At 40.9% G+C, this 144,179-nt stretch overlaps 1 protein-coding gene and 1 long non-coding RNA gene across 3 annotated transcripts; both read right to left on the reverse strand.

Annotated features, from left to right (window-relative positions):
- Positions 1-11,980: 11,980 nt before the first annotated feature.
- LOC140732931 (uncharacterized) lies at positions 11,981-21,077 on the reverse strand. 2 transcript variants are annotated; one of them, XR_012100194.1, is made up of 3 exons: positions 20,999-21,077; positions 15,756-15,805; positions 11,981-12,455 (listed from the first exon to the last, which is right to left on the reverse strand). It is a non-coding gene; the product is annotated as an uncharacterized lncRNA (long non-coding RNA). The 2 variants fall into 2 exon arrangements; XR_012100199.1 differs by lacking the exon at positions 20,999-21,077 and adding an exon at positions 18,928-19,202.
- Positions 21,078-21,691: 614 nt separating this feature from the next.
- Positions 21,692-82,307, reverse strand: riok1 (RIO kinase 1 (yeast)). The gene is made up of 17 exons (XM_073051109.1): positions 82,183-82,307; positions 74,361-74,553; positions 73,666-73,753; positions 70,891-70,960; positions 69,958-70,000; positions 69,125-69,217; positions 60,656-60,768; positions 59,752-59,832; positions 53,329-53,415; positions 49,670-49,807; positions 41,443-41,546; positions 37,885-37,991; positions 32,831-32,896; positions 29,439-29,555; positions 27,651-27,704; positions 26,947-27,096; positions 21,692-26,179 (listed from the first exon to the last, which is right to left on the reverse strand). Exons 1-17 carry the CDS (start codon positions 82,251-82,253, stop codon positions 26,066-26,068), a joined length of 1,689 nt encoding a protein of 562 aa, XP_072907210.1. The 5' UTR covers positions 82,254-82,307; the 3' UTR covers positions 21,692-26,065.
- Positions 82,308-144,179: the final 61,872 nt, after the last annotated feature.

Consider the following 144,179-nt stretch of genomic DNA (forward strand, 5'->3'; position numbering starts at 1 on the left):
GGTTCTAATCTATAAGCACCAAACCCTGTGCCTCTGTACCTCACTCTGCAAATGGATACTTGACTTCCTCATCGGGAGACCACAATCAGTGCAGATCAGGAATATCAACTCCTCCTCACTGATGATCAACACTGGCGCACCTCAAGGATACGTGCTTAGCCCACTGGCCTATTCACTCTACACCCACGACTGTGTGGCTAGGCACAGTGTGGCCTCCGTCGGTCGTGGTCAAACATGGGTACTGCACCTCTGGTAGTCACCGGGAGTGGCTTCTCCAGGGCGCAAGCCAGGGCAGAGTTGATATGGAGATCCGTCTGTTGCCCATGCAGTGGGACCCCCTCTCCATGCTGATGACAGGTCCAAAGGAACGATGAAAGTCGATACAATTTGGTGCCAGCAGCATCGCAGGAGTTGCCGTGCCGGGGCTGGGTACAGCAGTCAGCCACCTTTGGGACTCCGACTCCGGATTTTTCCTCGGGGTTTACTCCCAAAGCCTTTCCTGTGAGCAGGAATAGCCGCAAAGCAGCGGAGGTTTGAAATCAGAGTTTTCCCTCTCCTAGATGAGCTACCATCCGTGGTTAACGAGACCCATCTGTCCGGAAGAACTGGTTTTAAGGTGCCAGTGGCCCATCTTTGCCCCTTCTCCTGAGAACAGCTCCACCGGGCATAAGGACGTGAAGGCCAGGAGTTGGACTTGGTTGTCAGAGGCTGTTTGAGACGCTCGCCTTGAAGAGCATTTGTTTAGCAGTGGGAGCTCGTACAGGAGGAAGATAGAATCCGCTGGTTGAGTCGTATCATAACAACAACCTCGATCTTATAAACATTGACACATAATGTCAGTACGGCCAAGGAACTGACTGTGGACTTCAGGAAGGGGAAGTCAAGGAAACTAGTTCTTATCAAGGGATCAGAAATGGAAAGGGTGAGCAATTTAAAGTTCCTGGGTGTCAACATCTCTGAGGATCTATCCTGGGCCCAAGATATTTATGCAACTACAAAGAAGGCATGACAGCGGTTATATTTCATTACAATTTTGAGGAGACTTGGTATCTCATCAAAGACTTTTATAAATTTCTTTAGAGGTACTATGGAGAATATTCTAACTGGTTGCATCACTGTCTGGTGATAGATAGATAGATAGATAGATAGATACTTTATTCATCCCCATGGGGAAATTCAACTTTTTTTTCCAATGTCCCATACACTTGTTGTAGCAAAACTAATTACATACAATACTTAACTCAGTAAAAAATATGATATGCATCTAAATCACTATCTCAAAAAGCATTAATAATAGCTTTTAAAAAGTTCTTAAGTCCTGGCGGTAGAATTGTAAAGCCTAACGGCATTGGGGAGTATTGACCTCTTCATCCTGTCTGAGGAGCATTGCATCGATAGTAACCTGTCGCTGAAACTGCTTCTCTGTCTCTGGATGGTGCTATGTAGAGGATGTTCAGAGTTATCCATAATTGACCGTAGCCTACTCAGCGCCCTTCGCTCAGCTACCGATGTTAAACTCTCCAGTACTTTGCCCACGACAGAGCCCGCCTTCCTTACCAGCTTATTAAGACGTGAGGCGTCCCTCTTCTTAATGCTTCCTCCCCAACACGCCACCACAAAGAAGAGGGCGCTCTCCACAACTGACCTATAGAACATCTTCAGCATCTCACTACATACATTGAATGACGCCAACCTTCTTAGTGATGAGGGCCACTGCACAGGATTGGAAAAAGGACTCAGCAAACTCCATTTTGGATACTAGCCTCCACAGCATCAGGGCACCTTCGGAAGGTGGTGTCTCAAAAAGGCACCATTAAGAACCCCCATCATCCAGGACTTCACCTCTTCTCATTGCCACCATCAAGGAGGAGGTACACACACACTCAGCATATCAGGAAAAGCTTCTTTCCCTCTGCCATCAGATTTCTGAATGGAAAATGAACCCATAAACACTATCTTATTATTTTCCCTCTCTTTCTGCACTACTTATTTAATTTAATTTTTAAAATATATATACTTATTGTAATCTATAGATTTTATTACTATGTATTGCAATGTACCTCTGCTGCAAAACAACAAATTTTACAACATATGCCAATGATATTAAACCTAATTCTGATTCTGACTTTGCCCTTGGGTGTCCTAACATTTGAGCAACATGTTGCATGGGATGTACTGTTGTTCACAACTGGATAAACACCAGAACTTAGGTACTCATATACTTACAGGATTTATATTGCTGACTTTGTTTCCTCTTGCACTATTTACAAAAGTAATCACTGAGAGAGGATAAGTTGTCTAAACAGGCAAGGAATGTGAGATAAACCAGGGTCTCTTCTCTACATTTTCCTTATGACATAGAAAGCCATTTAGCCTATGCAGCCAATGCTGGCTATCCAGTAATCACATCAAACCCTTTGTTATACTTAGTTTCCTGTAACCTATTCATTATCATCATGTTGAAATAGATCATTAAAATCAAAATTTGTCATGCCAAATTATGAACACCATATCCCTATTTGGTATGGTGATGGTGGGCTATAGGGAAATGGTAGACATAGATGCAATTACATTGATGAAAAGACATTTGGGAGTTAGATGGATAAGAAAGGCCTAGAGAGGTATGGGTCAATGCAGGCAAATGGGACTAACTGAGAAAGATATCATTGTTAGTATCAAGAGTTGTCCCAAAGGGCCCCTTTCCATGATGTATAACTGCTACCATGATGCACAATTTTCATTAATGACATGGCTTTAAAATATCTCATTGTGTTTCAGTTGGGTGCTCTCAAAGAAAAATATCTCAGGGTAGAAACCTACCATAAATAGTCAATAATAGAGCATGGTTTAATGGAGCATCTTAAAGGAGGGAAGTGGGGTGCTAAGTCAGAGACCTTTATGGAAGGAACACTACATTTTAGGATCTTCAGATCTGAGAACTTACTGGATAATGATGGAATGTGTAATCTTGAGAATGAATGACAGGCACGTTGGACGACCAAACACAAACAAGAGAAAACCTTCAGATGTTGGAAGTCCAAGCAACAGACACAAAGTGCTGGAGGAACTCAGCAGGCCAGGCAGCATCAATGGAAAAGAGTACAGTTGACGTTTCAGGCCGAAACCCTTCAGAAGGACTACTCTATCTAGAGTGGACAGTCAGCGCCTCTTCCCCAGGGCACCACTGCACAATACAAGAGGACATGGCTTTAAGGTAAGGGGAGGAAAGTTCAAGGGGGATATTAGAGGAAGGTTTTTTGCTCAGAGAGTGGTTGGTGCGTGGAATGCACTGCCAGAGTCAGTGGTGGAGGCAGATACACTAGTGAAGTTTAGGAGACTACTAGACAGGTATATGGAGGATTTTAAGGTGGGGGGTAATATGGGAGGCAGGGTTTAAGAGTCGGCACAACACTGTGGGCCGAAGGGCCTGTAATGTGCTGTATTGTTCTATGTTCTAAGGCAGAGGTGTTGAACTCAATTGCACATGGGGCCAAAACTCAAAGCACACTTTAGGTCGCGGACCGAACAGGATAAACATTTATTGAACACACTAAAACTAAACATTTTTTGAACATAAATATGAATAAAAACAGACAGGAATATTATTCCAGAAAAAATAAACTAAAACTTTAAATAACTTAAATGTTTTGCTCTCCATAAAAATATCTCCTGTCAGTATTATATAAGTTAGAAATATGAGCATGCTGCAAAAAAACCCTGAAAATATAAATAAAATTTGTGCTTTTCAGCAAAAGTTAAAACAACAACAAATCAAAACACTCAGTTTTCTTTGCTCTTATGCTGTTTTGTCAGAGCTGGATGCTTGGCATCTTTTCTTGGCAATAAGTTCATTTAGGTTTGGTGTAAGGTTCTGTGTTGTGGAGATTCTCAGGATGGACTGCAGGTGTTCATCAGTGAGATGACTCCTGTGTGATGTTTTGTTAATCTTCATCACTGAGAAAAGCTTCTCACACAGATATGTGCTACCAAACATGCACAAGGTTCGAGCCGCATGTAGACGGAGCTGAGGCATTGCTTCAGGAATGGAGCGAATAAACTGTACGGGCCCTGTAGTGTCGTACTTTGCCTTTAGTGTCCCATTACACTGCAGCTCTATCAGCTCCATCTGAATCTGTACAGGTGCAGTTTCCACGTCGAAGGCAAATGGGTTGCGAAGCAGCTCAAAATTAATCTTTTGTGCTTCAAAGTCACCAAAGCGCCGTGCGAACTCAGTGCGAAGTGCGTTCAGTTAATCAGCAAAGTGCGCATTTGGGAACATCATTGCGCCGACCTGGTTCAACATTACTTGGCAACAGGGAGAATGAGGCAAGTTGCACTGGTGCATTTGTGTCTCCCATAAGAGCAGCTTCACTTGAAATGCCTTCACTGCATCATACATGTCAGTGATCATTCGGTCACGTCCCTGGAGCTGAAGGTTTAAGACGCTGAGATGTGTTGTTATGTCAGCCACATTAGCTCCACAAATAAGACACAGGGGTTTACCGGCAATGTCAGTAAACATATACTCATCGGTTTTGAAAGACTCTTTGTTTCAGAATCAACTTTTCTCTTCGCCATTGTTCGGGGTTAGCTTTGACTTCAGAATAGCGTTGTATACAGCAACAGACGCTTGACGCGGGAATGTTCCCGGGTAGCCTATCGGCAGTTGTTGCGCTGCATTATGGGACCTGTAGTTTGTGTGTTATCAGTGCTTCATATCGCCAGGCCATTAATAATTAAAATAATAGATCTATCTAAAATGATCTCGCAGGCCGGATATAATTGTACGCCGGCCGGATATGGCCCACGGGCCTTGTGTTTGACACCTATGTTCTAAGGACTAGAGAAAAAAATCTGAGTAGATTTAAAAAGTGGGGGGAGGAGGGCAGAGAGAAACAAAAAGTGATAGGCAAAACTTGAAGGGATGAAGTAAAGAGCTGGGAAGTTGACTGGTGAATAGAGACAGAAGGCCATGGAATAAAGAAAAGTGGGGGGGGGGGCGGGGAGCACCAGAGGGAGACAACGGGCAGGCAAGGAGATAAAGTGAGAGAGGGAAAAGAAGATGGGGAATGGAAATGGTGAAGTGGGAGGGGGGGGGGGGGGGGTGAAGGCATTACCAGAAATTCAAGAAATCGATGTTCATGCCATCAGGTTGGAGGCTATCCAAACAGAATATAAGGTGTTATTCCTCCAACCTAAGTGGAGGAGGCCATGAACAGACATATCAGAATAGGAATGGGAAGTGGAATTAAAAGTGGTCAACCTCCTCACAGACAGCAGCGGGAATTGAACACCGATCACTGGTGCTGTAATGGCATTATGCTACTGTGCTGCCATATGGTACAAAATGGCCTCATGAAAAATAAAACCTATAGAAATAAACCTTTGGGAAGTAAACCATGCAAGGAGATGCTTGAGAATTTTTCCAATTCTCTGCCATAACATATTTTGTTATGGCAAGAAACAAGATCCTTTAATGTTATCATGAACCCATCTGTATGGTAGGTCAAATATGATGACAGAATATAGTATTAATGATAAGACTCTTGGCAGTGTGGAGGATCAGAGGGATCTTGGGGTCCGAGTCCATAGGATGCTCAAAGCAGCTGCGCAGATTGACTCTGTGGTTAAGGTGGTTTACAGTTCATTGGCCTTCATCAATGATGAGAATGAGTTTAGGAGCCAAGAGGTAATGTTGCAGCTATACAGGACACTGGTCAGACTCCACTTGGAGTACTGTGCTCAGTTCTGGTCGCTTCACTACAGGAAGGATGTGGAAACCATAGAAAGGATGCAGAGGAGACTTACAAGGATGTTGCTTGGATTGGGGAGCATGCCATATGAGAATAGGTTGAGTGAATTTGGCCTTTTTTCCTTGGAGCAACGGAGGATGAGAGGTGACCTGATAGAGGTGTTTAAGATGATGAGAGGCATTGATCGTGTGGATAGTCAGAGGCTTTTTCCCCAGGGCTAAAATGACTAGCACGAGAGGATACAGGTTTAAGGTGCTTGGAAGTAGGTACAGAGGAGATGTCAGGGGTAGGTTTTTTTTTTAAAACGCAGAATGGTGAGAAACTCTTCTCTCTTCTCCCTCCTGCCATCTGGGAAAAGGCTCCAAAGCATTTGGACTCTCAGGACCAGACTATGTAACAGTTTCTTCCCCCAAGCTATCAGACTTCTCAATACCCAAAGCCTGGACTGACACCAACTTACTGCTCTCTACTGTGCCTATTGTCTTGTTTATTATTTATTGTAATGCCTGCACTGTTTTGTGCACTTTCTGCAATCCTGGGTAGGTCTGTAGTCTAGTGTAGTCTTTTTCTGTGTTGTTTTTACATAGTTCAGTGTAGTTTTTGTACTATTTCATGTAGCACCATGGTCCTGAAAAACACTGTCTTGTTTTTACTGTGTACTGTACCTCCAGTTATAGTAGAAATGACAATAAAAACTGACTTGACTTGACTTGCATGCGTGGAATGGGCTGTCGGCGACAGTGGTGGAGGCAGATATGATAGAGTCTTTTAAGAGACTCCTGGACAGGTACATGGAGCTCAGAAAAATAGAGGGCCATGAGTAACGCTATGTAATTTCTAAGGTAAGGACATGTTCAATACAGCTTTGTGGGCCAAAAGGCTTGTATTGTGCTGTAGGCTTTCTATGTTTCTATTATTAAGAGAGACATTAATATTGCAAACTGTGAAGTAAAGGATGTGATCAAGTCCCTTGTGACTAAGCATCCATTATAAAACTCTAGGGAAAACAGTCAGCAGAATTTGCCAACACCCTAACCCTAATTAAAATAATAACCAGACAGTGTATAAAACCACCAATCTCCCTTCTTCATTTATTGCTTTTGGTTTCACATAGATTGAAATGAGTAAAAATAAATAAAATTCACATCATGTTCGTTTGGACGGGGAAATATCTGTCCCATCACCCTCTTCCCTCTCAGCAACACACAAACACAGAAAGAAAACGTACTGGAGTTGATCAGAAAATACCACTCAGCTGGCATTAACATCAATTGAGGTATCATTAAAAGTGATGTTTGTTTTTATTCTATTCACTTCCAAAGACAGTACTTATTGTTCCCTCAGGCTGATTGTGGCTACATCATATAGTGTAACTTTCTTACAGTGATTCACTTGTTTTCCATTTCATACAGGTGTTTTATCCTTCTTCAGGTGGATAACTTGCACTCTGACTACTGCCGCCCAACCCCACATATGCTGTCTTGGTTACACACATATCAACTTAATTGCCCAGACAATAATTGTTTGATCAAAACTAAATCAAATTTGTAAGGCAACACGAGTGAACCTGCAGATGCTGGAAATAAATAAAAAACACAAAATGCTGGCAGAACTCAGCAGGCCAGACAGCATCTATGGGAGGAAGTAGTGACGACGTTTCAGGCCGAAACCCTTCATCAGGAGTGAAGTAACATGGGATGGTCGGGGGGGGGGGGGGGGGGGGGGATAAGAAGTCGGGGGAGGGATAAAGTAGAGAGCTGGGAAGTGATAGGCAGGAGGGAAATGGGCTAGGGGGAAGGTGGAGAATTATGGGAAATAAAAGAGAAAGAAAGGTAGGGCTGGGGGGAGAGATTATAGTGAGGGGGGAAAAAGAGAGAGAAAGAGAACCAGACTAAAATAATAGATAGGGATGGGGGGCTGGGGTATCAACGGAGGTAAGTGAGTTGGATGTTCATGCCGGCAGGAAGGAGGCTACCTAGGCGGGAGATAAGGTATTGCTCCATCGACCTGCGTGTGGCCTCATCTTGATGGTAGAGGAGGCCATGGACAGATATGTCGGAGTGGGAGTGGTCTGTGGAATTGAAGTGTGTGGCCACAGGGAGATCCCGCCATTGCTGGAGGACCGAGCGCCGGTGTTCGGCGAAACGGTCTCCCAGTCTGCGGCGGGTCTCCCCAATGTATAAATGGCCACATCAGGAGCACCGGATACAGTATATCACCCCAGTTGACTCGCAGGTGAAGTGGTGCCTCACCTGAAAGGACTGTCTGGGGCCTGGGATGGTGGTGAGGGAAGAAGTGTGGGGGCAGGTGTAGCACTTCTTCCGTTTGCAGGGATGACTGTCCGGAGGGAGGTCCGTGGGGAGCAATGGGGGGATGAATGGACAAGGGAGCGATCCCTGCGGAAAGCCGAGAGTGGGGGGGGAGGGGAAAATGTGGTTGGTGGTGGGATCATGTAGGAGGTGGCGGAAGTTATGGAGGATTATGTGTTGTATCTGTAGGCTGGTAGGGTGATAGGTGAGGACCAGGGGGACTCTATCCCTGGTGGGCTGGCGGGGGGGGGGGGGGGTGTGGTGGTGGATGGGGTGAGGGCAGAGGTGCGTGAAATACGGGAGACGCGATGGAGGACAGAGTTGATAGTGGACGAAGGGAAGCCCCTTTCTTTAAAAAAGGAAGACATCTCCTTTGTCCTATAATGAAAGGCCTCATCCTGAGAGCAGATGTGGCGGAGGCGGAGGAATTGAGAGAAAGGGATAGCATTTTTGCAGGAGACAGGATGGGAGGAGGAATAGTCTAGGTAGCTGTGGGAGTTAGTAGGTTTGTAGTAGACATCGGTGGATAGGCTGTCTCCAGAGATAGAAACAGAAAGATCTAGAAAGGGGAGGGAGGAGTCAGAAATAGACTAGGTGAATTTGAGGGCAGGGTGAATGTTTGTAAATTCACCTAACGATAAATTACAGCAAATTATCTTCTCGTTGTTGCTTGATATATCATTTAGTTAAACAATCCTATCAGTAAAACAGACAGGACTGATCCCAGCCTTTCCACATCTGGGTCACTGTAACTTCTGGATTTTCTCTGTAACTTTATAGGTCCAGTCAGACAATAACAACACTACTCAACTTTGCAGCTGATCCTAATCTGTTCTCACAAAACGTCCAGTTTGTTTAGGACTTGCCTGAAGATCAACAGGGGTGGAAAACTTGTCCAATAATTTCCCTTGCCTTCTTCAACTTGCCTAGTTCAACTATGCTGTGACCAAATGTAGTGACTAATGAACAGCTAATTCATTATAAATATAGATTCATAGAATCATACAGTACAAAATGGACCCTTATTGCCCATGTTGTCCATGGCAACCATGATGCCTATCGGCATTTATCTGTATTAGGCTCTTATTCCTCTCTACCTTTCTGTCTAAGTAGGTATCTTTTAAACATAAACACAAGACATTCTGCAGATGCTGGAAATCCAAGCAACACACACAAAATGCTGGAGGAACTCAGCAGGCCAGGCAGCATCTATGGAAAAGAGTAAACAGTCAACATTTTGGGCTGAGACCCTTCATCAGGACTGCAGTGCCGATGAAGAGACTCGGCCTGAAATGTCAGCTGTTTACTCTTTTTCATCTTGTATACATAATTGTATTTGCCTTTACCACCTTTTCCGACAGGTTATTCTAAATAACCACCACTTCTGGGTAAATTTCTCCCCCCTCTCCTTAAACCTGTGCCCTCTCATTCTCGACTCCCTTACCCAGGGTAAGTAAAAGTTCTATCCATCTTATCAGTACCCCTATAAAATCATTCCTCAGCTTTCTATATTACAGAAAAATAACCTGAGCCAATCCAATCTCTCCTTATAACTACAACAATCCATTCCAGTCAACATCCTGGTGAATATTTTCTATGCAACACACACAAAATGCTAGAGGAACTCAGCAGGTCAGGCAGCATCTATGGAAAAGAATAAACTGTTGGTGTTTTGGGCCAAGACCATTCATCAGGACTGAGAAGGAAGGGAGATCCCAGAATAAAGAGAATCTGATAGGAGAGGAGTGGACCATAGCAGAAGGGGAAGGAGGAAGGGATCCAGAGGAAAGTAATAGGCAGATGAGAAGAAGTAAAAGGTCAGAGTAGTGAACAGAGGAAAGGGTGGGTGGGATATGTTTTACTTGAAGAAGAAATTGATATTCATGCCATCAGGTTGGAGGGTACCCAGACATAAGGTGTTGCTCCTCCATTCTGAGGGTGGCCTTATCTTGTCACAAGAGGAGGCAATGGATCAACACGCCAGAACAGGAATGGGAATCAGAATTAAAATGATCGGCCACCGAGAAGTCCCGTTTGCGGCGGATGGTGCGGAGGTGCTCGATGAAGCAGTCCCCCAATTTACAACGGCTCTCATCAGTGTAGAGCAGGCCACATTGGGAGCACTGGACACAATAGATGACCCCAGCAGATTCACAGGTGAAGTGTTGCCTCACCTGGAAGGACTGTTCGAGGCTCTGAATGGAGGTGAGGGAGGAAGTGGGGGAGGAGGTGAATGAGCAGGTGTAGGACTTAGGCCACTGCCTGGAGGGAGATTAGTGAGGAGGGACAAGGGAATCCCAGAGGGATTTTCTATATTCTCTGTACTGCTACCATATCCTGCCTGTAGTTTGCTGACCAGGACTGTTCCATGTGTAGCATAACCAGTTGTAAGATAACATCCCAACTTGATGACTATGAAGTCAAGCAAACCAAATGCCACTGTTGTAATGATGCATCGGTTACCAACCTAATATACCCCTATTCGTATCATCAACCTAGTGGCTACTCTCAGGTCACCACTGCAAACTGTACAAAAATCTCCAGAGATGTTTGGGATTGAACCTGAAATCACTGAATGACAGGAGTAAAACATAGCAAAACGTTTCTAGCAAAATGCAGCTGATAAACTATTTCACTGTGAACATAATTTCATACCATACCTAGGGCATGCCATACCCAGATAGTGGCACAGCAGGTAGTACTGCTGCCTGACAGCTCCAGTGAACAGGGCTCATTCCCACCCTTGGGTGCCGCCTGTGCATGTGTGGAATTTCCCTGGGTGCTGTATTTGTGTTGCCATGTCCCCAAAGCATGCTGGTTGGCCACTGTGAGTTATCCCTGTTCAAGGTGGGTGGTAGGAGAAACAGGGGAGAGTTAATGGGCAAACAGGAGGAAATCTGCAGATGCTGGAAATTCAAACAACAACACACACAAAATGCTGGTGGAACACAGCAGGCCAGGCAGCATTTATAGGGAGAAGCGATGTCGACATTTCGGGCCGAGACCCTGGGTGTTGTTGAGAGTTAATGGGAATTGGTTACAAGGGAATGTAGGAATATGGACGCAGGAAACTCCAGATGCTGCAATCAGGAACAACAAGCAATGTCGGAGTAGGGTTGATGTGATTGCTCCAAGATTTGCGTATGTTTGATGGCTGAATAGCCTATGCACACAGGAAATATGAGAAATAAACTTCATGAGCATTTTAGTTAAATGTTAGACACGTTGGTACAGGACCACATATCCTGCTCCAGATTCAGTCACTGGGGGAAGAACTGGAGATACAACCAAACTTTTGGCCAACATCGTTGACAAGTGCTTCCCCAGTGATGGAGCAGTCCCCAGTGGAACAGGATAGTCTGAGCTGCACGTGTTGGTGACCAGGAGCCTGCATTTGCTTCTTCCCAATTGAATTAAAGGATACACGCCCTGCTGCAGGGTCTCAATCACCTCTTCTGTCTCCACAAGTGCTGCCTGACCAATTGAGTTGTTCCAGCGTCCTTTTGCTGAGGAGGCATGCTCGTCAGAGAAATGATAACAAGATAAGATTGACCCTGCTTCCCTGACCTTGGAGCACAGAAATCAGGATTATCTATGTTTACAATTGTATGAACCCTGTGTGACCATTCAAATAACGACCAGAGATGCTGGAAATACTCAGCAGCCTGTTTCAGGTCAGTCACCTTCGCAAGAACTGGAAGAAGTTAGAAGTTGAATGTTTTTAAAGCAAGTAGAAAATGTAAGTCCAGGGGAAGTGCAGAGAATAAAAGAAGATGGTGTGTTTCATTGGGGTGCAGGGTTGGGAGGTGTGATGAAGTCCCATGCTTGTGGTGCAAGGTAAAAAGAAGGGGCAATAAACATAGAACAGTAAAAACTAAAATGGTAAGTTGTTTATTATTGTCACAGGAAAAACCCTTGTTTGGCACGTCACAAGTCCAGATAATTTCATCGCATCAGTACCGCAAGCTAGTACAAGAGAAAAGCAACAGCAGAGTGCAAAATATCATGCTACAGGTACAGAGAGAATACAGTGCAGGCAGGTGATACGGTGAACAGCCATTACAAAGTAGATTGTCAAGTGTACAAGAGGTTCTTCCGATAGTCTTGCAACACCTGTCCTTGAGCCTGGTGGTACATATGTACATGCTTTTGTATATCCTGCCTGACAAGAGAGGAGAGAAGAGAAAACGTCTGGGGTGGATGGCGTCTTTGATTAGGTTGGTTACTTTACCAAGGCTGCAAGAAGTGTAGACAAAGTCTACATGAAGAGGTGGCTGGTCGTTGCAATGTGCTGAACTGTGTTAACAACTCTCTGCAGGTTTTGAGGTCTTGGGGAGAGTGGTTGCCGTACCAAGCCTTAATGAGTCCGGATATGATACTCTCTGCGGTGCATCTATAAAAAACAGGTGATGGTCAACAGGGACATGTTCACCTCTTGTGGAAGTAAAGGTGTAGGACAGGCTTTTCGTCCCACCATGTCTGATCTGATTACGATGCCAATCGAACCAATCCCATTTGCACATGTATTTTCAGTATCTCTCCTCCTCTGCCTTGTGTCTGTCTAAATGGCACTTAAGCAGAGCTGAGAATAGATGTAACCAGCAGCTGTGGAGTTAGTATAAAGATCTGCTCCCTGGGAAAAATGGAAAAGATGATCTTCATCTGAAATTGTCAGCTTTATTACCAGCTTTGGAAACTCATAAAGGATAAGGTGTTGTGTTACTTGAGATTTGTTTTGAGCCTAAAATGGTGTACCAAATGGAATCTGTGCATTATGAAAATGGATTGAAGAAGTCTTCAGCACTCTGAATCCATCTTCACAAAGGAGGCTTTTTAACCCCTCAGGATTACTGTACTGAATGTTTGGAATTATGTGGAAGGTGAATCTTTGAGTCCATGCTAAGCTGAGATAGGCAGATATTTGGTTTATAGAACAAATGGGACTAGTTCTTGGTTAGAATGGACATTGGGCCAAAGGGCCTCTTCCATGTGTATAACTATGAATCTATGTATCAATGGCAATGGAGAACAGATAGAAAATTAAAGCTGAGGCCATGATCATATCAGTTGTGATCTTATTAAGTGGTGAGGCAGGCTTGAAGGTACAGGAATCTCTCCTCTCTCCCATATCCTGTGTTCTTATAAATGGTTCTTTTGTCATACTGGGGCCATGATATGGTTAGCACTGCTGCCCCCGCACTGGTGATCTGAGTTTGATCATAACCTTGGTGATGTTGTCTTTGTAGAGTTTACATGTTTTTCCCATGACTGTATAGATTCATAATTACACCCTAGTGATACGCTGGTAGGTTAATTGGCCACAAATGTGTGTTACTGGAAAGTCGTGCAGCTCTGAATAACACACACCTTTGCAGCAGATTGCCCATTCATTGGGCTCTTGCCATGTCTGGCTACTTAATAATTTTGGTTTTAATTAGGCTGTTCATCAACACCTCTGGTGCTCCTCCCCCTTCCCTTTCTTCCATGGTCTTCTCTTATCATATTCTCCCTCCTCTGGCCCTTAATCTCTTTCACCAATCATCTTCCCAGCTCTTTATTTCACCCCTCCCCCTCTCCCGGCTTCACCTATCACCTACCACCTTGTACTTTGTCCTCCCCTCCCCCACCTTCTTACTCTTACTTCAACTTCTTTTTCCAGTCCTGATGAAGAGTCACGGCCCGAAACGTTGATTGTTTATTCCTTTCCATAGATGCTGCCTGACCTGCTGAGTTTCTCCGGCATTTTGTGTGTGTAGTGCCGGTTTAAGATGAGCAGTAGGATGGATTTTTTTTGGGGGGGGGTGAAATTATCCACACAAAGAGTGGATGAGTGTAGCTCCAACCACAACAGGAAGAAGGTCACTCTGCGTAAGGCAAAGCAGCCTATTGATAGGCACCCTATCCATAACCATTCACTCACACCACCACCAATGCACAGTAGCAGCAGATTGTACCAACTACAGGATGCAGTACAGCAATTTTTCTTTGCATTATTTGGTAATTTATAGTAATTTTAGTGCCTTTGGACTGTCCTAAGACCGTAATAATAACTGTAATTCTAATTATGAAGACAACAATACTCTTTAGAACGAACTTTCCAAGCCCACAACCTCAACATACTTAAAGAACAAAAGCAACTAAAGAATGGGAACACCTCCACCTAGAAGTTGCCATCCAAGACATACACCATCCTAACTTGGAAATGTATCGCTATTCCTTCTCCATCACTGGGTCAAAATCCTGGAACTCCGTCTCTAATGGCATGTGGGTATGCTCACACCTCGAAGACTGCAACAACTGAAGAAGGTGCCACAGCCACGGATTCATCAGTGCAGCAGATTCGGCAATTGCACTCGTGAATATGCACATGTCAGCTAATTATTATTTCATTGTGATACCATTTAACTCCATTCATTCCGTTATAGTGCTTGTCGAGACTCGGACACAGCAACACTTCACTGCCTGATTGCATTCCACCTTGCCTGAGAAATTGGACAGTCGAGTCACCTGACTCTGGAGACTAGCGGTATTCGTTTTATTATTAGTTGGTCTTTTCAGCCGTAATGTTGGCTTCGTCTTCCATTTGAGGGTTTTAGTTAAGTTAGTTTAGTTAGTTAAGGAGATGGTGGTGGACTTTAGGAGATCTAGGCCTCATATGGAGCCAGTGATCATTAATGGAGAATGTGTGGAGCAGGTTAAGACCTACAAGTATCTGGGAGTACAGTTAGACGAGAAGCTAGACTGGACTGCCAACACAGATGCCTTGTGCAGGAAGGCACAGAGTCGACTGTACTTCCTTAGAAGGTTGGCATCATTCAATGTTTGTAGTGAGATGCTGAAGATGTTCTATAGGTCAGTTGTGGAGAGCGCCCTCTTCTTTGTGGTGGTGTGTTGAAAAAGGCAGCATTAAGAAGAGGGACGCCTCACGTCTTAATAAGCTGGTAAGGAAGGCGGGTTCTGTCGTGGGCAAAGTACTGGAGAGTATAACATCGGTAGCAGAGCGAAGGGCGCTGAGTAGGCTACGGTCTATTATGGAAAACCCTGAACATCCTCTACATAGCACCATCCAGAGACAGAGAAGCAGTTTCAGCGACAGGTTACTATCGATGCAATGCTCCTCAGACAGGATGAAGAGATCAATACTCCCCAATGCCATTCGGCTTTACAATTCAACCGCCAGGAGTAAGATATGTTAAAGTGCCGGGGTTAGGACTCAATGTATTTAAGTAAACTACTTAAGAACTTTTTAAAAGCTATTATTAATGCTTTTTGAGAGGGTGATTTTAGATGCATATCATATTTTTACTGAGTTAAGTATTGTATGTAATTAGTTTTGCTACAATAAGTGTATGGGACATTGGAAAAAATGTTGAATTGTATCTATCTATCTGTTTGGCCTAGTGTTTATTGCTTTCTTTTCCCTTTAACACTATTCGCATTAAAGTCTGTGAACCAGCAACCAGCTTCAGTGTCTCTCACTCCGCACTTGGGCCTTGTTCGCACCTGCTGACAGAAGGCAGCTCACCACCATTTTCTCAAGGGTGGTTGGGAATGGGCAATTAAATGCCGGCTCAGCCTGTGAAGCCCATCTCCCAGAATGCCCTCTCACATTACATTCAGTATGTAACACAATGAGAAGCTTGACAGCAACCCATGAGGTCAAAATATACATGAATACATCACAGTAACTTACCCCTTAATGTCAGGAAGTGGCTAAAGAATCAGTAGGGAAATTTGATGGACCTGTGAGAAAAAAAGATATTATTAAATGACAGAGGAATAAGAGGAAAGGAAATTTCATATTCCAAATTTCTTTTGGAGGTCATTCAGCCCATTGAGTCTATGCCAGCTCACAAGCAGTTCTCTCACTAATTTTCCCTGCATTCTCTTTATATTCCCATCAATCCCCCATCACTTGATCTCCGGGGCAACCTGCAGCAGCCGATTCACATGCCACCCCCATCTGCCTTTGGGATGTGGGAAGAAACCAGGGAAAGCTCATGGGGTCACAGGGAGAATATGCAGAATGCACAAAGTCCACACAGACTCGTGGAGGTGGATTGAACCGGTTCACTTGTGCGACAAAGCAGCCGGTCCACATGCTGTGCCACAGTACCAACTGAACTGGAGGGATGTCTCTGCAAGGAGCTGGTGTGCACCTGACAGGCTGAATGGCCTCCAGTTATGGTGTAGTGATGCAAATGAGTGATAGTGTTTGAGGCAGGGCACCATTGTCCCCTGCAGGCCTTCCCTCCATGACTATTAAATATTTTGTTTATCCATCCAATCACTCTCCCATTTACCTTGTCCATGATCACCTTCAGCAGTATCACAGATCTTCCTGAAAGATTTCCTCTCCTTGTTCCTACCTCCTCACCCCTCTTTCACTGCTTCTGTACTTGCTTTAAACCATATTTTTCCATCGCTGTTGAAGTGTCTTCAACCCGAAACAATGCTGCCTCTTGTCATTTCCTGTCTTTATTGTCCATTTCAAACTTCTGGACTCTTATTTTCAATGTCATCATTTAAACACGACACAGCCAATGCTTCTTCAGTACACCAATCAATATGCAAAATTTCTCTGTAAACTAAAAGTACTTACTGTTTTAAATATTCCTGTGTCCATTAATTTATAGACATTTCAAGATTGCCTGTGCAGTGAAAGAGGGTTGGGGATGTCGGATGAAGGAGAGGATATCAAAGTTGGAGAACTGTGATACAGTGGAAAGTGATGAGGGGCAAGGCAAGAATGAAAATCTGGCTAAAAAGACCAAAGAGCTGATTATTGACTTCAGGAGGAGGAAACCAGAGGTCCATGAGCCAGTCTTCACTGGGGAATCAGAGATGGAGAGGGCAGCAACTTTAAATTCCCCAGTGTTATCTCTTCAGAGGATCTGTCCTGGGTCCGGCAAGTAAATGCCACTACAAAGAAAGCTTCCTTAGAAGTTTGTGAAGATTCGGCATGTCATCTAAAACATTGACAAACTGTGTGGTGGAAAGTATATTGACTGATTGCTTCACAGCCCGGTATAGAAACACCAAAGCCCTTGATTGGAAAAGCTAATAAAAAGTAGTGGATACAGCCTATCACAGATAAAGCCCTCTCTTCCATTGAGCATATCCTATCTATATGGACTGCTGTTACAGGAAAACAGCATCCGTCATCAAGCACACCAGCCACTGAGGCTATGCTTTCTTCGCGCCGATGCCATCAGGAAGTAAGTACAGGAGCCTCAGGACCCACAACACCATGTTCAGGACCAGTTATTACCCCTGCACCAATATAACTTCATTCAGCTTCACTTGCCCCATCACTGAATTGGTCCCACAACCTATGGACTCTCCTTAAATGACTCTTCATCTGATGTTCTTGATATTTATTGCTTATTTACTAATTATTATTATTATTTCTTTTTTCCTCTCTTTATTTTTGTATTTGCATAGTTTGCTTGTTGGTTATTGTCTGTCCTGTTGGGTGTGGTCTTTTATTGATTCCATTGCATTTCTTGTATTTACTGTGATTGTCTGCAGGAAAATGAATCTCAGGGTTGTATACACTTCGATAATAAATTTACTTTGAAAGCGCTGCATTTCAGTAAAGACTTGAAGGGCTTAGAGAAGAGGTTTACTGGGGTGTTACCAGGGATATATGTATGATCACGCAACACTTGGGATGAATTATCTATCAACAGACAATTGTTGCTTCTTCTGTAAAGGTCATGGGAGCTGAAGTCACACATTAAATGGGAACTGGACAGATACTTGATGGTGGAACCTTATATGACCTCAATTTGAATTTTAGACCATACTTCTTCCTTTTATTTCAGGAGACCAGTTATACTCAGCAATGTCTGTTCAGTGTTAGTCAAAATATGGCACAGGCTAGACATTTCTCCATTAGGAATTAGTTAATCCCACTACCTCACTTTATCTCTGGAATTCTTACAGAGCATTTAAAGATTCCTTTTAACTTGAAAAAGACAATTCCTACCAGCAAATTAGAATTAAAATTTCTAATCAGAGGAAGCTGTTAATTCAACTCAAATGTTGCTTTCTATTTAAAACAGTTTAGTTTTTACCATGTGGTACTTTATTCACTTGTGTTAAACATATACTATTGGGAGCATCTTAATAAATATTGGATATTTTCAATGCTTGCTTCTGAAAATTGATTCCTTGGTTTTAACACTTATCTCATGCGATTCTTATCTCGTGTTTTACAGCTGAGTGCTCTGCAGTGTCTGGGAGAGCTGACACATTCCAAGTATGTCCGTTACCACAGCAACGAGACTAGATAAAGGTTTAAGAGTAGGTCACAACTCTGAACGGGTTTATTGATTACCCAAGCCTTGCTTTCTTAAAAAACCAGCTGGTTTAGTTGTTAAAATGTCTGCTATGCTGCCATACACAGGCCCACTGATGATACTATGCTTTCTGAATGAATCACCAGGTGGTGGTGAGTCAGCATGCAGGTGTTAGCTAGTACACCTGGTTGTCTGGTGCCACAATGACAGCCTCTTGATCACTTTCAATAAAGCTAAAGAACTGCTTGTTGACTTCAAGAAGGGGAAGGATGGTGAAAATATACCAGTCTACATTGATGGAGAGGGTCAGCAGTTTTAAATTCCTGGGTAGACTCGTTCTGGGCCCAGCACAAAGATCTCTACAAGTATCTCCACTTTCTTAAAAGGCTGAAGTAGCTTGCCATGCCACCAAACACTCTGAAAAGTCTTCTACAGATGCACTGTTCAATGTGTCTTGACTGGTACAGCAATCCAATTTGCAGGAAGAACAAGCTAAAGAGCATGGTGGTCTCAGCCCAATACGTCAATGACAGATCTCTCTTCACCATCAGAAGTACTTACAGGAGATCATCCATCACCAACGATCCCCAGCATCCAGGCCATGCCATCTTCCCACAGTTACCATCAGACAATAGGTACAGAAACTTGGAAGTCCCACATCAAAACAGCTAATTCCTCAACCACTTGGTTCTTGAACCATCTGATACAACCCCAATCACAAACACGAGACATTCTGTAGATGCGGGAAATCCAAAGCAACACACAAAATGCTGGAGGAACTTGGCAGGTCGGGCAGCACCAATGGAGATGAATAAACAGTCAGCATTTCAGGCCAAGATCCTTCTTCAGGACTGGAAAGGAAGGGGGAAGACACCAGAATAAAAAGGTAAGGCGAGGCGAGGGGAGGGGAAGGAGGACAGCTAGAAGCTAAAAGCTAAAGCCAGGTGGGTAGGAAGGATAAAAGGCTGGAGAGGAAGGAATCTGATAAGAGAGGAGTGTGGACCATTGGAGAAAGTGAAGGAGGAGGGATACAAAGGGAGGTGATAGGCAGGTGAGAAGAGGTAAGAGGCCAGTGTGGGGAAAAGAAGAGGGAAGGGTGAGCGAGTTTTTTTCTACCAGAAGGGAAATCGATATAAGCTTTTCCTCCTTCAACCTGAGGGTGGCTTCATCGTGGCACCAGAGGAAGCCATGGACTGACATGATGGAACAGAAATGGGAATCAGAATTAAGATGTTTGGCCACCGGGAAGTTCCACTTTGGCAGATGGCACAGTGGTGCTCTACGAAGAAGTTTTCCAATTTATGGCGGGTCTCACTAATGTTGAGGAGGCCACATTGGGAGCAATGGACACAATAGATTTGCAGGTGAAGAGTTGCCTCACTTTGAAGGACTGTTTGGGGCCCCGAATTGAGGTAAGCAATCCTAATCACTACAGTTTAGCAATACTATCACTACTTCAATCACTTTACATTAGAATGGACTTGGTTTCTTTTGCTCCAATTGTGTTTTCTTGTAAAAATTGCGCATGATATTGTTCTTATGAATGCTGCTCATAAAACACACACCTCTGATGCTGCTACAAGTAAGTTCTTCATTACATCTGTGCATACATGTACTCGTGCATATGACACAAACTTGACTTTAATGTGGGCCTGTATATTAGCATAATCAGATACATTGGGGGAATTTAAGTGAGATGTTAGAGTTCTTACAGTATATCCAATTTCAATGAATAATCTACAAAAGTGTGAACCCCAGAGAAAATCTTAAATCTAGTTTACTGGGAAGTACCCAGTGACATTCAACTAACTCAGCACAAGACGTATTAAAACTAGGGCTTGGCTGGTCTGTATCACACAGATAATGCAGCACCTTATCTAATAGGAATGCTAAAGCCTGGTCTGTTTAAACATAATCTCACTGAGATTGCTGCAACTTTTTTTCTCTCAACCTCTGAATGTATCGCAATTGCCATAGCAGTGTGTGAACATGACTACACAAGCGTCCAAACTTGCAGCATGCAGATCTTATTACAATTCTTGGCTGAGTTCCTGGTCCAAACCACACCTGCACAGGGAGGGGCTGAGAAAAGATCTGATATCTCCTGGAACAAGGACAGGAAAATTAAAGGGTGTGCTATTTCCAGGCCGTTTCGCAGTTAAAACACTGGGCAAATTTGCAGCTTGTCCTCTCAGCGCAGTTGTTAAAATTTGACAAATGTAAATCAACAGCATTATGTTAGAGACACACCTTGGGGAATCTAGCTTTGCTCAAAGTATTAATTGCAAGGGTGTGCCCTCACAGTTTAAACAGGATAATAAAGGTACGAGATTTTCAGTGTCACTAGAGCATGGGGTACCTAGCATTTTCTTAATTTCAGATTCCAGGTCCCTCCTTGAAAGTGGTGTCACCAGAATCACACTGGAGTCCCAGGTACCTGCACTGTTCCATGATCCAGTAAGGAATTAAACCTAGTTTCCATAACATATTAACTTCTTATTTCCCTTCAGGTCCAACATATTTTACCATTTTATTCCTGTTGCAGCTGGACAACTGACAAACAGAGAATCACCTTCCATTTCCCGCTTTCCCAATGCGTACATAATAGAGCCATCAATTTACCAGTACTTACAAACTACCGGAGGAACTCATCATGTCAGGCTGCATCTCTAGAGAGAAATAGACAATCAGAATTTCAGGTTGAGCCCCTTTATCTGCACTGAAAGAGGACAGGGGTGGAGCCAGATTTTGCAGGTGACAAGCAGTTGGGGGGGAAGTGGAAATGAAGTCAGCAGCTGGAAGTTGATAGATGGAAGCTGAGAGGAGGGGAAGGTGGAACAGAATAAAAGGACTGAGTTGTTGGGGGGATGGTTAGGGGAGGGAGTGGGTGGGTGATGGGCAGTGGAGAGGATGCGGGAAGGGAAAGAGATGGGGTGAAGGGGGTTAGTTGGATCAGAAGGAGAAGAGGAGGTAGGAAGGAGAGCGGTCACTAGAAGTTGCAGAATTTGATATTCATTCTTGATCTTACAAGTGATTGTCTAAGCCCTGCCCCAATTAAAGGACTTCCTTGGTTTTGTTGGAATTATTGCCTCTGCGTTAGAAAACTGTTGGTTCTGCGCCACTTTGAGGGCCTCAGCACACAGTCAAGACAGTGGATTAGATTGAATGTTAAGGACACTTTCTTTGAATGAGGTGTTAAAATGTGGTCCAATTTACCCTCAAAAGAGGGCATAAAAACTTGGTGCAATTATTAGAACAAAGAGATGGAGCCTCCCTGGATCCTTAACCAACATTTGGCCTACAACCAATATCTTTTGAAGAACTGTTTTTTGATCAGTTATCTCATTTATTTGTAAGAACTCATTGTGTGTAGATTGGCTGCTCAAGTTCCCTACATGGGCAATACACATTGCAAGACATGAGTTATCTAAAAAGCATTTGGAAAACACGCTGAAGGCATTAATGACATCAGTTCAACATTGTTTTATGTTAATATACAAAATATTCAAAGAACATTTATTACCAACGAATGTTTAAATTATAAAACCTTGATATCTATTTGCTTAACAGACAGTTGCAAAGCAAGAAACCCAAAAGAATCATGTGAACAAAAGAAGCCAGCAATAACAACAGCATTCCAAACCAAATTGAGTCCTTAGATCCAAATCCCCGGAGCAGCTCCGGGTAGGTCCAAAGCCCCAGTATTCAGTTCAGCATATTATTGGGGAAAGTTGCTGCAAAGTTCGCATACACAAAGCACAGCAGCCGGGGGCAGTCTCACAGCCGTAGTGTTGCAGAGAGAGGAGCCCACAGACTATCTGGGCTGGCATTTAAATATATGAGAGCTTATCCAAAGAATTTAAATAACAGAATACTTTGATTTTGGGGAAAGAGCAAACTTATTTGAACCAAATTGGAAAAAGTGATAGCTAAGTATAACGATACCATGCTGCATTTTCATTGAGCAAATTAGGGGAACTTAACGTCTGAATGTGAAATTAAACATAAGAGAGGGAGGATCTTCAAGTTACTGAAGAGAATGAAATGGGTTAATCCATCAAAAACAAACAGGGGTCCTTTTCTAAAAATTGTAAAGTGTAAAAGTTGTATCAAACCCATATAGAATTTTGGTTCAATCATTCTTGGAGTAAAGGCCTATTTACATCGCACCTTTAATAGACTTTGAATAACTCAAAGCTTTTATGGACAATGGAGTACTTTGGAAGTATAGTTGATACTGTAATCCACAAAATAATGTACAATTGAGAAATAGAAAGAATTAACATAGACCAGTACAGCAAAGCATAGGGTCTGGTCCTTCAGCTCACGTTTGTGCTGACCAGGATGCCAATTTAAACCACACATTTGCCTGCCCATGGTACTCCCTATCAATATTCAAAAATTATTTTGTATTCTGCATTTTGTACTCCTGTGAGGGTAAATGTGACATTTTAAAACCTCACCCCGATGCCCCAAAGACAGTACTTTTGGCATTCAGTCGATATGCTGCTTTCATTGTCAAAGCAACACTCAATCCAGGCAAGTGGAGAGTATTTCATTTAAGTCCTGACTTGTGTCCTGCAGATGGTGAAAAACTTTCGGGCTGTCATGAGACTGCTGCAGTATTTATGTAGCCATATCAATTGATCACCAGTGAACCCCTCAGGTCATTGATGGTGAAGTACTGGGCAATGGTAATGAAGTGCCAAAGGTAGGTTGAAGTTAAATATGTTCTTCTGCATTCAGTGTGGTAGTGGGGCCTTGTCCTGAAATGAAAGGTTGCAGTTTGATATATTTCAGCCTTATAGACTGGAGTCTTCCAGATCGTATGCGTGGAATAGTAATATAGAGCTTTTGGAGAATGTGCAAAGAAGATTCACTATTACATTGCTAAAATTGAAAAGTTATATAGTACTAATGAAATGATTTTGGCTCTTTTCCCTCAAAAAGTCTGAGGGGTGACCAGAAAGGATTTGATAGGGCAGACATAGAGAATGTTTCTATGTACACTATAAGAGACCAGAGGAGGACTTAAAACAAGATAGCTAGTAGTAAGTCTAACAGGTACCTTGGGTCATTTTGCAAAAGGAACTCATATAATTCTGTTTCTCTATTGTAATTGCTATGCGTGATGGATCAGCCTTACTTATAATGGCTTTAAACATCTTCAAGGTTTGAACAACTATTTTTGAGATACGGTATGCAGATCAAATATATTCTGAAAAACGAATGCCTGGAACTAACTTTATGGTAATATTGTTCTACACGGTTGCCATAGCAACCACCATTACAAAAGCAACCAATAGCAGTTGCCTTCACAAAGAGTTAGAAAACACAAAGAGTGAGTCATTAAACTAATTTAACAAGTTTAAAAGATTATCAGTAAAAACCAGTAAAAAAGTTTATACTATCTGAAGGCTAGATTACATCATTGTCCCTCATTCTTTTTTATTTAGTACTTCAGCCAGAAATTTAAAGGATGAGTAAGAGTTGAAAATAATCTCATATTTAAACAACAGAATGATTATAGTTACTTTACACAAGTATGGCTTACTGTTGAAATAAAGCTTGAATGCATTTTCAGTGACAAATAACTTCTCTATATACTGCATATAAAATGCAAGAGAACCTATTCAACCTGTAGAATCAGGTTTATTATTACTGACATACGAGGGGTGATTGATAGGTTTGTGGCCTAAGGTAGGACATAGTCAACATAGTCCCCTCCTACATTTACACACTTAGTCCAGCAGTCGTGGAGCATACGGATCCCTTCTTTGTATAAGTCGGCATCTTGGACTTCCAGAAAGTGGTTCACAGCAGGGGTGATTGATAAGTTCGTGGCCTAGGGTAGACGCAGAAAGTTATACAGCTCTCATTACATGCACATGCAGTTCAACTCTGAGTGATTATGCAGAAAGTTTGAAGTTAATAACTTTTGTGGTATTTCTGTTTCAGATAAATGAAAATTGTAAGTAAGCACCATCTGAGAAAATGGACATCAGCCTTTGTGCAGTCATCCGCTACCTCGATCTCAAGGGCTTATCACCTAAGGAGGTCCACGAGGACATGGTGGCAACATGAGGGGAGGGTGAAAAATAAATGTGCTAGGTTTTCTAAAATTGACTCCTTTTACCTTAGGCCATGAACTCATCAATCACCCCTCGTATGTTGTGAAATTTGACTTCTAGCAGCAGTACAGTGAAAGATACAAACTACTCCAAGTTATAGAGAGAAATGTAGTGCAAATGAGGAATAACAAGATCGTGTTTATGGACTAATGAAATCTGATGGCTGACGAGCTGTTCCTAAAATGTTGAGTGTCTCTTTGGACTCCTCATCTCCTCCCCAATGGGAATATTGAGAAGAGGGTATGCCTCAGATTGTAACTGTCCTTAATGATGGATGCCATGTTCTTGAGCACCAACTTTTGAAGATGTCCTTGATGGTGGGGAGGCTTGTGCCTGTGATGGAGCGAGCAGACTCTACAGCCCTCTGCAGCCTCTTTAGATCCTGTGCATCATCAGTTAGAATGCCTTCCATTGTAGAAATTTGTAGGAGTCCAAATAAAGGCTGGAGTCCCTTCTTTGTGATTGCATCACTGTGTTTGGCCCAAGGTGGCTCTTCCATGATGTTGAAACCAAGGAATCTTAAGCTGCTCATCCTTTCCACTGCTAATCCTTTAATTAGGTCAGGTGTACATTCTCCTGGCTTATCCTCCCTGAAGTCTATCATCATTTTAGAATTCAAGTAAGAATCACTTGCATGCCTTTATGGAGCAGAGTTGATGGGCTGAATGGCCTAATTCTGCTCCCATGTCTTATGGTCTATACAAGATTCTTCAGAAACGTTGAAGATCTATACATAATTGAACACACACTCTGCAGTATGTTCCCTACTCTCACTAAGGTAGGTGATGCCAGTGGTTAGGAAAGACTTACTTTGGTAACATCATATTAGAATTAGATTATTCTAAAGCAAATGTAATATCGGCTAATAACTCTTAACTACTTTGTTGCAATATCATAACGTAAGACAATTACAATTCTGATCTAAGCTGTCTGAAACATGGTGTTCAATTTGTGCTGTGGTTTAGAAAGTTCTGTCAATTTGAATCTACCAAATCCTGATGAACTGATTAGACTAATAGCTGTAATGCTTCTACAATAATGCACCTAATGTTTCCTAAATTCAGTTTTGTTTTTCTTTAAGTTATTCTATATTTGAATATGTTTCTAAAACACTGAAGTCACAGATTTCTTACTAATTTCTTACCGGTGGCTTCAGTAACGTTTCCAAAATTTGAATTCCTTTAATCTACATGACAGGATGTGGTACATATTCACTAAAGTCTTGAATAATATTTAATAAATCTTTCATTCATGTTAAGATTATTTATTATTTTACACTGGGAAAATAATTTATGCAGCAGCGTTCATAATTAGTAAAGATAACTTTCGGATAACAACAGAACACCCATCTTTACTTATTTACACGAGGACTGAAGTGATAGAAAGAGACTAGGACTTGAAAGAAGAAACAGAAGTGATCTGAGAAATAATAGGCACTGGAACATGGAAGTTTCAGACCTCATTGGACAGATGAACCAAGTTAGAAAATGGAACTCTTCATTTTGTAAACTTGTGACCACCGCCAATCAACATATGCCAGTTGATGTAAAACAAAGTCATTCAAACTTTTAAGCTCTCCCTTTCTTCATTTTAGCAACCTTTTCTTTTCTTTTTTTGACATGTTTAGGCACTTTGTTTTTCCGTTTTTCTCGCTGGGCTTCTTTAACTAATCTTTTCCTATCCTGTGGAAAAAAGAAACAGCATTGTTCAGAAACATGAAATGCATCAATGACTCTATATTAACTTCTCATTATCCTACAGTTTGTTAATTTTGCATCAACTCACATTTGTATTAACTCACTGGTGCAATTAATGTAACTTACAACTACACCAATGGAAGCAATAAATGCATGAATTTAAGTTCACTGCTAAATGATATAATGCTCATCACTGCTCCAAGTACATTTTTCTTTTAATCAGGTTAAATTTTTGAGCGGCATTGTTTAGTGGTGATCGATTATTCCGAAATCAAGAAGATTGGTCTCTGGTTACAGCTAAAGGGAAGTAATCAGATCCATCAGTCGGTATGATGCAACCTCATTTCAGCCAGCTGTCCCTAGTAACTGACCCATCACCACCCCCTCCCAATCTAGTATAATACCACCAGTTTTGGACGAAAGCAGTATTTTGGCAGAATCCACTTTACATTTCTATCAAAAGTTACTATATATCTCCTTGTATATAACTGTATTATATACCTCCTTCAGTACCTAGTCTCTCTCCATTCATCCTAGCACTAAGACCCTGTTTCTATATGTGCTTGAAGTCCACCTGTGCTTGTGTAGTATTAACAATAAATAACCGTTCAAGGTTTCCAATTACTACATTGCACCATTCTGTACGGGTACCATGACCATATCATAATACAGGCTGTCAGGAAAACCAAAAATCTAAGTTCCCACTCAGGTTGCTAAGAAGTAAGGGAATATTGTTGGCTACATAAGCTCACCTTTTTGTTAGTTTCATCTTCCTCGATATGCTTTTTTGAAGGAGTCTTTTCTTCTTCTTCTTCTTCAGGATTGAGCTCTGATTTAGAGTCATCATCATCAGAATTAGATTGTTCATCACTTTCTTCTGAACTCTCGAGAAGAGCAGGTACCTGAAACAACAAATTAAAATGAAATCCAAGCTTTGGATTAAGACAATCTACCATCCAAAGTTAACGCAATAACTTAAAAAGTGTAAATCACTAATCACCAACAAATTCAATAGAATGTGTTGAAGTACTACTCAAATACCGAAACAAAATGGGAAACATGACATCTTAAGTCCATCACTCCTTGTTTGCTCTCAATTCACCCATTCAGTACATTTCTTAGATATCATATCTCTGGCTGAATCCTGTTACCAATGTAGTCTTCCAAGAAAGTAGACAAAACCCCTCCTCAAGGCATTCGTTTCATCTCCCTTTTTCCTCAAACTGCATTTTTTTTTAAAAAGAAACATACTATTAAAACCCTACAGCAAAATGAAGTTTGCCCACATCAATTCTGACAATCTTATTTAAATCTTGAAAATGTACTTGGTAAGAACACACAAAATGGCCACTTTTCTCAAACTTCCTTTGCAATTCAGACAAGATTCTGGGTACCCCAGAGACCAGGAATTAAAGAATCCTTACATCCAAACTCATTTGTCAAAAACAAATCTTACCTGTTGTACACCTGTCAAGTCCTTCTTCATTCCTGTTACTGTCTGGTACAGAATCTAAGCAAAATCATAAATCATAGTGTCCTAAAGTAAATTGTTTTAAAACAAATGTAAAACACATGCTGTTTGAAGGCATATTTACAAAAACTGGAATTAATCACACTGAACATACTTCTACCTGTGGTATTTTCTAAAAATATTAAGAATCTCAATAGATCCACTTAACATCTGAAAGAGATTAATTGATTTTATAATATGCACAATTGGTTCTTTTTTTCTTCAGTAGTCCCCCGGGTCAAGGATAATCTGTTTCCAGCTCATTTTTGTCAGCTCTAAGGTGCTGTTCATCTGTCATCTGGTTGAGATATGTGGGGTGTGCAAGTAGTTGGGTTGTGTACTCTTTTAACTCATTGCAAGTAACCTCTCAATCTGACATGAGAGGCCCCATCAGGCCTGAGATCGCACCTCCCCCTCCCCCCACGGGAGTCCGCATTGGACCGGAAGTTGGAAAGCCACGTCTCGGCAGTTGAAGGCTCCACGGAAGGACTGAGTTTGAGCTGCCATGTCCGGGTGGGCCATCTGTTAACTTTTTGTGCGAGGGAGGATTAGGGCGGTGGGGGGGGGGAGGCACGAATCTCAGAGTTGTATTCTGCGTAATACTCTAATAATAAAATGAACCTTTGAACCTGAGCTGCCATGGTGGAAACAACAGCTTCTCAGGGTCTTCCCAACTGCTGCTTCCCCGCTTTGAGTAGTAAGGGCAAGGAATTAGTATTGGTCTGGAGGGTGTACATTTTTATCCCCCCACATAGATGTTAAGAAATTAATTTCTTTGTGCTCATGTCAAACTCTTTCTGTGACAGTGCTTGTATTGAGAGTCTGGTGTAGTAGATGTAGCTTGCTCACCACAGCTGGTAAAGCATGATCAGAGTGTCGATGATGGGGATAACAGCCTGGGAGAAGGAAATGACATTACTCTTGCCCATTTTAACATGGATTTGTTGGCTATCGTGGATCACAATGGTGAAGTCTCCAGTGCTACGAGGTGTCTACTACAGGCTATCCATGTCTCTGAAATAAACAGAGGACAACATCAGTGCTGCTTAGTAGGCAATGAGCCAAGCACTTATATATATATATTCAGCTCACAAAGTATGGAAAATATCCACGCTGAAAGATTTTGTCATGGATTTTGATTTTTGAGGAGCTGTGATTTGTGGCAGGAGCAGGTGATCTAGGTTGTCCGCATGTTTAATATATATATACACACACACACACACATATATATATATACATACATACACACATATATACACATATACATACACACACACATATATATATACATATATACACACACACACACACACACACTGTTGGTTCAGTGAAATCTGCAAAAATCTTCAATGTAAAACAGCCAGGGGTTCCTCACAGAAACTTGGGCACTTCTGCCTTTACCTGCAGAGATGCAGATACTAGACTGTTGGATATATGCAGTAATAGTTGTGAATTTGGATTGCTGTCATTCTTTCATCAAAATTCAGACCAGTGTATTGACATTCACAGTTAAGCAGTTTCAGCGCTTTAGCTGAACTATAAACTTTAACTTAAGAAATAGCTACTTTGGAGGAGAAATTATATATAAAAAAAAAATTGGGTGGATTTCCACAAATACCCAAGGATGAAACCTAATGCCTTTCTGTGGATTCATTATTTTAATAAGCAGTAAATATCTTCATATAAAACATACTTCCTTTTTTTCTAAAGCTTATCACAAGCACAACCACTTACATTGTCATGCTGTTTATGTAAGATATTCTCCTCCTTGGACTTGGTCATAATGTCAACATCTCGTTCATAATGTTTCACTTCATTCAGCGTCCTGGGAATGTAGGCCTTTTTAAACACCTACACAGAAAGCAATATATATAAAACCAACTTAATCATGTGTTTAAAGGTATAGAACCAACTAGGGTAAAGGATGATTAAATTAATAATCTGTTTCTTGCCTTCAAAGTTAATACAGGTCAACCTTCTATAATCCGGCACCTCTGGGACCTGAGCAGTGCCGGATTAGTGAAAATGTCGAATTACAGAGGGATCACAGTAAGCAATAGCTACCCGTCTCATCGTACCTTTAAAATATCATGTAAATCAGTACAAGTTAGATAATAATGAAACAGAAATATTAAATAAGTAGCAAGTGAAATTTTAATAAAGTAATATACTGTACAGGGACAGATAAAATAAAGGGTACAGGTAAATGTACAGGAATTGACTTATACAGAACAGTTGAGCACTTCTGCTTCTAAAGTGAGACGTCTAATATACCTTCAAGCAAAGTTACATGTCTGCAAGTGTGGGGTTGTCAGGATCATCAACATCTTCAACTTGAAAAATGAGTGAAGCATCAGGAACTGGTGCTGAAACTGGTCAACAGTTTCTTCAAAAACTGTTGATGATGGTGGAAGCACATCTGGGTGTACAGCAGAAGTCAGAGAAAGGAGGTCTTCTATATGCCACATTTCATACAACTGCCAGACGGTCAGGGATTCGGCACTGGGCTCTTCCCTCTTCACTCGCAATTACTGAGGGAATCCTCGTTAGTTTCTTTTCCTCCGCTTAGTAATATGCTTAAATTCAGCAGGTGGCCACGTCTGATCTGAGGTCGTCGGTAGAAGAGAACGGAGCGCCGGCTGGGCGACGCCAGAGGGCAGTGCGAGACTGCTGGCAGGCGGACGAGAAGGCAGACCGACTCAATGCATGCCAGCTCCCCCACTGCTGGCGGGTGAGACGGGCAGGTGCCGGGCAGCCACGCCTCACCCAAATGATATTAATAAATGCAGGAAAACAAGCAGGAATCGCCTGTCTGTGCTTACAAGAGCACGCCAACACGTGAACAACAGATCTAGCACAACCAAAACAATGTGCAGCAGATTGGTATGGTGGCCCGGGGAATTTGAAATTACAGTTGCACGGAAAATTTGAAATCAGTGCTGGGTTATCGAAGGAACGGATTACAGGTAGTTGGATTAGTGAAGGTCAACCTGTACTTCTATCTTTCCCAATCTACTATATTTTTTTAATTGCTAGGAAGAACATTTAATGGACAATATAAATGAAAATACAAAATAGCAATATTTCTATATTGCATATTTTTATCACTTTGTATACAATATAAAATATGCAATAATTGTTTCTCACTGTTTAACTTTAAACAATACATGCACAGTAACAGCACGGATGCAAAACTGCACCCTCATTTCCGAGTCAGAAGTTTGCAGGATCAATACCCAGTCAAGAACTTGAAGAACCATTGAACCACAGGAATGCTGTGAAATGAAATTTAAGTGAGATGTTGTATCGATGCACCCGTTAATTCAAATGTTCCCTCACCCAATGAGGAATGGCAAGGAGTTACCCATGCATTTTGTTTAACATTCTTCCCAAGTAACCTCATCAGAAGCAACTAGAAGTTTGATGGGGTCTCAGCCTGAAACATCAAGCGTTCATTCTCCTCCATAGAGGCTGAGTTCCTACACCACTGTGTTGTTCAAGATTTTCAGCACCTGCAGAATCTCTAGTGTTTAGAAATTTGATGAGATTTTTGTATGAACTTCATGTGCAAGCTGGTCCAGAAACAAGTTCAGGGTATGTTCTAGCAAAGGTTACAAAATCAATGAAGAACAAATTATACAAAAAATTCAAACAATGAAAATATGCTCTTTAAAATGACATGCTAGCAATACCTATAAGCAAGGCAAGGATGATAAATGGATGGAACCTGGCACACCAAATTATACATGTAGCAGAACTTTGGCTGCGATGAAATCCGTGAAGAATGATGAAAAGAGAATGAGTTGTGGCAGGAGAGCACTGCAGTGCTGGAAACTAGAGGCAGTAAATGCTTGCCTCTGGATTGGAAAAGATCTACATGATTTTACACTGGTGGATACTCAGGGTATCTACATCAGACAGCATTTGGCGATAGTAACTCAACTAGTGAATAGTCTGATTTAGCCGATGTGTAACCTGGGAGTAGGATTATGTTAACAGCACTATTGCAGTGTCTGACAAGGCCAGAAGACAAAGACTTTGGTCTTCCTAAAGATCATCTGGTGAAAACTGTGGAAAATCCTCATGCTGGACCAGCAATGTGATGGGGAGGTCACCAGGAAGTAGAAATGGGTAACTTTACAGTACATATGAAAGCTGATCCTATGACTACAGTATTGTCTCCATGGAACAGCATGTAGGAGGGATTGACCATGCAGTTGAATGTCATTATTTCAACAGAAACTCCTCAATTTAACGTTGGGCCTACTGGACCAGAATGCAGCTGCTCTACAGCTCAGTAAATTGAACTGGCCCCTCAGAATGGTGACATGAATTTGTGTAAACTACGAATGCCTTCCTTTTGATTGGTACTGGAGAAGGAGTGGCCTATTGCTGTATGGCTCGCTGTGCCAGGCTGGCAATCCTCTCTCCCTCGTGTGGTGTCTCTCTCTTTCGATAAATATTGGTGATATCATAGGATGATATCATGGTTCTGTGTTTATGGATTGGACTACATCATTTATGGACTGTGGACCTTTTCCAGACTCAAGTTTTTTTTTGATTTGTGGTTTTTTAATCGCCTGTTCCTTGACCATTTTGCTGTATGAGGAAAAGGAGTTTGGAGGTTGATGTTCTGTTAGCTTTTTTTGTTCAGGAAGGAGTTTTTTTGGGGGGGGGGGTGATGTTCCTGTTCCCTTTTATGCGGGTGGGAGTGGGGCTTATGGGGGTTGATGATTGGGATGCTGCTCTTTTTTGTGTGTTGAGAGGGAGTGGGTTTGATGTTTTCTCTGAATGACTTTCACGTTCTTTGTTTTGTGGCTAGCTGGAGAAGACAAATTTCATAGTTGTATATGGATACGTCTTGATAATAAACAAACCTTTGAAATGCCATTATAGCTTCATAGAGCAGTTGAGTATAATGACAATAGTGATCAACACAAGTTAACCTACACCCCTATTTTAATGTAATTAGCCCACTCAGGCAGTAACACTGAACAGTGTACTAATACATAAAGTGCAGAGCAAGGTAGATAAATGTGTTCTAGGCAAAACTGCACCAGAAATACATTCAAAGATCTGTAGAAGGTGAAAATATAGACAATCGATATCCCACAGAAGATACACACCTCTTCGTCTACTTTATCCTGGTTAGATCTTTCTTCCTCTGTTCTATTTGCAGCTAATTCCATTGCCTAAAAACATAGGTGAAACACTTGGTAATGTTAGACACACAACAAACTAGGAATTTCTTTTATTGCTCATTCATTTATTAAATATTCCAAGAATAGAATTATAATTTTGTAGCACTTTGTTCAGTAAAACTATTCAAAACTGAGAAAAGTTTGCATCTAAAAAGCTCAATACTCTCAATCATATTTGGAAAAATATACAAATATTAACAAATAACTTAAAGACTTTGGAAAATAAACAGCCTGGTGAAATACATGGGGTTCCCAACCTGGGGTCCACGGACCTCTATGGTATTGGTCCGTAGCATAAAAAAGGTTGGGAATTCCTGCCCTAGAGCATGTTGCATGAAATTTACTGTTGCGAAGAATGAGCATTTTTAATGGCAATACCAACAGCTTAAACTAAATCACACAATTTTAAAGAGGTTGAGGAAAATGGAGGCCAGAGGATTCATAAAATGATTAAGTCGACACTGCCATTAAAATGCATGCGCTTTGAGTAACAGAGTAGAAAACCAAATTTCCTATCCCAAAATTCTTTATGTCATTCTTGCTTCATTTCTTGAATTGTACATTTTATAAGACCACTAAGAATTTTGAAGTGTCAATGAAATTTTACTAGAATGACAAGAAGTTTCAGATATTTACAAATAGTGAGCAAAGTTAACCCATAACAGGGCTGTTCAGAATGATTGGAAGTTTTGATAGAGTAGTTTGGGGAATCTATTCCAATTGGCAGAACAGTCAATAAACAGAGGAGACATGGAAAATAATGAATTATTTTTGTCTTAATAGCTCAACCTTCAAAATGCAAACAATTAGACCAGAGATTGCTGGAAAGAGCAGGTCAGTTAGCATGTGCAGAAAGGGAAACAGAGTTAACACTTCAGATCAAAGATCTTTCATCAGAACTGGAAAAGTGAAGTAACAGCTCAGGAAGGGTATAGAATGGATAAAGCAAAGGGTGCACTTCTGTTATAGAGAAGTAGAGCTGCCAAGGTGTTTCCAAAGTTTACAGAGCCAACTGGTTGATAGATTAAAGAGAACAGTTAGAGAAAGAGAAAATAAACAGAAGTTCATGTAATAGCTGCAAAGCTGTTTGGAGTCCCAAATCAAAAGGAAATGCCAAGCAGATAGGCAGAGTGTGTAAAGTGAGATAACTGATTTAATAGTACAGATGGTTATCTTTTATAGCAGAACTGCTTAATTCTGATACAAAAGGAGAAAGTGATTTACCTATTGAATTTGAATAGGTAATGCCTAGACTACAATGACTACAATGCCTAGATGGAAGAGGATGTGGTGTTTCTCAAGAGTAGATTGAGCCTTATCGACACAGGAGGCAGAGTAGGTTGGAAAATTAACATGACAGACAGCTGTTTTTTTCTGGTGGTCAGAATGCAGGTGCTTCACTGAGCACTAACCAAACTGCATTTGAGGAACTTAACTTGCCACAATAGCAACGATGCTATTTAAAAATCTAACTATAGTCATGATTTCACAATCTTTCCAGATCCTTTTATACACAATATCTACTGGAATATTCCCCTTTCTCTTTAGCTTATAGAATGAGGGCATTTTGGCTATCAAAACAAAGCATAACTTGACTTTATATTTTTACCTAGATCTATCACTTTGGAAAAAGGTAGCAATGTCCAAAATCAGATTCTCCTCGTTTGCCACTTGTACATTTTAGAGCAGTGCCAACACTATATGTACAGTTGCAAGAAAAGATTTGTGAATCCGTTGTAATTACCTTGTTTTCTGCATTAATTACTCATAAAATGTGGTCCTATCTTCATCCAAGTCATAATAATAGACAGATACAATCTGCCTAAACTAATAACACACACAAATAATTGTACTTTTCATGTCTTCATTGAACACATTGTTTAATCATTCACAGTCCAGGATGGAAAAAGAATGTGAATCCCTGTATTTAATAACTGGTAGAACCTCCTTTAGCAGCAATAACCTCCACCAAATGTTTCTTGTAGCTGTTGATCAAACTTGAACAATGGTGAGGAGGAATTTTAGACCATTCCTCCACACAAAACTGTTTTGGTTCATCAATATTTCTGGATTACCTTGCATGACCAGCCCTCTTCTGGTCAATCGAGTTAAAATCTGGACTCTGACTTGACCATTCCAAAAGATGAATTTTCTTCTTCTTAAGCCATTCTGTTGTTGTTTCACTTGTGTTTCAGATCATTGTCTTGTTGCATCATCCAACTTCTATTAAGCTTCAGGTGATGGACCGCTATCCTGACATTCTCCTGTAAAGTGTCTTGATACAATTTTGAATTCACTGTTCCCTCAATGGTTGTAAGCTGCCCAGGCCCTGAGGCAGCAAAGCAGCCCCAAACCATGATGCTCCTTCCACCATGCTTCACAGTTGGGATGAAGTTTTGGTGTTGGTGTGCAGTGCCCTTTTTCATCCAAACACTGTGGTCGGTGTGCATTTCTGTCAAGAAGTTCAACTCTCCACAGAACATTATTCCAGAAACATTTGTTACGAATGTGCCACAACTCTGAGGGGCCGAAGGGTAGAAAGTCGCCCCCTCCTTTTTGAGAATCGCAAGATCGCTATTAATTCGGGTCTGGACCCAGGAAATGAGAGAGAGACACGCAGAATCCTCAAGGTTTGGAATGTGTCTTGGCCTCAGCGAAACAAAAACCCCTGATAACGGCTATTGTCTCTTGGAGACGGAATTGTGTATTGAGTACTGTACTATTCATTGAAACCCCTCAGGGGACCACCAGAGTGGGCTGGTTGAGGGATTGCATCATCCCAAACTGATTGACATCTGAGACCCCGTGAGTAAGGATAAAAGAGGGTCTGGGGAACAACCCCTTTAGACGCACCAGGAGAAACGCTAGAAATCCCGTGACAGACGGTGTTCGTCCTTCCCTTGCCTGGGTTAGCGGCCTCACCACGGAAGAATGGCTTTAGCTAAAGGAGAAGCCACAAGTGAACGGCCACACCAACGGGACTCCCGACGGATCAAAATCATAAAAAGGAAAGCCAGCAAGTTTCTAAGAATCTCTCTCTCAACTCCAACCAAGGCTGCAGCCTGCATGAACTGAGTGACTTTTATATTTCCATCGGACAATACATTTATCCCCTAGACAACAATAGAGCTTATTTCTTATTGATTATTATTATACCCGCACTTTTAGATTTAGTATTGACGACGTACATTATCTGTATATTTGCATTGATATTATTTTTGTGTATTTTTACTAATAAATACTGTTAAAATAGTACCATCAGACTTCAATGGACGTTCTATCTTTGCTGGTAAGTGATCCAGTTACGGGGTTCGTAACACATTATAGAACATCCAAGTAGTCTTTTGCAAACTTGAGAAGTGCAGCAATATTTTTTTTTGGAGAGCAGTGGTTTCCTCCATGATGTCCTTCCACGAACACCATTCTTGTTCAGTGTTTTTCTTATAGCGGGCACATGAACAGAAACTTTATCAGGTTCTAGACATTTCTGCAGGTCTTTTGCCATTACCCTTGGGTTCCTTTTCACCTCCTTCAGCAATGCACCTTGTGCTCTCAGTGTGATCTTTGCAGGGCGCCCACTCCTAGGGACAGTAGTAACAGTACTGAATTTCTTCTATTTGTACACAATTTCCCTTACTGTGGAGTGATGAACAGTCAGGACCTTAGAAATGCTTTTGTATCCTTTTCCAGCTTTATGGATCTCTACAATTCTTCGAAGGTCGGTCCTTTGAAAGTTGTTTTAATTGAGGCATGGTGCACATAAACAGATCTTTTTTGAGAAGAACAAGCTCTGTCAGTAACCTGATTGTGGCAGGCCACCTCTACAATCCACACCTCCAATCTCATCTCATTGATTGGAACACCCGACTCCAAATACCTTTTGTGGAAGGCATTATCCCAGAGGTTCACATACTTACTTGAGCCTAGACTATGATTGTTTAAATGGTGTATTCAGTATTGATAAGAAGTACAATTGTTTGTGTTATTAGTTTAGGCAGATTGTGTTTGTCTATTATTGTGACTTAGATGAAGATTAGACTACATTTTGAGCAATTAATGCAGAAAACTAGGTAATTGCAAAGAGTTAACAAACTTTTTCTTGCAATGAAGATCTATCTTCAGCAGTATTAAACTCCAAATAAAAACCATCTGGAAGCTTGTTGGAAATTAAGATTTATATTTTAAATTAAGCCTTTAAAACACAAAAGAATGTAATACGAGTTACGTTCTAGTGTAATCTTCGGGTACAGTAAACTGGGGATTATTGCAACCAGATTCAAGTTCTTGAACCAACTGGTACAAACTGAATCATTACAGCACTTAAGTCACTTTGCATTAACATGGATTTTTTCTGTTATAATTGTAGAATCGCTTGAAAAATTGAGTATAATGTTTATGCTTTCTTTTGAATGCTGCCTTCTTTCTGTGCTACATGCCTATGATACTGCTGCAAATTTTACACTGTACTTGTGCAGACATGTATTTGCACATAACAACAAATTCAAATTTGACTTTGATATTAAGCCACAGTTTTAACAGTCATTCAGGTTTATATTTATATTTTTTTCTAAAGTTATAATGTAACAGCAAAATACAATGATTCAGAAAGTAGTATTGCCTCAAGTATAAGGGCTTATTTGCAGTAGAGTCTAAGACTGCTAGTTGCTACAGCTCCACCAGAAGTGTGCAACTGTAATTACACTATGACATACTTCATATGAGAAAATATCAAGCATAAGCAATATTTTAACAATTTTGTAGCATATGATGGAATCCTCCTGGTCAAGTAATGTCATTTACTTCTTATGGTGAATGAAACAATTGTCAATGCATATGGAGCAAACATATATATTAACCGTAAAACATCAGAGAAAGGGGATATAAACTAAACTTGCTGCTAGGACACTACTGATTAAAGCCAAATATCAGAAACTTGATATGCCTTCTGCTACTTGGAGAAAAATATAATTTTGTTTTACCTTTTGAAGGTAGGCATCAAGGTTATCTTCTGCAATGGAAGGATCTGTGACAAATTCAAAAAGCTCCCGCACAGTCATAACGGCGACATTGTGTTTACGGAAAAATTCTACCACAAAGAATAAAGAATGAAGTTTATCATATTTTAAAAAATATAAATACAGCTTGAGATTATGTATGTCTCCTAAAACTCTAGCAGATTTCTATAGAGGCACCATGGAGAGAATTCTCACTGGTTGCTTCACTGTCTAGTAGGGAGATGCCAATCCACGGCATTATTAAAAGTGCAGAGGGTTATAAACTCAGCCAGCGTCATCATGGGCACAAGACTCCCCAACATCAAGGGCATCTTCAAAAGGTGATACTTTATGAAGGCAGCAGCCATCATGAAAGACCCTCACCATCCACGACATGCCCTCTTCTAAAAGGAGGTGGTACAGCTGACGATGCACACTCAATGTTTTAGGAACAGCTTCTTTCCCTCCACCATCAGATTTCCAAATGGTCCATGATCCCTGAACACTACCTCACTAGTATGCTCTCTTTGTTGCATTATTTATTTTAAAAACTTTTTTGTTGTAACCTACAGTAAACTTTACATATTGCACTGTATTGCTGCTGCAAAACAATGACTTTTATGACATATGTCAATGATAAACCTGATTCTGATTCAGATTCTGAAAGAATTCCCTGATGATCTGAATAATAATAATGGGAATCCTGCAAATGTTTTAAAAACTTTGTTAACTGTTTAATCAAGAATATAAATCCTCAATAATCTATAAACTTAGACGATTTGTATAAAATTGCATGTGTTCATTCCTTCAAATTTGATAAGCAATGCCCACTGTGTATCAAGTGAAGAAACTCATCCATAATACTAATAATACATCAAACTATTTGACTAAAAAAAACACCAAGGAGTCAAAATTAAGCTAGGTATGCACTGAATACATATAGAATGTTACATTTTTTTAATTATTCAAAATTTAAACTAAAATAATGTATGCACAATTACATTCTAGAAAAAAACCCAATAAAAATAGCTATAATGAAACAGGATCTATTGCTTTCCTGGCAGATATGTCGAATATACTCTTCTCGCGCTTCCAGTCGGGTACAGGTATCGATTGTAACAGACGTTTCGATGACAAACTCTCCCATCTTCTTCAGTGATGATACCCAGGTATGTCTAGACTGGTGGTATTTATACCCTCATAGTCCAGCCTCCTCACTGGTTACTCCTCATAAAATCAGTTTTCCACTCTCCCACTTTGTTTACAATCAAATCCAGTTCTTACTTAGAGAGAGAACTTTGTCTTTGTTAAAATTCTTTTCCTCTAGTTTTATTTCAAAGACATCCTTTACCAGGAGGCCCCAAAGCCATTAGTGTGGACAGTAGTTTCGTGCCATCAAAGTCAATCCTGTAGTCATTGCAAGTGCAGTGTTCTGCTACTGCCGATTTCTCTGGATACACCTCCTGTGCCCCTTGATGTGGGTTTCCACTGTGCATCCTGTCGGGCCGATATATACTGTTTTGCATTCACAGGGAGCTCCACTTGTCTGAAGAAATCTGGACTGCCAGTAAACACACGTAAGACACTTTCACCTCAAGCGTCAATTCCACCAAGACCTTACGAGCTCTCTAAGATACACAAGGAGGGTTCTCCCCTGAGGCTATCGTCAACTTACTACCTCACTAAGCATTTAACGACCGTGCTGTCTCCCTTTGTTAGGGGCTGTGGGCATCACATCACAATTATGACCCACTTCATTAAAACAACAACTAACATTCAGCTGAATCCAGAGGACGTAATGGTCAGTTTCAACATGGTGTCCCTGTTGAGGTTTGACAAGGGTACCATTGACCTTTCTGAACATCCCTTACATTGACATACTTTCTCTATAAAGAAAACTACCTCAGATACGTCGATGACACCTTCATAGTGTGGCCTCTTGGACTCCCAACTCGCCAATAGTTTTACTACTATCTAAATAGTATACATCTAAACATTGAATTTACAATGGAGATGGAGAAGAATGGTTGCCTCCTGGTGCTGGACATTCGAATGCGAAGCAAACCAGATAGTAGCCTCGGACAGGGCTTTTATCAGAAACCGACTCACATGGACTTCTACCTCACAATAACAGCCACCATCACGCCTCCCAATGTAGAGCAGTTCTTTCTACTTTGATTAACCAGACGAGAACTATTTCAGACCTAAGGAGTCTCCTTGAGGAAATAAGACGATTACACACAACCTTCTTACAGAATGGCTACAAGGTGAAGGAAATCAATCGGCCCCTTAAAAGGCTGACAGAAAAACCTGAAAACCTAACAAGGAGGAACCTGTCACTACCACTGGTCTTCCCTATATTTCCATGGTTTCTGGAAGGATACCCAGGATCTGGAAGAAATACCGGATTAATACCATCCACAAATTGTAAGGAAGCTCAAGTCATTGCTTATGTGGGTCAAAGACGACCTGGAACTCAGGTCATCTGCTGTTTACAGGATTCCCTGTGAATGCAGAGCACTGCATTATCACCCAGATGGGACGCATGGTGGAAACCCGCATCAAGGAGCACAGCAGGTGCTGCCGTTTGGGTTACTCGGAGAAATCGGCGGTACAGAACATAGCACTGCATTTGCAATGGCCATAGCATTGATTCTGATGGCACAAAACTACTGTGCCACGCCATTGCCTTTTGGGATCACCTAGTAAAGGAAGCATTTGAAGTAAAACTAGAAGAAAAGAATTTTAACAAAGACGAAGGTCTCGCTCTAAGAAAGAACTGAAATTTGATTGTAAACAAGGTGGGAGAGCAAGAAACCTAATTGAATAAGGGCTAACCAATCAGGAGGGACAGACTATGGAGGTATAAATATCACCAGTCTAGACATACCCATGCATCATCCCTGAAGAAGATGGCAGAGTCTGTCATTGAAATGTCGGTTATAATTGATACCTACACCCGGCTGGAAGCCTGAGAACAGTTTATTCGTAATAATGAAACAATTAGACAAGCCATGCATTCTAAAATGACATCCCAAATATGAGTGAATAAAAAAAAATCTACTTTAATGGAAGAGCATTAGCTTAAAGTAACAATTATCTTGACCAAATCTCATTCCAAAATCTGAAAATAATCTTGTGATAAGATTTCCCATAAACCATTGACAACTATGAAATTAGGAATTATAATACATAATATTTTCTATGTTATGGAAACTATTAGATGGCAGATCAACAGTTTAGGTCTCCAGCATTGTCTCAGGTATCAACTTAGTTCATATTTTCAGCATATGAGGGCACTCTCGCCTTACTGTGAAAACTCTAGAACAGGAGTTCCCAACCTGGGATCCATGGAATGGTAGGAATCCATCGCATTAAAAAGGTTGGGAACCCCCTGCTCAAACAGATTTACTTAACATCTCTATGAATATTCAGTGCTTAACATTAAATATTATAGATTTATTACATAACAATTGATCATAGTCTCCAACAAATCAAAGGAAAAATCTAAGCATAACAAGATTAGTTGTGGTTTTGACCTACCATTAACATTGAGACAGTCTTTTCGGAGAAACTCCAAAGCACATGGATGATCATGTTCTACTGATTGGGATACATCAATTATATAAATACCCCCATTATGGTACCTGCATAATGACATTAAGGAAAAAAATGAACAACACACACACACCCATTCAGTGACCACTTCAATAGTATGCTTGCTCGTTAATGCAGATATCTAATCAGACAATCATGTGGTAGCAATTCAATACATAAAAGCATGCACAGTCAAACGATTCAAGTTGTTGTTCAGACCAAACCTCGAATGGGAAAGACATGTGATCTAAGTGACTATGACCGTGGAATGATTGTTGGTGCCAGATGGGGAAGTTTCAGCATTGCAGAAACTGCTGATCCCCTGGGATTCTAAAGTTTACAGAGAATGGTGAGAAAACGAAAAAAAATCCAGCAAGTGGCAACTCTGTGGGTGAAAATACTTTGTTAATAAAGAAGGTCAAAGGAGACTGGCCAGACTGACCGCAAGGTGGCAGTAAACCAAACATTACAATAATGGTGTGGAGAAGAGTGTCTCTGAAAGCACAACACATCATGAACCTTAAAGAGGATGGGCTGCAGCAGCAAAAGACCACACTGGGTTCCACTCATGTGGCTATTAAGTACAATCCTCTACCTAAAAATAGTAAGGGGGGGGAGGGAGTGTGTGTCTGAGTGTGCATGCGTGTGTAATACATATTTATCTCTATTTCTTCTTTAAATTTGCATATCTGTATATAAAATTACATCTCCTAATTGCTCGATTAATAATGTAGGATATATTAATCATTCCTGTCAGATTTGCATGCAGATCCAGTTTCCTTATTGTAAAAGTGTACTAAAGTACACATGAAAATTAACACAAAATCAAATATCATATCAGAAATGAGCTACTGTAATTTCACGAAAAACAGGCTGAATTACTTAAAGATAAGGTTCAGGGGTATCTGATGGAGATCTTTAAAATTGCAGTTGAAAACCAGGGGCCATAATTAAGATAGAAATAAATCCTATTTTCAGAAGGTTTTATCAGCCAGAGAATGGTGAGAACATTGCAGAGTGAAACAAACAGCAACGATGCATGAAAAGGAAGCTAAATTAAAAAAAACCAAAGTTACATAAACAGAGCAATAAAGGAACAATGCTATAAGCTGAGAAGACAATGTTAAACAGACAGTAAGAATAGAATTGGGCAGAGACAACTTGGATTAACGAAAAACATCTGACAAATCTGTTGGAAAATTTTTCAGCTTGTAACTAGCAGAATAGATAAAAATGAATCAGTTAATACGATGAGTCTGGACTTTCAAAAGGCTTTCAAGACAGTGCTGGACAGAAAATTATTAAACAAACAAACAAGGGCAATATGCTGGCATGGAGAAAACAGTGGGAATAAATGGCTCAGTTTTGGGCGGACAGGCTGTGACCACTGGGATGCACAGGCAGTTTACAATCTCATCAATGATTTTGATAATACATCCATGTTTCCTGATAATGCAATGCTGAGCACAAGGGACAATATTTGTCCACTGGAATATCAGTGTGGTCATCTATGCACGGAGCTGAAAAAGATGGGGGAACATCTTAAATAGAATTTTTGCATCTGTATTTACTTGGAAATGAACAGTCTATAGAACTGAGCCAAACAGTAATGAAATCATGGATTGCATATGGATTACAAAAGAAGGGCGTTTGCTATCTTGAAGCAAATTAGGGTGGACCACGTCCTCAGGGAGTGGCAAGGTATCCCCTCAGACCTTGTAGGAGGCTAGTTCAGAAATTTCAGTGGCCCTAGAAGAGGTATTTAAAATGTCCATTTCCTCAGACAAAGTGCCAGAGAACTAAAGGATAGCTAATGCTATTCTGTTGTTCAAAAACGGCTCTAAGAATAAACCGGCAAAGGCTAGTGAGCATGACATAAATTAATGGAAAGTATTCTAAGGTACGGGATACATAAGTATTTGGATAAACAGGGCCTGGCTAAGAATAGTTTGCATGTGAAGTTGTATCTAACCAATATTAGAGGTTTCAGGGAGTTTAGCAAGGCTGTTGATAAAGTCCCACAGAGCAGGCAGATCAGCAAGGTTCAGTTGCTTGGCGTTCAACATGAGGTAGTAAACTGGATTCAACATTGCTTTGTGGGAGACGCCAGAGTGGCAGTATATGGTTGCCTCTCTGCCTGGAGGCATGGAAGAACTAGTGGTGTGCTGAGGAACTGGTGCTGAGTCCGTTGCTGTTTGTCACCTATGTCTTCTTCTTAGATGATAACATGATAAACTATATTAGCAAATTTGCGGATAACATCAAGACTGGGGACAACAGAATCAGAATCAGGTTTATTATCACTGGCATGTGACATGAAATGTGTTAACTTAGCAGCAGTAGTTCAATGCAATACATAATCTAGCAGGGAAAGAAAAAAATAATAAATTAAATAAAACATAATAATAAACAAGTAAATCAATTACATATATTGAATAGATTAAAAATGTGCAAAAACAGAAATACTGTATATTAAAAAAAAGTGAGGTAATATCCAAAGCTTCAAAGTCCATTCAAGAATTGGATGGCAGAAGGGAAGAAGCTGTTCCTGAATCGCTGAGTGTGTGCCTACAGGCTTCTGTATCTCCTACCTGATGGTAACAGTGAGAAAAAGGCATGCCCCGGGTGCTGGAGGTCTTTACTAATGGGCAACAAAGGCCATCAAAGCTTGCAGCGGGATCTGGACTACCTACAAAATGGGAGATGTAATTTATGCCGACAAGTATGAGGTGTTGCACTTTGGGAGGACAAGTCAGGGTGGAACCTACATAGTGAACAGTGGGGCATTGAAGACAGTGGTAGAACAGAAGGATCCGGAAATGCAGATCTACAATTCCTGGAAAATGCCATCACAGGTAGACAGGGTCAAAGAGAAAATTTCTGGCACATTGGCTTTCATAAATTAAAGTACCAAGTATAGAAGCTGAGATGCTGTTAAACATATACAAGACATTGGTGAAGCCAAATATGGTGCAATTCTGGTCACCAAGGTATCATCAAGATTGAAAGAATATAGAGAAAATTTACATGGATGTTGCAGGACTTGAGGACCGGAGTTATAGGGAAAGGTTGAATAGGTTAGGACTTTATTCCCTGAAGTGTAGAAAATGAGGGGAGATTTGGTAGAGGTATACAAAATTATGAGGAATAAATGAAAACATGCTTTTCCACTAAGGTTGGATGAGTTAGGGATAAAAGATGAAATATTTACAGAGAATTTGAGGAAGAACTTCTTCACTCAAAGGGTGGTGAGAGTGTGAAATGAGCTGCCAGCAGAACTGTTAGGTTTGGGTTCTACTGCAACATTTAAGAGATGTTTGGATAAGGACATGGATGGTGGTGGAATGAAGGGCTGTGATCCAGTTGTAGGCCAACAGGACTTGCCAGAATAAGCTTGGCAAGGACTACATGTGCCAAAAGGCCTACTTCTGTGTTGTCGTGCTCTATCATTCAATGACACTAATTGTAAACTGTAAGGACGCTATGTGGAAGCTTCAGTGGATAGAAACAGGTTAAGATGATGGGTGAAGGCACGGAACATGAGATACAATTGGAAAAATGTGATATCTCTGCCTTGCTAGAGACAAAGTTTTGTTTTTAAAGTTCAAAGTACATTTATTATCAAAGTATCTATAAATTAGACAGCCTTGAGATTTGTCTGCTTACAGGCAGCAACAAAGCAAGAAACCACAAATAATTCATTTAAAAAATATCAACAAACACTTGATGCGCAGAGAGAAAAAAAACATATCATGTAAACAATAAAAGCAAGCAGCAGCATTCAGAACGGAAGTGAGTCCCTAGACACGAGGCCTGGAGCAGCTACAGCAGGCCACATCCTCGGTTCATCACGCAATGGAACAAACCATTGCGAAGTTCCCAGCCCAGAGCAGTCTCACAGTCTCAGCAAAAGTCAAGGAGCAGTGAGCAGAAAATGTTGAGAGACTGAAAAGTATTGATGTTCAAAGAGAGCTACGTACCCTTTGTAGCTAAATCACTAATGTATGTAGGTTCAATAAGCAATTAGAAAAGCTGTCTTTATTACAACACATCTGGCAACAATAACATAAATCCAAGGTGATGTCTGGTATACTGAGTACAGGCCCAACCTCCCTTCCCAAGGAAGAATACACTTGAGGGTTCACCAGATTGGTTCGATGGATGGTGTGTTTGCAATGAGGCAATGCTTCCTTCAAATGCATGGTTGATAAAGGGCGTGACAGGTTAGATGAGTCAAGTTTCTTCCTGCTAGCGTATCTGGAACTAAGGTCACAATCTCACAATACAGGTCTGCCATGCAAGGCAGACAAGGCACATTTCTTCACCCAGAGGGGAGGAATTCTCCACCTGCAATTGAGTGTTTTAAATATTCAGGGAATCAGGGAGAGAAAGCAATTGTAAAAGTGGTGTTGAGATAAATGATCGGTCCCAATTGCAATGATGGAGAAAGTTCAATGAGTCAAATGGCTGATTTCTGTTTCTATTTCTTAATGCTGTCTCTTGTAGAACAACACAGAGCTGTTGAGCTAAACAGCATGTTAGTGTAATGTCAAATGTATGTGATTATGTTTCATCCCAGTCCAGTTCATACACTGTTACACACAGAACTACAGAATATGGAAAACATAAGGTAGGAAATAAATTTACAAAGTTGACAGTTCAATGTCAATTTCTATACCCTTGGATATATCCATGCCCACCATTCCTGTTTCATATGATCGACTATTTCCAGGCTCCCTATTTCTTGACTTTACATAACTTAATACTAATGACCGTGTGCAATCACCAGTCACATCTATCTGTCCTCCTCCAAGATCTTTTTAAAAAAAATCCCTATTAAACATTTTTGTCAAACATCCTAATATTGCAGCATCTCTTTACTTGCCTATGTCAACCTTTTGAGTTGTGGCTGGCTATGCTTTCCCACAAAGACATTGCATAAGCACAAAAATGCTTTCAGTTACTGTTCAGAAATATTTAAAAATATACAATGTTTAAGTTTATAGTTAATATGTAATATTTACATTACAAGCTGATGTTGGTCATTTCAAAATAAGTGAACCACATGACAGAAATTTGCATTTTAAGTGTGATGAACTGAGACTGAGACCATGGGCCAGCTCTGGCTTCTCTGGGCCTTGTGCCTACAGAGTTAACTCTGTTCTGAATGCTGTTGCTTGCTTTTCCTGCTTGCTCAATGTGTGTTTTTTGTTCTCTCTCTGCACATTCGGTGTTTGTTGGTCTTTTTTTAATGGGTTCTTTGGGGTCCCCACCTGTCCTTTATTCTTCTCTCGCTATCCTCTCTCACATTCTGGATCCCCGCCCCCTGCAAATTTAGTTTAAACCCCCCCCCAAGAAGCACTAGCAAACTTCCCTGCAAGAATGTTAGTACCGCTCCAGTTCAGGTGTAAACTGTCCCTTCGGAACAGATCCCACCTTCCCTGGAACAAAGCCCAATTATCTACAAACCTGAAGCCCTCCCTCCTGCACCATCCTCTCAGCCATGTATTAATCTTTATAATTTTTCTGTTCCTTGCCTCACTCGCACGTGGCACAGGTAGCGATCCTGAGATTGTTACCCTGGAGGTCCTGCTCTTCAGCTTTGCACCTAACTCCCTGAACTCCCTATGCAGGACCCCCTCACTCATCCTACCCACGTCATTGGTCCCTACATGGACCACAACATCTGGATTCTTGCCCTCCCTCTCGAGAATAACCTGCACCCGATCTGAGATGTCTCGGACCCCGGCACCAGGGAAGAAACATACCATCCGAGACTCCCGATCTTCCCCACAAAATCTCCTATCCGCCCCCCCTGACTACAGAATCCCCTATCAATACCGCTCTCTTCTCTTCCCTCTTCCCCTTCCTAGTCGAGGGTCCAACCTCAGAGAAGCCCAGAGAAGGAAGGATTCAAAGGGGGGAAAGGAGCCACAGTGGTTGACAAAGGAAGTCAGAGATTGCATAGCATTAAAAAAAAGTATGACAGAGCTAAGGTGAGTGGGAGGACGGATGATTGGGAAGTTTTTAAGGAACAACAGAACTTAACTAAAAAGACAATATGGGGAGAAAAAATGAGGTACAAACGCAAGCTAGCCAGGAATATAAAGGAAGATAGCAAAAGCTTTTTTAGGTATGTGAAGAGAAAGAAGATAGTTAGGAACAATGTTGGGCCCCTGAAGAATGAATTGGGTGAAATTGTTATGGGAAACAGAGAAATGGCAGAAGAATTTAATGAGTACTTTAGATCTATTTTCACTAAGGAAGACACAAGCAATCTCCCAGATGTATGGATGGGCCAAGGACATAGGGTAACAGAGGAAATGAAACAGATTGACATTAGGAAGGAAACGGTGATGAGAAGACTGATGGGACGGAAGGCTGACAAATCCCCAGGTCCGGATGGTCTGCATCCTAGGGTACTACAGGAGGTGGCCCTGGAAATTGCGGATGCATTGATGATCATTTTCCAATGTTCCTTAGATTCAGGATCAGTTCCTGAGGATTGGAGAATGGCTAATGTTATCCCACTTTTTAAGAAAGGAGGGAGGGAGAAAACAGAACTATCGACCTGTCAGCCTGATATCGGTGGTGGGAAAGATGCCAGAGTCCATTATTAAGGATGAAATAGTGGCATATCTAGATAGCCGTGATAGGATTGGGCCAAGCCAGCATGGATTTACCAAGGGTAAATCATGCTTGACTAATCTATTGGAGTTTTTCGAGGATGTAACCAGGAAGTTAGACGGGGGAGATCCAGTGGATGTAGTGTACCTCGATTTTCAGAAGGCATTTAATAAGGTCCCACATAGGAGATTGGTGGGTAAAATCAAAACTCAGGGCATCGGGGGGAAGACATTGACATGGATAGAAAACTGGTTGGCAGATAGAAAGCAAAGGGTAGCGGTGAATGGGTGTTTCTCCGAATGGCAGGTGGTGACTAGTGGGGTGCCACAGGGCTCGGTATTGGGACCACAGCTGTTTACAATTTACGTCAACGATTTGGATGAAAGCATTGAAAATAACATCGGCAAATTTGCTGATGATACTAAGCTGGATGGCAGAGTGACATGTGATGAGGATGTTAGGAGGATTCAGGGTGACTTGGATAGGCTGGGTGAGTGGGCAGATACTTGGCAGATGGCGTTTAATGTGAATAAGTGTGAGGTTTTCCACTTTGGGAGTAAGAACAGGAAGGCAGATTATTATCTGAATGGTGTAGAGTTAGGTAAGGGAGAAATACAAAGAGATCTAGGAGTCCTTGTTCATCAGTCACTGAAGGTGAATGAGCAAGTGCAGCAGGCAGTGAAGAAGGCTAATGGAATGTTGGCCTTTATTACAAAGGGAATTGAGTACAAGAGCAAGGAAATCCTCTTGCATTTGTACAGAGCCCTGGTGAGACCACACCTGGAGTATTGTGTACAGTTTTGGTCTCCAGGGTTAAGGAAGGATATCCTGGCTGTAGAGGAAGTGCAGCGTAGATTCACGAGGTTAATTCCTGGGATGTCTGGACTGTCTTACGCAGAGAGGTTAGAGAGACTGGGCTTGTACACGCTGGAATTAAGGAGATGGAGAGGGGATCTGATTGAAACATATAAGATTATTAAGGGATTGGACAAGATAGAGGCAGGAAATATGTTCCAGATGCTGGGAGAGTCCAGTACCAGAGGGCATGGTTTGAGAATAAGGGGTAGGTCATTTAGGACAGATTTAAGGAAAAACTACTTCTCCCAGAGAGTTGTGGGGGTCTGGAATGCACTGCCTCGGAAGGTAGTGGAGGCCAATTCTCTGGATGCTTTTAAGAAGGAGCTAGATAGGTATCTTATGGATAGGGGAATCAAGGGATATGGGGACAAGGCAGGAACCGGGTATTGATAGTAGTTGATCAGCCATGATCTCAAAATGGCGGTGCAGGCTCGAAGGGCTGAATGGTCCACTTCTGCACCTATTGTTTATTGTCTTGTTTTATGGCTGCGTGTAAACAGACAAATCTCAAGGTTGTATAATTTATACATACTTAGATAATAAATGTATTTTGAACAAAGCACCTTCTTGTAGATTGTGGCTCTGTTTGTGAAGGACAGATAAAAAGCATAATGACTAATAGATGCATTGCAAATCTTAAATATAGATGAGATTCAATATGACATAAAACATCAGGGAAGGAACTTACAACAGGTTAAATTCACTAAGATCAGCATGAACTAGCCGGGCATCCTTATACATTCTTCTCATATATTGAATCAGAAGAAGATAAAGCTCTCTGGCCTTGGATTCAGACAAATGAGCATTCTTCAACAGTGGTGCTGGCCTACAAGACAGGAGGAATGGTGAATAAGTACAATCTGTCAATTCCTTTACATTGAAACAGGTTTTTTAAAACAATAAAAATGGAGCTGCAAAATTAAACACCTGTGATATTTTAATTATGAACAAAAGAAATTTCAAAGTTTTAAAGTAAGACTCAAATCCAATAAAGCAATTTGCAAATTGGTAGCTTTGTTACTGCTTTAACTATACCTGCTATATACCACTGCTTCTCTGAATGTCACAGTTTCTTATATTATTTAATGAAAAAAATAACGGGGGGTTGTAATCATGCAAGAGGTCATTCACTGGTGAGGTAGCACAAGATTTAGAAAGAGCTCAGGGACTTTCAGAACTTTTCAGTGGACTGAAGTCATAACAAATCTCTTTAGCACTTGAGAGGGACCCAAAAAAAAGTGAGGTGTAAGCAGAGTGGCCATTGTTGGAGTGCACAGGATTTGGCTCAACGGGTTTAGGCAAGAATAGATGCAGGCTAGAATTTAAGTTTGAGAAGTTAAAGGTACAATAAGTGTTGACAAGATGATAGTTAAGGCAGTTGAATGCTCCTCCTGTGAGATGTGGGATTTTAGGGTTATATAACAGTCTCCCTGGTGAGAACATCTGCAGGAAGTGCACCAGATTCAGCTCCTGACTAACAAGGTCAAGGAACTGGAGCTGGAGAATCATCCGCGAGGCTGAAAACATCAAATGAGACTTTTACTGAGGTTATCACACCCATAGTGCAGGCTTCAGATAGGTGGGTGACCACCAGGAAAGGCAAGGGGAGTAAGCAGTCAGTGCAGAGTTCCATGGTGGCCATTCCCCTCAGCAACAAGTATATCTCTTTGGATACCTGATGGAGTTGGGGTGGATGACCTATCAGAGCAGAGAAGGAGCCAGGCCACTGGCAGTATGGCCAGCTCTGAAGCTCAGCAGAGAAGGATAAAATCAGGAAGGGTGATAGTGATGGGGTACTCGATAATTAGAGGGACGGACAGGAAATTCTGTGGCCGCAAAAGAAACACCAGGATGACGTATTCCCTTCTTGCTGCTAGGGTTCAGGAAGTCTCAGGAGAGGGAGAGCAGCCAGAGGTCGTGGTGCATATTAACACCAATGACATAGGCAGAAAGGTGGACGAGGTCCTGTGCAGTGAATATAGGGAGGCTGAAGAGCAGGACCTCCAAAGTAGTAATCTTTGGATTACTCTCAGTACCACATGCTAGTCAGGGCAGGAATAGAATAATGGTATAGACGAATGAGTGCTGCAGGGGACAGGGTTTCAGAGTTGTGGATCATAGACATTTCTTCTGGGAAAAGTATGATCTGTACAATAAGGACAAGTCACACCTGAACCCAGGGGGAACCAATATTCTTAAGGGCAGGCTAGCAAGAGCTATTGGGAGGGGTTTAAACTAACTTTGCAGGGGGATGGGAACTGGAGTAATAAGGCTGAGGCTGGGGGCAGTTGATATACAAGTTATTGCATTGTGTAGTGAGATTGTGAGAAAGAACAGGCAGTGGGAGGAATTAAAGTATAACATGGGGGCAAAATCATAGAGGGTGATGAATCCACAACTGCAGGTGTTATACTTGAATGTGATCAGTATAAGGAATAAGGTATATGATCTTGTAGCACAGTTAGAGATTGGCAGGTATGAGGTTGTGGCATCACTGAGTCATGGCTGAAAGGAGATCATAACTGGGAGCTTAACGTCCAAGGATAAGCATAGTAACGAAAGGACAGGCAGGTAGGCAGAGTGGGTGGGGTGGCTCTGTTGGAAAAAAAATGAAACCAAATCCTTAGAAAGAAGTGACATATGTAGGATTGGAAGGTGTAGAATCCTTGTGAGTAGACTTAAGAAAATGCAATGGAAAATATACCCTGATGGGAGTTATATACAGGCCTCCAAACAGTAGCCAGAATGAGGGATATAAATTACAATGGGAAACAGAAAAGGCATGTAAAAAGGGCAATGTTACGATAGTTATGGAGATATTAATATGCAAGTAGATTGGAAAAATCAGGTTGGTGCCGAATCCCAAGAGAGTGAATTTATAGAATACCTTTGAGATGGCTTTTTAGAGCTGCTTGAGAATGAGCCCACAAGGGGAAAGCAATTCTGGATTGGGTGTTGTGTAATGAACCAGATTTGATTAGGGAGCAAAGGAACCCTTTGGAGGCAGTGATCATAAATTGGTAGAATTCACCCTGCAGTTTGAATGGGAGAAGTTAAAGTCAGATGTATCAGTACTACTGTGGAGTAAAGGCAGTTACAGAGGCATGAAAGAAGAGCTGACCAGTTGATGGGAAGGGGACACTAGCAGAGATAATGCAGAGCAGCAATTGGTGGACTTTCTAAGAGTAACTCGGAAGATGCAGGATCAGTTCATCTCAAAAGGCAAACCCCAAATATGAAGTATGCTAAGGGAAGATGATGCAACTGTGGCTGGCAAAGGAAGTAAAAGACAGCATAAAAGCAAAAGAAAGGGCATATAATATAGCAAAAATTAGTGGAAAGTTAGAGGATTAGGAAGCCATAAAAATCAATAGAAGGCAACTTCAAAAACGATAAGGAGAGAAAGGATGAAATATGAAGGCAAGCCTGACATAATATAAAAGAGGATACTAAAAGATTTTTTTAATTATGTAAAAAATAAAAGAGGTCAGAGTGGGTATCGGACCGCTGGAAAAAGATGCTGGAAAGATAGTAATGGAGCAAAGAAATGGAGAACAAAATGAAGAACTATTTTGCATCAGTCTTCACTGTGGAAGTCACTATCAGTAAGTCAGAAATTTGACAGTCCAGGGGGAAAAGTGAGTGAAGTTGCTATTACTAAGAAAGTGGTTTGAAAGCTGAAAGGTTTGAAGGTACATAAGTCACTTGGATCAGATGGTCTGCACCCAGGTACTGAAAGAGGCAGCTGAAGAAATAGTGGAGAAATTAGCAATGAGTTTTCAAGAATCACTAGATTCTGGAATGATTCCAGAGAACTGGGAAAGTACAAATGTCACTGCACTCTTGAAGAAGAGAGGGAGACAGAAGAAAAGAAATTACAGCACAGTTAGCCTGATTTCAGTGGTTGGGAATATGCAGCAAATGACTCACCTCTTGCTAGCCCAAGGCCTTTCCATAATCTGCAAGGCACAAGTCAAGAGTGTGATAAGATGCACTGCACACATCCAGATGAGTGCACCAGCTGCATCCTCATCACCAAGGAAGACAAGGGCATAGATCCATGGGAAATGGACAATTTACTATATTGTCAGGTAGATCCCAGTGTTGTAATGGCACTGAAACAACTTGGTTAAGTGGTACAGCTAATTTCTGTACAGATCTTCAATTCTCCATTTGGGCATTGTCTGATCTTGTAAAAAATTTTGTTTTATCCTTAGCACTCCTGACATATAAAACCCATCAGAATAACCCATCTAGTTATTATTGAATGCAATAACAAGGTTCTCTTTTAAACATTTCATTCATTTTCAATATTAGTAGTTTGAATTCCACAGAAAAAAAACTCACATGTCATCTTTACCAATAAAGCCCATAACAAGCACATGACTCCTGAGCATGATTGGCTCCGGGCAAGGTATTTCTGCTGTCTGCAACCTAAGACAAAAATGAACAGCGTTAGATTTTTACTTTTGTTAAATGAAATATTTGCAACTCTAATTTGCTGGATACACTCAGCATACATATTGAAATACTCTCTGCTGATTTAAAACAGATTAACAGTTTTTGTCTGAATTAATAACATCTAACATGATCACATTCAAGTGTTAGTATCCATTGTTTATGTGCTGATAATGTAAATGACAGATTTGAAATCAATCCTTCTGATGTCTAAGAGAATACTGATGTTGTGTCAAATAATTAGGAATTTTCCCGCCCAAGGTTTTGAACTACATCATGGGCCACATCACTTAATGATTGGAACAATTGTTATTGTAATATGTTCCCAGATTTTTGTGCCCTGAAACATGTGACCCGACCTAAAACAATTCTTTGACTTAAAATATTAAGTAATTTTCTCTTTCCGAGATTGTCCTGACATACTGAATGCTTCCAGAACACCTGGTTTTTATTTTAGATTTCCAACATTCATCATTTCTTTTTTATTGATTTTGAACTGGAACAATTATTTGGCATGACTGAACCCAGTATCTTTAAAAAAGAGGCCAAATCATTAAATTCAAAAAACATCTTATGACTTCTTCCAAGTATGGTATAAGAAGTCCAGAAAGCCATCTCACACGTGGTGGCAATTCTGGACCAAACTTGAATCAATGAAGGATGCTCGACTGTTGCAGCTGGGCTTGAATGCCATTACCTCTTACAAAGTGAAACCAAGCAACATGGATGATGACAGGGCCTCAGTCCCCAAGGAGCACAATATATACCTCCATACTTTGATAATAAGTGCACTTTGAACTTTCAATGAGTGGTGTGGCTCCTCCAACCTGAGTTTGGCCTTATTGTGGCAACAGAGGATCAGTATGCTTGCTTTGACTATCAAAACATGGAGGAATCTTCACAAACTCCTACAGTCCCCGATGACCCTGTGATTTCAGTCTCTGAAGCTGACAAGAAAGCATTCTTCATGAGGATGAACCCACAGAAAGCATCCGACCCAGAAGGGAACCTGGCTGAGTACTAAAGATCTACGCTGATCAACTGGCTGAAGTGTTCACTGTTATCTTTAACCTCTCTCTTCGGTACTCTGCAGTACCCATCTGCTTCAAACAGGCTTCAATTATACCAGAGCCTCAGTAGAACATGGTAACCTGCCTCAATGACTACCATCCACTATGATGAAGTGCTTTGAGTAGATAATGATGAAACATTATCAACTCTTGCTTGAGAAGTGACTTGGATCCACTGCAATTTTCCTAGCGGCACAACATGTCCACAGCATGTACCATTTCATTGGCTCTTCACTCAACCTTGTCACAGCAAAGATGTACTTATCAGGGTGCTCTTATCAATCACAGCTCAGCATTTATTACTATCATCCACTTAAAACTAATCAATAAGCTTCAAGACCTCAGCCACGGTACATCCTTGTGCAATTGGATCCTCGATTTCCTCACTTGCAGACATCAGTCAATTCAGATTAGCAACATCTCCTCCACAATCTCCATCAACACAAGAGCACCACCAGGTTGTGTGATTAGCCCCCTGCTCTACTTGCTTTATACGTATGACTATGAGGCTAAGCACAGCTCCAATGCCATATTTAAGTTCACTGACAATATCACTGTTATTAGTCAAAATCAGCATATAGGAATGAAACTGAAAATCTGGCTGAATGGTGCCACAACAACAACCTCTCACTCAATGTCAGCAAGACCAAAAGCTGATTATTGACTTACTGATTAGCTTGGATGGGGTGATAGTATCGAATGCCAAACTGTAGTTGATAGAGAGCATCCTGATGTATGCATCAGCAAATTTGCAGATGACACCAAGACTAGGGGAGTAGTGGACAGTGAGAAAGGCTACCAAAGCTTGCAGAGATATCTAGACCAGCTGCAAAAAGGCAGATAGAATTTAATGCAGACAAGTGTGAGGTGTTGCGCTCTGGGAGGACCAACCAGGGTAGGACATAAGACAGTGAATAGCAGGGCACTGAGGAGTGCAGTAGGCAAGAGAGATCTGGGAATACAGATCCATAATTCCTCGAAAGTGGTGTCATAGGTAGACAGGATCATAAAGGGAGCTTTATGGCACTTTGGCCTCAAATAAAAGTATTGAGTAAAGGAATTAAGATGTTGTCTTGAAGTTGTATAAGACATTGGTGACATCTAATTTGGAGTACTGTGTGCAGTTCTGTTCATCTACCCACAGGAAAGATATCAGTAAAATTGAAAGACAGAACATTTACAAGGATATTGCCAGGATTTGAGGACCTGAGTTATACAGAAAGGTTGAAGAGGTAAGGACTTTATTCCCTGGAGTGTAGAAGAATAAGGGGATAATTTATAGAGGTATAAACTGTTATGAGGGGCAAAGAGATTAGGTGAGACTAGAACCAGAAGACACAAGTTAAGGGTGAAAGGTGAAATATTTAAGGGGAACCTGAGGTGGTAAGAGTGTGGAATGAGCTGGCAGCAGAAGTAGTAGATGAGAGTTTGATTTCAACATTTACAGCAAATTTGTATAAGCACATGGATAAGGGGTGTGGAAGACTATGTTCCTTGTGTGGGTAGATAGGATGAAGCACAACAGTTCGGCACAGACAGGATGAGCTGAAGGGCCCATTGCTGAGCTGTAGTGCTCTATGACTAGGACTAGGTCATGAAGAAGCACCTTGGCCCAAAACATCAACTACTTGTTCATTTCCATGGACGATACCGGACCTGCTGAGTTCATTCAGCATTTTATGTTTGTTGCCAAGGTTATTATGTTGCTTACAGAGTGATACTAACTGCACTTCAAAAGTAATTAATCAAAGTAATTGACAGTTTATTTGTACAGGATATAAAAATAAAGATCATTCATCACACACAGACTTAAGTAGCAATATCCATATGGCTTGGGAGTATCAGACATTGTTAAGAAATCAAAGTTGTTTTTATTCAAAAGTCACAGCAATACAAGACCATACAAAGTCTTTAGATACAAGACCATAAGACATAGGAGCAGAATTAGGCAATTGGACCATCGAGTCCACTCTGCCATTCAATCATGGCTGATCCCTTTTCCCCCTCCTCAGTCCCACTCCTCGTAACATCTGATGCCGTGTCCAATCAAGAACCTATCAAGCTTAAATCCACCCAACAATCTGGCCTCCACAGCTGTCTATGGTAATAAATTCCACAAATTCAGCACCCTCTGGCTAAAGAAATTTCTCTGCATCTGCTTTAAATGGATGCCCCTCTATCCTGAGGCTGTGCCCTCTTGTCCAAGGCTTCCCACCATGGTAAACATCCTTTCAACATCTACTCTGCCTCGGCCTTTCAACATTCAAAAGGTTTCAATGAGATCCACCCCTTCCATCCTTCTAAATTCCAGCAAGTGCAGACCCAAAGCTATCAAACATTCCTCGTATGATAACCCTTTCATTCCTGAAATCATCCTTGTGAACCTCCTCTGAACCCTCTCCAATCCCAAAACATCTTTTCTTAAGACGAGGAGCCCAAAACTGTTCACAGTACTCGAAGTGAGGCCTCACCAGTGTCTTATAAAACTTCAGCATCACATCCCTACTCTTGTATTCTAGACCTCTTGAAATGAATGCTAACATTGCATTTGCCTTCCTCACCACTGACTCAACCTGCAAGTTAACCTTTAGGGTGTCCTGCACAAGGACTTCCAAGTCCCTTTGCATCCCAGATTTTTGGATTTTCTCCCCATTTAGAAAATAGTCTGCACATTTACTTCTACTACGAAAGTGCATGACCATGCATTTTCCAACTTTGTATTTCATTTGCCACTTTCTTGCCCATTTTCCTAATCTGTTTAAGTCCTTCTGCAGCCTACCCATTTCTTCAGCTCTACCTACCCCTCTACCAATCTTTTTATCATCTGCAAACTTAACAACAAAGCTATTTATTCTATCATCTACATCATAAATATACAGCATAAAAACTGATCCCAACACTGACCGCTGCAGAACACCACTAGTCACTGGCAGCTAACTAGAAAAGGAATCTTTTATTCCCACTCGCTGCCTCCTACCTAACAGCCAATGCTCTAACATGCCAGTAACTTTCCTGAAATACCATGGACTCTTAACTTGGAAAGCAGTCTCATGTGTGGCACCTTCACGAAGGCCTTCTGAAAGTCCAAATATACAACATCCACTGCAATCTATCCTACTTTGTAATCTCCTCAAAGAATTCCAACAGGTACGTCTCGCAAGATTTCCCTTAAGGAAATCATGCTGACTTTGATCTATCTTGTCCTGTGTCACCAAGTACTCCATCACCTCCTGCTTAACAATTGACTCTTAACATCTCCCCAACCACTGAGGTCAGGCTAACTGGTCTATAATTTCCTTTCTGTTGCCTACCTCCTTTCTTAAAGAGTTGAGTGATGCATGTTTTATGAGGTAACCACAAATTTTGAAACGTGGGGTCGTGTTAAGGTTACATTTTCTAATCAAGTAGATTATCAACTATATTTTGAAATTAAATATTCATCGGGTTCCCTTTGCCATTACCTGCCACTCCACGAGCTTCATATCTGGTACATCATTCTCCGTAACTTCCACCATCTCCAATGGGATCCTGCCACCGAGGACATCTTTCACTACCTTGCCACTGCTTTCTGTAGGGAGCTCGCCACATAACTCCATTGTCCACTTTTCCTCTCCACTAATTTCCATGTAGTATGACAATTGCTACAGCTGCCTCTACATCACCTCCCTTACCACCATTCAGGGCTCCAAACATTCCTTCCAGGTAAGGCGACAATTCACCTAAGAGCCTATTAGTGTCATCTATTGTATCTGGGGCTCCCAGCCTGGTCTTCTCTACATTGGTTGGACCTGATGCAGTCCGGAGGACTGCTTTGTTCAGCATCTTCGCTGTGTCTACAACAAAAAACATGATCTCATAGTTGCTACCCATTTCAATTTGATTTCCCATCCCCATTCTGAAATGTGTCAATAGCCTCCTCTACTGTCACGATGAGGCCAAACTCAGGTAGGAGGAGCAACACCTCAGACTCAAAGTACACTTATATTCAAAGTATGTACGTATACTACATACAACCTTGTGATTCATCTCCCTATAGGCAGTGACAAAACAAAGAAACCCAATAGAACCCATTAAAAAAGACCTTCCAACACCCAATGTGCAAAACACAAAGAACAAATTGGTGCAAACAGTAACAAGCAAATAATATTCAATACTAAAGTTCACAAAAGTGAGTTCACAGCCATGAAACCAGTCATCACTGCAGGCGGTCCAGGAGTCTGTGAGTTACAGGCCACTGCCTTAGTTCCGCATAGAGAAGAGTAAACCTTGCTGAGCAGCGAACCGAACACCAACCCCTCACCGACCTTTTCAATCTGGACCGGCGCTTAAATTGGTAAAACACTGGCTCATTCTTCACTCTCAGATCTGGGCCATGGAGCTTCAATTCACTCACGGGCCTGGGCTCCACCATTCGATTCAGCATGTACCTAACCTTTCCAATCTGGCCCAGTGCTTAAATCAGTGAAACATTGGCTCATTCTTTGTTCTCAGGTCCAGGCCCCATGACTTGATGACTCTTCCTCACCTAGGATCTGCCGCTTCAAATCGGCTCCAAGTCTGCTTTAGCAATGTCCAAACATTGGCTCATTCAGGCCCAGGCCCCACCACCTCAATTTCCCCCCCTTTTGTTTTTACCATTCTTGTTACTCTCTCCCCTCCTTACCCTCACCTGCCCATGACATCCCTCTGGTTTTCCCTCTTCTTTCCTTTTCTTCCATCATGCACTGTCCTCTCCTGTGAGATTCCTTCTTCATTCCTTTACTTCTTCCACCACCTATCATCTTTCGTCATCACTCCTCTCCCACCCACCCAACTCACCTGGTCTCACCTATCACCTGTCAGCTTATACTCAACCTTCTCCCCCTACTTTCTTATTCTTGCTTCTGCCCTTTCCTTCCAGTCCTGATGAAGGGTCTTGGCCCAAAACATCAACAGTTTATTCCCCTCCACAGATGTTACCTGATTTGTTGAGTTCCTCCAGCATTTTAAGTGTTGCTCGAGAATTCCAACATCTGCGCAATCTCATGTTTATCCTTTGCTACCTTTTGAAAGTATTTGAGACCAGATTTGGGAACTACCATCAAATTGTCAGAATGTTCAGGAGAAAACAAAAATGGACACTATACAAAGTATATCCAAAGTTGTCTTGAACTCTACAGTTATGAACTTTGCAGCAATCATTCATGTGCTATATAAAAATTACCAAGACCACTTAAAAGTTCCAACAAATTGTTTGCAGTACCTGATCAAATTTCTCATCTCCTTCTCTGCCCATGTTCTCACCATTTTTCTTGGATTTCCCTTGCAATAACCATGGCGAAATCTAAAAAAAGGAATTGCCCTTTCAACAAAATGTGCTCAAAAACTTTAATTACACGCCTTCATTACAAAACAAAGACTTCCTTTTATAAAAGGTCATAAATTATTCCATTCTATACTATTCAATGCCTTTTAAAATTTTTCTTTAAATAATTGTAGCCCTATTGTACATGTTAAATCATGAAAACTAGTATTCATACTATTACAGAATAATAAACCACAAATATACAGGTATGGCCTATAATATCAGGTACTTATGACACTGACTATGCTTTGCATACACAGACTATTGTAATAAGCAGCTTCAAGAAATGGTTTGTTTTAAATTTCTTAGACCAGGGATTCCCAACCTTTTTTATGGCAAGAAGCCTTACAATTAACCAAGTGGTCTGTGGACCCAGGTTGGGAGCTCTTGTCACATGAAAGATGTCCTGGTAAGGGAAGGTTATTTGTCTCAAACATGTGTTATGCAATAACAATAACTAAAATAATAATAAATATTTATATAAATTTACAGGTATTATTCAAAAATTCAATTATTTGGAATGTTTCACTGACAATTTGTTTTACTTCCTGCGTTTCATCTGCAGAATTCATATGCTACTCTAGTTCAATGAAGATCGGTTGACTCCAGTTTAGGAGATCTTTGCATATCAAGTGTTTAATCATGTGAACAGCATGCACATTACAGAGATGGTTATAGCACCTAAAATAGAATAACAGAATGAGTGAGGTGCAGGATGTGTCTTTTATATTGTTTGTAAATGAAATATTAGGTGTGCAAATTTAAGAAATTCTAATACTTAGAATATTTCAATGTGTCATACCTGAATTCACCACTGACATATTTATCACGATCTTTAAATATTAGGATTGAAGTTTTGTAGATCTTTATTGCTCTGTTTTCTCCGTTGTTTGTAGTTGCATGATATACATTTGCCTATTGGTTAAAAAGGATCAAAATTTGACTAGTGAAAGAGGCTTGAAGCAACCATGCAGAAAACAAATGAGTTAAATACGTCTCAGACTCCAGATTTTTTAACCCCCCCATGTATGCAGCAAGACAATGATTCTTACTTTTTAGCTAGATACTAACACTTGAGAGCATAAAGCACCTTGCTGTACAATGAAAACATCTGTAAAATGAATCTGGTTAGTTAGAACACAGAAACATAGAAAATCTACAGTACATTACAGGCCCTTCGGCCCACAATGTCATGCCGACCATGTAAAATACTCTAGAAGCTGCCTAGAATTTCCCTATCGCATAGCCCTCTGTTTTTCTAAGCTCCATGTGCCTATCTAAGAGTCTCTTAAAAGTCCCTATTATATGCGTCTCTACCACCATTGCTGGCAGTGCATTCCATGCATCTACCACATTCTGTGTGAAAGACTTATCACTGATATCCCCCTTGTACCTGCTTCCCAGCACCATAAAACTATGCCCCCTCTTTTTTTTTTTATTTTATTTAATTGCGTTTTTAAGTAATTACAAGTGTGGGGGGAAAAAGTATATATCCCTTCCCCCCTCACTTCCTTATATAAAAAAAGAGAAAGTAAGAAAGAAAAAAAAAGAAAGAGTGCCTGGTTGTTGGAAGATCTCCACATGCTCCATGGAGTTCTTAATAACTTTAGTATATATATTTATTTCTTTCCCCAAGTAACCAATTGTTTCATCTTCAGAGCACCTATATATTTAATCCTGTCTTTTGCAAATAAGGGCACCAAATTTTCAAAAATGTTTCATATTTATCTCTTAAATTATAAGTAATTTTTTCTAATGGAATACAGCCATAGATTTCTTTCTTCCAACAATCTATACTTAAATATGTATCTGATTTCCAATTAACTGCAATAGCCTTTTTGGCTACTGCCAGTGCAATTTTTATGAATTCTTTCTGATATTTATTTAGTTTGAGTTTCGGTTTTATCCCTTCAATATCACCTAGTAAAAGTAATATTGGATTATGAGGAAGTTGTATTCCCATAATTTGTTCCAGTAAAAGTCTTAAATTTGTCCAAAAAGGTTGAATTTTAGAACAAGACCATGTAGAATGTAAAAATGTACCAGTTTCTTGGTTACATCGGAAACACTGATCAGATAAACTTGGATTTAATTTATTTATTTTTTGTGGTGTAATATATAATTGATGTAGAAAGTTATATTGCACTAATCTTAACCGAACATTTATTGTATTTGTCATACTATCAAGACATAGTCTTGACCAATTTGTTTCTTCAATTTTAATATTCAAATCACTTTCCCATTTTTTGTCTTGACTTATGGACTCCTTGTTTAATTGAATCAAATTATACATACAAGATATAAATTATACATACAAGATATAAATTTTTTAATAATTCCTTTTTGAATTAAAATTTCTATTTCATTAGATTTCGGCAATAACATTGTTTGACCTAGTTTTTCTCTTATGTAAGCCCTTAGTTGAAAGTAACAAAATAAAGCGTTATTTGATACTTTATATTTATTCTTTAATTGATCAAATGACATTAATATACCTCCTTCAAAACAATCTCCTATGTATTTAATCCCTTTTTGAAACCAATTATATAAAAGTTGATTGTCCATTGTAAAAGGAATAAGTCTATTTTGAATTAAAGATCTCTTTGCTAATAAAGATTTTTTTGTCTCATCATCAACATTTATCTTATTCCATAAATCAATCAAATGTGTTTTAATATAGGAGATTCTTTCTTTTCCCGTATCCATTTAGATTCCCATTTATATATAAAATCTTCTGGTACGTTTTCTTCTATTTTATCTAGTTCTATTCTAATCCATGCCGGTTTATCTTTCTCAAAAAAAGATGCAATAAATCTAAGTTGATTTGCTTTATAATAATTCTTGAAATTTGGAAGTTGTAACCCTCCTAGATCAAATTTCCATGTCAATTTTTCCAACGATATTCTTGACATCTTACCTTTCCAGAGAAACTTCCTCACATATTTGTTTAACTCTTGAAAAAACTTCTGGGGTAATTGTATTGGTAATGATTGAAATAAATATTGTAGTCTAGGGAATATATTCATTTTTATAGTATTTACTCTACCTACTAATGTTATTGGTAATGCCATCCATTTATCAAGATCTTCCTGAATTTTTTTCAAAAGTGGTGAATAATTTAATTTGTATAAGTTTTTTATGTCATTGTCAACTCTTATACCTAAATATTTTATACCATTTGCTGGCCATCTAAATTGAGTTATTAATCGACATTGACTATAATCTCCATTATTAAGAGGTAAAATTTCACTTTTATCCCAATTTACTTTATGACCTGATATTTTCCCATATTCTTCTAATCTATAAGATAATTTACATAATGAATGTAAAGGATCTGTTAAATAAAGTAGAACATCATCCGCAAATAAATTAATCTTGTATTCTTCCTGATTAACTCTGAAACCCTTAATATCTGGGTCCATTCTAATTAATTCAGCTAATGGCTCTATTGCCAACACAAACAAAGCAGGTGATAATGGACAACCTTGCCTAGTTGATCTTGTTAACTGAAATGGTGTTGAAATTTGACCATTTGTCACTACTTTAGCTTTGGGATTAGTATTTAAGGTTTTAATCCATTTTATAAATGATGTTCCTAATCCATATTTTTCCAATACCTTAAATAAAAAATCCCATTCCAATCTATCAAATGCTTTTTCTGCACCTAGAGCAACTGCCACACTCATTTCCTCCCTCTTTTGCGCTAAATGGATTATACTAATTAACCGGGTTACATTATCTGCCGATTGTCTATTTTTGATAAATCCTGTTTGATCCATATGCACTAATTTTGGTAAGTATTTAGATAATCTATTAGATAAGATTTTTGCTATTATTTTATAATCAGTATTTAATAAAGAAATAGGTCTATATGATGCTGGTTTTAAAAGGTCTCTATCTTTTTTTGGCAATACTATTAAAATAGCTGTTGAAAAAGATTCTGGAAGTCTATGCGTTCTTTCCGCTTGATGTATTAACTCCATAAAGGGAGAAATTAATAAATCTTTAAACTTTTTATAAAATTCAGGCGGAAAACCATCTTCACCTGGAGATTTATTACTTTGAAGTGATCCCAGGGCTTCTTCAACCTCCTTCACTGTAAAAGGCATACCTAATCCCTTCTGTTCTTCCGTATTTAATTTTGGAAGAGTTATTTGTGCTAAAAATCTTTCTATCTTAACATCATCATTTTTTGATTCTGATTTATACAACTCAGAATAAAAGTTCTTAAAAGCCTCATTAATTTCTAGAGGCTTATAAGTAACTTTATTCACTTTTGTTCTGATTGCATTTATTGTTTTAGAAATCTGATCTGTTTTTAACTGCCATGCAAGGACCTTATGTGATCTTTCACCTAGTTCATAATATCTCTGTTTAGTTCTCATAATTGCTTTTTCTGTTCGATATGTCTGGACTGTATTATATTTTAACTTCTTATTAATAAGTTGTCTTCGTTTTTCTTGTCATATTTCTTTCAGATTTTTTTCTAATTTTATAATATCTTTTTCCAATTGATCTATTTCTATCATATATTCCTTCTTAATTTTAGAAGTATAACTTATTATCTGACCTCTCAAATATGCCTTCATTGCTTCCCGCAATATAAATTTATCATCAACTGAATGTAAATTTGTATCTAAAAAGAACTGAATCTGTTTTTTCATAAAATCACAAAAATCTTGACGTTTTAGTAAAATTGAGTTAAATCTCCATCTATAAATTGATACCTCTTTATCTATCATTATCATTGTCATTATTAAAGGAGAGTGATCAGACAACAGTCTTGCTTTATATTCCACATTTTTCACTCTATCTTGAATATTCGTTGATAATAAGAAAAAATCTATCCTTGAGTATGTTTTATGTCTATTTGAATAAAATGAATAATCTCTTTCTTTTGGATTGATTCTTCTCCATATATCAATCAAATTTAAGTCTTTCATCAATGAGAGTTAGTTTTACTACTTTTGATTTTGTAATAGCCTTTATTGATCTATCTAAAACTGGATCTAGACAAAAATTAAAATCTCCACCTATTAATATTTTATCATGTGCATTAGCCAAATTCAAAAAGACCTCCTGTATAAATTTTACATCATTTTCGTTTGGTGCATAAATATTCATAAGAGTCCATAGTTCTGAAAAAATTTGACAATGTATAATTAAATATCTTCCTGCCGAATCAATTAATACATTTTGTATTTTAATTGGTAAATTTTTATTAACCAAAATTGCAACTCCTCTCGCCTTGAGTTAAATGAAGCTGCAATAACATTTCCAACTCAGTCTCTTTTTAATTTCTGATGTTCTATGTCCGTTAAATGAGTTTCTTGTAGGAAAGCTATATCTATTTTCATTTTTTTAATATATGTTAAAATTCTTTTTCTTTTTACTGGTCCATTAAGCCCATTACCATTAAAACTTAAAAAATTCAATAAATTAGTCATTGTTTTTAATTATGTTACTCCAATCTATAATAATACCTAATCTTTCAACTTTCGTGGTATCCTGGGAAATCTTTTTAGAAGTCTCCATGTTGCTATGTGTGTCCCCACCAATCACCCAGGCAAAAAAATAAAAGAAAAATAGAGTATAAGGAAAAAAACAAAATACCCCCCTACTAATGTTGTGAAAGAAAAAAAACACAACATTACCCCCCTCTGTTGTACGGGTCATGGCAATCGCCATGATTACACACGTGAATCCCGTAGTAACCGATTCAAAGCTCTCCATCCCCCCGCAACGTAAAAAGTATATATATAAGAAAAGAAAAAAACATATTATTCTCAATTAACATTTCTAAAATTTTACTTTTCTCCCTTGTATCATCCTTAAATGTCCATCAGTTCCATTCGCTATCTCTGTCTTCATCTTTAACCATTATGTTTCTAAGTCTCTACGTTTAATTAGTGAATAGATGGAAGTTTTTGCACGAACACCTCCGCATCTCGATAATCGGGAAAAAATCTTTTTCCCTCTTCCAAAAAAATTATCAATGTTGCTGGGTGACGCATTAAAAATTTATAACCTTTTTCCCATAAGACTTTTTTTGCTGAATTAAATTCTTTCTTTCTCTTCAAAAGGTTATAACTTATATCAGGATAAAAAAGAACTGGTTTCTCTGCTATCATCAATGGACCCTTTCTTCTTTTGGCACCTTGGGCAGCCGCCCTCAGAATCTTTTCTTTATCCTGGTATCTTAAACATGTTATCAAAATTGATCGTGGATTTTGCTCATCTTGAGATCTTGGTCTTAAGGCTCTGTGCACCCTTTCAATCTCAATTGAAGTTTCTTCTCCCATTTCCAATTTTTCAGGGATCCATTTTTGAAAAAAATTTATTGGGTCTTCTCCTTCGGTACCTTCTTTAAGTCCAACAATTTTAATATTGTTACGTCTACTAAAATTTTCAAGCTTATCAATTTTTTCCACGAGTTGTTTTCTTTCTGATGTCCAGGCATTATTATCAACTTCCATTTCCTTCATTCTTCCATCCATGTCTTCCATTTTAATTTCCAAATCTGTAATTTTCTTTTCCATTTTTTCTTGTTTCTTTGTCATTTTATCAAACATAGCCTCCATATTCATTATTTTTTCTTTAATTACTTTTTGGTTACTTTTAATTACTTTTAATGCATTTAATTTATGCATTATTTGCCTCAAAGTCTTTTTTATATTTTCAGAGGAATTTTCATCTCCATCTTCGTCTGATTTATCCAGAGAATCTGACTCTCTCTCAGAATCGCTGTCACTTTCAGTTGAAGTCGCAGCTGGGATTTGTAGTTCTGGTTGCTCTCGTTTGTGCATGCTCGTTCCTTTATGCTTGCGCAGTTCTCGTTGATCTTTTCCTTTAGAAATGGCCGATGTTGCCGCAGTTTCCTGTTCTGTTTCGCCAGTGATGTGTTGTACCTGAGTCCGTGGTTCTTCGGTAGAAGTAGGCCTTGATTCTTTTCGAACTTGAGCTGTCTTCGCGGTAGTATTTTTCTTCGTCCTCTGTTTATGAGGCATAGCTTAAAACAATCCGGAGTAGTTTATAAGTAACCTTATGAAAGTATTGGCTAATTTTTCTTCATTTAAACATTAATTTATTGATTTTTTTTACGGGAGGGCTGGGTTCCAGCGTCTCGATCCTACGGCATCACGTGACGTCCCCACTATGTCTCCTCTTGTTAGCCATTTCAGCCCTGCGAAAAGCCTCTGGCTATCCACACGGTCAACGCCTCTCATCATTTTGTACACTCTATTCACCTCTCATCCTTCGTCACACCAAGGAGAAAAGGCCAAGTTCACTCAACCTATTCTCATAAGGCATGCTATTTAATGCAGGCAACATCCTTGTAAATCTCCTCTGCACTCTCTCTATAGTATCCACATCCTTCCTATAATGAGGTGACCAGAACTGAACACAGTACTCCATGTGGGGTCTAACTAAGGTCTTATATAGCTGTAAAATTACCTCACGGTTCATGAAATCAATCCCACGGTTGATGAAGGCCAACACACCATACAATTTCTTACCCACACAGTCAGCCTGTGCAGCAGCTTTGAGTGTCCTATGGACACAGATCCCAAGATCTCTCAGATCTTCCACACTGCCAAGAGTCTTACCATTAATATTATACTCCATCTTCAAATGTGACCTACTGAGATGAACCACTTCACACTTATCTGGGTTGAACTCCATCTACCACTTCTCAGCCCAGTTCAGCATCCTATAGATGTCCCGCTGTAACCTCTGAAAACCATCCAGACTATCCACAACACCCCAGCTTTTCTGTCATCAGCAAACTTACTAACCACCGTTCTACTTCCTCATCCACATTATTTATAAAAATCGCAGAGGAGAGGCCCCAGAACAGGTTCCTGCAGTATACCACTGCTCACCGCTCTCCATGCAGAATACGAACCATCCACAACCAACCTTTGCCTTCTGTGGGCAAGCCAATTCTCAATCCACAAAGCAAGGTCTCCTTGGATCTCATGCCTCCTTACTTTCTGAATAAGCCTCGCATGGGGAACCTTATCAAATGCCTTACTGAAATCCATATACACTACATCCACTGCTCTACATTCATCAATGTGTTTTGTTACATCCTCAAAGAATTCAATTAGGTTTGTAAGGCATGACCTGCCCTTGACAAAGCCATGCTGACTAACCTTAATCAGAGTATGTCTCTCCAAATACTCATAAATCCTACCTCCCAGGATCTTCTCCAACAACTTGCTCAAGAATGAAGTAAGACTCACTGGTCTATAATTTCCCGGGTTATCTCCACTCTTTTTCTTGAACAAGGGAACAATCTTTGCAATCTTCCAATCCTCTGGTGCGTCTCCCGTCCCTATTGATGATTCAAAGATCATCGTCAGAGGCTCAGCAACCTCCTCCCTTGCTTCCCATAGTAGCCTGGGGTATATCTTGTCTGGTATCAGTGACTCATCTAACTTAGTATCTTTCAAAAGCTCTAGCATATCCTCTTTCTTAATGTCTATACAGTACACTCAAACATTTCAGTCCACTGTAAGTCATCCCACAATTGCCAAGGTCCTTTTCCACTGGTGAATATTGAAGCAAAGTATTCATTAAGCACCTCTGCTACCTCCTCCGGCTCCATGCACGTTTCCACTCTCACTCCTGATTGGTTCTATTCTCACACGGCTAATCCTCTTGCTCTTCACATACTTGTAGACTGCCTTGGGGTTTTCATTAATCTTGCTCGCCAATTCTTTCTCATGGCCCCTTTTAGCTCTCCTAATTTTATTCTTGAGCTCCTTCCTGGCATTCTTGTAATTTTCTAGACCTCTAACAGTATCTAGTTTCTCAAACCTTTCGTAAGCTTTTCTTTTCTTCTTAACTAGACTTTCTACATCCTTTGTACACCATGGTTCTTATACCCTACCATCCTTTCCCTGGCTCAACGATGCATACCTATGCAGATGTTCCCTAAGCATTTGCCACATTTCTGCCATGCAGTTCTCTGAAATGTATGAATTTGAAAAGTTTTAAGAATTGTGGTTAACAAAATTAGTTATGTCAAACTAAACGTGGAACATAATTTCTTTCTTTCTGACTTTCTTGCTAAGCATTTCCACAAAATGCATCCATTTTCTTAACTTCCAGAATATATGAATTGTTAACTACATCTGTCACATAATTCTGAAATTATTATTACATACTCATGGGACCTACCAAGCACATTAAAGTCATCTCATTCAAAACAATGATCTATATTTATCATTCTGAAATGAATCTCAATTCTCTTAATGGGAATTACCTCCTTGCCTGTGCTGATACATCCGTGGATTTGAGAGATCACTCCTCTGCTCAGCATTTTAAACAGAATCATTCGAGTTCTTGGATCCAAAACCTAGAGATTGACATAACTATTAAGCCAAGTTTCATAAAAATCTGTAAAAACTGTTCAGGATACTTTAGCAACATTCTAAGCAAAGCTGGACCTTGATTTTAATAAGGCAACAAGAAATGCCTTTGGATAAAAATGCAAATCTCTGAGGGTAATGGGATTCAGTTGAAAATTACAGTAAGAGCAAATCTTTCATAGTTATTATAAATTTTGGCTGAATCCCATTACCCTCCTCAAAGAGAATTGAGTTGGGTCTTACTCCTCAGTCTTGACTGGACAAAAACCTCCAAAGACATAAACCATCATGTCCATCAAAGGCTTAGAATGGCTTCAGAAAATATTGCAGGGTTGCTGCAATATTTCATGTTATAACAGTTAAAATATCACAAGGAAAAGAATAAAATTGTATTTTAGAGATACTTTGGTGGAAAACATTCTTAACTTTCTACTTATTCAGTTTCAAAGCATGATTAAAGTTCCTGAAGAAAATTCAGATCAATGTTTTACCACATTTAGAAAAGGTCTGTTAATTCCATTGCTTTGCCCTTTAAAGTGAATCTTTTTTAAATAAATCGTAAGATAGTATTGAACAGATTAATACTGAAGGATAAAGTCGATAATTTCTCTGACCAATACTAGACATTCAATTACATTAACATTTAGATGGAAGATCTAACACAATGCATAATATTTCTTTAGTTTATCAAATACTCTATCTGTTTAATGATCAGTACTAATATTACCTGTTCTACTGTGGCTCGGTCAGATTTATCTTTAACTCGATACCTAAGAAACAAATGGTTAATAAAGAAGGCTAAATATGATTAAATATTTCAGATTAAAATCCTAATGTATATTTGAAGTTCCACTTAAGTACGGTAAACTTTTTAAAATATGTAAACAGATTACAATAAATACATAAATACAAACCCTAATTCCTAATGAATAGTTGCTTGGTTTCTGGGAGAAAGGAAGTTGAATGACAGTCATTATCACCCACTATATTATCTAAGCATATCTAGCAATCTTAATAATCAGTAATAACCCACCTCTCTCTACACAGAGGCTGACTGTCCTGCATAGCACTTGCAGTCTTTACAGAATTTCATCTAGATTTCTGCATCAGCAACTGTGTGTAACTTGCATGACTTACTGAATGTTTAGTGTTTTTCACATCCTGTAAATATACAGTTAACTTACTTGTAACAAGTAACTTCTGTCCCCACTCACTGAACCTGCAAACCTGATTCCACACAACAGCATAGCAATGTCAGGATAGCACGAAAAAACTAAACTGATATTGACCAGTCTTGTTTTCCCACAATTCTTTTACTCAGATTACATTTTATGAGTAATTAATGCAGAGAACCAGATAATTGCAAAGGGTTCACAAACTTTTCCTTGCAATTGTATACTCTGGACTTCTGATAGAAATCAACAGACAGCAAATAGAAAGAAAACCACCTAGCAGTGAAGTCAATTGTAACACCCCAAATGTTTCGCCAGATATCAAACCAAAATAAGACTGCATCACAAACCCTCAAAATGGCTGTATTACACCTGTACAAACTAGTTCAAATAGAGAAACCCAGTTTCCTTTAGTACTGTTAAATAAAGAACACATTAATTGCACATGTGAAAACGAATCAGATTTTACCGAAATGGATTATACTTACATGTCTGTATGTTTCTGCCTTGACTTTTCAGTTACTTTGTTTATCACAGAATCAGCAAAATTTAGTTTATCTATCAAAAAAAATTGAAAACTCAAAAGCTATTCTTTAACTGAACTGTTCTGTGCCCATCACAAAAGATTTATTTTGACGATGGTACATTATTAAACTCATCTAACAATGCGCATTATTTCCTGGCTGAAAAACAAGCAAATCTGGTTCCTTGACAATTGGCATAAATACTTTGCATTTGACCACCATAAACAATGTGGTGGCTCAATTTAATTTGTCTGAACTTTCTGTAGTCTCCGTACAAAAATATGCATTTTGGTTTTACTCAGTTTTCTGATAAGATGTGCTGCTTTTTTTTTAAAAAAAAGAAACTACCGTAGATTCCGGATTTTAAGCCGCTACTTTTTTCCCACATTTTGAACAGCTTTGAACTTTGCGGCCAATAATCCGGAGCGGCTAATGCAAGGTTTTTTTCATGCCGCCTCGTAAACATTTTGCCTCGTAACAGTAGACCAATAAAATTGATGAGTAGTTCACAGAGGTCCAATGAAATTGTACGATAAATCAAGCGCACTTTCACAATTAAATTATTGTAAATCAGTCATTTGTACTCACCCTCATCAACATGGAAAACACTCGAAGCATTGTGCTACCTACCCTCTTAGTTTTAACTATATTTGTTTTCTGTACTACATCGCGGGATGCTATGACGACACACCCGGTTTCGCGGCGTCTTGTGGGAAAATGCCGTTTGCGATGAAACGGAAAGGAGGGGGTCGAGCGGCGGAGCGGCTTTGGATCTGAGCGAAATCTGCTTTTAAATGCCGTTTGCGATGAAACGGAAAGGAGGGGGGGAGCGGATTCCGCGAGCGGCTTTGGATCTGAGCGAAATCTGCTTTTAAATGCCGTTTGCGATGAAACGGAAAGGAGGGGGGGAGCGGATTACGCGAGCGGCTTTGGATCCGAGCGAAATCTGCTTTTAAATGCCGTTTGCGATGAAACGGAAAGGGGGGGGGAGCGGCATTACGCGAGCGGCTTTGGATCCGAGCGAACTCTGCTTTTAAGTTAAAGGTATCAATAACTTTTCCTGGTAGGCTGCAGTATATATATTTTTTACCAGTCGTTAGGAGATATTGGAATGTTGTTCAGTAAAGAAGTATACGCAACGTATATTTAAAAGTAGCCGCGTACGGGCACGGTTCGAAAAAAAGCATTTGCAATATGTATTTGTTTTTGTTACCATATGGATTTAATTAAAAGTTAAAAAAATCCTCACGTGTAATATCTTTCTGTGTAAATATCTCATATTACAACGTGGGACACCTGCGGCCGAAAATCCGGTGCGGCCTAAAATCCGGTGCGGCCTTTACATTTAAAAAAATGATTTTATTTCTAAAATTAGTGCCAGCGGCTAAAAATCAGGTGCGCTCTGTAGTCCGGAATCTACGGTAAATCACAGTAGTATCAGTCCAATCTCTAACATGGTGTACTGACAAAATTTTTAATGCACAATTCACTGGGTCAAAAACCCAAACAGAAAGTGGCATTCACTTTTCTGAACTCAAACTCAAAACAGAAACTTAGTTCAAACATTCATTAATGTTAAATTGAGCAATACAAGAAGAAAATCAAACAGTTTAATGGTTCCAATGTTAACAGAATTTGCAGATCTACAATGTCGTCAGGGCTGAAGTATTAAAGGTAATTGGAGAAACTGCTCCAAAGATTTAGAGAGCTTCAATTGAAGTATTTTAAAGGAGCCTATGAGGTATGCAGAAAGATTTACTCACCTTAGCAGAAAGATCAACAGTTGTGAGGGAGGGGGTGGATTTACAGTGGATCAATTGATAGGAGAATTTGAGAGGAATTGAGAATAAAATTATTTCAGAGTGAGGTCAGAATCCAGAGTTCACTAACTTCACGTTGCCCTTCCAGTAAGATGGCAGCATGCATGGTCACAATGGCCTCTCAAGGTTCAACCAAAGGTGCTCTATTCATCTTTTACATCTTTTTAACAATCGCAAAACACTGCTGAATATTAAGAACATTGTACTGCAGGTCTACCCCATCAGCGAGTTGCCCAATAGAGATGGAACTGTGCGCTGTGTGGTTGCCTGGACTTGCTGCATATCGTTGTTGTGTGGCGGTGGTGCGCAATCCGACAAGTCAGGCAAATGACTGTCTTCCGCATTTTTATAGCGATTGCAAGACCCTGTTGCACATGGTAATGTAGAATACTGCAGGTCTGGTTTGCTGGTTCATTGGCGAGACCGATGGCAGGTGAGCTGCAGCGCCTCGGTTGCTGCGTGGACCAAGCCTTTACGCACAGTGTCACCTGTTGCAGCCGCCTGGAGAGGAGACGTCGGGGCATCGGGGGAGTAAGCAGAGGGCTCTGTGGGCAAGCTAGAATCCGTACTAGATCTGTGCTTGGTGCTGCTCTCCAGTGTTCGCTCAGAACAACAACCCATGCACCATCAAGTTATAGGCCATGCCACTCAGAGACTTGGGCTATATTATATTTTTCTATGTTTTCCTGCTTTCATAACTATATGTGCTGAAACTGGAGAAATCCAACTTTCTTTTGTGTTAACAAGAGAACAGGAATCTGAACATTTAAATAAAAGCACCTGAATAAGAGCCATAACCTGCAGAACCAAAGTCCAATAATTTGGAGGTGGGACTATCTCTGCACTGCAAAGAAAGAATGAGCAAAATGGCCATCAATTAAGTTTTAAGTTTCGATTCCAAGTAATATTTAAAACTTACCGAGATTAATTTTATGTTCAAATTTTCTCAGAGCCTTGTCTGGTGGAGCGGACATCCTTGTTGAATTATAGTTAGCTTGCCTATTTGCCTAAAACATTTCAACAGAAAAACTTCTATGTCATCAACTTAACATTCATCCAAAGATATAAACAATAAATAATATTTACATTAACATCTGGACAACAGCAAATCATTAAAAATATTTATGAAAATGTTTGTAATATGAATGCAGAATACAAATTCACAAGAAATATTATAGAAAAACTTAAAAATATGTTGTTTCGAAGAACAAAGTTAGGATACAAAGTTAGGATACATGCTAAAATAGCTAGAAAACGCAATGTTTATTAACAACATGGTCAAATTAATCACAAAGCTATTTTTTGAATGATCACAGAAATAGTTATTTATGAGCATTACATTTGGTATGTAACCAAAAGCATAACACTTTATAAGCATTACAACATTATAGCCCTGTTACTACAAAATCTATTTATATTGCAGGTTATTTTCAACAATGTACAAGTGAAACCATTCAACAAAATAAATTTATTCCGTTTTTTGAAAAAAGACCCAAAAAAGGGTTAAAACATTTTAAACGATTTTGTGTGCAATTTATCTTGTATCCAAGTATGAACAGCCTAATACACAGATTTACCAGAGATCACAAGAGAATTTTTGAAGCTTTGCATTACCTGCTGACTGTTGTTCCTATAAGCTGTATAACGCTTGGTGAGATCACCCTCACAATCATCCCAGTCCCAGTTTTCATCTTCATCGCTCTCAAAAGGAAATTCCTCTTCATCTGGATTTTTCAGCTGCAGAATCTCAATCTTCTTTTCTGCCCATCTAACCTTCTCTTGTGCTTTATCAGAATAGCCACCATCACTAAAAACAAATTGCATTGAGTGTCTTGAAAATAAGAAAGTATTCCCCGTAATGCAGCAGAAATTCAATCTTTCACCTTATCAATTGCGAAGACAATAGGGCATTTGATTATCAGTAATTGGGTTTTTAGGAAATTCTTATACAAAAAAAGGTTGCAAGACTACAATCTATTGTTAAAGATGTGGCAATCGAGGACTTAGAAAATAATAAAAGGACCAGGAAGAGTCAATGTGGAAACATGAAAGGGCTTGGCAATATAAATGCTGATCCTCTGTTCCCCATGGTTAGGGTTGAGAACCACAAGTCACAATCTCAAAATAAGCCAAGGGATCTGTCATTTAGGGTAGCAGGGCTACTATACTACTGTGAATGTAAGCAAAATGTTTACCCTTTTTATTTCATAAAAAACTCCAGGTATTAACTACTGAAGGCAGCCATTAATTTAATGTCTTTATGGTAACTGTCCACTTTTAACTTTATAAATAATTTGTATTATTTTAAAATCTACAAAATCTCTGAATTTTAAGTGTTTAGTTGAATAAATAGTGGATTGGTTGGCTCATAATAACTTATTTACAATTCGTATGACTATTTTGGAGTAGAAAAACTGAGTTTGTATTTGTTTTGTATGTATTTCCCCATACCTCTACACAGCAAGTCATGTATGGGACTATAAGTGAACAGTATAATGTATACAAAGATTCCTGATTTAAGAAATCTTGTGCTTTGTACAGTACTGCAATAGATTTTGACATTTTTGCTTTGACATAATTTATATGAGGTTTCCAGCTTAATTTATTATCTATTACCACTCCTAAAAATTTTGTTTCAGATACCTTATCAATTTCAACATGTGTGTTTAACTTTGTGCATCCGAGACCCTTCCATTCTGAATCCACTTAGCCTTTCCTTCTCCAAGGAAAAAGAACCTAGCTTAGTCTTTCCTCTAGCTGTTACACTCCATTCAGAGAAAAACCTGGTCAATTCTCTATATCCCCTCCAATGCCAGAGAGGATCCTTCTTGTCGTGCAATGACCAAACTGTACAATACTTCAGTTGGCCTACTAGTTGCAGCATGATCTTCCTGCTTTTACCTTCTATCTCGTGGCTCGAATGTGTTCTCAGCTATCTTCTCAACTCGCCTTCAGAGATCCTTAGGCATGTATATTGATATCCTGTCCTTCCTCGTCCCTACCAATCATGGTATATCGAAATCTTATCATTCCTCCTGAAGTGTAGAATATTTTCAGGATTAAATTCCACCTGCCATTTCTACGCCCATCTTCTCAACTTATCAATCTGATCTAGTCAAGAATATTCTCCTCTTTACTCACCAGGGTCAGGGGTTCCCGATATGGGTCAATGGAGCCCTCAGTTTAAGGTAAGGCTCCATGGCATAAAAAAGGTCGGAAAACCCTTCACTAGGCAATCAATGTTTATGTCACCTGCGAACTTTCCAATTATACAGTTCAGTTTATTGTCATTTAGAAACCACAAATGCAATGCAGTTAAAAAAATGAGACAACATTCCTCCAGAATGATATCACAAAAGCACATGACAAAACAGACTACACCAGAAAATCCACATAACATTTGGCAATCCCCAATCCAGAGTCTGGAGAGGCTGCTGCATATTAATATCGCGCTACCATCTTAGTGCGTTTCCCGGAAAGGAGCTCCAAACCCAGCAGACAAAACAAGACTACCCAGACACACTAAGTCAGGAGGCCAACTCTACCACCCAACAAACCAAAAACTAAAGCTACAAGACCTGCACAAAACCATATAGTTAAAACATACAGTTACAACAGTGCAAACAATAGCATAATTGATAAAAAAAACAGACCATGGGCACAGTAAAAATAGTCCAAAAATGTTAAACGACTAAGTTGAAGTCAAAAGTTTACATACACCTTAGCCAAATACATTTAAACTCAGTTTTTCACAATTCCTGACATTTAATCCTAGAAAACATTCTCTGTCTTAGGTCAGTTAGGATCACTACTTTATTTTAAGAATGTGAAATGTCAGAATAATAGTAGAATGATTTATTTCAGCTTTTATTTCTTTCATCACATTCCCAGTGGGTTAGAAGTTTACATACACTTTGTTAGTATTTGGTAGCATTGCCTTTAAATTGTTTAACTTGGGTCAAACAATTTGGGTAGCCTTCCACAAGCTTCTCACAATAAGTTGCTGGAATTTTGTTCCATTCCTCCAGACAGAACTGGTGTAACTGAGTCAGGTTTGTAGGCCTCCTTGCTTGCACATGCTTTTTCAGTTCTACCCACAAATTTTCTATCGGATTGAGGTAAGGGCTTTGTGATGGCCACTCCAAAACCTTGATTTTGTTGTCCTTAAGCAATTTTGCCACAACTTTGGAGGTATGCTTGGGGTCATTGTCCATTTGGAAGACCCATCTGCAACCAAGCTTTAACTTCCTGGCTGATGTCTTGAGATGTTGCTTCAATATAGCCACATAATTTTCCTTCCACAAGATGCCATCTATTTTGTGAAGTGCACCAGTCCCTCCTGCAGCAAAGCAATATGATGCTGCCACCCCAATGCTTCACGGTTGGTATGGTGTTCTTTGGCTTGCAAGCGTCACCCTTTTTCCTCCAAACATAACGATGGTCATTAAGGCCAAACAGTTCAATTTTTGTTTTATCAGACCAGAGGACATTTCTCCAAAAAGTAAGATCTTTGTCCTCATGTGCACTTGCAAACTGTAGTCTGGCTTTTTTATGGCAGTTTTGGAGCAGTGGCTTCTTCCTTGCTGAGCAGCCTTTCAGGTTATGTTGATACAGGACTCGTTTTACTGTGGATATAGATACTTGTCTACCTGTTTCCTCCAGCATCTTCACAAGGTCCTTTGCTGTTGTTATGGGATTGATTTGCACTTTTCGCGCTAAGTACGTTCATCTCTAGGAGACAGAATGCGTCTCTTCCTGAACAGTATGACGGCTGCGTGGTCCCATGGTGTTTATACTTGCGTACTATTGTTTGTACAGATGAACATGGTACCTTCAGGCGTTTGGAAATTGCTCCCAAGGATGAACCAGACTTGTGGAGGTCTACAATTTTTTTTCTCTTGAGGTCTTGGCTGATTTCTTTTGATTTTGTTTGTAAACTTCTGACCCACTGGAATTGTGATATAGTCAATTAGAAGTGAAATAATCTGTCTGTAAACAATTGTTGGAAAAATTACTCATGTCATGCACAAAGTAGATGTCCCCAACGTCTTGCCAAAACTATAGCTTGCTAATATGAAATCTGTGGAGTGGTTAAACAATGAGCTTTAATGACTTCAACCTAAGTGTATGTAAACTTCTGACTTCAACTGTACCTTCTACACTCATACTGTCAAGGTTTATAACAAACAGCAAGAGTCCCTGCACTGATCTCCACAGCAGAACTCAATTGTTACAGGCCTCCTACTGCAAAACCTCCAAGACGACCACAACCTTTTCACAGGGTTTGGAGGCTTGCATGCCTCAATGACCCGGAGAACTACATTGGTTGGACTCAGGCCTTTATTCTTTGGCTCTTGGTAGAGTCACCCATGCCAAACAGGTCAAAGTGTAGAGTCCAGACTAAGTGTGGTCCTCCAGGTTCAAGGTTTCAGCTCAGGGCTAACAACCTTGACTCATCAAACAAAACTGTTACTGAAACAGCAGTGAAGAATCCTTCTAGATCTGAGTGCGACAGTATTCCCAAGTTACCACCTGGAACTTGAATGACTGACAGTAGTGAAAACCAAGAGGAAGCTACTGACACAATGGAGGCCCTGATCACCACCAGAGATGGAGAACCTTCATTGCTGCCCTAAATGCCAGTGGCGTAACAGGCAGTAGGGCCTATTTCAAAAATAACCTCCACTAATCAAGCTCTGCTGCCAATTACCAAGCCAACGTCAGACCCAATTGGGCAAATTGCTCCACATTTCATAGGCTCTTGAACCAGTTTCACCTGTGGGATTTTAATCTGATTGCCACTTTTGTTCCAAGGGTTACCTTCTTGCTGCTAATATTTCCTTGAATTTGCCTTCCTGTACCATTTCATGCAACCTCTTTGCCCCAATTACTTTTTAAATACTTTATTCTTCAGAGCCCATTATTTTCAACACACCAAGTCATAAACTACCTTTTTTCTCTATTCAACTTTTCAATACCCTTTGATACCCATGATTTTTGACTACTCTCGATTGGATTTGTTGAACGCACCTTTCACTATCAGGGAAACACATTGACCCTGAGCTCTATTTCATTTTGAATATCTCCATTTGTTACTTATACATTAATCTACATGAAATGACTACCAGGTCCTACCTTCAAATCCTCGACTATATTTACAAGAGATTAGATGCAACGTCATCCCTGTTCCAGAACTATCTTTGTATTAGCTCAAAGAGCATGCCAGAATGTACTTTAAAAAGTTCTGCCCTGCTGCCCCTCCACCATCAAGCCTTTTGCACTAAATCAAATCCCAGTTCGTATCAGGGAAGATGAAATCCCCTAATCTTTTTATGGTTCTCCATGATCTTCTGCACATCCGTTTCTCTATCATCCATCACAGTTTGGAGGCTGGCAGCACATCCACAGCAAATGATCACTTTTTTGTCGTTTCACAGGTTCTTCCATGTCGTATATTATTGTAATACCTACTGCACAAAAACAGGCTCTTCAGCCCATCTAAGTCCATGGCAATCTGAACTTCTGTCTAGTTCATCCATAGGCACTCGATATTCCGCCAAAATCCTCTCATCCATGTACCTTAAATGTTACAATTGAACCTGCGCTGACAGAGCTTGCAACATCCCGAGTGAAGCTTCCCCTCAGATTCTCCAAAAATATTTCATTTTTCACACCAAACCTATGATCTCTAGTTCTCGTCTCACACAACTTGAAGAGGAAAAAAACTCTGCATGCATTCATCCTTATCTATACCCCTCAATTTTCTATCCCAGCAGGGGTGTCAAACTCATTTTAGGTCACGGGCTGGATTGAGTAAAATGCAGCTTCATGCGGGCCGGATCAGTCGGACGCGTGCGAACGCAGCTTTCGTTGCCTCCGTTTTTTCAGCCTGCTCTCATGTGTCTCAGTCTCTGCTATAACTACAAAGTGTTTCACTTTACAAATTCCGTTTCTTATGAAGAGGACTGCCGAGCAAGACTGCCGAATAAACACTAAAAACCCTGAAAACCTGGTACCTGAATAAACTCAGCATTAGCCATATCATACGCTATAGGCGCTTTGATTACTGGGGCCAGCTTTAATAGTAATTAGATATTATCTCGCGGGCCAAAGATAATTCCACCGCGGGCCTTGAGTTTGACATATATGCATTATAAGATCATCCCTCATTCTCCTGCCCACAGGAAATCTCGTCCTACACTTTTTAACCTTTCCTCATTCAGGTCCTCAAGTTCTACAACATCCAGGTAAATTTTTTCTGCTCTTTTTCAAGCTTGATATCATTCCAAAATTTCAGCCTCACCAACATCTTGTATAACTTCAACATAACTTCACAACTCCAGTACTCAATGTGACAAATGCTATCCACCGGTGATTCCAATTGGGGCCCTGTATTCTCAAGACACTTTGTTCTACCACACACCTCAGAGCCATACCATTCCCTGTGTAAGTCCTTCCAAAGTGCAACACTCATATTTGCATTAAATTTCATCTGTCATTTTCAGCCAATTTTCCCAACTGGTCGAGGTTACACTGGAAGCTTTCTCAATGTCCAAGACACCCCCATGTCAGTCTTGGTATCATCCACAAATTTGCTAATCTAGTTTACCACATCAATGTTAAGTCATTAATATAGATGATAAGCATCAATGTCTTGATCCCTGTAGCACACTACTAGTCACAAGACTCCAGAGTGACAACCATCCACCACTCCTACTCCCTGGCTTCTCCTGCTAAGCCAATGTTGGATCCCAGTGGCCACTTTATCCACGCAACTTAACCTTCTGAACTCGCTTCCATTGTAGGAGGTTGGCAAAAGCCTTGCTAAAGCCCATGTAGACAATATCCACCACCTTTCATAGAAACACAGAAAACCTACAGCACAATACAGGCCCTTCAACCCACAATGCTGTGCCGAACACATACTTATTTTAGAAATTACCTGGCATTACCCAGAGCCCGCTATTTTTCTAAGCTCCATGTAGCTATCCAGGAGTCTCTTAAAAGACCCTATCGTATCTGCCTCCACCACCATTGCCGGCAGCCCATTCCATGCACTCACCACTCTCTACGTAAAAAAATTACCCCTGTACCTACTTCCAAACGCCTTAAAACTGTGCCCTCTCATATTAGCCATTTCAGCCCTGAGAAAAAGCCTCTGACTATCCACACGATCAATGCCTCTCACCTCACCAACCTTCTTTGCAACCTCCTTAAACAAAACACTGATTGGTTAGACATGACCTACCATGCACAAAGCCATGCTATCAACATGATATCCTACTTCCCTAGTGCAGTAACAGATCACATTAATATTTATATTTCCCTCTGATTTTGCCTGAAGAATTCATACCTTGGAAAGCTGAGTTGCCAGTTCTGACCAATTTTCAATTCAGCTTCAATAATAGCAACATCATCAATCCCCAGATGTTGAACACCAGTCTTTAGACTTACTAGTCAGGCTTCTTACATTAATATAGATGCAATCCAAGCTAGCTTTCTCTTATGTATCTGGTCATTTAATCCACTTTCCATACTTGTCTGTTCTTCATCTGCTAACTGTGCACGTGTTTTCTTTAGCAACAACCTATCAGTTACACAAGAGGTTCTGCAGGTGCTGGAAATCTGAAGTAACACACACAAAATGCTGGAGAAACTCAGCATCTATGGAAAGGAGTAGAGTCGAAATTTTGGGGTGAGACGAGTCATCAGGGCAGAAAGAGGGAAGAAGACAGAATAAGTAGGTGGGGAGGGGAAGGAGTACAAGCGAGAAGGTGATTGGTGAAGGCAGGTGGGGGGGGCAATAATTGGAAAAAGTAAAGAGTTGTGAAGAAGGAATCTGACGGAGAGGAGAGTGGACCGTGAGAGAAAGGGAGGGGGGGGGGGCACCAGGGGAGGTGACAGACAAGTAGGGAGAAGAGAAGGGGTAAAATGGGAGTCAGAATGGGGAATTGGAAAAGTGATGGGGGGGGGGAGGGAATTACTTAACGTTAGAGAGATTGATGTACATGTCGTTAGGTTGGAAGTTACCCAGACAGAAATTGAGATGTTGCTCTTCCAACCTGAGTGGCCTAATTCAGGCATTAGAGGAGACCATGGACTTTCATGTCAGTACGAGAAAGGGGACTGGAATTAAAATGGTTGGCCGCCCGGAATTCCTATTATTTAAATGTTAGTTCAGTACAAAGGTGCTGAAGAAAGCAATACAATTCCTGCCTCAGTTCTTATTCCGTGCTAAATTCACCGGTTTTTGGAAATTCTCTGGCCAGAGTAGAGAGGACAACTGATGACACCATCTCAAAAGCTCCCATTAACACGGCCACGGGGTCGTTGCTGAGGGGTGGGGGAGACTGGTAAGACCCTGACATGACACAGAAGAAACGGTCTCTTCACTTCTCTTGGCAGCTGCCAGCGCAGAACCCGAGAAGATATTTACCTCTCCCCGGACTCGGCATCGTCAAACTGTCCGGGAACCGGCGTGTCTCCCGAGGAACGGAAAACGTCCATTTGCCACAGTCACCACGCCGTCTCGATCTACGGCACCCTCGCCGCTCCAAACAGGACGTGACGTCCGCTCTCCAACAGCGCCGACAAAACGCGTTTTCGAAATGGAACAGCTGTTAGAAAGGAACTTTTTTGATTCCCACTAGAGATGGCAAAGGCGCGATCTTGAAAAGAACTAAGTCCCGCCAAGGAGGATGCATTTACTGTAGGTTTTAATAAAAGATAGTATTTTAATTTAAAGAGAAAAAAATCAGAAATAACAGGTGTTCGTCGTTTAAGTTAGTACACTTTGAAATGGAATATCGTAAACTTGCGAAGCGGTACTATCCCTGTCCTGATGCAATGTTTCAGCCGACACGTCTTTCCTCCCACCGATACTGCTCGACTGGTTGAATTCATCCAGCAGACCGTGTGTTGCTCCTATCTCTGACAATATAACTTGTCTCATTGCTTTGTCTGCTCAAATGTTGTGTTGAAGAAACATGCAGCGGGCTCACAAACTTCTGACAGACGCAAGTGCAACCGCGATATACTGGCGAATGTATTAAACAATTTTTGAATGTATTACTGTGCTGTATTAAACGACAAATTTTGCAATGCAGCCATGCCGGCATTGCTTGTCCATAGAGAACAACTCAATAAAATTCCTTGCCGTGATTTGTAAATAATAAACTTCAATGTATCAAGGCGGTCAAATGTAACGTTAACTCCAGCCCCTCTTGAGCAGCGTCACAGAATGATCAAACTGTAATTTAACCGGACATGTGTGACGTCACAAATCCGGGTGGGAATGACGTCATGAGACTCTGCACAGCATGTACTGGACGAAAACCTGGATGTGAATACTGATACGGTAAGAGGAATGGAGTTAAACACTTGGGCTTTTAAATTAAAGGTCGGCTGTTTGAGTTCTTGATGTGTTATGGAGACCTCTAAAATGATGAATGGTCAAAAGTGGTGAGTATATAACCGTGTAGACAACAAGCCCACTGCACTTTGTAGGCCTACCTGGCGATGCTTTATCCCTTATTTTCCATTTGCTCTCATTTCTTTCTGTGCAGTCTTCCTAAGGTAGTTATTTTGAGCCACAGTTGTCTGCCAATGGTGCACACCACAGCATCTCACAAAGAGCAAACAAGATGGACAAATGGCAATTCAAAGGTTCAAAGGTCAAATTTAATGTCAGATGTATACAATATACATCCTGGAATGCTTTTTCTTCACAAACATCCACGAAAACAGAGAAGTGCCCCTAAGAATGAACAATTAAATGTGAGAACTACAAAGTCCCCCCTCCCGCGTGTAAGCGGCAGCAAGCAACAATTCCCCTCTTCCCCCACCAGCAAAAAAAGCATATTGGTACTGTCACCGAGCCCAAGTGTGTGCTAAGCAATAGCAAAGACACAGACCAAAGTTACCCCAAAGGCTTCGCATTTCATCCGAAATTCAACAAATCACAGGTTCTCTCTCTCCCTGGCAATGGAGAGGGAGGTGTCCCCATTTTCACAGCGAGCGGGAGACATGACAACAACCCGCAGGTTTACGATATTAAAAGTCCGTTTCGTTGCTTTTTTCACAATTTCCCAAACTCCTTCAAATTGAATAGCATGAGATATCTTTTATGTTCATCCAAGATTGCCAATATCGCTGGCCAGTGGTGTAGTGACATCAGCACCAGACCACGAGGCAAATGGTCCCGAGTCTGAATGCGGCCAGCTGCTTGCACACTTTCCACCTGTACTGGGTTGAGCGTTGAACTAGCACTCTGCCTCATAAAAAAAAACAATCAAATGCTACAGAAACAACAAAATTGCCACCCAATGAGCCAGAAGGCGTGAAAAGGAACAACAAGATTGCAAATAAGGCCAGAGTTTAAGATCTCATCCAAGTGGTACTATCTCTGGCAAAATAATTTGTCTCAGGAATCTACAAATCTCTCAGCCAAAATTGTGTGTCACTATTTCCTGACTCAGACACATTTCAAGACTGTCTCATGTTAAACCATAAGTATTGAAATACAGTTTAAGCATTCCTTACTTATAGGCCTTTTCACTCACAATGTTGTTCTAACCTTTTACCGTACTCTAAGATAACCCCTCTCACAGAGCCCAACGTTTCTCTTTCAGCCATGTGCCCAATAAGTGTCTTTTAAATGCCCCCAATGAATCTACCCCTACCGCTGCCCATGGCAGTGTGGTCCATGCACCCCCACCCAGTGTAAAAAAACCACTTCTGACAAAACTTTCTCTTTCTTCCATGGCCTTCTGTTCCCTCCTATTGGATTCCCCCTTCTCCAGCCCTGTATCTCTTTCACCAATCAACTTCCCAGCTTTTTACTTTACTTGGAGTATTGTGTTCAGTTTTGGTCTCCAAATTTGAGGAGGGACATTCTTGCTATTGAGGGAGTGCAGCGTAGGTTCATGAGGTTAATTCCCAGGATGGCGGGACTGTCATATGTTGAAAGATTGGAATGACTGGGCTTGTATACACTGGAATTTAGAAGGATGAGAGGGGATCTGATTGAAACATATAAGATTATTAAGGGATTGGACACGCTAAAGGCAGGAAATATGTTCCTGATGTTGGGGGAGTCCAGAACCAGAGGCCACAGTTTAAGAATAAGGGGTAGGCCATTTAGAACGGAGTTCAGGAAAAACTTTTTCACCCAGAGAGTTGGGGATCTATGGAATGCTCTGCCTCAGAAGGCAGTGGAGGCCAATTCTCTGGATGCTTTCCAGAAAGAGTTAGATAGAGCTCTTAAAGATAGCGGAGTCAAGTGATATGGGGAGAAGGCAAGAACGGGGTACTGATTGTGGATGATCAGCAATGATCACATTGAATGGCGGTGCTGGCTCGAAGGGCCAAATGGCCTTCTCCTGCACCTATTATCTATTATTTCACCTCTCCCCCTCCCGGTTTCACCTATCACCTTGTGTTTCTCCCTCCCTTACTCCCTCACCCTCTAACCCTGACTCCTCATCTTTTTTTCTCCTGTCCTGCTGAAGGGTCTCGGCCCGAAACGTCGCCTGTACTCTTTTCGGTAGATGCTGCCTGGTCTGTTGAGTTCCTTCAGCATTTTGTGTGTGTTACTGTGACAAAACCCCTATATTTTACTCCAATTTCCTTAAAATTATAATCTTCATATAGCAATTTTTTTTGCCCTGAGAAAATTCTCCTGCTGTCCACTGTATCATCTTAATATGTCCACTATCCTCCTATCATCTTAGACAACTCTATCATGTCATCTCTCTTCCTTCTCGCTTATGAGGATGGGTTGAGCGAGTTAGGGATTTTTCCCCCAAAGAGAAAAGCCTTAGCTCACTCCTATCCTCATAAGACATGCTCTCTAATCTCAACGTCATCCTGGTAAATCTGCTCAGCACTTTCATAAAGCTTTCACGTTGTTCTATGATGAGGGGACCAAAACTGAACACAATATTCCAAGTATGATTTAACTGGAGTGTTATAGAGCTGCAACATTACTTCATGGCTCTTGATCTCAATCCCCTGACTAATGAAGGGCAACACACCTCACGCCTTCTTAACCACCCTATTAATTTGAGCAACAGCTTTGAGGGATCTATGGACGTGGACCCCAAGATCCCTCTGTTCCTCCATACAAGTAAAAATCTTGTCTTGTCCATACTGCACCAACCACCGCCACCGGGCTATAAACATGCAGGAGCAGTGTGCGGTTAAGTGCCTTGCTCAAGGACACACATGCTGCCTCGACTGAGGCTCGAACTAACAACCTTCAGATCGCCAGCCCAAAGCCTTAACCACTCGACCACGCGCCAACACAACCCTGCCATCAACCCTGTATTCCGCTTTCGAGTACGACCTTCCACTTCACACTTTTCCACATTGAGCTCCATCTGCTACCTCTCAGCCAAGCTCTGTGTCCCAATGTAACCTATGACAGCCCTCACACTATCCACAAACACCATCGACCTTCATGTGCAGAATTACTAACCCACCCTTTAGTAGCCTCATCCACGTCAATTATGCAAACCACAAAAGCAGGGTTCCCAGAACAGATCCTTGCAGATCCACCGATCCATGACCTCTAGACAGAATCCGCTTCATATACTACCAACCAATGGCTGCCGTGGCCAAGCCAGTTCTGAATCCACACAGCCAAGTTTCCCTGGATCCCATGCCTCCTGATTTTCTGAATTAGCCTAAGATAGGAACATTGGCAAACACCTTATTAAAATCCACATACATTACATTCATTATTCTACCTTCATCAGTTTGTTTTGTCACTTCCTCAATGAATTCATTCAGGCTCGTGAGACATGACCAACCCCTCAAAAACCACACTTACCTAATCAGACTATGCTTTTCCAAATACTTGTAAATCCTGTCTCAAGGAACCCCCCCCCCCCAATGATTTGTCCACCATTGACATAAGATTCAGTGGTCTATAATTCCCAGGATTATCCCAACTATCTTTCTTGAACAAAGGAGTAATATTTGCTATCCTGCAATCTTCTGGAACTTCTGCTGTGACCAGTAAGGATGCAAAGATAGCTGCTAAAAGCACAAGGATCTCTTCCCTCACATCCTGTAGTTATCTGAGGTATATCCAGCCTGGCTCCAGGGATTTATCATCCTAAAGACTTTCAAAGGTTCTACCTTATCCTCTTTCTTAATGTCAACATATTCCAGCATATCAGCCTGTTTTACGCTGTCCTCACCTTTGTCAAGACCTCACTGGTTTCTCTATGTTTCCTCTACAGTGCCTAATCAGCCCTAACCACTCTCTAGTCATCATCCTATTCTTCACATACACAAAGAATACCATGGGTTTTCCTTAATCCTGTTCCCTGAGGCCTTCTTACGTCCCCTTCTATCTCTCCTAAATCCATTCTTAAGCTCTTTCCTTGAGACCTTGTAGCTCTCTGGAGCCCTGACTGACCTTTTTTCCCCTAAACCTTAAGTAAGCTTCTTTCTTCCTCTTGACTTGATGTTCCACACCTCTTGTCGACCATGGTTCATTCACTCCACCATCCTTTCCCTGCCTCAGTGAGACAAACCTATCCAGAACCCCATGCAAGTCCAAAACAACTTCCACATCTTCATTGAGTACATCTGCTCCCTGCCTAATAGCATTATAGTTCACCCCTCCCAATTATCTACTTTCTCATACTGCCTGTTCCTGTCCCTGTTCGAAGCTACGCTAAAGAACAGGGAATTGTGGCCGCTGTCTCAGAAGTGCTCGCCCATTTAGAGACCAGGTTCATTGCCTAGTACCTGATCGAGTATGCACCCCCCCCCCCCCCCACTCATTGGTCTATGCAAGTATACATTGTGTCAGCAATCCTTCCTGGATATACATAACAAATTCTGCCCCATCTAAACCTTTTGCATTGAAGAGTTGCCAATCAATATTAGCACCCGTGAAAGCAACCTGGTTATTTTTGCACTTTTCCCAAATCTGTCTCCCGATTTGCCCCTCTTTATTTCAAGCCTTCCAACCTTTGTTCAAGCATTCCTTTTGCCTGTGTAAATAAGGGTGACTTTTACCCCTCCAGTGCCAACGATACACAGACTGAAGGGACCCACAATAGCACTGCTGAAGAAAGTAAGCTACATGAATCGAATATTGGCTTTGCTGAAGGTAATGTATTATGCATGATTTTGTCTCACTGCTAAAGATAAATTCTAATTGAAGGCAACACTTGTTGCGGTGATTTCTGGGAGTGATTGGTTTTCAGGTAAACCATGGAACATGTTATATCTGGTCTTCTATTTCACCATTCACTCTTACATTTTTGTAGATCAATGATGGTCTACGAAAGGAAAGTGTTCTCTATTGGCCTATGGATACATAATAACCATGTTGTTTCTTTCATAATGTGGGGCAGTCATTATTTTCCAGACTACTGTGATTTGCCTTTTTAAAACACTCTCGTCAAGCTACAGCAATAAGGTATTCAGCTTCCAAAGCTCTCATTTGGCCTCTGGTTTTACAAAAGCAAGTTAAATGTCATGCAGAATGCAGAGCACAACACCACACACAGCCTGAATAATAGCCATAAATGTAAGTTCATGATGACTGAAACATTGAAATAACAGCAGAACATACTGGAATTACTCAGTAGCAGGGGCTGCATCTGTGCAGTTTAAGATCCTTCATCAATTTGTTGATTGAAAAAGCAAGGTGAGAATACAGTTGTACAGAGTCCACCACCAAAAATGTCAGTAGCTGCTAGCAAGACAGAATTGTTTAATGCTTCACATATAAATGAACAAATTAAGTGTATAAATCGGCTGCTTAGCCCCTTGAACCCAGTCTGCCATTCAGTAAGACCAAGCTGATCGAGTTGTAACCTCAACTGCACATTGTTGCCTTTTCCTTGTTCTCTCTCACCCCTTGTTTATCTAGTCTATTTGGCTCTGCCTTACAGAGACTCTGTTTCCACTTCTCTATGAGGAAAAGTAATCTAAAGATTCATGACCCTCTGAGACAAAAAAAAAATCTGTCTTAAGTGAGTGACCCCATATTTTTAAACAGGGCTCTTGTTTCTTCCACAAGAGGAAACACTGTCTTCACATACACCTGTCAAGGTGACTTTGAATCTTCTGTTTCCAATCAAGACACCAGAGACTGCAGATGTTGGAATCTGGAGAAACACGCAAAATGCTGGAGGAACTTGGCAGGTCAGGCAGCATCTATGAAGAGAAACAGATAGCTGACTTTTCAAATTGAGATCCTTCTGTCCAGATTGGGGGGGGGGGGGGGGGAATCGCAACCTGAATCGCCAACTGTGTATCTCCCTCAAAGCTGCTGCCTAACCTTAGTTCCTCCAGTGCTTTCTTCCAGTCTTTGCTTATGTTTCAATTAAGTTGCCTCTCACCCTTTCAAACAGCTTGTTTGTCCTGTCCAATCCGACCTTCTAATACTTCCCATGCATTAATCCAGAGATTCTTGTCAGAGCAGTCTGCAGCCATTTGCAATCATTCTTATACACACAAAGCAATACTGGGCACAACTCCAGATTTGATAAGATTTAACAATGTTTAGCTGCATTTTGAAAATCGTGCATTAGGGCACCTGGATCCTTCTATATATTGAAGGCCTGCAATTAAAGAATATATGTTTTTGTTTTTCCTGCCAAAATGTAGAATTTCACAATTTCCTGCATTATATTCCATTTGCCAGCTTTCTTGCCCCTCACTTAACCCACCTTCTCTCTGTAGCCTCGTTACAGCCACCTCACAACTTTGCTACCTATGGGTCACAATGGGGTGTAACAGGTAGTTTCTCATAGGTGTTTGGTTGATGTCATGTTGGATGTGATAAGACTATTTAAATGCAAACTCTTAGCTTGATTGGCTGCTTAATGCATTACCCTTGCTGGCATTGCCTTTTACTTTTGATACCTTGTGCACGTTTTCCTATTGTTTCTGAAACATTTACAATGCTCTAAATATTAATCAAAATACCAACTTTGTATAATTAAGTGGTGATTAAAGCTGACAGTTGTCTTTGACATGATAAACATTTGTAGCAAACCATGGGTTTACCTGCAGTGGTCGCTGTATATTTTAAGATTGCAATCATGATTTGAGAGTTGCAGAGCCATACAGATGAAAAGGGCTCGTTCTTCCACTGGACTTCCATCAGTCATTGAGCACCTATAAAATGAATCCTGCACTAATTCCATTTAATCTCCCCACAAAGAATAATTTGCAAGGGAATAAGTGGAAGGAGAAATCCATATTCTTTGTTTCCTTATGACATAGAAGGAAGCTATTTGGCCCATCAATGCTATGCCAGCTCACAGACATATTCCTCCACTATTTTTCCCTGCAGCCTAATTTCTCTACATTCCCATTAGCTCACCCTAGGTGACACTAGGGGCAATTTACACCATCCAGTTAACGTACCAACTATTTGGATGTGGCGGGAAACTGGAGTACCCAGGGGAAATATGTGCAGTCACAGAGAGAACGTGCAGGCTCCAGTCAGACAATGCCCAATGTCAAGACTGTAGCATTAAAGAAATTCCCAGTTCATCTGAAACTCTAGTTAAGTTTCCAGGCAGTTCCACACTTGAGAGAGCTTTGCTGACCTCTGAAGAGGAGGCTGATGCAGTGAGTGGAGAGTGAGGACCTGCTCAGATTTGTGTGGGAGAGCTCTTTGGCAAGCTTGTTACAATTGATTACACAAGTAAATTGCACAATTAAAATAATCCTGTACCAACTAAAGTTGCTTCTTATACACAGACAGCCTCTCAACCCAGTGGTACTGTGGGGTACTTAATGAAAAGGTCAAAGAAAAGTATTTATTTCATAGTTTGCATAATTTTACAATGTACAACTGTCTACAAACAAACAGGTAAGTTGTATTTGAAAAATAGGAACAGGAATAGGCTTACTAATCTCGCTGTGCTATTCAATCCAATCTTTCTATCATATTCTCTTTCCCACCAGATCTCCACATTTTCTGATGCCATAATGCCCAAAATCCATTCATCTGTACAGTCATTGAATCACATAGCAGGCAAATATGCTCAATTAGTCATTGCTGATTTAGGCTCTCATCCACCCTATCTCCCATTGTTTCTTGATTAGCCAGGGTATCAAAGGGTATGGTCAGATGGCATGGGAGTTGGGATGACTGGAAGAATTGGATCAGCCATGATTGAATGATGGAGCAGAATCAATGGGCCAAATGGCCTACTTCTACTCCTATATCTTATCTATTTTAAATTACTCATAATTTTAAACATCTCCATAAGATCACCCCTCATTCTCCTACACTCCAATAATAAAGTCCCAACTTGCTCAATGTATCTCAGTCCCTCGAGTCCTGGCAACATCCTCATGAATCTCCTTTGCCCTCTTTCTAGCTTAATGCCAACTTTCCTGCAGCAGGTCAATCAAAACTGAATACAATATTCAAGATGCAACCTCGCCAGTTTAGGGAAGTTTTAGATAAGTCAGCTGGAGAAACAACATGTTTTTGGTTTAAAAACTTTTGAGGGATATAATACATTCTGGAAGAAAATTTGCAGGAATTAAATGTATTAATCATAAATATGGTACTTCCATAGAAATTTTTCTGCAATTGGGAATGAGCGATCAAAATTTTAAAATGTGGAATCAGAAAATGGATAACTTCGAAAGAAAGGAAGCTAACTGCTGTCAGTGTCGGTTTGACAGTATTTCTCCCTTAGAAACCAGTTCTATCAGCTTCACAAAGGAGGAAAAGTCATTGGCAACTGAAAGTACCAGTGCATCTTCAGAAGTATCCCAGGTAAGACCAATTAAATTTAATGCAGAAAACACAAATTTGTCTTACTTTATGCCTGCAGTAGATTATTTCCATTCCACAGTTCAGGTAGAGTGTATATGAATGATGGTGGTGGACTTTAGGAGATCTAGGCCTCATATGGAGCCAGTGATCATTAATGGAGAATGTGTGGAGCAGGTTAAGACCTACAAGTATCTGGGAGTACAGTTAGACGAGAAGCTAGACTGGACTGCCAACACAGATGCCTTGTGCAGGAAGGCACAGAGTCGACTGTACTTCCTAAGAAGGTTGGCGTCATTCAATGTCTGTAGTGAGATGCTGAAGATGTTCTATAGGTCAGTTGTGGAGAGCGCCCTCTTCTTTGTGGTGGCGTGTTGGGGAGGAAGCATTAAGAAGAGGGACGCCTCACATCTTAATAAGCTGGTAAGGAAGGCGGGCTCTGTCGTGGGCAAAGTACTGGAGAGTTTAACATCGGTAGCTTTAAGTTTTAATGTTAATGGGCTTAATGGACCAGTAAAAAGAAAAAGAATTTTAACATATATTAAAAAAATGAAAATAGACATAGCTTTCTTACAAGAAACTCATTTAACGGACATAGAACATCAGAAATTAAAAAGAGACTGGGTTGGAAATGTTATTGCAGCTTCATTTAATTCAAAGGCGAGAGGAGTTGCAATATTGGTTAATAAAAACTTACCAATTAAAATACAAAATGTATTAATTGATTCGGCAGGAAGATATTTAATTATACATTGTCAAATTTTTTCAGAACTATGGACACTTATGAATATTTATGCACCAAATGAAAACGATGTAAAATTTATACAGGAGGTCTTTCTGAATTTGGCTAATGCACATGATAAAATATTAATAGGTGGAGATTTTAATTTTTGTCTAGATCCAGTTTTAGATAGATCAATAAAGGCTACTACAAAATCAAAAGTAGTAAAACTAACTCTATCATTGATGAAAGATCTAAATTTGATTGATATATGGAGAAGAATCAATCCAAAAGAAAGAGATTATTCATTTTATTCAAATAGACATAAAACATATTCAAGGATAGATTTTTTCTTATTATCAACGAATATTCAAGATAGAGTGAAAAATGTGGAATATAAAGCAAGAATATTGTCTGATCACTCTCCTTTAATAATGACAATGATTATGATAGATAAAGAGGAATCAATTTATAGATGGAGATTTAACTCAATTTTACTAAAACGACAGGATTTTTGTGATTTTATGAAAAAACAGATTCAGTTCTTTTTAGATACAAATTTACATTCAGTTGATGATAAATTCATACTGTGGGAAACAATGAAGGCATATTTGAGAGGTCAGATAATAAGTTATACTTCTAAAATTAAGAAGGAATATATGATAGAAATAGATCAATTGGAAAAAGAGATTATAAAATTAGAAAAAGAATCTCAAAGAAATATGACAAAAGAAAAACGAAGACAACTTATTAATAAGAAGTTAAAATACAATACACTCCAGACATACCGAACAGAAAAAGCAATTATGAGAACTAAACAGAGATATTATGAACTAGGTGAAAGATCACATAAGGTCCTTGCATGGCAATTAAAAACAGATCAGGTTTCCAAAACAATAAATGCAATCCAAACAAAAGTGAATAAGGTTACTTATAAGCCTTTAGAAATTAATGAAGCTTTTAAGAACTTTTATTCTGAGTTGTATAAATCAGAATCAAAAAATGATGATGCTAAGATAGAAAGATTTTTAGCACAAATAACTCTTCCAAAATTAGATATGGAAGAACAGAAAGGATTAGGTATGCCTTTTACAGTGAAGGAAGTTGAAGAAGCTCTAGGATCACTTCAAAGTAATAAATCCCCAGGAGAAGATGGTTTTCCGCCTGAATTTTATAAAAAGTTTAAAGATTTATTAATTTCTCCTTTTATGGAGTTAATACATCAAGCGGAAAGAACACATAGACTTCCAGAATCTTTTTCAACAGCTGTTTTAATAGTGTTGCCAAAAAAAGATAGAGATCTTTTAAAACCAGCATCATATAGACCTATTTCTTTATTAAATACTGATTATAAAATAACATCGGTAGCTGAGCGAAGGGCGCTGAGTAGGCTACGGTCAATTATGGATAACTCTGAACATCCTCTACATAGCACCATCCAGAGACAGAGAAGCAGTTTCAGCGACAGGTTACTATCGATGCAATGCTCCTCAGACAGGATGAAGAGGTCAATACTCCCCAATGCCATTAGGCTTTACAATTCTACCGCCAGGACTTAAGAACTTTTTAAAAGCTATTATTAATGCTTTTTGAGATAGTGATTTAGATGCATATCATATTTTTTACTGAGTTAAGTATTGTATGTAATTAGTTTTGCTACAACAAGTGTATGGGACATTGGAAAAAAGTTGAATTTCCCCATGGGGATGAATTAAGTATCTATCTATCTTTCTATCTATCTATCTAATGTTTAAACTTTATGAGAATATTTGCAAGCAGAGTATGGGTTCCGTCTTAGTGTATGTGCAATCAGAATTTGAGAATTGTATCTTTAAAATTGTGCTTGGATCTTTAAAATTCATACCCTCCCCAGCAGGAGAAAGTGAGTAATGAACGGAGAAGTTGTAGGGGGTTATTTTCCCATTTGCTTGTCCACATTCCTGCCTCACAAAACCAGGGTAACAAAACAAGTGACTGAGCAGAGCAGTTAATTGTTCTGTGCATCTAGCTGCAAATTCAAATTTGCCTGGTTCAAAACGTACTCATAATCTGACATCCATCTAGCATTCACAAGGAGCCAATGTGAAAGCTAACTTTTTCTGTGAACTGACTGAGGTGGCTCATTTTCTGCAAACCATTTGGTCTAATGTGCTGATCTGATTGGTCCATTGGTTAGACCTGATGTTTAGCTCTAGACTATATAAAGAAGCATGAAGATTCAAACAAAGGATTCCTCTTATTTTGGATCATGCATTGTTTACCGTACCAAGCAATGTATAGTACTTTACATTTCTTAGTGTTTGATTTTGATTCAACTACTAAACTTTGATTAGTAGCTGTTATTTGATGTGATGCAAATAGCCTATTTACATGAAAAACAGTATTGTAATTCCCCTTTTTGTGTCCTGGTAATTTATAGTGATGTACCTCTGCTTATGGTTTTAGAATGCATATGTAGAATACAATCTGCTCTGATTTGAATGTAAGGAATTAGTAGATTAATATGTTTAAGTTAAATGACAAATAACTTCATAACTTACAATTTCACAATTTTTTTAACTGCAGGCTGAAATAAAACAGAATCCATTAGCCTGTTTGCAAACATTCCAATTAATTAATCACAATGAGATCAGGAAGAAATGTTACTATCTTTAACCCCTCCTCTCTCCCGCCCTCACAGTTTTGATTGAGAACTTGGTCTGCATAGCACTAGTGTCGTTGTATTACATGGAAGGGTAAGGCCATATGGCAGGAGGAAATGTACACACTTTTCAGTGAACAGTGTCAAGGCCTCCATTCTGGGGAAAAAGTCCTATTGTCATGTCTGGCACAGACTATAGTCTCTACTCATGTGAGTGTGTCATCTGCCAATTCCATCTTGAAATTGCCCCATGACTATCTACACCTGATGTCCACCATTCCTGGTTCTCCCACAAGTCCATGTCTCCGTGACCTCCAAGTTGAAGCTCATTCTACACCCTCACAATCCTGGGCCTTGTGTTTCCTGGAAGAAGCCATTCAGGGTTGCCTACCCTTAGCCCTCGTTGATCCTCGGCACTTGAAACATGTTGATAGATAGAGATCCAGCCCCTAAACTGTAGGGATAGTCATTGAATTTCCACAACCACGGGGTCTGGGAGCCTCCCTGACACTTTCCCTCAAACAAGGGCACTTATAATATTAATTCAATCAACGGAAGGATAGAAACAGAAAATGCTGGAAATACTCGGCAGGTTTGGCAACAGCAATGAAGAGGGGAACAGAGTTTATATTTCAGGTGCAGAAAATAAGCTGTACCTTGTCCTGAGCTGAAATCCTGACTGTTTATTTCCTGACTCTCTTCAGTTCCTTGAGCAGCTCATTTTATGCCTCAGATTCCAGCATCTGCACACTCTTTTGCTTCCGGTTAATATTTCAGATTGAAGCCCGGAATATTTTATGTTTGTTCCAGTATTCGTATTATTCTGATTCTGTACTGTGCAGCACGGGTCAGTTATTGAACCAGCAGCTTCCTTGATTTGGATAGCCATGTTAATCTACTTCCTGAATAAACATGAGAAGTCATCAATTAAGACTATTGAGTGAAGCTGAGTACAGGTCCTCCCCAGCCATTGATCACCAGTTTATGTACAGCAAATTCATATGAATGACTGTTTAGGGGAGCAGGAAGGTGGATTTTCCAGTTGCTGTGGGGCTGCAGACTTCTTCTGCTGGTTGGGAACTTGGCTCGCGGCCGCTTTTGCACAGTTCACAGGAAGGTGACCCTGCATGACCTGCAGATGACCTGTATAAAGAAGAAGAACCTGCTATGAATATTCAGTGGTCAGTCAAGTTTATGAGGTATTGAGCTTTGTAAAGAAATGTAATGACACAAATATATTCAGCTAAACAAATGTTTTCAGGGCTAGCTGTATTGCCAAATGGGATGGAACTGGGAGACCGTACTTCTTTCAGCTGTGGTTAAGAACACCGTTTATTCCAAATGAATCTAGAATCAGAAGTAAATGTCCATTTTTTTTCTGGAAGTACATTTCCAGTGGTGAAAATTATGTTTATGAGACATCCTTCTATTCAAGGGATTGTTTTCCTAGTTGGGTATTGGGTAATATTTATTTATGGTTGCCCTCCAAACCAGGATGAAATGAAATGTAATAAATATGAAGGGGAAAACACAGACACAGATTGTGATGGTCGTCTACTTTGCCTGAAAAACTTAGAAAAACACTTATGTTACCTGGATTTATCATCTCCTTCAGAGACCTTCTCCAGTGGTAAGTTTATGAAATCAATTACTTTTTCCCAGTATAAGAAATTGCATATTTTTCATTAAATGCAATATGCCTGCATGGCTGATTTCTTAGTGTGTATAAAATTGAACTATGTAGGCTTTGAGGTGTATTAACTCTGCTCTACCTGGTGTGAATACAGTTCAGATTCTGTTTGATATACAGTTACTTTTGTTGGAAGTAACAGTACGGATAAGGTAATCAGTATTTACATGTACAAGGTTTGAGGGTCAGTTGGTGACTTGGTTCAGTTTTGAGGGGTACAATGCTACCAAATAAGCTACTGCCTTTGGTGAAGTTTTAAAAAAAGGGAGAGGATTTTTTTAAAGATTATCTTTATTTGTCCAATGTACATTGAAGCATACAGTGAAATGTGCCATTTTGCATCAGCAACCAACACAGTTCGAGGATTGCTCTGGGGCAGCCTGCAAATGTTACCAGGCTCCCAGCGCCAACATAGCATGCCTACAACTCAATGAACCTGACTGTATGTCTTTAGAACGTGGGAGGTAACCAAAGCACCTGGGGAAACCCACACAGACATGGGGAGAAGCTCCTTACAAAAAATAGTGTAAATCAAACCCCAACTGGTGATCGCTAACACTGTAAAACAATTGCATTAACCGCTGTGCTACCAAGCCATCTTTACATTTAAAATGCACCAAAAATTGGTATCTCTAGTTTATCTGAGAGAAAGAGAGAGTGTTTAGACATAGTTGGTTACTGATGGATCTTCTGTGGCATTGACGGCAGTAAATGGATGATGCAGTGTTTTATAGTGATAATTCTATGTCTGAAACACTCAATACATTATACTACAGTCAAACTATACTGTACTACAGTTTAAGCGGCTTGTTGTCAGATCACACAGTCTAACTGATTAAACAACCACACCACTATCAACTAGCTTCTTTATACTGCACCAAAGTTCAATGGATTCCACGGATTCACTACTCTCTGGCTAAAGAAATTCTTCCTCACTGCGGTTCGAAATGGACATCCCTCTATGCTGAGGCTGTACCCTCTGATCTTAGACTCCCCCCGCTATAGGGAACATCCTCTCCACATCCACTCTATCTAGGCCTTTCAATATTCAAACAACACACACAAAATGCTGGTGGAACGCAGCAGGCCAGGCAGCATCTATAAGGAGAGCACTGTTGACATTTCGGGCCGAGACCCTTCGTCAGGACTAACGTTAATCCTGACGAAGGGTCTCAGCCCGAAGTGTCGACAGTCCTTCTCCTTATAGATGCTGCCTGGCCTGCTGTGTTTCACTAGCATTTTATGTGTGTTGTTTGAATTTCCAGCATCTGCAGATTTCCTCATGTTTGCCCTTTCAATATTCGACAGGTTTCAATAAATCAATCCTCATTCTTCTAAACTCCAGCAAGTACAGATCCAGAGCCATTAAATGCTCCACATACATTAACCCTTTCCTTCCCAGAAGCATTCTCGCGAACCTCCTCTAGAAACATTCCAATGATAAGGGGTCCAAAACTGCTCACAATACTCCAAATATAGTCTGACTAATGCCTTATAAAGCCTCAGCGTTACTTCCTTGCTTTTATATTCTAGTCCTCTCGAAATGGATGCTAACATTGCATTTGCCTTCCTTGTCACTGATTCAACCTGCAAGTAAACCTTTAGGGAGTCCTTGATGAGGACTCCTAAGTCCCTCTGCAATGCTGATTTTTGAATTTTCTCTCAGTTTAGAAAATAGTCTACACCTTTATTCCGTCTACCAATGTGCATAATCATACACTTCTCTATACTATATTCTATCTGCCACTTCTTTGCCCATTCTCCTAATCTGTCTAAGTCCTTCTGCAGTCTCCCTGCTTCCCCAGCACTACCTTGTCCTCCAAAAACAATGTATTTGTTCACCTGAAGAAGCATGATATCCCATTGGCCATCCGTTTTAGTTCCACGTCCCATTCCCATTCTGATATGTCTGTCCATGGCCTCCTCTACTGTCATGATGAAGCCACACTCAGGTTGGAGGAACAACACCTTATATTCTGTCTGGGTAGTCTCCAACCTGATGGCATGAACATCAATTTCTCGAATTTCCAGTAATGCCCCCCCACCCTCTCCTTCACCATTCCCCATCCCCTTTTCCCTCTCTCACCTTATTTCCTTTGCTGCCCTTTGCCTCCCTCTAGTGGTTCTTCCCCCCTTTTCTTTCTGCCATGGCCTTCTGTTCCCTCCTATCGGACTCCCCCCTTCTCCAGCCCTGTATCTCTTTCACCAATCAACTTCCCAGCTCTTTACTTCACCCCTACCCCCTCCCGGTTTCACCTGTCATCTTGTGTTTCTCTCTCCCCTCCCCCACCTTTTATATCCACTCCTCATCTTCTTTTCTCCAGTCCTTCAGCAGGGTCTCGGCCCGAAATGTCGACTGTACTTTTTTTCCACTGATGCTACCTGGCCTGCTGAGTCCCCCCCAGCATTTTGTGTCTGTTGCTCCACCTATATTTGTATTGGTCGCAAACTTGGCCACAAAGCCATCAATTCCTTCAGGAGTATCAGGATGAGGACTGCCAAACTGGATTAACAACTCCTTGCCCCAGACTGTGAGTCTAATGAATACCCTGCCATGACTGGGGTCTCATCACTAGGTCAGCCAGCTGGTTACTGTTTACTGTTTACCTGTGCTGCACTCTTCACATGCATTTTGAATTATAATGTATTATGCATAGCATAATGGTTTATGTGCTGTGTGTGATATTTGTGCTGTGGATGCACTGTGGGTCAACATTGTTTCATTTGGTTGTATATATGTATGGTCAGATGACAATAAATTTGAACTTAAACTTGGTTCCTGTGTTATGAGTTGATCTTACCCGGCACAAAGTACCTGACCTTACTTCAGAAGGGCAAAATAGGAAGGACATTCAGCAGGTATTAAAATAAAGAGTTTGTTTTCAAACTTTATATTTTCACTGTCCAGATTCCAGATAAATATGAAATCCAGCGTGCTCACAGTCACAATGGTGTTGGATTCTGGACCTCAGTGCCGTAAAGCAAAATGATACCTAGTTTGGTTTTAATGGTGTTCCATTAAAATTGACCAAAAGTAAGACTTTATTTTTAACTAGGTAAAATATGAAGGTATTTATCCGCTGGAGAGTGTGAGAAGCATGGCAGATTTTAAGCCAGCCAGTCTTTGCAAGGAGGATTACTGTGTGTATTATATACAAGGTGTATGTGTGTGAAACACTGCTTCTGCTAATGAATGTAAAACTTCAGTTTTATGTTTGTTTTTGTTCTTAGATAATGATGCAGAAGAATCCATAATGAAGGATGAGATCTTTAGTCTAGTAAAACACTCCAGAGACAGCACAGGAGATGAGGTCAGTTTGAGTTATTTATATTCAAAATACATTTATTATCAAAGTATTTGTGCATTGTACAACCTTGAGATTCATCTCATAACAGGCAGCCATGAAAGAAAAAACCCAAAAGAACCCATAAGAAATAAGATCATTGAACACCCAATGTGTAGAGAGAAAAGGAAGCAAATCCTGCAAACAGTAACCACAAGCAAATAACATTCTGAACTGAAGTCCCATAGATCAGCGCAAAGCTGAGAAAACATTGCAGAGCAACGTGCTGAACCGGACGGTCCCTATCTAGCCTTGGGCCCTGACACCCTGACCCAGTGCCTAAATCAACATCCAGACATTGGGTTCAATTACCTCGATACGCTCTGGGGCTTAGAACCCGCCGCTTCGATTTGGCCTGTACTCGATCTTTCTGATTCGCCCCAGTGCTTAAATCGATCGAATCTTGGGTCTTCCTCACTCTCGGTGATGGGCCCACCACCTTAAGTTCTGCCACATTGAGTTGCCTGCAGGTCCAAAGGGAAGTTACAGACTATTGCTTGTGATAATTGTTTGCCAGAAAAAGTGTGATTAATGAAGTATTTATTTATCCAATTATTATTGCACATAAAACAAGTACATCAATTAAAAGAAGACTGCAAAAGCAATCTAACTTCCACAAATTGCCAATCAGAGCCTGTTGGGAAGAGAACTGCAGGGTTATGGTGAGCTTTCACCTTCCTTTATGGAGTCATACAGCACAGGAAAGTCACTTCGGCCCAGCTGGTCCACACTGATACCCAGACCCTTATGTTGCAGTTATGTCATTCCAAGCCCCCCTCAGCATCACCTTCTCACAGATATTCCCCTTGTCCTATCAAACTCATGTACAGGGAGAATATTGGCCCAGCTGTTGTTGCTTCTGCCTCACACCTCCAGCTTTGATCCTGACCTTCTACCTACAGTTTGAGCCAATGATCAAACCATTCAAATTTCATTAAACTCACTTTATGACACTATGCAGAGTCCTAGTGTAATACAATGTAGGTACAGGCCTTTCGGCCCATTGATTCCATGCTTGCCATGATGCTCACCCAGTTTCCTGCATTTGGCCCATATCCTTCTAAACACTCCCCTCCATGTACTAATCTAAGCATTTCTCAAATTATACGATTGTACCTGCCTCAACCATTTCTTCTGGCAGCTCGTTTCATTTATTCACCAGCCTCTGTGTAAAAATGTAACTTCCCAGATCCTTTTTAAGCCTTTTCCCTTTCACCGTAAATCTATGTCCCCTAGTTTTGAAATCCTTACCCTGAGGAAAAGGATATTACCATCCATCTTATCTATGCCTCTCATAATGTAAACGTTTCTATAAAGTCACCCCTCATTCTCCTATGTTATAAGGACTAAAGATATAGCTTGGCCAACTTTTTCCTATAACACCTGCTTTCTAATCCTGACAATAACCCTATTAGTCTTTACTATACTCTTTCCAGTTTAACCAGATCTTTTCTACAATAGGATGACCAAAACTATACACAGGACTCCAGGTACCCCCATTCTAACCAATTTTTACAGCAGCACCTTTGAGAGTGTCCTGACCAACTGCATTACTGTCTGGCACGGGATTTGCAAGGCATCTGACCACAAGTCCCTACAAAGGGTTAAGCAGACTGCTGAGAGGATCATCAGAGTTTCTCTTGCACCCATCTGAGATATATATCAGGAGCACTGTATCTGCAGGACCCTTAGCATTGTCAATGATCCCTCCCATCCATCCAAAAATCTCTTTTACCACCCCCCCCCCCCACCACTATCAGGCACGAGGTACCGTAGCATTAGGACACGGACTGTTAGGACGGAAACAGCTTCTTTCTCCAGACCGAAACACTACCGAACTCCCTGTCACCACCCGGGTCTCATCACATATGAAGCGCCTGTAGCATATAATATTTAAATTTTAACTTGAATTGTAAATGCACCTTATTAATTTATTTGTGGTAATATTTACTTCAAGTGTTACGTGTGTTCGATATATACTCTGTTATGAACCATGGTCCAGAGGAACAGTGTTTCATTTGGTGGTATACATGTATTTGGACGAATGACAATAAATTGAACTTGAACTTGAAGTGCATTCCTGCAAATAACTTGTACAACTGCATCATTAATATCCCATCTTGTATACACCTACTGATGAAGCCCAGAGTGCTAAATGCTGTTTCACCCTGTCTACCTATGATGGTGCTTTCAATGTACCCTGCACTTGTGCTCCCAAGCTCCTCTGTTCCAGTGCACTTCCCAGACCCCTGTCATTCATCGTATTCAGTAGGTCCTATGCTGGTTTGACTTTCTAAATGCATCATCTCAGACTTAACTGCATTGAAATCTGTTTGCCACTCTTTACCCCACTTCCATATCTGGTCATGATCCCCTTGTAATATTCAACATCTCAATCAGCAACACCTCCAAATTTTGTGTCACCAGCAAACTTAACTGATCAAAGCTTGAGCATTCACACCCAAATCATATATATATAAATAAATAAATAACAAAGATTCCAACACCAAATCCTGTGGCACACCACTAGTCGCCAGCCTCCATTCCGAGAACCCTCTGCTTCTACCTCAAGACAATTTTGAATCCACCTAACCAGCTCTACCTGTATTCCATGGAAGCTAACCTTCCAGACCGGCCTACCAAGCGGGACCTTGTTGAAGGCCTTATAAAAGTCCAATCAGACAGCATCCGCTGCTCTAATCTTCTCTATCTTTTTGCCTTTCTTCACAAGCCTTTTAAAAGGCTTGTCAAGCATGACTTCCCACACAGAAAGCACTGCTGAATCCTCCTAATCAGACTCTGCTGGTCCTATAAATTGTGTCTCTCAGAATTCTGCCCAGTAACTTCCCCGCTATTGATACCAGGCAGACTATAGTTCCCTGGCTTGTTCCTTTCTGCCTTTTTTTTTAAACAATGGAGCAACTTCAGCCACCTTCCAGTTCCTGGGAACCTCACCAGTGAATACCAATGAAATAAGTATCTCCAAAAGGACCTCCACAATTTTTTTTACTAGCCTCCCACCAAGGCTGTGGATGCACTGTGTTAGGCCCTGAGGAATTGTCCACCTTAGTGCACTGTAAGGCTGTAAATATGATGATGGTTTCCTGGTTTTATAAATGTCCTCCAAAGCATTTCAACTTGTTTCCCTTAGCACCAAGGTTGGTGGAGTTGTGGATAGAAGGTTTCCACAGGGCAATGACAGGATGCAGAGCTGGGCTGGTGAGTGGCAAATGGAGTTCAACCTAGTAAAGTGTGAAGTGATTCACTTTGGAAGGTTGAATTTGAAGGTGGAATAAAGGGTTAAAAGCAGGATTCTTGGCACGTCCATAGATCCCTCAAAGTTGTCATGCAAGTTAATAGAGTTGTTAAGAAGGCATATGAGGTGCTGGCTTTCATTAGTCAGGAGATTTAGTTCAAGAACCTTGAGGTAATGTTGCACTTAAAACCTTGATTCGATCACACTTGGAATATTGTGTTCAGATCTGGTCACCTCATTCACAGGAGGGTGTGGAAAGTTTGCAGAGGAGATTTACCAGGGTGTTGCCTGATTAGAGAGCATGTCTTATCAGGATATGTTGAGCGAGCTAGGGCTTTTCTGTTTGGAGTGAAGGAGGATGAGAGGTGACTTGATAGAGATGTACAAGATGATAAGAGGCATAGATCGAGTGGTAGCCAGAGACTTGTTCCCAGGGTGGAAATGACTAATACAAGGGAGCACAATTTTAAGGTATGTAATTGGAGGAAAGTAAAGGGGGAACGTCAGCGATAAGTTCTTTACACAGAGAGTGGTGGGTGCTTCGAATGACCCGTCAGGGGTGGTCATAGAAAATGGAGGGCTATGTAGGAGGGAAGGATTAGATTGATCTTTGAATAGTTGGCACAACATTATGGGCTGAAGGGCCTGTGCTTTCCTGTAATGTTCTATGTTCCTATCTCTTGAGTAACCATAATTTTCTCTATAGTAAACACAAAGGAGAAATATTTGTGATAAATCCCACCTATCTCGTACAGCTCAATGCATTGGTGGCCATGTTGAAATCTCCCTGTTCACCCTTTTACACTTAATATGGCTACAGAACCTCTTTGGATTTTACTTTAACCTTACCTGTTAGAACATCTCACAGCTGTCTTTGCTCTCCCAGTTTTCTACTTAAGAGTATTCCTTTGCTGAATCCCAAATTTCTAAACCCAATGTATACTGCACTTCATTTTTCCTGACCAGAGCCTCCATATTTCTCATCAGCAAAGTTGCTGTTCATTCCTTTATCTTCAAATTGGCTCACCCAAATTGACCTGTGCTAGATCCTGTCTAATTTCCCCAAAATTAGCCCTACTCCAGTCTTGGACACTAACCTATGGACCTGCCCTATTCTGGTCACTTAAGTCAAAGTGCTCTCTGATTGCCTCTTTAGTTGTTTGCCCTGTCTCATTCCTTATGAGGACATCCAGTATTGTACCCTCCTGAGTAGGGAGCTGACTATATTGACTCCAGAAACTTCCCTGGACAGATTTCACAAATTCTGCCCCATCCAGGCCCTTAATTGTCTAGTTGGCCAGTCAGTACTAGGGAAATTAAAATGTCCCACATACAGCATTATTACTCTTACAACTATAAGCAATTTCTCTACACACCTGCTCCTGAAGTTCCTGCTGACTATTGGGGGTCCGTAATACAGTCCTACTAGATTTATCCTTCACTTCTTGTTTTTAAACTCTACCTATATGCCATCTCAAAGTACAGCTCTTTCCCCCTCCTTTATCAAAAAGCTACAACCCCTCCTCGCATACCTATATCATTGTCATAGATGTAGCATATTTATCCTAGAACATTGAGCCGTCAGTCCTGTCTTTGGCCATGCTTCTATTATGGATACAACATCCCAGTCCTTAGAGCCAACACATGCTGTGTCTGCCTCCCCGTTAAACCCTGAGCATTTATTTTCTCTTTTCTCCAAGCTAATATTCCATTTTTCAAAGAAACCTTTCAACAAGTATCAGCTTTTCAATATTATGACAATATTATGTGCAGATAAGACAAAAAATTATTCTTAGGGAAACTACTGATTTGCTCATTGTTATCCAGAGTACTACTGTGCATTATCTTTGACAATTTCAGACTGTAGGATGTTATCCTTATCTTTAAATCATTCTGTCTTACCAGCTGTAATCCTCTTAATGCTTTGCATTATAAATAACTATGACTGTTACTTAATTATTGCATGTTGAGTGAAAGGAAGGATCCATTTCCTACCTGAAAGGAGTTTAACTTTAAATCCATAAATGCAGTAGATTTAGAAGCAAGTTTTTTTTTACGGCACAAAGCAGATGGTTGACAGGCCCATCACAGTGTTCAAATTCTTTTGATATAATGAAGCACAAAAACTGAGAGTTCTGTCATATCACTGGGAACAGTATTGTCAGTACTACTGTGATGCATCTGCAGACATCCCTACAGCTCAATTTAATTATAACTTAATCCTGGCATTATTTCGCTGCTCACTGACAAGTTTCTTCCAACTGTGCAAATCCACAATGTACAGTTAGTTTTCAGAAGGTGTGTAAGTTCACATTTATGATGTGTTCTGCTTTTGGGCTGCCCCTTTTTTTTGGTGCTAGTTTGGGAAGTTTGGATTGGAGAGGCCTGCAGATAATGAAGACTGACCGGAACTGAAGTATGCCTTCTGATTTTGTGTTTTTTATCCTGTGTTTTTACTTGTTTATTTTTGTTGTCGTCTGTGCTTTTTTTTTAGCGTGGGGATGTGGGGGTTGGTTATGTCTTTTTTTTCTTTGAATGGTTCTTCTTTGTTACGTGTCTGTCTGTGGAAAGATGAATCTCAGAGTTGTATACTGCATATATACTTTGATAATAAATATACTTTGAATTTGAAGATATTAAGCTGAAGTCATCTGATATACATATTTTGGCCTTTAGCTCTCTCATAGCTTGGAGGGCGCTTTTGTTTAAATGGAAAGATGTTTTCCCTCCTACTCATGCTCAATGGTTATGCGATGTTATGTCATGTTTAGATTTAGAGAAGATTCGTTGTTCAATTTCTGAATCTCGTCAAGACTTTCAAACATTGTGGGGACCTTTTCTGAATTATTTTCAAAACCTTCAATTAGTTGTTTATACACAGATGTTGGCTATTATTAATTTTTATTATATGAGAAGGTATTTTACCTTCTTTTCTCCTTTGGTCTTGGTAGGGGTTAGAATCTTTTTTTGTAATAATTTAGTATATTTCAATTTAACTATTGATTAACTTACATGAATATGGGATAATGAGATTGTTATTATGAACAGATATAATGTAATTGGTAGTTTTTAAAAATCTTTTTTGAACTTTTATATACACTTTCTTGTACTCTGTATTCTTCTATGTAGAAACTAATAAAATATTGGAAAAAAAGTTAGTCCTTTATTGTTAACTTCGAGTTAAATCACAGTTATGAGTCATAGAGGAATATGGAATGGACCCTTCAGCCCAGCATGTGCATTCCAACCAAGATGTCCAACTAAGCTACTCCCATTTGCCCACTTCCCATTAGCTTGTAGCCTTGTGTCAACTGGATCTGTATCAGTGAAAGAGAGCAAGCATGTTTAATCTAAAAGCAGAACCACCTATTCAGGAGCATTGTCCTCAGTTAAGCAACTCTCCAGAATCGTAAAATAAGACAAATAATGTTGGTAACACTCAAGTAGCATCTGCAGAGAGGAAGTGCAAGGTCAAAGTATAATTTATTATCAGAGTACGTACATGTCACCATGGGATTTTTTTTCCTGTGGACACCTTCAGCAAATCTATAGAATAACAGCTGTAAACAGGATCAACGAAAGATCAACCAGAGTGCAGAAAAGACAATAAACAATGCAAATGCAAATACAGGTGTCCCCCGCTTTACGAAAGTTCACTTTACGCCACTTCGCTTTTACGGAAGACCTACATTAGTACCTGTTTTTGCTAACCAAAAGAAATCCGAAGAGGATTTTCACTTTCACGAAAAAAGGCACCCGCTTTAAACTTGTGTTTGCCCTGAGAAAGACTACCATGACTGTGAAGCTTTGCGCGGGCAGGTGTGTGTGCATGCATAGGTGCCAATTGTTTTCTACAAATCATTTTTGGCTAAATCTTCCTGATTCTGGTAAGTGAAACTACACTGTACGTACATTATTTCTACTTTATATAGGATGTGTATTTATCATATCATTCCTGCTTTTACTATATGTTAGTGTGCTATGTGGTATGATTTGGTAGGGTTTTTTTGGGTCTGGGAATGCTCAAAAACTTTTCCCATATAAATTAATGGTAATTGCTTCTTCGCTTTATGCCACTTCAGCTTACAAAAGGTTTCATAGGAATGCTGTACTTTCGGATAGCGGGGGGAACCTGTATAAATAAATAGCAATAAATAACGAGAGCATGAGATAAAGAGTCCTTAAAGTGAGATCACTGGTTGCGGGAACATCTCAATAGATGAGTATAGTTGTCCCCTTTTGTTCAAGAGCTTGATGGTTGAGGGGTAGTAGCTGTTCATGAACCTGGTGGTGTGAGTCCTGAGGCACTTCTACCTTCTACCTGATGGCAGCAGTGAGAAAAGTGCATGGCCTGTGTGGTGAGGATCTTTGATGATGAATGCTGCTTTCCTACGATTGTGTTTCATGTAGATATGCTCAATGGTTGGGAGGGCTTTACCCATGATGTACTAGGTCAAATCCACTACTTTTCGAGGATTTTCTGCTCAAAGGCTTTGGTGTTCCTCTACCAGGAGTTATGCAGCCAGTCAATACTTTCCACTACTACACATCTATAGAAGCTTGTCAAGGTTTTTGGTGACATGCCGAATCACCACAGACTCCTAAGGAAGCAGAAGCACTGTTGTACTTTCTTTGCAGTTACGTTTGTATGATGGGTCCAGAACAGGTCCTCTGAGATAGTGACCCTCTCCACCTCTGATCCTCCAATGAGGACTGGCTTATGGACCTATGGTTTCCCTCTCCTGAAGTCTACAATCAGTTCCTTGGTCTTGCTGATATTGAGTGAGAAGTTGTTGTTATGGCACCACTCAGCCAAATTTTCAATTTCCCTTCTGTTCTGGGACTTTTCTCTTTGGAGCGTAGAAGAATGAGAGGGGACTTGATAGAGGTCTACAAGATTATGAGAGGCATAGATAGGGTGGATAGTCAGTACCTGTTTCCCAGGGCACCAATAGCAAACACCAGAGGGCATATGTACAAAATTAAGGGAGGGAAGTTTAGGGGAGACATCAGGGTTGTGAGTGCCTGGAATGACTTGCCAGGGATGGTGGTGGAGGCTAAAACATTAGGGGTATTTAAGAGCCTCTTGGACACATGGATAAAAGAAAAATGGAGGGTTATGGGGTAGTGTGGGTTTAGTACTTTTTTTTAAGGATTATATGGGTTGGCACAACATGGAGGGCTGAAGGGCCTGTACTGTGCCGTAGTGTTCTATGGTACGCTGATTCGTCACCACCTTTGATACGGCCCACAACACTGGTGTCATCAGCAAAGTTGAATACGTGTTGGAGCTGTACATAGATGTAAAGCAAGTAGAGAAGAGGGATAAGCACACAGCCCTGTGGTTCACCTGTTTTGATGGAGATCATGGAGGAGATGTTTTTGCCAGTCTAAGCTGACTGGAGTCTTACTATTCCACCAGAATTGCTCCGATGAGGTTATCAGACATGATTTGTGATTTGTCTCTCCACAGTAACTGTGGAGGCATAAATGCTGTTCACTCCTACCATTCTTTATGTAATAAATTTCAACTTCTCAGCACTGTGAATAATTACCTTCTTCCTGAATTCCTTATTGGGTTTGTTAGCGACAGTCTTAGTGTTAGACAGTGATATCATGTGAAAATAATTTCTCGTTGCCTCTTCTTTCCGAAGAGTAGGATTTGGTAAAACAATAAAAATATTCCACAGGCTTAGTGCACCTTGAAAGGTAGTCAACAAGTTGAAAGATGGAAATTAAAAGCTAGTGGGATCCCAGTGTGAGATAGTTTAACATCAATAATTCACACACAAAACACTGCAGATGCTGGAAGACCAAAATGAAAAGGAAAATGCTAAAAACACCCAAAGGTCAGGCAGCATCTGTTAAAAGAGAATTAGGTGAGGTAAGAACTTCTTGTCACATGGGCTGATCCAAAGCTAACCCTGTAATGAACAAATCCAATAAAGAATTCAGGGGGGAGAAAAACTTTAATCACAAGCTGAGTAGTCAAAATTTTATTAGGACGATGAACTAATGAAGGGACATTACCCTGAAGCCTAGACACTGCTTGTCTCTTGCCGGATACTGCCTGCCATGAGTCTTTCCAATGTTATTTTCACTCTGTGATTCGATAGCTCTCTTGCCACAAGGATATTATGACATGCATGTTCTGCTTTGGGAGGGAATCTCAAGATCTTGATGTCGACAGAGAGAAAATACTCAAGATAGTCTAAAGTTATGAAGAGAAATGATGGAGCTCTAGGAGCTCCTTATGTTAGAGCTGTAAAGTCTCAGATATTGGATTGAACTAAAAAAACAAATTTCATGACATATGTCTGAGATAGTAAACCAGATTCTGATTCTAAGTATTCAACATAGTGAAAAAATCCAGTACAACTTTTTCCAAGGATTGATCAGAGGGAATGTTTAGGACTAACATGAAAGGAACCAAGGCAAGGCTAACAGAGTTCATGATAGCTTGTAAAAGGGAAAAAAGCAAAATAATACAGCAAGGATTGGAGGATATGGTCCTAACAGAATTTATCTCATTTTGTATAAAGGCAGAAGAATTGCAGGATGATGAGATTAGTGAAGATGACACAGAGAACCCTATAACCTTTTCTGGGGAGGAATTGTCTGCAGCCAGTGTCAACGTAAGTGGCCGGGATGTGGTGAAGAAGCAACAAAGCACTGCGATGAAGATCCCCAAGAAAAACGGACAAACTGAAAGAACCAGCAGGCACGTTGAAATAAGCCACTCAGCGGGCCGCGGGAATTGCCTCACTGATCACTTTCAAGCTATGCAGCTGCAAGTAGGGGACACGTCTGATGATGAGGGGGCAGATCTAGAAGAAATCTCTGAGCAATACCGTGAGATTCTTCAAGAACAGATCACAAGTCCTAAATGCGATATTCCCAAGGCAGATCCAGTGGACAAAACGTCATTTAAAGAACAGTTGGTCATCAGCTCAAACAAGTGTTCTACAACAGAGACACAAGTGTATAACCAGAATATCTTGCTTGCAAAAGATACAGTTGAAGATAGAGCAGTCATTGTTACGGACAGGTTGAAAAAAATTCTACGGAATCTGTCAGAGATAGAGAAGGACAACAGGAATATTCACTTTCAAATTATAAAGCTGAATGCTGATTACAGACAAATCCAGGAATATCACCAGTGTATGACATGTGACAGCAAAACCTTAGCAAACCAGGGCATTGATCTGCAAATGGATCGGAACAGTACGGCAGCACAGAATGAAGAAACGTTGTGTGTAATAGAGAAACTGGAAAAAAGGATACAAGTAGCACTTAACAACTTATCTGAGATCAAAACGGAAAAAAGCAGCTTGGAAAAGCAATTCCAGTCTTTAAAAGTAAGAAAAAAAAAATTTCTTCATTTAAGGACTCTGTATGTTTGTGATGAAGTGTTGGACATTAGCAGAATGCATTCACCTTGGAAACAAAAAGTGTTATAATTGTTGACCGTTCCAGCAATTGCATTTCTCCTATGTTTTATGCTTTTCCCTATCTCTACTTATCAATGAATATTGCTATTGGTACTCATTTATCATTGTCACTGTACCGAGAAACAGTGAAATACTTTTGTTTTGTGTTCCATCAGACAGATCATTCTGTATGTAGCCACACTGAGGAGGTGAAAAGAAAACAGAATGCAGGGTTGATAGTTGGAGCTACAGAGAAGGGAAACAAATAAAGTGCTGGTACAATTGAGGTAGATTAGGAGATCAAGAGTACATCTTTAGTGTGTGAAGGGGCCATTCAAGAGTCCGATATCAGTGAAATAGAAGTTGTTCTTGAGCCTGGTGGTATGTACTTTAAAGCTTTTGTATCTTCTGTCCAATAGGAGAGCATGGAAGACAGAATGTCTGGGTGGGAGGTGTCTCTGATTACACTGGTTCCTTTCTGGCAGTGGGAAGTGTAGATGGAGTCAATGGAGGAGAGTCGAGTTCGAGTGATGGACTGAGTTGTGTTCATAACTCCCTGCAATTTCTCGTGGTCTTTGGCTTTTGGTGAAGGATGGCTAAGTCCATGAAAAGCATTCTGAGTTAATACCTCTTCTCAGTGTAATATTAAGACTAATTTCACAATGTCCCTTAAATTTATGTAGATTCCATTTGGGGCTTGTCCACATAACCAAGTATGAGCATTTGGAGAGACATAATCTGATTAGGGGTAGTCAGCATACTTTGTCAAGGGCAGGTAGTGCCTTAGGAGCCTGATTGAATTCTTTGAGGTGTTATGAATGTACCACAGCTCTGCGGGGCCGAAGGGTGCGGGGTAGCCCCCTCCTTTGTGAGAATCGCAAGATCACTATTGAGTCCATTCGGGAGACCCAGGAAATGAGAGAAAGACATGCAGAATTCACAAGTCGTTGGAATGTGTCTTGGCCTCTGATGCCAGCTATTGTCTCTTGGAGACGGGCTTGTGTATTGCATCCTGTACGATGCATCGATGCCCCAGGCAATGAAACGAGGGGGAGATTGGTGGAGGGATTGCCTCATCCCAACCTGATTGACATCTGAGACCCTGTGAGTCAGGATAAAAAGAGGGTCTGTGGGAACAGCCCCTCAGACGCACCAGAAGACTCGCTAGAAATTCTGTGACAGCATTTAATAGCGACAGCCGGTGGGGGGCTCGTGTGCGTCCTTCCCTTGCCTGGGATTGGCGGCCTCACCACGGAAGAACGGCTTTAGCTAAAGGAGAGGCCACAAGTGAACGGCCACCCCCAACGAGACTCCGACGGATCGAACTCATAAAGGTTGGAAAACCCGCAGGGTAACTGTTCCCATTCTATTCCTATTTCTCTCTCTCTCCAACAAAGTGCAACACAGCGACAACCAAAAGACGGCAGCTTGTGGAACTGCAGTGAACTTTATATTTCCATCAGACAATACATTATCCCCTAGACAACGATAGAGCTTATTTCTTATTGATTATTATTATACCCGCACCTTTAGATTTAGTATTGACAACGTATATTATCTGTATGTTTGCATTGATATTATTTTTGTGAATCTTTACTAATAAATACTGTTAAAATTAGTACTATCAGACTTCAACGGACCTCTCTATCTTTGCTGGTAAGTGACCCAGTTACGGGGTACGTAACAGAGGAAGTAACAAAACACATTGATGAAGGTAGAGCAGTAGATGTAGTATATATGGAGTTCAGTAAGGCATTTGATAAGGTTCCTCATGCCAGGCTCCTTCAGAAAGTAAGGAGGCATGGGATCTTGCTTTGTGGATCCAGAATTGGCTCGCCCACAGAAGGCAAAGGGTGGTTGTAGATGGTTCATATTCTGCATGGATGTCGGTGACCAGTGGTGTTCCACAGGAATCTGTTCTGGGACCCCTCCTCCTTGTGATTTTCATAAATGACCTGAATGAAGAAGTAGAAGGATGGGTTAGTAAGTTTGCTGATGACACAAAGGTTGGGAGTGTTGTGGATAGTCTGGAGGGTTGTCAGAGGTCACAGTGGGACATCGATAGGATGCACAACTCAGCTGAGAAGTGGCAATTGGACTTCAACCCAGATAAGTGTAAAGTGGTTCATTTTGGTAGTTCAAATTTGAAGACAGAATATAATATAAATGGTAAGACTCTTGGCAGTGTGGAGGATCTGAGAATATCTTGGGGTCCATGTCCACAGGACAGTCAGACCTGCTGTGCAGGTTGACAGTGTTGTTCAGAAGGCGTATGGTGTGTTGGCATTCATCAACCGTGGGATTGAGTTCAAGAGCCATGAGGTAATGTTACAGCTATACAAGACCTTGGTCAGACCCCACTTGGAGTACTGTGTTCAGTTCTGGTCACCTCATTGCAGGAAGGATGTGGAAACTATAGAAAGGGTGCAGAGGAGATTTACAAGGCTGTTGCCTCGATTGGAGAGTGTGCCTTATGAGAATAGGTTGAGCGAATATGGCCTTTTCTCCTTGGAGGTGAACTGATAGAGGTGTATAAGATGATGAAGGGTATTTATCATGTGGATAGCCAGAGGCTTTTTCCAGGGCTGAAATGGCGAACACGATGAAGCATAGTTTGAAAGTGCTTGGAAATAGGCACCGAGGGGATGTCAGGGGCAAGTTTTTCACACAGAGAGTGGTGGGTGCGTGGAATGCACTGCTGGTGGTGATGGTGGAAGTGGATACAACAGGATCCTTTAAGAGACTCTTAGATAGGTACATGGAGCTTAGAAAATAGAGGGCTATGTACTAGGGAAATTCTAGGCAGTTTCCAGAGTTGGTTACATGGTCAGCAAAACATTGTGGGCTGAAGGGCCTGTATTATGCTGGAAATTTTTATGTTCTATAACCTGGCAGTTCACTTCCTAACTACTCATAAGTGAGGTAAAAACAGAAAATTCTAGAAATACTCAGCGGGTCAGACTGCATTTATGGGAAGAAAAACAGCCAATGTTTCAGGTCAAAGATCCATTGACCTGGAAAGGAGACAGAAGAAGCTACAGGGAGTATGGGGGAGTGTTTGTCTCTGATGGAGGTGAACAAAGGAGACTATAGGGATAACACGCTTATCTGGTCATTTCTTTCCATTTCACAGCTTCTGCATTCTTGCGTCTGTGTTGCACTCTCTGGCTGCTCCCGTTCACTCACTGAACAGATAACAGGAGGTGGAGGGGTGACCCAATGTACAGTAGGTGTACAAAATTTTATGGGGCATACTGTAGATAAAATGGATAGCCAGAATCGGTTTCCTGTCTAAGGGAATCAAAAGCAAGGGGGCATTGTTTTTAGGTGAGAGAAAGCAATTTTAAAGAATATTTTAGTTAGTTATTTTTTACACAGTGAGTGGTTGATATCTGGAAGAAGCTGCCAGAGGAGGTGGTGGAATGAGATACCTCTAAGAGACATTTAGACAGGTACTTGAAGAGCTTGGAAGGAAGTGGACCCACAATGATTAGTGTAATTAGGTGAAAAGGTTAGCATCGATCTGGTGGACTGAAGGACCTGCTTTTGTGCTGTTTAACTCCATGACTTTGTGATTCTGAAAATGGTGCTGGGGTCAAAAGGTCACTTGACCTGATTGGATGGTTCACATTTGCTTCTGCTTCTTATTTTCTGCTATCCCTATCAGCCAGGGTACTTAGTCACTTCCAAAAACATCATCGTCATCCCTGCCTAAGCTCACTGCTGCTTCAAACCTCATCCTGCTTTTATTAGCTCTGGATCTAACAATTCCAATGCTCCATCCCTGCATCCTTTGTGAATTTGACCTGACCCAAAACTCTGCTGCTGGTTTCCTAAACCACACCTGATCATATTGCTCTTCATGCCAGTGTTCGTTGGTCTACAATGGCTCCCTGCCTAGATTATAAACTTCTCATCTTCATTTTCCACTCCTTCACACTCAACAAGTCTCTACCCAGATGCAGTCTCACAACCTTTTGGACTTTTCCATCTTACACCATCTTTGTCCCTTTGCACACCCCGGATTCTAAGTGTTCCAGATCAAGTGTCTTTAGCCCTAGACTTCTCCACATTTACCCATTTACACCTAATTCTTTCACCTGTTTTTCAACCACTTCTCTTTGTTGCGTGAACCAGATTTTTGTGTTTGGGAAGTTAAGAAAAGAGTGCAAAACAAAATGTAAGTCATTTAATTTCTTCTCGCAAGGAAGTGTACAACAGCCAGGAAGACGCAAGAATTGCAGAGAGGGAGCATCTCACCAAAGGCTACGGCAGACTCGCCAATCCTGTTGAAGTCTTGCGGGTACAGTCCGGAACAGAGCTTGTCCACACTGAGAATCTGAACCAGGAGATAGCTGCACTGATGAGTGAGAACCGCCGATTACAACAGGTCACAGAGGTGGAGATGAAAAAAAGTAAACTGGCCCTTCAGGATGTCAAGAAGTGGAAGAAAAACCTTGACAAACTCACAGCAAAGCATCAGGAGAAAGTATGCTCTCAGTATTGTTACATTATTTGTCAATAGCCATTTCATTAGAGAATTTTATTAAAGTCAAGGCATCTGAGTCATGTGCATTGGGTGCTGCTATTCAACAACAAATATAATTGTTGGATTAAGTGAAGAACAGGGGTGTGGGATAATTGAACCTGATCCAGCAGACATAATTTGTCCCCTGATTTTGAAGTCATGTTTATATTTGATTTTACAAATTTCCACAATTAATTCTTAAGTGCTCACTTGTAATAAGAGTTAAGTGGTCATACTAGAATTTTCAAAGCAACACCCACAAAATGCTGAAGGAACTCAGCAGTTAAGCAGCATCTGTGGAAATGAATAAACAGTTGACATTTTGGGCTGTGATCCTTCTTCAGGACTGGAAAGCAAGGGGGAAAGATGCCAGAATAAAAGATGGGGGAGGAGAAAGAAGTTAGCTCGAGGGTGATAGGTGAAGCCAAGTGGATGGGAAAGGTAAAGGGCTGGAGAAGGAGGAATCTGATAGGAGAGGAGAGTGGACCATTGGAGAAAGGGAAAGAGGAGGGGACTCATGTTGCACTTACTGGGAGTGTGTAATTCTAGCTATTCACTCTCATATAGACCGTTTCTATGACCTGAGCAGAATTATTCAGGGTGGGTGGCTGCTTTGACAGCACCTCCCAAACCCATGACTTCAACCACAAGAACAGCAGGGTCACTGGAATCCACATCAGCAAGCTCCTCCTTAAGTTTTACACCATCCAGAAATGGCAATGTATTTCCAATTGCTTGTTATCACGGGGTCTAAATCCTGGAAAGACAACACCATCATGACAGCACTTTCACAGGATGGGTTTAAGAAGGCAGCTCAAGGAGGCAAAACTGCCAACTTTGCTAGCAATGCCCATGTCCTGAATCCAAACCAAAGTTTTTGGAGCCATCCCAGCATTTTATATAAATGTAGGTTTGTTCCTATAATGTAGCAAGGCAGTTTTACAATCATTTTGTGTAAAAAGTAACAGACAGGGGCCTAGAAACCCCAAAAGGGTGCATTGTAGCAGGTGACATACCTGGTTCAGACATGGACATTTCAATGCCCAAGACATGAACCACTTAAAACAAAAGTGATATTAAAATTGCTGTTTGATGTCTTTGCACATGACCAGTAGGCTCAGTTTTTCATATGTGTAGTGGACACAGAACAAATGGCCAGTTGCCAGTAACACCAAACAAGGCTGATAAAAATCACAGCTATTACACCATGCAATAGAATTACTGAACTGGTATCCTCTGGCCTGAATGAGTTGGTTTGATTCCTTACTTTCTTCTCAACTGCCTCTGCCATTTTAAGGACGATAAGTTATTGTAAATTCAGGAAAGCAAAATTTCAGTGCTATAGAGTAAGTACAAAATGCAATGCAATAAAATGAACAACTTCCTTTAACTTTTGTCTTTACTCCCCCCCTCCCATGCTTACTTTGTTGTTTTGGTTAGGAAAAGCAAAGCGATACTGTGATCCAAATGCTGAAAATGGAAATGGATGCATTGAAAGAGACTTCAAAAAAGAAAGAAAGAAAAATCAAGCAAAACATGAAAATGTTGGCTAATGTTATCCTGGTGAGATACTCAAGCTTCTTACATTTGGAAAAAAAAAATCCAGCCTATGGATGTTGTGTGAAGGGTCTTTCTTGTTAGCCTCTTGAACTTCCTTCAAAGGTGTTTTCTTTTAATATATTAGAGGAAATCAGCAACAAGTTGAATTGCACAATGACCAACATTAAAAACACGTTATAAACCTGCTTCACTGAGGGCCTGAAGAAATGTGGGTTGGTAACTAGTGGAGAAAATGAGTTTGAGAGTTCAGGAAGTTAATGGTGAGCTAGTGAGGGAGCTTTGGAGAACAGCCTCAAGACAAGTAATGTTGAACAGGAGGATGTACAGGAAAGATTTGGAGGACCAAAGCTGTTTGGATGATAAGCCTGTGAAGATTTTATAAAGTTATGGTGAGGCAGATTAAAAAACATAGAACAGTACGGCACAGGATTTGCCCTATTACCCACAATATTGTGCCAAACTAATTAAAACCCTAAGTAAACTCGTCCCTTCTGCCTACATGGTAGATGTCTTTCCATTTCCCGCATACGCATACGCTTACTTAAGAGGTCATGGATAACTTTGTTGTATTTAACTCCATTACCACACCTGGCAGCACATTTCTGGTACTCATCACTCTTCCTAGAAAAAAACACTTGCTCCCACTTTCTTCCCGCACACCCTGTAGTATTAGATAATTCTACCCTTCCTAGGAAAAAAGATGCTGGCTGTCTATCTGTGCTGCAGATAATATCATAAATTTCAGTCACATTTCTCCTCAGCCTCCACTGCTCCAAAGGAAACGAGGAAACTAATTTTGTATTTGTGTATGGGGGACACTGTACACTGAGCCAGATGAAAGAGCCCGTACCATGGGAGAAGATGTAGGCAGTTGAAACTTGAATGTTTCTGTTACTGTTTATTAAGGGAAGGGGTGATGAGGCCAGTATTTGATGAGATTATTTTAAATAAAATTTTAAATAGTCTGGATGACAGCAGAGGTGAGATACCAGGGGCCATAATTTAGGATCAGACAATGCTGTTCCTTGTATTTGAGTCCCAGTTCCTCTCTCTGGTACTATTTTGGAACTTCAGGTTATTTTATGTTTCCTCAAAACTCACTAGTTAACTGGCAAAGTAATCCCTTTTCCTTGATGCTTTACCATCACGAAGGGAGTATGTTGCATTATAATGGCATTCCCACAATTGGACCGCTAATTGTGAATCATCACCTTTATTGAATGCCTTTCATTTCAAGGCACATGGTAAATAATCATGGCCTTGTTTATAAAAAAAAGATTCAGTAGTTTAGTAGTTATAATACCAAGCAAAGAATGTGTATAAATCTTGAATTTAGCTCCAAGCCCCAAGGGCTAGGCTCTATAATTGAATTCCTTAGATTTGAGCAATGATCAGGAAATAAAATAATTGGATGAGTTTTTTAAAAATCAGCAAGGGATTTATAACTTTCCCCAAACAAATTTGCATACAAATTTGACTTTCATTATTTGTATCACATCTTGCCAATCCTATGAGACACCCAGTCACTCAAACAATTGTTTCAAGAAGGACAAATATTACAACCCAGCGAAACTCAGTATATGACAACTTGATTGTTTGCCAACATTCTGAGAATGGAAGAAACATCACTTGCTTTCTTTCCTGTCTCTGCAAAGTTTATTTTGAATAATTAATTTGCTTCAATCGCAACTGTTTTTATTTAATTGCTGATTATTCTTGTAGGATATGAAACTAGTGCACTCGGATTTGTCTGCTAAAGGACCATCGGACAAAGGGGATTGCGCCAATTCTACATGTGTAAAGAAAACCAGCCAAATATTGTCCAAAATAGATGGCATTCTCTCTTCCATGGAAGAAATATTTGTCTGCCAGGTAGGCAAAATCAGAATTTGAAGTTCTGTTCATCTAGATAAAGTTTTCAGTAAGGAAAACATAGCAAGAGCCACACCTTCCTCAGTCAATCAATACAATGAATTGTATTCCTTGTAATAAAGTAATGAAGGAGACAAGTAATTAAAAGATAAAGATTAGCTTTATTTATCCCGCATACATCAAAATATTGAATCATACAATGAAATGGGTCATTTACATCATCATTTACAATGTGCTTGGCATAGCCCACATGTGTCGCAATACTTTCTCTGCCAATATACCAAGCTTACAACTTACTAGCCCTTTTGTTTTGGACTGTGGGAGGAATCCAGAGCACCCGGAGGAAACCCATGCAGTCACAGGGTGAACATACAACTCCTTACAACTGAAAATTAAACCCTGATTTTCTGATAGCTGGTGCTGTAAAATGCTAACTGCTATGTTGCCGCGTTGTCCTAAATATTTAAGTTAAACAATTCCACCTTTATGCTGCCCGGCTTTGATGTATTTGTACAAATTTGCGGGAAGAATAACAGGGTGGCCCAGTGGCACAGCTAGTAGATTTGGGCTCAGTCCTGACCTTGGATGCTGTCTTTGTGGAGTTTGCATGTTCTCTGTGATTGCATGGGTTTCCCCCAATTGCTCTGGTTTCTTCGCACTACCCAAAAATGTGCAGGTTAATCGGTTAAATGGGGACTGTAAATTGATCCTCATGAGGAACAGAATCTTACTGGTGGAAGGAGTTAATGAAAAATGTGAGGGGAATACAACTTATACAAAATCTAAAAATGAGTCTGACCTCTAGACTCTAAATCAACATTTTAAGAAAAAGCTTTTTTCCCTCTGCCAATAGATTTCTGAACAATCCATGAACCTACAAATGCCACCTCGCTATCCCTTTTCTCCACCTACTTGCTTTACTGTAACATAGTGATTTTTTATGTCTTGCACTGTGATGCCACAAAACAACAAATTTCACAGCATATGTCAGTGATAGCAATCTGATTCTGATCACATCTTAAGGTTTATTCTTAAAGTCTTCAAGAAGCGATGCTAAAAAATGGTGGCATCCATCTTTAAGGACCCCTATCACCCAGGTCATGCCTTGTTTACATTACTACCATCAAGAAGGAGGTACAGAAGCCTGAAGACACACACTGAACAATTCAGGAACAGCTTCTTCCCCTCTGCCATCAGACCTCTGAATGGATGTTGAACCCATGAATCTCTATATATGCCTATGATATTAAACCTGATTCACTCATCCACAAGCAAGACCAGGTAAAAGTGTGTGAAGGTGTACAATATTATTCTGTTGCAGAAATCCAACACCTGTTCTAGTAGTGAACTTCCATTTGGGGACAGCAACAACAAAGGAGTTGGAGACTTGAAGGAAAGGGTTCCTGCGAGGAATGATAGGAGCAGACGGTTGAATTATGAGGTGAACTGGCCTTTTTTTCTGCCACGTGAAGCCTATTATCTCTTCTCATACGGACAGGTCTTAATTTTTAAGTTTAACTTGTAAGTTTCACTTATAAGATTTTCTCAGAGTGACTGTATTGACGTTTATAAACTCTTGGTACTTGAGGGATAGATCATGACATAGAGAGAGGTTGTCCTGGTGGATGAGAGGAGGGGTAGAAAGCCAGTCAGTAAATGGTGAAATTCAGTAGTGTGGGAGAAGAACCTGGTGCGCGAGGCACAAAGCTTCCCATGGTGCCGACAGTTCCACATGCCAGAGATATAGGCACTCTGCTTCCTGGCTGACCTGCAGGTCACACCCCATGTGGTCAGGTGAACCTCTTGAGTGCTTGCTTCAGAGTTTGCTGCTAATTCAGGAGTATGTCTCCTGGGCAGTTCCGGAATTGGCCTTTTGGCACACAGTCTTTGAAATCCACACCCCAGGAGACCCAGTCCGCAAGGTTCCAGTGCAGTCTGATTGGCTACATGTTTGTTTACTCAGATCTGCTGGTCGTAGTATTCATCTGAAGCAGGGAAACTGCAACCTTCACTCCTGCTTGGAGTACAAGACCTGTTTCCCAATGCTCCAGGAAAAAGTACAACATTACAGAATAATGGATAGGCTCCTTTGGCAGTGGGTTTCGCATTTTATTTTCCAGTAGGTTTAACAAATTTTGCAGAGACCTTGCTGGTCCTTGCATTACATTCTCTGTTCAAGTGATATAACAAGCTGGCACCAAGCTAAGCCTTGCTGGAGAAGATCTGATATTGTATGAATCATACCAACCTCTGCTCCTTACCATTTTAAATAAGTAAGCGGGTGTACCTGCAGATAAGAATTCAATCTTTATGCATGTTATTTCATCAATAACAGTTTTCATAAATTCAGATTTGGTTGCAGGAATGTGAAGCAATTGATTCAGAAGTAAGGGAATCACTGAGCAGGCCTGCAGGCTCTCGCAAAATCAGCAAGGTTGGTATCACATCAGGGAACTTGCAATGTAAGGGTGGATTTTCCCCACTGACACTCTTGACAGACTGTGGCACTATATTGCTTTGTTTTACAAATGTTCATTCACGACACTTGCATCATACACGCGGTGCTCTCTCCAGTTACCTGATGAGGTAACCGTAGCCTTTGGCCAGGAGCAGATGTCGCCGGGTGGTGCCCAACCTTTATCGAGTGTTTTGACTTTTAACCGCTACACTCTCTAGCTGGCGGGTCAGCAGTGGTGGTCAGGTCACTGCCCATCTGCTCCTGACTTTCTGCTCAACTCCTCTCGCCTGCTCCGTATCCAGCAAGAGGTTCTTTTTGCTTCCTGCCCCATCCTGCAAGCTGCTTGCTCCTTGCTCCTTTGGGCATCATTTTCCCATCTGTGGATGTGCCCAGAAATAGCAAACCAAAAAAAAGTACACCCAGTAACATCTCACAAGCTTGTGACGGGCTCTCTAGAGTTAAACCATTTTATCGTGCTTGCCCATGTTCGACAGATCAAGGATTTTTTAGAGCTGAGAAAACTGCAAACATGTCTGTAACTCACCCAAGGAGATGGGCCATTCCAGGCCAGGCTCATTAATTTGACAATCTCTCCTCCCTTCCTCCCTCCTGAAGATTGGTGTACCTCCTATTTGCTTATTGCCTTATTTGTCACATGTACATTGTAAATTAACATGTTGTTGCAGGAATGGGAAGCAATTGATTCAAAAGTCATTTGTCACGTGTACATTGAAACATACAGTGAAGAGCGTTGTTTACGTCAATGACCAACATGGCCTGAGAATGTGCTGGGGGCAGTGCACAAGTGTTGCCGTGCTTCCGGCACCAACATAGCAGGTCTACAAGTTAGTAATCCATATGGGAGGAAACCGGGGCGCACAGCGGAAATCCACACAGTCACAGGGAGACCTATCGAGTATTGAAAGGGCAGAATGGAGTGGATGTGGAGAGGATGTTACCCATAGTGGGGGAATCCAGGACCAGAGGGCGCAGCTTCAGAAAAGAAGTTGTCCCTTTAGACAGAGGTAAGGAGGAATTTCTTTAGCTGGTGAATCTGTGCAATTCATTGCCACAGATAGCTGTGGAGGCCAAGTTATTGGGTATATTTAAAGCAGAGGTTGACAGGTTCTTGATTAGTAAGTGTGTCAAAGATTATGGGGAGGAGGCAGGAGAATGAGGTTGAGAGGGGTAATAAATCAGCCAGGGTTGAATGGCGGAGCAGACTCGATGGGCCAAGTATTCTAATTCTGCTCCTATGTCTTACGGTCGAACATACAGACTCTTTACATTCAGAGGTGCAAGTTGAGCCCTGGTCACTGGTGCCATAAAGCATTATGGTAACCACTACACTACGATACCAGATGTTTGCATATACTGTTTGCATATGGCAGTTCTTTATGCTTTGGTATCATATCCCCTTGTACTCTATTATGATGAACACAGGACTTAAGGAGCTTTCTGTGAATGCATGCAGTACAGTCAGCCCTCCTTATCCGTGGATTCCACACGCGCGGATTCAACGAACCGCAGATCAGGAAAACCCGGAAGTTCTCTCTCCAGCACTTGTTGCTTGAGCACATCCAGACTATTTTTTCTTGTCATTATTCCCTAAACAATACAGTATACCAACCATTTACATAGCGTTTACATTGTATTAGGTAATATAAGTAATCTAGAAATGACTTAAAAGTTCAGGCAGTCCCCGGGTTATGAATGAGTTCCATTCCTGAGTCTTTAAGTCGGATTTGAAGTCGGAACAGGTACATCTGGTATTATTTAGCGTCAGTTAGTCAAACGATTTTCTTAGTATGCAGTACATATTTTACCTTTCTATGCATATAAAACACTTAAGAAATGTACGTATTTCAATAATTAAACCACTGCGTTGCTTAATAATAATTGTAGCATTAATCGGGGCAGGGCCTTTCACATGCTCCATTAAAATTGTTCCAATCGTTGACCGACTGTAGCCTAACGCTCTTCCAATGACCAATGGCATTTCACCTCTTTCCGATCGCTTTATTACTTCCACCTTATTTTCAATCGTGATCGTGATTAGTTTTGTGAACAGAAACACCACGGATTCAGAGCTGCGCCACCAGGTCCTAAAGTCCACCACACTGAGACATGTTAAATAAAGTCCGGGGTTCCACTGGGTCCTAAAGAACACCACACTGGGACAGGTTAAATAAGGGATTTGAGCATCTGCATTTTTTTGTATCCACGGGGGGTTCCAGAATGAATCCCCCGCAGATAAGGAGGGCCGACTGTATACAGAATAAGGTAGATGAGCTTGTAGTGGAGTTAGAGATTGAAAGGTGTGACGTTGTAGGCATCTCGGAGTTGTGGGTGAAAGGAGGTCATAGTTGGGAGCTTAACATCCAAGGATACACATAGCATTGAAAGGACAGGCATTAAGCAGAGGGGTGGTTTGGCTTTTTTGATAAAAAATGAAATTAAATCCTTGAAAAGAGGTGAAATAGAATCAGAAGATGTAGAATTCTTGTGGGTAGAGTTTAACTTCAAGCTCGAGAGTAATCTGATAGGAGTAATATGTAGGCTTCCGAACAGTAGCCAGAATTTGGGGATGAATTACAATGAGAGATAGAACAGGTTTGCAGAAAGAGCAATTTCAATATGCAGGTAGATTGGTAAAGTAAGTTTGCTGCTGGATCCCAAGAAAAGGAATTGATAGAAGGCCTGTGAGATGGCTTTTTAGAGCAGCCCACCGGGGAATAGTCAGTTCTGGATTGGGTGTTGTATAATGAACCAGATTTGACGTAACCATATAACAATTACACCATGGAAACAGGCCATCTTAGCCCTTCTAGTCCGTACCAAACGCTTACTCTCACCTAGTCCCACCGATCTGCACTCAACCCATAACCCTCCATTCCTTTCCTGTCCATATACCTATCCAATTCTTTTTTAAATAACAATATCAAACCTGCCTCTACCACTTCTACTGGAAGCTCATTCCATACAGCCACCACTCTCTGAGTAAAGAAATTCCCCCTCGTGTTACCCCTAAACTTTTCCCCCTAACTCTCAACTCATGTCCTCTTGTTTGAATCTCCCCTACTCTCAATGGAAAAAGCCTATCCACATCAACTCTATCTATCCCCCTCATAATTTTAAATACCTCTATCAAGTCCTCCCTCAACCTTCTATGCTCCAAAGAATAAAGACCTAACTTGTTCAACCTTTCTCTGTAACTTAGGTGCTGAAACCCAGGTAACATTCTAGTAAATCTCCTCTGTGCTCTCTCTATTTTGTTGACATCTTTCCTATAATTCGGGGACCAGAACTGTACACAATACTCCAAATTTGGCCTTACCAATGCCTTGTACAATTTTAACATTACATCCCAACTCCTATACTCAGTGCTTTGATTTATAAAGGCCAACATACCAAAAGCTTTCTTCACCACCCTATTCACATGAGATTCCACCTTCAGGGAATTATGCACCATTATTCCGAGATCACTCTGTTCTACTGCATTCCTCAATGCCCTACCATTTACCATGTATGTCCTATTTTGATTAGTCCTACCAAAATCCTCACGACCTCATTGGCTTGTCCTGGTTCTGAAGTTTTTATGTATTTCTTCATAGTAAAAACAGAGGGAAAACTATTCATTAAGGTTATTTTCATTGGCATGTACAGAATATCAGCTTTTGTAGTTGATGATTTGGGTGGACATTGAGTGACTTCTTCCTTTGGCTGGAGCATCCAGAACCCTCATTTTACAATGAGGTAAATTTGTAACTTCTCTCTGCAAACGTGGAGCTTTCCGCCCTGAGGTCTGTGGTTGCTCTGATATTGGAAGTATTCAATGCCATGTTTGAGAGGACAGACCGTAATAAGAGATGTAGGGATAGAACTGTAGGGTCTTCAAAATACTTAAGTGCAGGACACAAAGGAATCACATGACCTACTCTTGCTTTGATTTCATAGAACATAGAATAGTACAGCACATTACAGGCCCTTCACCCACAATGTTGTGCCAACCCTCAAACCCTGCCTCCCATATAACCCCCCACCTTAAATTCCTCCATATACCTGTCTAGTAGTCACTTAAACTTCACTAGTGTATCTGCCTCCACCACTGACTCAGGCAGTGCATTCCACGCACCAACCACTCTCTGAGTGAAAAACCTTCCTCTAATATCCCCTTGAACTTCCCACCCCTTACCTTAAAGCCATGTCCTCTTGTATTGAGCAGTGGTACTCTGGGGAAGAGGTACACCTCTATCATGTCTCCTCTCATCCTCCTTCTCTCCAAAGAGTAAAGCCCTAGCTCCCTTAATCTCTGATCATAATCCATACTCTCTAAACCAGGCAGCATCCTGGTAAATCTCCTCTGTACCCTTTCCAATGCTTCCACATCCTTCCTATAGTGAGGTGACCAGAACTGGACACAGTACTCCAAGTGTGGCCTAACCAGAGTTTTATAGAGCTGTATCATTACATCGCGACTCTTAAACTCTATCCCTCGACTTATGAAAACTAACACCCCATAAGCTTTCTTAACTACCCTATCTACCTGTGAGGCAACTTTCAGGGATCTGTGGACATGTACCCCCAGATCCCTCTGCTCCTCCACACTACCAAGTATCCTGCCATTCACTTTGTACTCTGCCTTGGAGTTTGTCCTTCCAAAGTGTACCACCTCACACTTCTCCAGGTTGAACTCCATCTGCCACTTCTCAGCCCGCTTCTGCATCTTATCAATGTCTCTCTGCAATCTTTGACAATCCTCTACACTATCTACAATGCCACCAACCTTTGTGTCGTCTGCAAACTTGCCAACCCACCCTTTTACCCCCACATCCAGGTCGTTAATAAAAATCACAAAAAGTAGAGGTCCCAGAACAGACCCTCCAATATGAATGTACTCCCTCCACCACGACCCTCTGCCTTCTGCAGGCAAGCCAATTCTGAATCCACCTGGCCAAACTTCCCTGGATCCCATGCTTTCCGACTTTCTGAATAAGCCTACCGTGTGGAACCTTGTCAAATGCCTTACTAAAATCCATGTAGATCACATCCACTACACTACCCTCATCTATATGCCTGGTCACCTCCTCAAAGAACTCTAACAGGCTTGTTAGACACGACCTGCCCTTCACAAAGCCATGCTGACTGTCCCTGATCAGACCATGATTCTCTAAATGCCCATAGATCCTATCTCTAAGAATCTTTTCCAACAGCTTTCCCACCACAAACGTAAGGGTCACTGGTCTATAATTACCCGGACTATCCCTACTACCTTTTTTGAAGAAGGGGACTACATTTGCCTCCCTCCAATCCTCTGGTACCATTCCCGTGGACAACGAGGACATAAGGATCCTAGCCAGAGGTTCAGCAATCTCTTCCCTTGCCTCGTGGAGTAGCCTGGGGAATATTACATCAGGCCCCGGGGACTTATCCATCCTAATGTATTTTAACAACTCCAACACCTCCACTCCCTTAATATCAACATGGTCCAGAACATCAGCCTCACTCATATTGTCCTCACCGTCATCAAGTTCCCTCTCAGTGGTGAATACCGAAGAGAAGTATTCATTGAGGACCTCGCTCACTTCCACAGCTTCCAGGCACATCTTCCCACCTTTATCTCTAATCGGTCCTCCCTTCACTCTTGTCAACCTTTTGTTCTTCACATAATTGAAGAATGCCTTGCAGTTTTCCTTTACCCTACTCGCCAAGGCCTTCTCATGCCCCCTTCTTGCTCTTCTCAGCCCCTTCTTAAGCTCCTTTCTTGCTACCCTATATTCCTCAATAGACCCATCTGATCCTTGCTTCCTAAACCTCACTTATGCTGCCTTCTTCCATCTGACTAGATTCTCCACCTCACTTGTCACCCATGGTTCCTTCACCCTGCCATTTTTTATCTTCCTCACCGGGACAAATTTATCCCTAACATTCTACAAGATATCCCTAAACATCGACCACATGTCCATAGTACATTTCCCTGCAAAAACATCATCCCAATTCACACCCACAAGTTCTAGCCTTATAGCCTCATAATTTGCCCTTCCCCAATTAAAAATTTTCCTGTCCTCTCTGACTCTATCCTTTTCCTGGATAATGCTAAAGGTCAGGGAGCGGTGTTCACTGTCCCCCAGATGCTCACCCACTGAGAGATCTGTGACCTGACCCGGTTCGTTACCTAATACTAAATCTAGTGTGGCATGCACCCTTGTCGGCCTGTCAACATACAGTGACAAGAATCCGTCCTGGACACACTTAACAAACTCTGCCCCATCTAAACCCTTGGAACTAATCAGGTGCCAATCAATATTAGGGAAGTTAAAGTCACCCATGATAACAACCCTGTTATTTTTGCACCTTTCCAAAATCTGCCTCCCAATCTGCTCCTCGGTATCTCTGCTGCTACCAGGGGGCCTATAGAATACCCCCAATAGAGTAACTGTTCCCTTCCTGTTCCTGACTTCCACCCATACTGACTCAAAAGAGGATCCTGCTACATTACCCACCCTTTCTGTAGCTGTAATAGTATCCCTGACCAGTAATGCCACCCCTCCTCCCCTTTCCCCCCCTCTCTATCCCTTTTAAAGCACTGAAATCCAGTAACATTGAGAATCCATTCCTGCCCTGGTGCCAGCCAAGTCTCTGTAATAGCCACTACATTATAATTCCATGTATGTATCCAAGCTCTCAGTTCATCACCTTTCTTTCTGATGCTGCTTGCATTGAAGTACACTCACTTTAGCCCTTCTACCTTACCACCTTTACACCCTTCTCTTTCCTCAAAGCCTCTCTATATGTTAGATCTGGCTTTACTCCATGCATTTCTTGCACTGCTCTATCGCTCCGGGTCCCATCCCACTTGCAAATTAGTTTAAACCCTCTTGAACCATGCTAGCAACCATGTCGTTAGTACCAACGTGTATCATTACTTCTGAAGCTTTTCCTCTCGTACCAGGATGTCATGCACTCGGTCAGAGACATCCCAGACCCTGGCACCCGGGAGGCAACAAACCATGCGGGTGTCCTCTCACGTCCACAAAATCTCCTGTCTGTTCCCCTGACTATAGAGTCTCCAATGAAGACAGCTCTCCTCTTCTCCATCCCACCCTTCTGCACCACAGGGTCAGACGCAGTGCCAGAGGCCCTGCCACCGTGGCTCACACCTGGTCGGTCATCCCCGCCAACAGTATCCAGGACAATAAACTTATTGTTCAGGGGAATGGCTACAGGTGTGCTCTGCACTACCTGTCTACTCTCCTTCGCATTCCCCCCTCGGACTGTCACCCAACGACCTGCTTCCAGCAGCCTAGGTGTGACTACCTCCCTGTAGCTCTCATCTATGACTGCCTCATTCTCCCTTATGAGTCAAAGGTCATCCAGCTGCTGCTCTAGATTCCTCACACGGTCTTCCAGATCGCCCAGCCACAAGCACTTCTGGCAGATGTGACTCTGTGGGAGAGGGAGTTCCCCCAAGACTGCCACATCTCACAGGAGAGGCACATCACCGTCTCAGGAGGCATTGTAAAGACTAACTGGGAACAAGCTCATCCTCTGCCTCTTCTCGTCGAAGCTTCTTGAGTCAAAGCCTCAAAGCTCCACTCCTTCACTGGCCCACTCACTCTCTGGCCGCTTTTTCCTTCATTATGTTGTTCATTCTACCTGTCTCTTTTCTATACTCAGGCATGTTCATTCATATTGCTATATGTCTGCTGTTTCTTTGCCAGTCAATATTCTATATGCCATGATCTATTTAGCTGAGATTGTAATGGTATAGGTTATACTATTCATACTTGCTTTTTGGTCTTGCACCTCCAACTTCTGTGATTCTTAGCTTTATTTTTCTAGCAAAGCGTTTGTCATTCCCGAACACAAGAGGTCCTGTAGATGCTGGAGGTCCAAAGCAACACACACAAAATGCTGCTGGAACTCGGCAAGTCAGGCAGAATCATGGAAATAAATAAACAGTCGATGATTCTGGCCGAGAGCCTTCGTCAGAACTGGAAAGGAAGGAGGAAGAAGAAGGTGGGGAGAGGGAAAGGAGGAGAAGCTAGGAGATAGGTGAAGCCAGGTGGGTGGGAGGGGGGCTGATGAAGTAAGAAGATGGGAGATAATAAGTGGAGAAGGCCAAGGGCTGGAGAAGTAGGAACCTGATAGGAGAGTGAGTCGATCATGGGAGAAAGAGAAGGAGGAGAGGCAACAGGGGGTGGTGATAGGCAGGTGAGGAGAAGAGGTAAGGGGCTAGAGAGGGAAGTAGTAGAAGAGGGAAGGGGGAGGGGATGGAATTAACCAGAAGTTGGAGAAATCGATGTTCAGGTTGGAGTCTTCCTAGACGGAATAGGAGGTGTTGCTGCTCTAACCCAAGAGTGGCTTCATCATGGCAGAAGAGGAGGCCATGGACCAGCAAGTAGGAACGGGAATAGGGATAGGAAATTCCGCTTTTGCAGATGGAGCCAAGGTGCTCGACAAGGCTGCCCCCCAATATGTGATTTCTGTTGCAAAGGTGTTTGTAATCAGCATGTAACACATTACCAAGACTCTGCTTTCCGTAATTATTTAAGTTTGATTTGTATTTCAGCAAGAATCAGTGCAAAAACGTATCATCAAAAGGATGGAAGAATGTAAGATGCTCGCCGCTGAGAATGTTAAACTGCACAACTGTGTGCAAGAATTGGTGTGCAAGGTATTAATAGTTTGCTGTATTTCACAGTAGTTAGTGAATTACTTTTTTAAAAGTGCCTTGTCTATAAAGCAAAGTGGGGAAGGCTTTATTTGTTTGCTTACCTTTTGCTCAGTGCAGTATAACTTGTCATAAAATTAAGATAAAGATTTTATTCGGGAAAATTCCATATTAATATCCCCAAGTTCACTTACTTAATCATTGGTCTTCTGAATACTTCCTCCCTGTCCTGTCCTCCCACAGGAGTCTGGTAAGCGTGCCCAGCTTTAGCAAACAAGGAGCATTCCTTATCCACTGAATTTCAGAAGGTGATGGTGCCACAAAAATAAATAATCTAGTCCTCTTATTGATAATGCATAATGACACTTCCCCAGTTTTCCCATAATCGCATTTCACAAAAATATATTTCTACGTGTAGGTAAAAAACATAAATAATGTTTGGTCTAAATTTACTGCAGCAGAATACTTACTCTGACAAAAGAAAAGCAGAAATGCTGGAAACACCGTGTGGATCAGGCAGCATTGGTGGAAAGGGAAATAAAGTTTTAGGTCCAAGACACTTCATTAAATGGGTTTGCTTTTCACAGCTCTGTTGGACCTTTTGTATTTTAAAGCATTTTCTGTTTTTAGTTCAGATTTCCAGCATCTGCGGTTCTACTGATTTTCATTTACCATTCTGGCAAAAAGTCTCTGACCTTAACATTAAGTTTCTCCTTCCACCAATGCTGCCTGACCTGCTGAGTGGTTCCAGTATTTCCTATTTTCACTTTGGTTACAATGTGTGTTCGCTGTCACAAGTTTCTGCCTGGCCTACTGAATGTTTCTCACAGTTGCTGTTTTGATTTATTGTAGTAGACTCTTTAGCTTCAAGTTACAGTTCAGATCAATGTGTTTTATGTTTCTTTACACCCACCTTCTTTCTCTTATTTGGACTATTAATTCCAAAGGTCCATATTAACAGTTCCAGTCATGGATATTGCCTCATTCCACTTACATTTCTGGCATGTAGTGATTCTGATTCCTTGGAACATTTTATTATCGGTTATGAGCACGTGGGTGTGCTACATCCTTCCTTGTCTCCGTAACGACTGGCCTGCCTGAAGCACTCCAGATTCCAGTAGAGTGGACTGTACAATGCCTCTGATCTACTGCTGCCACAAAATGACAAATTTCACATTGTGTGTCAGTGATTCTGACACGTCGAGATTGATCTTACCCAAAGCATTCCCAACAGCTTTGACTATAGCTTGCAACAAAGTTTTGCCTGTAGATGTCATTTCATGTCTTCTGCATTAATGTGTCTGTAGCAAAGAGCAAATTTTACATTTCCAAACATTAATTTTCTTACAAGTTAAATGTTACAGAGAATTTTTATGTATTTCATTAAAGTAACATATGGCTAGCACGAGAGCACACAGTATTAAGGTGCTTGGAAGTAGGTACAAAGGCGATGTCGGGGGTATGTTTTTTACGCAGAGGGTGGTGAGTGCATGGAATGGACTGCCAGTGATGGTGGTGGAGGTGGATACAACAGGGTCTTTTTAACAAACTCCTGGATAGGTACATGGAGCTTAGAAAAATAGAGGGCTTTGGGTAACACTGGGTAATTTCTAAAGTAAGTACATGTTTGGCACAGCATCGTGGGCCGAAGGGCCTGTATTGTTTTGTAGGTTTTCTATGTTTCTATTGCCGAGGCTGACAGGTTTTTAACTGGAGAAGTTAGTGAATTCATAATCAGAATGATGTTCACTATCACTGACATATGCTTGTGAAATAGGTTGTTTTGCGGCAGCAGTACAGTGCAAGACGTAAAAACTACTCGGAGTTACAAAAGTAAATGGAGAGACCAAAAGAGGAATGACATGGGTTCATGGATCACTCAGAAACATGATGGCAGAAGGGAAGAAGCTGTTCCTAAATCGCTGAGAGTGGGTCTTCAGGCTCTTGTACTTCCTCCCTGATGGTAGTAACAAGAAGAGGGCGTGATGGTAACGAGTCGTAATGATGGATGCTGCATTCTCAGGGCAAGGCCTCTTCAAGATGTCTTCAATGGTGGAGAGGGTTGTGCCCATGATGGAACACATAACTAGAGGGCATAGGTTTAAGGTTAAGAGGGCAAAAATTTAAAAAGAACCTGAGAGCAACTTCTCCACACATTTTCCTTCTGTGTTATTCTGTAGCTCTGTTTCAATTAAACAAAGTTCAGCTTCTGAATGGAGGGTGTTCTGAATAATCAGTCCCTCCAATTAGACTATTTGAGACAGATTGGATCTTCTATTGAAAAAGCACTGTGGACATTGGAAATCTGAAATAAAATCTGTCATGCAGCAATGGTTGACCTTTCATCAAGTTATGATTATGGATTGTAATAACAGCAATGAGCCAGACTTTGTTGCCATGTGTCTGCTCCCTGCACTGTGCAGCCTCAGTCATGCCATGCTCATGGTTACACGGTCCAGGAACGGGCCTGTGGTATCCCGGACTCCAGAGGTGAGGCCTGAGCAGTGACAGGGCTCCGAGTGGGGAAACTGGAGAAACCCTGATAGCTCTGACCTCCAGCAAAGCCCTACCTGCTCTCAAAGTTTATAATAACTGCTGAATGTCTCTAACATTTAGGGACATCATAAAATCTAACAAAAGTGTGGTAAATTATTAAAATATTAAAGCTATTACATTTTTTTAAAAGGTAAAGATAATTTTGGAAAGAAATTCTAACTTTTGGAAAAAACTCCTCTATTGGATTTTTACTGGCGGCCCTACAATATCCATTGAAATCAGTGAGGCCCATTATAAGCTGTGCCCAGTTTTAGAGCCATAGAATTACATAGTACAGAAACAGGCCCTTTGATCCAAGCCATCCATGCTGACCAAAATGTCTACCCAAGTAGTCCCACTCACTTGTATTTGGCCCATTGACCCTCTAAGTATTTCATGTGCTCTTTAAACATTTTAATTATCCAAATGCCTTTTAAACATTGTACGTGTACCTGCCTCCACCACTTTCTCTGACAGCTCATTTCATATACATACCCACCACCCTCTATGAGTAAGTTTCCCTTCGGGTCCCTTTAAAAATTTTTACCTCTCACCTCAAATTTATGTCATCTAAGTTTAGACTCCACTATCCTGGGAAAAAGACGATGACTATCCAGCTTATGTACATCTCTCAGGATTGTACATAGGATTTCTCCTCTGCCTTCTAAGCAGTAAGGAAATTAGTCACAGCCTTAACAGTCTGTCCTTGTAACTGAAGCTCGCTAGTCCCAGTAACATCCTCATGAATCCTTCCAAACTAATGACATCCTTTCTACATGTTAAACTAATCCTTGCATAAGCAGCGCCTGTTCTAGCTAGACATGGGATACTAGAAACAATTTTCTGCAGTGCAAGTACTCAGAAATTGCAGTCAACTGCAGCCACACAATACGAGCTTATGGAATGCCATGTCCGAAGGTAAGCTTAGGAACTTAGCATTTGACAATTTATGTAAACATCCTGGAATTGCTCCTCTTTGAAGAATTAAATATCAGTGCTTCTATTAGAAGCTGTATGCATCGACCTGTATTATTCAGGGCAGGAGTTATGTATTGAGTGTATTCTTAACTTGGTTGACTTGGTTTCATTGTTTAAAGTAATTTTAAAATTTAATAAAAATGCTGTTTTGTCTCAACAGGTTAATGGTTTCAACAAAATAATCCAATACGCTGGCCAAAGACTTCAAATGAATAATTTGCACATTTTGAGGTAATTAATGCATATTATAGCGGATCTCTGTGATGATAAAAATGAGTAAAATACCTACAATGGGTCAGAAAAGTAGGGCAGGCAACAAGCTGCTTCTTTCTTCCCCAATGAGATCTTCAATGACTTCACACTAATGTATTTTGGACATTCTGAAATTGTGCATTGTTGAAGAAATTAACTAGTTGTTTCTGCTGGCCTAACTTCAGTACTTATGTTTACGAAGCAAAATTAAACAACTCCATCAAAATCGCTATTTTTGAATCTGGTGGTGTGGGACTTCAGACTTATGCCTGATGGTAGGTACGAGAAGATGACATGGCCCAGAAGGTGGATATCTTTGTCGATAGATATTACCCTCTTGAGGAACCATCTCGTGCAGATACCAGTGACAGTGGAGAGGAATATACTGCTGATGTACTGGGCTAGGTCTGTTACTCTCTGCAGCTTTATATGTCCCTGAGCATTCACATTGCTGAGCCAGGCCACTGTGTAACCAGTCAGGATACTTTTAACAATACATCTGTAGAAGTTAGTGCTCTGTAACATGCTGAACTCTGATAGCTTTGATATTTTAGTAAGTTACATTACAAAGAATTGGGGGCTATACTTTTGAAACATAGCCTGGGAAATGTGATCCATAAAGTGTTCTCCTGTTTGTTTTATAGATTGGAGAAGAAAAACTCACTTTTGCTTGTTGCTTTGAACAAGATGGCCAGTAAGGAAGAATTGAGAGAAGGGTATATGTCTCAGTTGACAGCATTTTGGCATATTTCATATTTTCAGTTGATTAGATCTGCATATCTTTGTGAGCTAACAAGTGGCTCTTTTAACATTGTATTGCACTGTTGCCTACAAGTTAAGGTTCACCCTAATTTGGTATCCTAATGGGCCCTGTATGTGCTTGCATATTTCTATTGACCTAAATTTTAAGCAATCAGTAGCATTTGTAATGTGAATATTGTATTCTACGTAGGTGCCGTTGACAAGGCACAGTATTTTGATGTGTCTCAACACTGCTGCATCATTAAGTTTATTACTTTGGCTTTCTTCAAAAAATTGGGAAATGTGTTTAAAAACTTGGTTAAAAAGCATGTCTTTTTATTCCAAATCAGGTGGTACTATTTTACCTGGGAGATACCCTACGGAAATTGGAAAAACTGATGACTGCAAAAATGAGTTATCACTTAACAAACACTTTCCTTGGCAGCTGCAGAGTAGTAGATTAAAAAGCTTCCAGTGGGGGGGGGGGGGGGGTGAAGCAGTGGGAGTGTGAAAGAGCAGTCCTGTGTGTCTGAACATGCCCAAGCAGAGAGTATAACCTTATCTGCCCCTAAACTGAAAGCGATTCCCTTGTGAGATGGGCACGCATAACCCAAGGACAACCTTATCCAGGACCACTAAGCAGATTATGCTGCTTTGTGATTGACCATTAAGTAATCCTTTGATGGAGTATAAATAGGAAAATCTGTTATGTTACATATTCTTCGTCTTCATTGGAGAAAAGGGAAGTTTTGCCCAAAGGTGGGACAAGTACCTGTTTATGGAAAGGAAGCAATACATGAAGGAAGATTGGATGGAAAACTACCATTCCGTGAAATTCTGCCAGAAAGTTGCCTTGTTAGCACTCCCTACCAACCCATTGTTGTGTCAAAGCAAAACACTCATTTTGTATTTTGCCTAAGTTTTATAGGTAAAGGAACCTGCCTTCTACTAGTGCAGTGTTTTGTTAAATCACGAACAAGAGAAAATCTGCAGATGCTGGAAATGTAGGTCACACACACAAAATGCTGGAGGAACTCAGCAGGCCAGGCAACACTGATGGAAAAGAGTAAACAGTTGATGTTTCGGGCCGAGACCCTTCATCAGGACTGGAGAAGAAAGATGAAAAGTTAGAGTAAGAAGTTGAGAGTAGGGGAGGAAGAGGTACAAGGTGATAGGTGATATGTAAAACTGGGAGGGGGAGGTGTGAAGTAAAGAGCTGGGAAGGAGATTGGTGAACGAGATACAGGGCTGGAGAAGGGAGAATCTGATAGGAGAGGACAGAAGACCACGGAAGAAAGGAAAGGGAGAGGAGCACCAGAGGGAGCAGATGGGCAGGTCAGGAGATTCAGTAAGAGAGGGGAATGGAAAATAGAGGAGGGAATTGGGCGGGGGGCAATTACCGGAAATTAGAGAAATCGACGTTCATGCCGTCAGGTTGGAGGCTATGCGGAAGGAACTTACGGTGTTGCTCCTCCAAACTGGGTGTGGCCTCATTGCAGCAGTAGAGGAAGCCGAACTGACATGTCAGAATGGGAATGGGAAGTAGAATTAAAATGGGTGGCCACTGGGAGATCCCACTTTTTCTGGTAGGTTCTCAGCGAAGCAGTCTCCCAATCTATGCTGGGTCTCACTGATCTACAGAAGGCCACACCAGGAGCACCGGATACAGTAGGTGACCCCCAACAGACTCACAGATGAAGTGTTACCTCACCTGGAAGGACTGTTTGGGGTCCTGAATGGTAGCGAGGGAGGAGGTGTAGGGGCAGATGTGGCATTTGTTCCACTTGCAAGAATAGGTACCAGGAGGGAGATCAGTGGGGAGGGATGAACAGTCAAGGGAGTAACGTAGGGAGCGATCCCTGGGAAGAGCAGGAAGTGGGGGGTGGGAAAGATGTGCTTGGTGGTGGGATCCCATTGGAGATGGTGGACATGACGGAGAATTATGCGGAGGCTGGTGGGGTGGTAGGTGAGGACAAGAGGAATACTATCCCTTCTGGGGTGGTGGGAGGATGGGGTGAGGGCAGACATGCGTGAAATGGAAGAGATGCGGGTGAGGGCAGCATTGACGGTGGAGGAAGGAATGCCCCTTTCTTTGAAGAAAGGGGACATCTCATTAGTTCTGGGTTGAAAAGCCAGTCTGTGTTCCAAACCTACACCGGTATCACTCCCCAGCTTTTCCTATGCTACATCGATGACTGCATTAGTGCTGCTTCCTGCACCCATGCCAAGCTTGTCAACTTCATCGACTTTGACTCCAACTTCCACACAGCCCTCAGATTTACCTAGTCCGTTTCTGACACCTCCCTCCCCTTTCTCGATCTCTCTGTCTGTATCACTGGAAACAGTTTATCCACTGATAACTTTTATAAACACACTGATTCTCACAGCTACCTGGACTATATCTCTTCCCACCCTGTCACTTGTAAAAATGCCGTCCCCTTCTCTGAATTCCTCCATCTCCACTGCATCTGCTCTCAGGATAAGGCATTTCATTCCAAAACTAATGAGATGTCCTCCTCCTTCAAAGACAGGGGCTTTCCTTCCTCCACTATCAACGCTGCGCTCACTCGCATCTCTTCCATTTCACGCATGTCTGCCCTCACCCCATCAACCTGCCACCCTACCAGGGATAGGGTTCCTCGTCCTCACCTACCACCTCAATAGCCTCCACATCCAGCACATAATTCTCTGTTACTTCTGCCATTTCCAATAGGATTCCACCACTAAGCACACACCCCACTTTCTGCTTTCTACAGGGATCGCTCCCTGCGTGACTCCCTTGTCCATTTGTCCCTTCCCACTGATCTCCTTCCCGGCACTTATCCTTGCGAGTAGAACAAGTTCCACACCTACTCCTACACCTCCTCCCTCACTACCATTAAGGGCCCCAAGCAATCCTTCCAGGTGAGACAACTTTTCACTTGTGAGTCTGTTGGGGTCATCTACAGTATTCGATGCTCCCAGTGTGACCTCTTGTATATCGGTGAGACCCGATGTAGATTGGTAGTCCGCTCTGCAAGCACCTATGCTCCATCTGCCAGAAAAGCCGGATCACCCAATAGCCAGCCATTTCAATTCTACTTCCCATTCCCGTTCCAACAGTCCATCCATGGCCTCCTCTACTGCCACTATGAGGCCACACCCAGGCTGAAAGAGCAACACCTTATTTTACATCTGGGTAGCCTTCAACCTGATGGCATGAACATCTATTTTTTGAACTTCTGGTAGTTGCATCTCCCCTCCTTTTCCATTCCCCTTTCCCATTTCCCTCTCTCTCTCTATCTCCTTACCTGCCCATCACCCTCCTCTGGTGTTCCTCCCCTCCCCTTTCTTCCATGGCCTTCAGTCCTCTCCTATCAGATTCCCCTTATCCAGCCCTTTATCTCTTTCACCAATCGATTTCCCAGCTCTTTACTTCACCCCTCCTCCTCTCCCGGTTTCACCTATCACCTACCATCTTATACTTCTTCCTCCCCTCCTCTCACCTTTTTTACTCTGAATACTCATCTACTTTTCCCAGTCCTGGTTAAGGGTCTCAGCCCGAAATGTTGACTGCTTATTCTTTTGCACAGATGCTGCCTGACCTGCAGAGTTTCTCCAGCATTTTGTGTGTGTTGTGGGGCTTTTTAAGTCGAGACTGTCTCCCATTCTAGTTATGTGACTAGGAGAAGACACAGGAACCAATATACAAACTGAAGCACAGTTAGATATTAGCTGAGTGCAAAGATGGGCAAATGTTCACTGTAATAAACAAAATAGGTATTAAGGGGAGTAAGTGAAATTAAATATAGATGAAAACAATCTAGTTAATAGTGAAGCATTCCCAAGGAAGCAAATGGCTATTCATTGTTTAATGCCCTCCTCTCTCTGAAGCTTTTCTCCAGAATCTACAAGCAACAGCAGTAGAGCGACTGAAAAACTTTATTGTTCCTGGACAAAAGAAAATAACTTCAGTGAAACAGGTGTTTGTTCTGCTAAAGGTGAATATTATTGCAGTTATATTGATGTAAGAATTATATTCACGATAATGATTCCAGGAATGAAAGGGTTGCCGTATGAGGAACGTCTGGCAGCTCTTGGGCTATATTCCCTGGAGTTCAGGAGAATGAGGGGGGGTTCTCATAGAAACATTCTGAGTGTTAGAAGGCCTGAACAGATTAGATATGGCAAAGTTATTTCCCATGGTAGGGGAGTCTAGGACAAGAGGGCATGACTTCAGGATTGAAGGACGCCCATTTAGAATAGAGATGTGGAGAAATTACCTTAGTCAGAGGGTGGTAAATCTGTGGAATTTGGTGCCATGCAGCTGTGGAGGCCAAGTCATTGGGTGTATTTAAGGCAGAGATAGATAGGTTCTTGATTAGCCAGGGCATCAAAGGGTATGGGGAGAAGGCAGGGGAGTGTGGATGACTGGAAAAATTGGATCAGCCCATGATTGAATGGTGGAGCAGACTTGATAGGCCGAATGGCTTGCTTCTGCTCCAGTATCTTATGGTCTTAAGAATTGGTTTGAAATTCCGGGCATGGCCAGATGAATGGAATCACTTTCTACAGAAAATGATCTTCCTTGATGGATGGGAAGGGGTTTTGATTTTCAGGAGCACTATTAATGTTTCATGCCCTAGATGCCCCTTCCAAACTTGAGGAGCACCTACCCTGCCTTCATTGTGGTTTAAGGATGACAAAGCACTGGGGAGAGTCCAGAGGAGATTTATGAGAATAGTTACTGAGAAGGACAGTAGTTACAAGGATAGATCAGAGAGTCTGGGATTGTTTTCTTTGGAGAACAGAAGATTAAGGAGACATTTAAAGATATATATATGAAGGGTCTGGACAGGATTGATTGTGAAGACAAGCTTTATTACACAGTGCTTGGATGGAATCTGGAATGCAAGTCCAGCAAGTGTATTGCAATCAAATTTCACTATGGCCTTCGAGTTAATGGGATAAATATATGGTGGAGAAAATTTTATAAGGCTTTGGAGGAGGAGCAGTGGGGTGGAAGTAGTGTGTGGAAGAGGGCCTGCATAGACACAGAGGGCTGAATGACCCATTCCAATGTTGTAACCATTCAATGATTCCAAGTCACTTCCTATCATGTTATTATATATTATCATATCAATATATTATTGGCGCTTCCCAATGGAGTCACTTTTTCTTGCTTCAAATTGACCACATTAATCATCTGAAAAATGCAGTGCCTTTGTTGCAGAATACACTAGACAATGAAGATTTTGCTTCCTGAATACTTTTGGGTGTATTTTATTGATTTTGGGCTGCTGATCATGAAAATCACCGTGGAATTTCCCTATCACGCACCATTTTTGTGTATCCACCCTGACTTGTTATTTCAATTCATAATTCAAGTCCATTAAAATGTTATCCTTCATGTTGAGCTGAAAAGTTTTCTAATCTTGTCCAGCCATACCCGGGCATGCTTAGGCATGATGGATGCTGCATGGCAGGACAGGTTTTAGAAAGGCTCTAAAAGCAGCATCATGCACACATGTCGTGTTTACATGTACATCTATTTGCGATCACGTTGATGAGTATGCTGTATGTGGACAGTATATTGTGTGTACCCATAACAAAGTGTTTGTATTTTCAGGAGTATTTGTGATAGCGAAATGTCTTTCCAAAGTTGCAACAGCCACAATACTGTTATATTTGTGGCAAGTATAGGCTTAAATCTCAAAGATGGAGCATGATCCCTCTTGTTTTTGTTTTTTTAAAAAAATTTTTTATTAGTTTTTCAAAACATTTTACAAAATTAAAAACCCCAAATCCCAATGAGGAGCATTAATACAGAGCAAGGTTAAGCATATGATCCCTCTTGTTAAGAAAACCAATGAGCTCTACGTTGGGGGTAAAATTGGTGACCACAACAAAGACTGGACTCTTCACACTTGTTATATTCCCATTTAGACTTCTTCCCTGTAAATCTTGACACTCTCAATGATGGGCATGATGAAAGTTTTCACCAGGACATCGGGAATTTGGACGAACAGTATCAGGGCAACTGGAATCCATCAATGCCGGCTGACTATTGTGGTACTTTTAAGCGATAAGCCTCAGACACAGAGTACAAACAAAAACAATCAACAGAACATGTTTAGCTTAGTTGAACTATTGCAAAGTGTCAGCACTGTTATGCAACTGAACACTTTATAAGTTAATTTCCTTTTTCTCCAAATTCCTGCATGACGTAATTCTGAGGAAGTCAAACTTTTGGAAAAAATTGTTGTTCAGTGATATCAGTTCCATTGGTATCTTGTAGAAGGAACAATGTGCTATTTCATCATAACTTTGAAGCTACCTGGATAATAAGTGAAACCCCCTACCAGGAGCCTCCAAAGTGGATTTGTGGATTTCTGTATATCAAGAATTTTGGTATTTTAAGGCTTCCTAACAACATAGAAACATAGAAACCCTACAGCACAATACAGGCCCTTTGGTGCACGATGCCGTGCTGAACATGTACTTATTTTTAGAAATTACCTAGGGTTATCCATAGCCCTCTATTTTTCTAAGTTCCATGTACCTTATTGTATCTGCCTCCACCACCATCACCAGCAGTCCATTCCATGCACTCACCACCCTCTGTGTAAAAAAACTTACCCCTGACATCTCCTCTGTACCTACTTCCAAGCACCTTAAAACTGTGCCTTCTCGTGTTAGCTATTTGAGCCCTGGAAAGAAGCCTCTGACTATCCACCCAATCATGGCCTCTCTTATACACCTCTATCAGGTCACCTCTCATCCTCCGTTGCTCCAAGGAGAAAAGGCCAAGTTTACTCAACCTATTCTCATAGGGCATGCTCCCCAATCCAGGCAACATCCTTGTAAGTCTCCTCTGCACCCTTTCTATAGTTTCCACATCCTTCCTGTAGTGAGGCAACCAAAACTGAGCACAGTACTCCAAGTGGTTTCTGACCAGGTCCTATAAGGCTCTAACATTACCTCTCGGCTCTTAAACTCAATCTCATGGTTGATGAAGGCCAATGTACCGTATGCCTTCTTAACCTCACAGTTAACCTGCGCAGCAGCTTTGAATGTTCTGTGGAGTCTGACCCCAAGATCCCTCTGATCTTCCACACTGCCAAGAGTCTGACCATTAATACTATATTCTGTCAAGTTTCTGTTCTTTTTCAATGGATCCGTTCCTGATACGAAACAAATAAATTAAGAAAATTTGTTGACCTATTCTCAAGAGATAATATAATTGTACTAACTTTGCTACTTTGTAATCGGTAACAAAAGAAATTTCATACAAAGTACTCCCCTGAACATATCCTGCTTATATAGAGTCCATTAAGACAAATAGGGGAGATTATGTTATTTTATTTCATGTGCTGTCAGGTAATGGAACCAAGTACTGTACAACATTTTTTGAGTGCTTTTGCCCAAACTGTGTCACTCAGAAGATCTCACTTTATGTGAAAACATTTTGTCTATACCCACATTAATCTTAATTTGAACAAAAATATCTCATGGCTTCAAATGCTCAGACAAGCTCTGGCAAGTTACTTGAACTCCATGCACGAATGAATTGCCATGAATTCAACTGCGAAGTAATGTCTGCTTCAATTTCATGTAGTTGAAAGTCGTTCTTTCTTCCCATGGGTAAAATGCTTAGCCATTTGCAGGTAGCATCTGAAGATTCAACCAGATACTTGGTAGGAATTTAGCAAGGGGTGACTCACTGACCATCAATGCTTGGAGCATTTTGGGGAGAACTTGGAACATATTGGCCCAGGGATGATAAGACAACTAGATCTTCCTAATATAACCATGAACTAGGATCTTTATCCATCTAGTTTTTCACTCACCTTTACCCTTTATTCGCTTCCTCAACATTGGAAGAACTTTCTGTTCCCCCTACCATCCCCAATTTTGCTCCTGATCCCACAATCCCCCAGTATCTGAATGGAGGTCACCATTATTTAATAGAAAGAAAACTCCTTTCTGCTAAACAAAATGTTTGATGTTTTTGCAGGTTTGGAAATGTGTGTCTATCAGAATCAGAAAGAGAGTCTCATTCTAGATAATCCAGAATTTGCAGAAGGCATTTGCAGCCAGAATTCTTTTGACAAAACTTCTCAGCAAGATGTTTATTCAATTAGCAGAAGGAAAGACGAGCTGGGCTTTGAAGCAGAAACCATTAGCACACTTTCAGATACATCACAGGTATGTTGTTTTACAGCTGAGTAGAGCGCTAATCTTTTGGGTATCAATAATAGTGCTAACAATCTGTGGTGAACTACATATACTTGTCTGGACACGCCCCCTGCTGACTGCTCCTGTGGCTCCTCCCACAGACCCCTGTATAAAGGTGATTGAGGTCTGAGCCCGGCCTCTCTGTCTCCAGGATGTAGTATGGTGGTCACTCACTGCTCGTTCCTTCTTCCAGTCAATAAAAGCCGATACCTCGCTTTTACGTCTCAGAGTGAGTTATTGATGGTGCATCACAATCGAAGCATGTGGCAAGGCATCAGGGCTATTACAGACCACAAGAGTAACCCTGTCTGCCCCCACAGTGATGTCACACTGGCCAACAAACTCAACACCTTCTTTGGCCGGTTTGAAATTAACAACAATGTGTGGAGTGCAAGAATCCGGCCATAGAGGATGCACAGGTTCTTACACTGAGCACACATGATGTACAGCGCACACAGCAGAGGGCCAATCCACGAAAAGCTGCAGGCCCAGATGGAGTTCCAGGACGGGTACTTAAAGACTGTGCTGAACAACTGGCTGATGTATTTACGAGAATTTTCAATCTGTCTCTGTCTCAGGCGATGGTCCCCCAGTGCCTGAAGTCAGCCATCATAGTGCCTGTCCCGAAGAAAACAAACATCAACAATTTGAATGACAAACGTCCGGTTGCCCTCACACCAATAATAAAGAAGTGCTTTGAGAGACTTGTCCTCTCCCACATCAAAGTCACTATCCCTGCTACACTGGACTCACACCAGTTTGCCTATAATGCAAACTGGTCCACAGAGGATACTATCTCATTAGCTCTTCACACTGTCCTGACACACCTAGAGGGAAAGGGCACATACGTGAGAATGTGTTTGTTGATTATAGCTCTGCTTTTAATACAGTCATCCCTAGCAAGCTCATCTCCAAGCTCCACCAGCTAGGCCTCAGCTCCTCAACTGGGTCCTAAATTTCTTGTCAAAGCGTTCACAGGCAGTGAGACTGGGCCCTCACTTGTCCTCCACTACTATCCTGAACACTGGTACACCACAAGGTTGTGTATTGAGTCCCATACTCTACTCCCTCTTCACTTAGGACTGTGTACCTGCATTTGACACCAATACCATCGTCAAATTCGCAGACGACACAGCAATGATCGGGTTGATCTCTAACAGAGACGAATCAGCGTACAGAGCAGAGGTACAGAACTTAGTGAGCTGGTGCTCAGAAAACAACCTGTCTCTTAATACAGCAAAGACCATGGAGCTAATTATCAACTTTGGAAAGTCACGGGATGACGAGTATGCTCCAGTCTACGTTAACAGAGACGTAGTGGAGAGAGAGTCCAGTTTCAGGTTTCTGGGAATACACATCTCAGAAGACTAACACTAACACCACAACAATAGTTAAGAAAGCACAGCAACGCTTGTTTTTCCTCAGGACACTGAAGAAAGCTGGTCTACCTGAACAGATGCTGGTGACCGCTGCACCATAGCATACTGCATCTCTGTGGAGCATCTCAGTTGTACAGCAGCTGATAGGAAAGCACTTCAGTTGGTCGTCTCTAGCACACAGAAGATCATCGGGTCACAGCTCCCAGCCCTGGAGGACACCTACAGCTCATGTGGCCTAAGGAAAGCTACAAACATCTGTAAGGACAATACACACCCATGCAATCATCTGTTTGAACTTCTTCCATCTGGCAGATGTTATAAGATTTTCTGTGCCCGCACTTCCAGACTGAAAAATAGCTTTTTCCCCCAGAGCTATAATTACTCTGAA

This window comes from Hemitrygon akajei, chromosome 1 (genome assembly GCF_048418815.1).
Source record: "Hemitrygon akajei chromosome 1, sHemAka1.3, whole genome shotgun sequence".
Lineage (NCBI taxonomy): Eukaryota > Metazoa > Chordata > Chondrichthyes > Myliobatiformes > Dasyatidae > Hemitrygon > Hemitrygon akajei.

What these genes read in the sequence shown, in the direction of transcription:
- riok1 (XM_073051109.1), bottom strand. Translation starts at nt 82,253, where the DNA reads ATGGACGTTTTCCGTTCCTCGGGAGACACGCCGGTTCCCGGACAGTTT. An exon ending in TGAACATAAAATTAATCTCG is followed by an intron (nt 70,961 to 73,665) that starts GTAAGTTTTAAA and finishes TTTTTTTGATAG; the next exon opens with ATAAACTAAATTTTGCTGAT. An exon ending in TTGATGCCTACCTTCAAAAG is followed by an intron (nt 32,897 to 37,884) that starts GTAAAACAAAAT and finishes CTATGTTTTTAG; the next exon opens with GCAATGGAATTAGCTGCAAA.